The sequence below is a fragment of the Diabrotica undecimpunctata genome, chromosome 3 (assembly GCF_040954645.1).
Source record: "Diabrotica undecimpunctata isolate CICGRU chromosome 3, icDiaUnde3, whole genome shotgun sequence".
NCBI classification, from domain to species: domain Eukaryota; kingdom Metazoa; phylum Arthropoda; class Insecta; order Coleoptera; family Chrysomelidae; genus Diabrotica; species Diabrotica undecimpunctata.
In genome coordinates this window covers 152,011,735-152,155,913 of record NC_092805.1, presented here as the reverse complement: position 1 = coordinate 152,155,913, position 144,179 = coordinate 152,011,735, and the positions used below count along the sequence as shown (strand labels likewise).

The window sequence follows — 144,179 nt, the reverse complement described above, 5'->3', positions numbered from 1 at the left end:
ATAACTAAACCTAGGGGGTCAGGCTTCTTACCTTCGAACTATTTCACTTGCCATTCTTCTAATGCAATTCCAACCCGTTGAGTCCCTTTTTCTACTATGTGACCAATTTTCTTGTTTCTCTCTTTACTCTTCGGGACAGGACAACCTACTTACAGGATATGTATGTGGGAATGTTGACAACTTCCCTTTTAATATGGTTGTGGGCTATTTGGATCTTCTTCCCGTTAGTTTTACAGGTTTGGCCCCAAGCTACTAATCTATATGTGAGTATCCAGTAAGAACCATTAATTTGAATAAACGTTTCTTAAATAATCTAATATTTAAAAATAAAATAAAATAAATAACAACTGTAATTAAAAATGTATTTATACGTTTATAATAAACATGTCTTCATAAATTAAAACTCAGGTACTATTTGTGAAATTTCAATAACCCCCCATCTTATGAGCTAAATAAGAATCATATATATTTTGTATGAGCACTATTCACTGAAACTTAAAATTTTTGGAAGGGTACTAAATCAAATTCCCTTCTCTGATAATTACTTGTATCTTGACACATTAATATTTTCAAGTGGACTGGTGGTGTATATTTCAAAATGATTTGTGATGTTTATAATATAATGATTTCCCACACAAACTGGCCTTGTTTGTTTACCTTAAGTACTGGCACTTAGAAAATTAATAACCCTGCTCTGGAGTCATTTTTTAATAGCTGCTTTTATAGGTAGTGCATTTTTTGTCCATAGTTACATAATACAGAGGTAAAAAGAAGTAAATTATCATAAATTTCAATTTACAAAATTTTCAGGAACTATATATTTATATTCCACTAAATATACAAGAAAATAACTGCGAAACAAAATGTCAGTTGCCAGTTTTGAGATTTTACATTACATGGGACCGCTCCCATTTGATCTTGAAATTTACAATTATATATAATCAATTATTGAAATTTTACGAGGGTAATAAAAACCGGCTTTGGAAGCACAGTCAGCTTCTATGGTTTTGGACTACGGTCTTCTATGGTCATAAGTTTGCTAGTTATCTAGCTTGTTGACCATCATGTCGCAGATTTAACAAAAACTCATGGTAAATTAGAGATACGTAGTTGAGTAACTGTTGAATACTTAGCTTACTTAATGAGAGACCTTTTGTCAACTAATACTAGCAAGAGATCTGGTAGAAGGGCAGCGTTTTTGCCAGCTCGAATGGGTTTCAAAGATAGCTCACTAAACTCCTCTATATCTCCAGCTTTCTTGTAAAACAGGGTTAAAGGTTTGTACTGTTCAAAATGTAACCATTGCATGCTCTGTATTCCACTTATGCTCTTCTTGAAATATGACGTAAGTGCTTGAAAGTCTAAAAAACCATCATTTTCCATTTGTACTGTAAAGAACTTTATACTTGTAGAAGTTACCAGCTCCATTCAATGTTGAGGTACATACAAGTTCTTTTTGGTTCTTTTCTTTTTTAACTCTATCAAACCAAAGTCTGGGTCATACTCATTATAAGAATGACCACTTATAAAAAAGCGATGATCTACTGTTTGAATATTAGTATTTCTGACAATGTAGAGCCAACATTTGACTATCAGATGACTCCTATTTTGGCCTCCACAGTTGTCACTAAATGTAGTTATGTGTTTCACAGATAAGGAAAGGCTTCTGATATATTTTAGGAGACAAGATGATATTTCCTGACATCCCCGTGACGCCTGACATTCGGGTTTCGTAAATAAATGGGTCATTTCGGTCTGTAGGTTATGGACCCCTAAGTTAATTGTCCATAGTTGCCTTAAATAATATGCTTTAAAAGTTGACACATTAGGAGTTGGCATAATTGTTTGCAAGTCCAAGATTATCACAACGTTGCTAGCATCCTTTAGGTCATGACACTCATCTTTTGCAGTTCTTACGGCTTCCGCCTTACGCAAGTGAAAGTCTTTTTCTGTCTGAGCTAAAACATTTTCTTCTGCCGAACCATGATTTATTTTAATCTGAAATTTCACAGGTGTCTGTGCTTGAACTTTTGAAACTAAAGTTGAACTGGGTATTAAAAATATTCCTGTAAAAGCTTTCACTTACAAGTTCTTCCTTACTTCTTATAGAAATCACAATAAAGTTTGTACATTATTTTCAAATTACACTCCTGAGAAAGATACCTTCTATTCGCAGTCTTATTTGTAGTGTAGTGACTTGTGTATTTAAGAAACTTATTAACATGCTCTTTTATGTTTTCAGTTGCCCTTTCAGAAATGTTGTTCAGGGGTGATTTCTTTCCTCTTTTGCCCATTTATCACACGCCTGAGGAGACTTTTTTGCGTTCAACTACATGTTGTAAATCTTTGTTGGAGACACCGAGAGTTTTCATTATAAACTGTTTACATACTAATAAACTTCCAGATTATAAACACATGACACCTCTTTGTTGCTAACTGCATTTAGTTTTTTTTTTCTTTTTGTAGACTCAGTCTGTATGGATCGATTTAGAAAAACTGTTTGAAGATTCCAGTACCCAATGCTCAATACTCTTTAAAAATTGAATGTCTTCGTTCTTGTAAAATTATATTGGTACATTTATTCCAACAATGATGATTTTCAAGTTCTCGTAACTTTTCAGCTTCATGAGTATTGTGTTCTTTATCCATGTAAGCTTCACCTGAATTTTTTGCTATTTTAGCCCTGTTTTTTTACACCTATCTGGCCTCCGAATCCATTTTTTGCCAGTCTGCTTTGGTGGTGGGAACGCATTAGCAGGTAAACCCTCTATCACTGGCTCCGTATTCCGCAAAGAAACCCAACGAACTCTTCTTAAAAATACTGTACCTAGTTTATAGTAACGTAAAGCCCAGTTTACAATAAATTAATACTTAGGAGCTATACCACTACCCATTCAAAATGATAACAAACTCAAATAACAGTCTGACACAGTGGAACAGGGGTACAAGTGCACTTGTATCTCTGCTCTTCCAAGCACTACTCGTAGTTGGCTTGGAGGCTAAGTAACTTGCCGCTAGAAAGCAGCGTCTGTTAGACTTATCGCTTAGATCGTCTTGCCTTCAAATAGAGTGAAAGATTTCCAGTTCAGCGATGGAGTTTTCTCAATATTTACAAAAATGTCATTATACCCCTTTACTTCTACTTGATCACATGACTGCGCAAAATATTGGTCGCGCCGTGGCTGTCGTCGTTCTCGTCGGCGTCGTACCGAACGATGCGTAAAAACACGCTGTTATAGCTGTATAAAACAAATAAATATATAATTTTTTAAAGTAATTCCATTTCGTAGTATTACCACTACGAAACAAAAAGAGAACTTTGACAATATCCTCGTATATGTTCTTTAGCGATCTAGTTAACTTGTATTTTAATAATACCTCTCCGTTAAAATGAAGGAGTATTACTTTCGCTGTTCTTTACTTTTATATACCTTCAAGCAATGTATGCACGTGAAGATTATTATACAGAATGTGAATAAATTATTTTTATTACTAGGTTTTAATGCTCATTACCAGCTACTTACACCACTTGACCCTACATCTATTTATTTTTAATCTGTTTCAAGTTTAAAGTAAACCAAGAATAAATAGCGAGTGCTGACTGATGCCCATTTAAGCATCATTTCGCCAATATCAATAAAGTCCAAGCCAAGTAATTAAGAAAAATAAACCGATCACTATTATATAAATAGTTACGGAAAAAGCATTCTATGTCAATTAGAACTGTTTATAATACGGTAATGTGTTGACGTAATAAAAAGGTAATGAAAATGAATTTTTGGGTAACATTTTAAGTGCGATCATCAAAATTATCTACACTTACAGAATACATTGTATTTGTATGTAATGCAATGTATCCCTTATTAAGAGTATCAAATTTTATAAACTACAGACATATATTACAAATTCTTAATTTTCTAAAATATTTATTCTTTAGTTCTAATAATTCACCACCATTCCGCCCAAAGCTAGAACGCGCGTTCAAAGTAATGTTCGGAGCCGTTTTTAACATTTTTATCCATAATTAAATGAAAATCAGATGAAGTTTGAAGATATATAAGTTGGGGAATAAATTTTGAGTTTTATTAATGTGCTTTCTAAATTAAAATCGGATAACCTCAATATCCTAAGCAATATCCTAAGCTATCCAAAACATCGGTGCAAAATATTCAAACAAAAATTTTAAAAAAACAATATGTTGGAAATTATCCACCTTACGATTGTTTAAACAATGTATTATAAATAAACATTGTCCAGATAATTGGTTTCCCAACTTTAAAAGGGCCTACGTTATGAATTTTTCAAAAATAGTCAATTTTAGCGTTTTTTTACTTTTCTCTGCAAAAAATTGACCGATAAGGCTTTATAAACAAAAATTATTATTATTATTTTTATTTATTTTGCTTCAACCACATAGGGTTATTAGCATAAGAAAAATACAAAAAGTGATAAAGACATAGGCATATACAAAATATCAATTACATAATAATGTATACAATATAATATATTTTAATTATTGATGTATTGTATTAAATTTTATTAAAAAAGTTTATAGATTTTGTTCTGTCCCATTATAATTTACTTTATGTTGTTTGCCGATTTTACTTGCTTTATTATTTTAGATTGATATCAGCAATTATTAAAGTTTGGGTAAATTAGCTTCCAGAAATCTATTAAAAGATTAAAATGTTTATCAGTTTTACATATTTCTGGGAAAAATTTATAGATAATAATCCCTGTCTTTAGAAATTAGGTAGTTTTAACATTTACAGTTAATCGAATCAAGCGGTTCTTGTTCTCGTGCCCGCTATGTATTTATGTATTTCTAAGTAGAACAATTCGTGCTTTCCCAAGATAAAATTTTATAGATTTTAGAAACGCCCTCCCCTCCACTAGGGGCTTCTGTTAGACGTTTTATAATGTATTTTTAAGAGTATCATTCGAAACTCAGTTCTGTACACACGTTCAGCTTATTCAATAAAACGTTCTATTAAAATTGTCGTCGTATATTATTTTAATTTGATAAAATAATATTTTATAGCAACTATATCTTACGGTAAACTAATCGTGAGCCGAACAGATTTCAAGAATTCCATCAAGTCAGCTACGTATTGAGATTCTCCTAGAAGTTATTTTAATGTTTTTGGAATGTGGTGATATAGTCTTTCAACTGAGTATATTGGAAAGTCAATCAAAATGTGCTTCACTGTCATTTTACATTCACAAACAAAACACACTGGTTCCTCTTCTCTCTTCGACAAGTATTGCTTGACTTGACAAAAGTGGTATTTATAAATTAAAATGTGATGATTGTGATGGCTCTTATGTAGGTAGAACCATTAGAAAGTTATCTACTAGAATTTCAGAACATTTGAAAAGACCAAACTCCTCAAGTTTTAGTCAACACTTATTATCCAGTAAACACAATTTTAACATCAATACTAGTTCATCTATTTTACATGACATCAGTAGAAAGAAAAACTACTTGGAGTTGGATTTATTGGAAGATTTGGAGATTACAAGGGAAACAAATGGAAACTCTCACTGTCTTAATACTAAAATTAATTTAAATTGTACTAAATTTAAACCTATTTTTAAAAACTTTATTGCAGCTTCACCTCGTAGGGGGCCCAGCTCGGCTGTTTAGACTTCCTGCACTGAGTATATCCATTAAGAATTTATTAATTTCATATTTTGATCAACATTATTATTTTATTCTTCAATAATTTAGAAAACTAGCTTGCTCAGGTTCAATTGATCTATAGTTGGCGTTAATTATACTCTACATACCTCTGCGTAATTTAGATATACCATCTCCACAGTTGTATATTTCAACATCTCCCACTGTTGGTCAGTTGGTCTTGAGTAATGCTTTGACATATTAATTTTATAGTTCTCCCATTGACTGTGGGTTTAACTGAACTACTTGGATTATACCCCATTTATACACTCTGCTTTTAATTTTGATTTTTAATTTTTAGTATTTTAATTTCATAGTTAGATTTCTTCTTTTCTACAGTATTGATAGTGCTTGGTAGGCCCTTTTATTGTAGTCAACCACCCACTGTCTAATAAATTTTTTAGTATATTTCTTGCATTCATACTTTACGTCCACTTCAGTTGCCCTCAAACTAACACCCTAGTTATTATAGACAGGTTTGAGTGTGAGATCTGGATTATGCAACCTACTTAAAATATTCTATATAATTAAATATTGTATATTATAATGTCAGTTGGACCTTAGGTCAATGCTTAATTTCATAGAATTTTGAAATGTGCAGATCAAATCTCCATGATTGTGATTTAATGATTTATTAAAGAAAATAGGAAAAATTTAAATACAGAAGACTTTTAAACATGGAGCGACATATGAATTCCATATCAGTGATAGAAAGGTTTATATAAAATAATTCTATTCAGTTTTCCATTCCATTCAGAAAACGATGTTTTTCAGCTTATGCTTTTCTCTATTCCCTAGTCACTTTTAGTTTAGTAGGCCTCTACAGTATACAGTTTAATATTAAGGTATAAAAATCAAAGCTAAAAACGACAATTAATATTACCTAATATGGCTATTTTATTTACGTTTCTATGTGCCTTCTGTGTGTCGCAAATCACATGTCACGTGGTTGGAGGTCCCATTCATCCATCCAAAAATATCGGGGGATGGTCTTAGAAGAACAAAAAATGACGAGCTATGATGTTTTGTGATTGATGACTAAAACTAGAAATTTGATATTTATGTAACTTTAAAAATGTTGTTCACATTTCCATCCTTAATTTACAACTAATCACTTTGTTGATTATTGTAAAACTAAATACTGTTGAATATGAAAAACATAAAATTAATGATGATAAAATAAGAATAAATGTGGAATAAGAAAAAAATAATTTATATTGTTTGGAAAAAAACTAGTAAGAAAACGGTAATGGGTTCTTATTGAAGAAAGAAACACTTGGCAATTTAATATAGTAATTATACTGACGTGATGTGAGTTGATCGTTTGAACTGACGTGATAAACTGATGTGTATCTCTATTCTGCTTTGACTTTTTATACTATTCTTAATTAAACGTAGATAAAACTAAGTAGTCAATAATTGATTTTGAACAATACAATTTTACCGTAAATAGTTAATCTAATATTAACTATATTAATCAATTAATAATATAAAGGGAGCCCTAGGAAAAAACATGAACGTTAAAAACACAATAAGTTATCTTAAAGACTCGACTGTATCAATTATTGCAATTTTTTTCTAATTTTACCTGTATTATATTTTTTAGGTCGCTAATAACGCTGGTGGTTACAGCGTAAATAAATAAAAAAAAAATACGGAAAATGATTGGTTTTCTTCTTAGAGTGCCGTCTTCCTACGGAGGTTAGCAATCATAATGGCTATTTTTATTTTTGAGCTTGCTGCTCTAAACAAATTAATCAATCTGCATTGATACCAATCACATAGATTCTTGAACCATAAGTTCTGGCTTCGGCCAACAGATCTTCTTCCTTGAATCTTTCCATGTACGATGAGTCTCAAAATTTCATATTTTGATCCTCTCATCACGTGGCCTAGGTATTCCAGTTTTCTAGTTTGTATAGTGATGATTAGTTCTGTTTCTTTACCAACCCTCTCCAGTACTTCTTTATTTGTAATTTTATCAGTCCATGATATTTTTAAGACTCTGCGGTATAACCAGAGTTCGAAAGCCTCGATTCTTTTTAAATTGCATTTTTTTAATGTCCAAGTCTCAGCTCCATCTAATAATATTGAAAATATATAACAGCGAATGGTACGTAGTCTGATCTCCAAACTTAGATTTTTGCACGTTAGGAGTGGCTTAATTCGTATAAATGCTGATCTGGCAATCTCTACTCGCCTGTTTATTTCTGCATTATGATCATTGGTTTCATTGATCAAAGTTCCCAAGTACTGATATTTTTCTACTTGTTCTGTCACGTTACCATTGATTGTCAATAGGTAATGTATATTTTGTGGTCTTCTTGTAATTAGCATGTACTTCGTTTTTTAGCGTTTATAATAATTCCCATCTCAGCACTATTCATACTTAAGCTTTCGATAAGATGTTGTAGATCTTCTATACTCGTTGCTATGATTACAGTGTCGTCTACATATCGTAAGTTGTTAATTAGTTTTCCGTTAACGGTAACTCCCGCTTTGATATTATTGAGCGTGTTTAGGAAAATTTTTTCAGAATATAAGTTAAACAAAAGTGACGATAAAACACATCCCTGTCTAATTCCTCTACCGATCTTCATTTCTTCTGAGTGTTGCCCATCAATTTGAACTATGGCACTTTGGTTCCAATATAATGTTTGCACTATATTTATAATTTTACTGTCAATGCGCTTGTTCATAAGTATTTATATAAAGGTGGGTACACATATGCGAGCCGAACTGTTTGCGAACTGCTCGTGAGCTGTTCGCGAAGAGTTCGTTGAAAATATATTTATGTTCAGGCTATCCAATACCCTAAGTATCTAATAACAAACCGAGAATTAATTTACTTCGTTATTCTAAACATTTCGGTATTTTGTTTAGATTATCTGTTATTAATTTCTCTCGTTACTTTTGAATAAGCCGCGCTCGTTCATCAATTTTGTTTAACCGAATGATCTCATCGCACACTTAGCAGAAACAATTTATAGACACAATTTATAGTTCTGCGAACATTCTTTGTGTTCGTCCCAAAAACCGACAGGCTGTGGTTCCTGACGAGCAACGAACGAACAGCTCGCAAGCGGTTCGTCCCGTCGTACAAATTAACGAATATAGCGTTCACAAACGGTTCGCGAACAGTTCCGCTCGCATATGTGTACCCGCCTTTAGTGTTTCATGTCTCACTTTATCGAAAGCTTTTTCGTAATCAACAAAGCACAAGTGTAGATCAACGTTTACATCCCGACATCGTTGAATCAATATGTTGATGGTAAATAGTTTTATCTCGAGTACCCATTCCATTTCGGAACCCGAACTGCGTCTCGCTAATATCCTCCTCTAGCCTTTCGTATATTCTCTTATGCAGAGTTTCCCAAACTTATCTAAACCGCGACCCCTTTTTGCTAAAAAATTTGTTCGCAACCCCTCAATTTCCCCCCACTCATTTATTCAATATTATTTGACAGAAATAGCGTGCCTAATTTACAATTATCTGATGGTTTCTCAAATTTAATTTTACTTTACTGTTTAAGTTTAAATCAAAAACAATTATTTTATTTTAATACAATTATTTTAATGATTGCGATCTGTCCCACTAGTAATTAGTAGTAGGTACTTCTGCCAGAATAGCATTTACAATAAAAATAAATAATAAGAAGTCGACTGCACATTGTACACCGCGACATATTAGCTTGTGTCTACATCGCAAAACTCTTCCATGCGAAAGCGCTCGCTACTAGATGGCACTCTGGAACGTTCTCGTAGCCTTGTTATGGCTTTATATAAGCGGCGATGCGCAACGAAACTACAAAACCTCAGTTTGAATCCAAACAGCCTATGGTGGCTAACGCGGTGTTGAGTAATGAGTAAACATTTTACGACTTACGTATTCCCGTTTACGTATTTACGTCTACGATAAATTATAAATTATGGATAAGTTTTTAAAAAGAAGTGCAGAACCATCTACGTCTGAAAGTGGCAGTAGCAGCAATAAAAAGAAAAACAGATTCTACATTGATGAATATCTTAAATATGGTTTTACCGTTATTTCCAATAAACCACAATGTGTTATTTGTGGACAAGTCTTGTCAAAAGAAAGCATGAAGCCATCAAAGTTACTTCGACATTTAAATAGCGAACATCCAGATAAAAAAGACAAGCCCGTAGAATTCTGTGAAAGAAAGCTGAACGTCCTTCACAAACAGCAAGACAGTTTTCCCTTGGCAACCACTACTAATGAAAAAGCATTATTAGCAAGTTATAAAGTTGCTTATCGTGTTGCCAAAACTAGTAATCCGCACACAATTGCTGAAAATCTGATTTTTCCAGCAGCTGTTGAAATGGTACATATAATGTGTGGGGAAAGAGAGGCTGCAAAATTAAATACAATACCTCTGTCAAATAATATTATCCAAAGAAGAATTAGTTATATGGCAGAAGGTATTCAAGTGCAAGTTGTGGAAAATCTTAATAAATGCACGTACTTCTCTCTTCAAATGGACGAATCCACAGATATATCTAACTGTGCCCAATTCATTACGTTTGTAAGACATGATAAAAATAATGGCATTCAAGAAGATATTTTATTTTGTTCCCCATTGGAGACCAATACCACTGAAAAATGTTTACTCGGCACTTTTGTGAAACGTACAAGTAAATATGATATTGGCTGGGGTAAATGTATTGCTATATGCACAGATGGCGCTAAAGCTATAACAGGACATAAATCTGATATTGTCGTCAAATTACAAGAAATGATGCCTAATGTCAAATGGAGACATTGTTTTGTACATCGAGAAGCTCTTGCGTCCAAAGCTTTACCTCCTGGAATGGACTGTGTTATGAAACCATCATTAAAGTTGTAAATTCCATTAAAGGAAAAGCTTTGCAGACCCGTATTTTTAGAAAAATTTGCGAAGACATGGGTACTTCTCTATCACACCGAAGTAAGGTGGCTTTCAAGGGGCAACGTCTTAAAAAGAGTATTTCACTTAAGAGCAGAGCTTTTAATGCATTTGAAAGATGAGAAGTCCCCATATGAAAATCAATTTTCCGATCCTATTTGGCTTCTGAAACTAGGTTTCCTTTCTGATATTTTCGAGAAATTAAATATTTTGAACAGTAATTTACAAGGTCGCGACATTAATATAATTACAGCCACAGATAAAATTAAGGCGTTTCTAAGAAAAATCGATTTATAGTCGACCTCACTTGGCATAAAACAACTCGATTCATTCCAGTGCCTTCAGGAAATTATGGAAAATGTATCCAATTACAGTGCTACAAATTTTGAACAAGTTTTTGCTGACATGCATGTTACTTTGCTCAATTTAAAACAACAGCTCTGTGATTATTTCCCCGAAGAAATTCAAAACAGTTACGACAGTTGCAGATGGATACTAAATCCGTTTTTAGCTGATTCCTTTAATATAAAGGAATCAGCTAAAAACATGAAAAATAAAAAAAAACATGGGATAAACATGAAAAAAAAACTTATTGAAATATCAAGTGATGGAATGTTGAAGCTCCAATTTTTTTCCCAGAACTCGGACCAATTTTGGACCGAAAAGATGCAGGAATACCCCCAGTTGACGAGTGAAGCTGTAAAATGTTTGGTTCCATTTGTAACATCATATTTGTGTGAGTTAAGTTTCTCGTCTATGACTGCCATTAAAACAAGAGTTAGAAATCGTCTCGTACTTGAAAATGATATAATTGTGTGTGTCTCAAATACACAGCCTAGATTTGAAAGATTAGTTTCACAGAAACAGGCGCATAGCTCTCATTAAGATTATAATATTTGACTTTGTTTTACTCTTTTATTTTTACGGATTTTAATATTTAGTTTTATATTTCGTCTGATAATTAATTGTTAATTTCTATTTACGACGTTGTTTAAATAAAAATACATGATCTAACAAAGTGGTGCTTTTGTCTTATTTTGGAAATGTTCGGCGACCCCCCTAGTACCTCATGGCGACCCCCCAGAGGGTCGCGACCCCCACTTTGGGAAACACTGCTCTTATGTATAACTTTCAGCAGTACTTTTAAAGTATGACTCATGAGGCTCAGTGTTCGATAATCAGGGCACTCTTTTGCTGCTTGTTTCTTAGGGATGGTTATAAATTCTGACTTGAGCCACTCTTGTGGTATTAGTCCCGTATTGTATACCGTGTTGAATAAATCTGCCAATACTTCCAAGTTATCCTCTTCCACTAGTTTTAACAGTTCTACTGGTATTTCATCTAATCCAGCTGCCTTATTGTCTTTAGAGTTTTTAATAGCATATTTGATTTCATATATCGTGATCTTCTGTCTCTCTAAAGGATTTAATTCTTGTATTTTCTGCTTATAATGAACCTCCTTATTGCATACATGATTAGTCTAGGGCATTTTTAACAGTCTTCTATAAATCCACATTTATCAGTGAACGAAGTGTAAGCGTTTTGAGATCTACAAAAGTTGTTGAAGAGCTTTTGGGATCTGTATTTCCTATCTTTTCTACAGAATAGTATAAGACATATAGCATTTAAAGGTTTAAGTTCCAAACTCTAAGTTAAAAATCTACTGCTTGATTATTTTTAAGGACCTTCGAATTCCTTCATGATGAACACGGTCCAATTTTTTTTGTTTCAACCAAACTTGACATCAATATAAAAAACGCTTACATAATCTTGAGTTTGGTGGATCAATTACATGGTAAATATTTCGGTGTCTTAAATGACACCCCGACACTGGTCACATCTACCGCCCTGTAAGTGCAATCAATCAAACTCACAACCGTATGACAAGTCGTCACACGCTCACTTTTGTGCGTCCCTGTGCTAATTAATCATTAGTCAAGGAAGGCGCTGCCAGACGCACTTACCTCGGGCGTCTGCAAGCGTAACGGTAGTTTTTCTCCTTTTTTCTGTTAGTTTGCTCTTGATTATAGTTAAATGGAGTGTGATAGTGCCGCAGTAAATCACTCCTATTTTTAACAATTTTCTTTCGTATACTAAATAAATTTCTTTAATTTAACAAATCTGATTTTAATAGGTTGAAAGTAGAGAAGCATTGACTCTTAAAAGTATCTCAAAAGCTATTAGTCTATGGCATCTTGGCTTTATAGTATCGCGAGTGGAAATAAATACCTCATTTTGACTTTTAGATCGAAAACAATGTTCAAACTATGTATATAAACAACTATTGACAAATAAATATTTTATATAATATATCCTATTTTTCTTCTTCTTTTTATGTAGACATGACTCTATCTGTTTTCAATATGACGCCAATAAGTTGAAGTTCCATCATTTTCGTTGTCTTCCTACTGACCGTCTTCCTATTGGGGAACCGTCTCTTGTTGTCTTTACTACTCTATTTGTTGTCATTTGGCTTATATGATCGTTCCATTCTACTCTTCTATTTCTATCCAGTTCCTGATGTTCTCCACCTTGCATCTACGTCGTATATCTGTACTTCTAGCTCTGTACAATAATGTCTTACCATTAATTTTTTAAAATTTTTTCATCTCTGCTGTTTCTAACATCCTTTTTTTCCTCTCTGTGTCAGGTCATGTTTCTGGTCGTATCTTATTATTGGTCTGATGACTGTTTTGTAAATTCTGCCTTTCATTTCTTTCCCGATATTTTTATTTCTTCATATCGTTTTATTCAAGAAACCTTTGGCTCTGTTTGCTCTATTCACTTGATCTTCCATTTCAGTTTCGAGATTTCCGTAGCTAGATAATGTGATGCCTAGATATTTAAACTCCATGAATTGTTCTATTACCTGACCTTATAGCTCCAATTTACATCTTAGTAAATTTGCTGTTAAAGCCATGCATTTTGTATTTTTTGGGGAAATTAACATGTTAAATTTTTTGGTTAATTATAATATTATAATTATAATATTTGGTTAATACTTTGTAAATCTTTAAGAGAGTAATATTGCGTCGTCTGCATAGAAGATTATTTTAGGTTGTTTTTCTCCCATTTGGTATCCTTTTTTAGTTCTTTTTTTCTGTTTTATTCCATTGCCAGCTTCAATTGGGTCAGTTAGTTCTTCTTCTACTTTTACTTTTATTGTGTTGTTTTGGTAGATATTTTCGATCGTTTTGATTATTCCTAGAGGTATCTCTCTTGCGTATAATAAGTGGATAACGTCCTTTAATTTACCAGGTCAAATGCCTTCTTAATGTCTACGAAACATAGATATGCCGGTTTGTTGCATTTTAATGATTTCTCTTGCCCTTGCCTCATTATAAATATAACGTCGATGCATGAGCTTCTCAACCTAAAACCTTCCCGTTCTTCTGTTAGTGTTACAATTTCATTCAGTTTATTTGTTATCACTTTGGTTGTTAATTTTAGTGTCGTGTATAATAAATTAATTCCTCTGTAATTTTCCGGGTGCGATTTGTCTCCTGTTTTGAAAAGGGGTATTAGGATGCTTGATCTCCATTCTTGAGGAATTCTGTTTTATTCTATTATTTTTTGGATTAGTTTTAATAGTTGTTTGCTCTGATCTGATTCTCAAGTTTTCAAGTATTCACCCTTCCTCTTTAGTATAACAGCCAAGACGCATCTGAATCCCACAGGATAGATAGCGAGAATTTTTTTTGTACAGTGGTAAAATATTTATGACAAATGTGTAACTAATGTGCATATAAAAAAAGTAAAAGGTTGTTGTTATCTGTGAGAGAAGTGGTATAAAGGATTACCTAGAAAAAATCAAAATAAGTTGATAGGAATGTTTCAGATTTGACAAACTGATTTACTTGCAAAAATTTTATTGGAAAATATTATAAAAATATAAACATAAATCAAGTTAACGTATTTAATTTTAAGGCCGAAATGTCCACGCTTAAAGCTATGCAATAATGTAAAGAGAAATTTGAAAACTTTGTCAATAGAACTTAGAAAGAAGAAATAGTGTTTTAGAAGAAATGTTAAATAAACCTTGTGTTACCAAATCACTTCCATTTTATGTGACATTTTCCTGGACCAAAACAGATTAAGTTTTTCGAAAAATTTGTTTTCCTATGTTATGTTTACACAGCCCATTTCACGGACATTAAAAAACATCATAAATTCTCACAATATTTCACCTTTAAGATATATTACGAATTTAGACTAAATGTCATTAGGGAAGTTGTTTGTCTAAATAGGGGTTGGCCATGATAAATGACAAGGAAGTAACTGGATACACTCTCGCTGTAGATTTATGAAACCCCATATATGGCACAGGGACGGAGTAGATTAGATTTCGTTTTCAATATAGAATTAGATATTATATTAATTTTGCCGCAATTTCTCTCAAAAGTTTAATTTTTTTTCGGCAAATCTTACCGTTGCCATGCCGAGAACCTACGAATTGTTGGTATTTTTTCCTCTTTTTCAATATCCTTTTCTATTTTTCATCTCACCAGTATGGTTCTGCCCTTTTTTCGTACTCTTGTGGCATGTTAATTTCTCTTGAATTTCTTGAATTTAAAACTTTTGGCGAGACTGTATTTTCAGTTGATTCTGTCTAGAAATTAATAATTTTATCTTTTCGAATATTACATAACGTTACGTTTACTTATTACATTACGTAAATACACATAAGTGTATTTACTTAAAAGTCCCTTTTCGTAATAGGGGTTAGAGTATTTAATTTGTATTTTTTTAAGTTTTCTCTTAATTTAGTCAACTTAAGAAACATTTTACATAATTATTCTTAGAATTTTATTGGTTTTAGTTAGTTAAATTAAAGTGGTTAAATCTTCCCATGTGAACGAAAACCACCTCCTTTTTAATATTAGTTTTAATCCGAACTTATAAAAAGATATAATACAACTTTTCTTGATTCAATCTGTTTTTAATCTCCGAGAAATATTCATTCAGATGTGTGTATAGTTCAGTTATAATCGAGAAACTCACAATTTTCTGCGTTTAATTGGATCTCACTTATTGCCGCTACGCACTCCCAGACCTTTTTTTCCACTATCTGATGCTGAGAGGGCAATACACTTCCTATCCATGGTACAAAAAATAACAGGTATGATACTCCCGAAAGAGAAATTGGGACGAGTTCGCGTATTACGTCACAATGAGAGTGATTTTAAATATTCCCCGTAAGAACGTTAGCAATCAGAACACAATTAATTTTTAATTGGCAATAAAATGTCATTTTAATGGATTAATAGAGTTTCTATTGAACTATTCCGGATTTATTGAAATATAGGTGTTTTATTATTTTGATTTAAAAAAATAATAATACAGTGAAAAAAAAATAAACAAATCTGTAAAATAAATTTGTGAGTTTTTTTGTGTTTTTCGTTTTTTAATCCTAGAAAGGTAATCTTCGTAAATTTTACAAGCTAGCTTTTGATTTTATTGTCTTATTTGGCGCCAGTATCGAGGAGGAAAAAAGTCTTCGTCTAAACGTAAACAGAAGAAAATAATTGATCATTAATTATTTGCACTAAAATCGGAAAACAAATCAAACACAGGGTTTTAAGTTACAATTTTTTTTTATTAATTTTCTTTTATTTCTTATATCTTCTTTAAGTTTTAGGTTTAATTTCTTAATTCTGAAATACATTCGAGACCGGAAGAAAAGATTTTTGATTTTATAGTCACATTCAATGTTCTCCGATAAGTCAATTAGTCGTTGTAAATAATTTTTGCCTGATTTTAATTGATGTTCAGATCCATTAATATTATTAAAAATAATATTAAGTTCATGAATTTTTGCCACCAATTCTTCTGGAGGTTTCCTTAGACCGCCTTCGGATACTTTACTTGGTTTACCTAGATTGTGTAATTATCTGTTCCACAATTCTCTTTGACTTCCTTTTGGAAGACCTTTCCTGCCTTTTAAATTGATTTATGGATAAGCTTTTTGGTTGTGGTAGATGAAGAGAAGGAATCGCATCACCCTTCAGTTTGGGTCCTTTCTTTGATTCATATTGCAGCAATTCATGCTGCAAATTTCTGTTAAAGTCATCCGGCTTGAAGTGTTTGGAACAAATGCTTGAAGTTTTAGTATTAAATTTGTCTTTACGGCAACAAGCAATAACTTACAGTTTTTCCACGACCGAGTCCTTAGGAAAACTATAAAACCTAACAGATTTATCGGCACATTTTGTCTGATTATCACTTAAACAACTAGCTACTGCACAACGCATTTTATGTTTAGGTTATAAACTATTCCTAGCAAAACCCCCCTAAAAAAAAAGAAACGAAAAGCTTCACTTTTTTTACAAGATCACAGCTCATATTTTATTATTTTCATTGATTAAATTTTTGAGACATTTTATGAAATTATTAAAATAACTTATATTCAATTTAGTTTTTTTATTTCGGGGCTATAATCAATTTAATTATTAGATTATTGATTATTAGATTAGAAAATAAAAGTAAAATCTAGTATTTTAGTACAAAAAAAGTAAAAATGTATGTTAATTCATAATTTAATAAACTTAAACACATGTAAGTCAATTCAAATATTAGGATACAACCCTGTAAAAAAACTCGTTTCTGTCATATTTTTTTACAAGGGGGTTAAAGCTTTGGAATTCGTTTTGTAAATACATTTGAGCTATTTGTTCCAAAAGGAATGCAAATCATATTACATCATTTACATGACAGATTCTACCTATATGTTTATATTTTAAATCATTTTGGGTGGGCAAACAGCACCCAAAATAATTGTGTATATTGTGACAACACCAAAATCGTACGACTGGAAAAAATCATTTGCTGGTAAATTTCGAAAACGGCTTATAGCTAGAAGTTTTTAAGAGATTTCTTTCACATTAATAAAAAACAAGAGTATCTTTGGAAAATAAAATCAACATCATCTCGAGCGTTTCACGTTAAGAAAATAACATTGCGGAGATAGGGCTATGTATTTCTTATGGACGATAGAAGCGCAGCGATGCCACGATGAACACAAGCACGATTCAGGGTTGTATAATTTGTATTTTCGTTTTCACAGACATGAATTAAATTAATGTTTTTTAACGTAATTGACCAAAAGTGCCCATTCGAAACAAGAGATGAAAAGTAGGGAAAATGATTTTAATTAAATAAATAGTATTTACAAAAGATAATTTTATTTTATCTTATTTTAATTATAGTAACGACAGTTTATTTGTTTTTCGGTAAGAATATCATACACCGTGAATCATAGCAATCAGTAGAAAATATTGCTTAGTTAAATTATGCACTTTGCCGGCTATTAAAGATTCAAAAGCAAAGAAACGGACCGCTTGGAATGCATATATCTAATTACTAATTGCAACTTAAAATTATACGGTGTGCGTATGTCAGCGATTTTATGTGGTTCTCTGAGACTACATAATGATAATAAGGCTTTGTGGTTCTTCAGTTGTTATTCTGACTTTACAGTTAAATGTTAATTGAAAATGGAAATTCGAAAAATATATCGACCATCTAGTAAACCGCATTCCTGAGAATTTTGGCAACACTGATCTCCATAAGCCTAATGTTATTTTCTTAACGTGAAACGCTGTTTTTTTTATAGAAAAAAAGCTGTGAAGGTTTTGATTGCTAAATTTCAAGAAGTAAATGCATATACTAATGAACAGTTGGTAAAAAAGAAATTAATAATTTTTGAACATGTTACAAAAGGGAATTAAAATTATCTGGATATAATCGCAATTCTTCTAATAAATGTACGCGACTGTATGTATGTCTTTTCAGCAATCAATCTTTGCACCACCACCTAGGTTTTTTGTATTTTTTTCGTTTATAAAAAGAGCAAGAGCCGCTAAAAGTATCGACATGTTTTTGATTTGAAAGTAAAACTAATACTGCAAAATCGGTTAAGTCGACGTGTAATTCCGTTGGGAAATTTACGCTAACAAGATACTAGCAAATTGGCAACACTGTTAGAATGATCATGATAATATTCTACTGAACAGTAGCGTAGATATCTAACTTATTGTAAAATAATATCTATATAAAAACATTGTTAATAATAGTACATTATTCAACGAGCATGTAATTATGGCTATTACTCACGATGATGAAGTTGTCAGATTGAGTAATAGCCATTACATGCGAGTAGAATACTATACTTTTTCTACGACCTTTTTTATTTTAATTAGAAAAGAAATATATAATTATCAACTAATCGAGATTAAAATTATAATTTACAAAAATAAATTTTGTTTACCAATACTCGTAGTACTCGGCTAAATAATTGGTTGCTTCTTATCAGCAATGCTGTCTAAATTATGTATTATAAAAAGCACAACAAGAAATAATCAATTTAAGTTTCCGAAAAATTATAAGTGTAAAGTAGCTACTACTGTCATTGTAATAAACAGGAAATGGCTATTATCGGTGAAAGTATTTTAAAAAGTTTTAATGTACATTTATATTTAACTATACAGTGAAGAGCTCGCTAATCAAGGGCGCACCCAGGGGGGGGTTTTGGGGGTTAAACCCCCCCCCCCAGGACCCTATTATGACACTGTTAACAAATTTTAAGGACTCAAAATGGAGGTAGCATCATAAAAAAATTTCTGTGCCCAACCAAACCCCCCCCCCCAGAGGAAGATTCTAGGTGCGCTACTGTCGCTAATAACCGACAGAATAACGCAAAAGATGGAAAACACATTAAGTTATGAGATAAAAAGAAATGAAACTAGTGGAGGTGGGAAATTGAGCGACAAAAACCTATAAATTTACATTCTACTTATTGTTTTCCACCTTTAGACGTATCGGACGAGTTTGGCAACTGCCACTGTGACAGTGACAGTTTTAGTTGACATACTCCTCTGATACGTCTAAATATGGGAAACAATAAATCGGTTTTTATCGCTAAATCTACCACCCCCACTAGTTTCATTTGTTTTTATCTCACAATTTAATATGTTTTCCACCTTTTGCGTTATTTTGCCGGTTGTTAGCGCGCTTATCACTGTATATAATATGATAATATAACTATGTATAATATAATAATATAACTATATACAGTGCGTCCATAAAGTATCGCATAAATTCATTATTTCGTAAATCGTGAGTATTCCCATCCGATTTCCGACATTATTGTACTGCAATTGAATTCGACAAAACCGTACTGCGCCGTTGGAACGCGAGTGGCGGGCTTTAGACAATTATGCAAATAAGTTTCAAGGAAGAAGATCTGTTGGCCGAAGGCAGAACTCATGGTTAAAGAATCTACGTGATTGGTATCAATGCAGATCGATTGATTTGCTTAGAGCAGTAAGTTCAAAAATAAAAATAGCCATTATGATTGCCAATCTCCGTAGGGAGACGGCACTCTAAGAAGAAGAAGTTAAAATTTTCGCAATCCTACCTTTTAAATAATAATATGGACAAACGGAAAAGAATAAATCTAACGATCAATCAAAAACTAGAGATTATACAAAAGTTGGAGTCTGGAGTCTCATATATATGTGATAAATATGGCATAAAAAAGCAAACTCTTTCGGATATAAAAAAACAAAAGCAAAATAAATAAATTTGCATTAATGTGTGATGTAGGAGAGAACAGCAATTTTGGAAAACGATTGAAATTGACTCGTGAAACTTCACAGGAAGAAGCAATCTTAAAATGGTACGACCAACAACGTTCTAGTGCACCAAAAGAAGAAATAGAACCTTTTAGGCAAAATTTAGTAGTACGTAACAAAATGCAATTAGAATCTCAGATCTACAATGCTTAAGAAACTGGAATCGAATTCTGGAAGAACAATCAGCAATGACAGGATCTCGAAACTGCTTTGTGCTAACGCCGATGGATCGCATAGATTGACTCTTGTTGGCAAATCTCGTAAACCAAGAGTTTTAAAAGATATCATGCATCATCTGTCCGTTTCATGTTATAGCTCTAAGAAGGCATGGCTCAAGTTCACCTCAGATATTTTCAAAAATTGGTTTTTTAAAGAATTTGTATCTTCAGTGAAAAAATTTCAAGAGATAATTTGGAATACCGCCAGAAGAGGTGAAATGTTTATTGCTTTTCGATAACGCTCCTGCTCACCCCTCTGAAAATATTCTACATTCAGAAGATGGCAACTTTAGCTGTATGTTGTTGCCAAAAAATATAACATTGTTTATTCAACTCATGAATCTGGGAAACCTTTTTTTCAACCAAACGAATATATCGCAGAAAGTTTTTAGACAAAGTAATGGTTGTATTGCACGATGGAGATAATGCAGAAGATACAAGATGGCAGCTCATTGCAAAACTTAAGGTCTTTAATTTAAAATCAATAATTTTTAATTTTGCTACAGCTTGGGAAGAGGTGAAAGAACAAACATAAAAAAGTGGTTAAAAGAAGTTGTTTGATGGCCAAGATGTAGACATAGATTTAGAAGGGTTGGAAGTTACTGATTTCTGTAGGGAAATACATAATAATGCCGGAAAACACATAGCTGAGGAAGATGTTTTACAATATATGAAAGTCTTGACTTGACAGAAAACACTTCGAAACCAAAGCTTGATATTTTTCTCCAGATTTAGTTTTGCATTATTTGGCTAAATGTGGCGTAGTTCTGACTTGCTGATCTATCTAAGATTTATTTTCGCATGCAACCTGTTATAGATTATTTAAGATAAATAACTACAGTTAAAATTGATTTCTTTATAATATTAAACCAAATGCATCAATAGAATAAATTCCATTAAGTAACTGCACGATTATTGCATGGCAGTTACTGATATTTCAGCAATAGTTAAAATAATTATTTTATAATAAAATATACATAAATAGGTATTGATATTATATTAAAATTTAAATATATTATTCCCGTTTTATTATTATTAACGTCTATTTATGCAATCATTAAAATATTATAAATAACATCAAATGTAGAAAATTAATAAATATTAAGTACTTACAATTTTGCCACAAACTGAACAATTAACTTTGTCCATATCCATAGATAGTTCTTCGTAATGTTTAATCCAAGTAGCGACACTATATTTTCGGCCTTTTAAAATCAAAATAGTTAACACAATAAACAAACTCGACTGACGATGCTTAAGTTTTCTGTTTCACTTTTTATAACAAAATGATATGCAAAAGGACAATTATATGCATAACCCACGCAATAAACTTTTGAAACACCATTTTATTACGGGACTATATTATAATCGGTTACCTGCTACAACAATACCAAGAATATTAGGTAGTATATATAGGTACTATCGGTAATATTGAAGACTGAAATATTGAAATGAAATGAACATTGGAATTTCCAGTTACTTCGGCATAGCATTATCTATGGTTAGATACATATTATTTAAAATCTGCAATTCGAAACAATTTGATGTTTATGCATTTTATGCAATTTTTTGTATAAATATGCAAATTTTGCATATTTGTTTAAATCTACTCATCATGAACAGAACGACCGCTCAAACGACCGCTTGGCACCATAGGAATAAGTATGTCGCCTATGCCCCCGCTAACATATTTTTCCAAAAATTGGGACTAATAAATAAAATTGGTAAAACACTAGTAATGGAAGTATTTCAGTTCGTTGCTAGATGCACTAATTTTAACTAGGTACCATGGACTTTTTTAAATATTTTTTTTTGTAGCAATCAACCTGTTAAAGATAGGAAGCGGATAGAAGCGGAATACCCTATATATTGCTTTTACGGTTGAGTTTACCGAAAGTACAAGCTGAATATAGCCCCGCAAATGCCAACCATAAACTAAATTTTTTTTATTTTGGCAGTGTTGGGATGTTTTTATATATTTATCAAATATAAAGAGAGAAAGCTTTTAAAAAGTAAATTTTGATTATACTATTTTATGAATTATGCAATTTTTAACTTATATGAAACAATAACGAGTAAATATTTGTCTTTTTCGAGATTAATTGAAAACATCTGTTGCAATCTGGCAACTGCTGATTTGACGATTGCCAAATCTATCCCCTAATCTATCAAAGTGCAATTGCCAATAAAAATTTCTAATAATTAACTGCAATTAATCTCCAAAGTAACAAAAATTTACTCATTCTTGTTTGATACAAATCAAAAATTGCAGAATTCATAACCTAAAATAATCAAAATGTACTTTTCTAAAGCTTTATCTCTTTATATTTGAAGCGTACAGCATAATATACATTATAATAACATGCCAATACTGCTAAATCGAAATTTTTTTTCCATGTTTGACATTTGCGGCTATAATCAGCATGTACTTTCGGTAAACTCAAACTGCTTTTACTAGTTGTCGAAATTTCCCTACCACTTAAGACAAAATAAAACCAAATATCGAAAATATTCAACTTTATTAATTACTTCAGGTGTAAATAAATATATATTAACTAAAACTAAACATAAATTTGGCAATATTTTTGGTATAATATACAACATTTTTAGTAAAATATACTTCTAATAATACCTAATATTTATAATGTAACACAGAATTCCAGTACAGTTTCAGTATTTTCTTAATAAATTTTTACAACACCGCGGGTTATAATTATTGGTCCAGTCAGTACAATTTTTAAATTCGGATCTTTAAAATATTATTATTTGCCTCTATTTTTTAAAATATTTGATCAGATATCTCTGGTATGAATATTTACAGTTAGGTGCTTTCTTTTTCGCTAAACGAAGTAAATAACTATGTCAAAGTAATCAAATTTTATTAACAAAAGCTTTCATACCCCAAATTTTTCGCGAATTTAATATTTTGATTCATTATAAGGCAAGCACACGGTATGTGATGAGTAGAGTAGATTAATAACAAATAAAGGTGGGTGTGAAAAAAAAATAAGACGACGACTAACAATGGCTAGACAACAGCAAAATTGGCGAAAATCTCGAAAGACACCGACATAACTAAAGTTACGAAACTTCGCTTTGCATTTGCTGATATTCCCTATTGCAACATATACCTCTGAAACATGGATTGTCAAGAAACCTGGCGCAAACAGAATCAATGCTTTGACATGTATATATACAGGAGGATGTTGCGAATTCCATGGACAGCATATCTAACAAATGAGTCTGTGCTTCAAGAACTAAATATTAATAGCAGACATAATTGCATAAGATAATGGACTTTATTATTTTACCATCCTCAACACTCCTCAAAACCAAAAAGACCGTTAGAAAACTAAGGAGTCTACAAGATTCCATGTGGGAACTGTGACAAATCGTATATCATGTTAGATGAGAAGAACATCGAAATGCCATCGAAAGGAGAGAAAAAACGTCGTCCCTTAAACAACATGTCTTAACATACAGGACATAGAATAAACCTGTATCAAACGACAATGCTAGCTAACATCGAGATGAAAAGAAAACGTGAGATCAGACAATCAATAGAAATAGAAAAACATCCTAGAAGCCTAAATCAAAGAGATGATGCTCAAATGCTTCCAACAACATGGAAAGAGATATTGTAGAAAAAAACAAAAATAAATCAGGCAACAATACCGACGAGTATGATCCCTCCTACCTATACTTGAACAGGGCCAATCACAAAAAGCTTTGCCAAGAACCGTTCGAGAGAAGCGCGCCAGAATTGACTATATAAGGGACCGCTTTGACAGGAAGAGTCAGTTTACTTCTAGCACTAGCACGAAGTGTAACTACAAAGCAATGGTCTTTCTTAAAATCATAATTATTCAAACGGAGTCAAACCCTGAAAACCACAGAAAGCACATATTTTAAGGGGCGGAAATCTTAAGTGTAACATGGGTGTGTTTCGATCCAGGCTTTTTTCTGGTCGCGGATGTTACATTTTGGAACTACTCCGGCTAGCTCTGGATGAAAGTTTTTTGTAGCTGATTTTTGGAATGTTCACACTACCTTAAGGCTACTAAGGTAATATTAGTATGGCCTTTTTATGCTGCATCTTTGGCCACCATACTACTTATGCATTTGTTATTATTGGTTACTGAGATGTTATACATCTAATAATATAACATGTCTGGTTTTAAACCACACATTTTTCCATTATGTTAATTAACCTTTTGTATATGTGATTGTAGAGCACGAAATCATGATGACAGCCTATGGTTTAACTGCTCTGGGTAATGGTTGGGAATAAATAGGCGGATGTGCAAATATTACATTTGGAGGCAGGCCCTCAATTGTTGTGCTGTACTCTCTATGGTGCGGGACAGCATGGCCGCCTAACTTGAGTTCTTATCCTCCTTCTTGCTTCAATTTTCTGACTGGAATGAGTGGATGAAACGAGAGCCTGCACTGATCCGCTGAAACCAGCTCGCCTGGTTCACGGATGGGTCTAAAATGGACGAGCATGCAAATTCTGGAGTATATGGTAGCCAAATCGGATTTGAATCTGGCCAGGCTCTAGACTCCCATGTATCAGATCGAGATCCTGGTATGTGCTCGAGTTATAATAAATAGGGTTTGCTCAGGTAGGACCATCTTTATCTGCTTTAACAGAGAAGCAGCGCTAAGGGCTTTGGAAGCGCCCAAAGTCAGCTCTAAGCTGATTCTTGAGTGCACATGTTGATGCTGCTCTAACCAATATGGTTAACTTGGTATGGGTACCAATACACACAGGCGTGGAAGAAAACAAATGGGCTAACGCCCTGGCAAGACGGGGCTCATCCAATGGGGCCAGAACCTGTGATTGAAGTGCCCTTCAGCACTAGTCGGGGTAGTTTCAAGTTGCGTCTTCTGTCGAGGTTCCAGGACTCCTGGGCCAGTTGTGAAGATATAAGACAGGCTATGCTCCACATAAGGGGGACCATTCAAAAATCTTACAGCTCAACTTCTCCTTCTAGACCGTAGAGTCTCTGTGGTGGTCAGTGTGCTTACCGGCAACTGTAGACTCAGGCTGCACCTTCATCTGCTTGAATTGACGGATGCCCCACCTTACCGTCTTTATAATGATGAGGAGGAAACCTCTTTAAACCTCCTCTGGCCGAACCCAGGCAGACCCTGGGTTCGGCCTTTATGAAACCGAGCCAAATAAGGGAGTTACTCTTAAAGAGACTTGTAGCTATCTATGAGGCCACAAGGTTACTAAAGGATTTGCTGTTCTGAAATGCAGGAAGAGCTCAAATATGGAGTCCCTGGTCTCACAAATAGGTCCTGTCCCATAATAATAAGTATTCAGGTTTAGATGACCTAATCCTTTTAAATGTCTTCTTCTGGTAATGTTAAAATGGATTAAAAAAGGACAATAGATCAGTTAGTTTTCATCAAACGAAATTTTTAGCAGAAAAAATTATAATCGTTTCGTGGTCTGCATTTTTTTACTTTTTTTTAGCTTTTTAGTTATTTTAAAATATGAACAATTTTTTGGAAATTTTAAAAAATAATTTCAAATTAAATCCGCCTTTTTTCTAAATCTAAGCCTTTAAAAAACTTTCACATGTATAAAGTTAATTTTACATGGATTGCGATTAATAAAGCTTTCAGTAATTTTTCTTTATAACGGAATATCCAGTTCTATTAAATAGTTATACCTATATTAGTTATTAGATTTTTATACCATACCAAAGATCATTTAAATATTTTTTCAAATACTTTCAAAAAATTGGTTTCCTCTTAAAAAACCTACCCTTGTATTGTTATTTAACGTTGACTCCAGGTTTAGGTAAATACTCCGTTATCTTGGTCAAAGTGTAACTAGGTTTGTATTGTATATGTATCGTCAATAACAAAACAAAAATAGTTGATATGGTTTTTCAAGAGGTCTATCTTTGATAACAAATAGTCCGAAAAATGGATTTTTAGACAAAAAAAATCAACATGTTCATAAATAATAAATGGAAAGAAATGGAAAAGTATTGTTTTTTCAAAAAAAAAAAAAATTAAGAATCATTTTTTGCGTAAATAAACTTGTCCATCGATTTTTGGATTATATGAACTTTCTAAATATCCAATGGTCAGTATAACTATTCTTTTTTAAAATGTTATATCCGATTATATTAATCTTATTATGTGCTTTATAATAATTGTGCGAAAACCCCGAAATACTTGACTGTTATTTACGGTGTATAAATTATTCAAAGTAGTTTTTGAAAAACCATTTTCATATTTAATTTGTATTTAGATCTGCAACGTAGCAATCACAATTTTGTTATGTTTCTTTTTATCAAAAATACTGATTTTATTTACAATATAATTCATCTCGGCGAAAAATCGTACCCATTTTGATGTAGGCCCGCACTTCTAAAATTACCGTTGTTGCCATAAAACCCGGAATAGTTTCCATAGACCGTTCTACCAAAATTTGGTGCCCTCATGGCCTTTTCGTTACTGTACACAGGGTTATAATTGTGAAGAAGGTTATGGGAGTGGTACATGGGCCCGTAGTTACAAATATCTGTGGAATATGGTTGTCCTATTGCGCTGAGTCCTGCTGAAAGGATGTTGGATTGTAGAAGTGGAGGAGCTGTAGACTGGGTGGTATTTTGATACCGATTTTGGAAGATCATTGAGGGGTGGGTTTGTCGAGTGTTTTCTGTTGGATGCAGAATTTGGTCCTGGGTATCATCATCTGTAACCAAAAATAAATAATCATTATATTAGTCTTATTATTGACGCGAAATAATTTCGTATAAATCAGAACTATAAATCTAATAAAGTTAACTTAATTAAAGTTACGTTAAGATAAAAGTATTTAATATATTTATTACTAGTCATTATACTCGTCGAACTCTGTAGCGCGATGGCCGAAATATCTCTTTCACAGATATTAATTACATCGACCAATATCTGTATCTAGAACTATAAGAGTAGTAATCGACTAGGTTCAGCAATATCAAAACCATTCATTCTAGATAACAAGCGGTTTAAAACAAGGCGACGCGATGTACCTAGACAAAGCGGTCAGACCTGCAAAAACTACGATGCAAACGTTCTCGGTCAACTTCTTCTTCTTCATGTGCCGAACTCGATTATCGAGCGTTGGCTATCAAATTGGCTATAGTAATTTTGTTGACGGCAGCTCGGAAAAGAGATCTGTTAAACCAATCTCTCAGGTTTCTAAGCGATGACGTTCTTCTTCGACCTGACCCTCTTCTTCAGTCTACCTTGCCTTCTATTATTAAATGGAGTATATTATATCTCTCTGGTTGGCGCACAACATGGCCAAAATATTCAAGTTTGCGATTTTTAACTGTTTTGACGACTTCCATAACTTTTCCCATCCGATGCAAAAGAACTTTGCTACAAACTCTATCCACCCAACTTATTCGTAGGATTCTCCGATACACCCAGATTTCAAAGGCTTCCAGTTTCTTGAGAAGTGTATCCGTCAGAGTCCAATCTTCGACACCATACAAAAGAGTAGAGAACACATAACATCTCACTAATCTAATTTTCAGACTTAAAGTAATCTTGTTTCCACATAACAGTTTCTTCATCTTAAAGAATGCAGCTCTGGCCTTCTCTATCCGTATTCTAATTTCTTTGCTTACGTCCCAGTTCTCATTTAGATTACAACCAAGGTAAGTGATACTGTTAGTTATCTCCAGTTGTTCACCATAAGCTGTTACCACTTCCGGTTGTATTGGCGTTTTACTGACGACCATCACCTTTGTCTTTGCGGTGTTTAGCTTAAGGCCATATTCATAACACGTTGTGGTAATCCATTTAATTACCTAGATGTTGAAGTTCTTCGTAATTGCTTGCAATTAACACTGTGTCATCCGCATATCTCAAATTATTAATATTGACGCCATTCATTTTTATACCACATTGAACATTATCCACTGCTTTATTGAAAACGAACTCAGAATAGATGTTAAATAGTAGGGGGAACAAAATGCAGCCCTGCCTTACTCCTATTCGTATTTGAAGCTCTTCAGAAGTGTCCAGGCTAATCCTGATGTTTGCACGTTGATGCCAGTAATGATTTTTAATAATGCGTAGGTCTTTATCATCAATACCTACGTGCTGAAGAATGGCTGTCATTTCAGTATGTTTTACTCGATCAAAGGCCTTCTCAAAGTCAATAAAACACATATAAACTGGATGTCAGACATCTCTGCCTCTCTGTACCATAACCTGAATACTAAATAGTGCTTCTCCTGTTCCAAGGTTATTGCGGAATCCAAACTGTGTGTCACCAAGTTGTTGTTCTATTTTTTGGTACATCCTAGAGTGCAAAATTCGTAGAAATATCTTTAAAACACGAGTCATCAAGCTTATGGTTCGGTAGTCACTTCATCTTTTTGCATTTGCTTTTTTAGGTATCGTCACAAAAGTCGACAGCCGCCAATCCGTTGGTATATAGCCAGTTTCATAAATTTTATTAAACAGATGAAGGACAGATATTTTACCTAAAATTTCGAAGAGCTTTATTATTTTACTCGGTATTTCATCTGGTCCCGTCGCTTTTCGGGTCTTTGCTAAGCGTATTGCTTATTCAATTTCGTCCATAGTTATGTCAGGTCCTGTAACTACTTCGCTAATTTCAAGCTCGGGCCTTTCATCACCAAACAGTTCCTCAATATACTCTTTACATCTGTCTATTTTATGCAAATTAGTGATAATCAGTTTTTCGTCTCTATCAACGATGTTATGTGCCTTTTTTTTTCTGACCTGTCAGTTCTTTTATTTTTTTATATATCTTGGTCAACGGTCCACGATAATTGATAACCTTCACAGATGATAATGATAATGATAGTCGCTAAAACCACAAAATTACTTTTCAGTATTCTCATCTCCGTCGAAATAAGAATTTTATTAAACCTTCCTTTGCGTCGTTTGGTGTCATAAACTTTTCGACACTCCGATATGAAAGATCTCTTGTGTATACCCAACATTCATGTTTAGACCAATAGAACTGTTTTAAAACGAACTGTTCTAGGTATCTATTCCTGTACCTCGCCTAAGGGATTGTATGTAAAATTTGAAATACTATTTATTCAAATGTTTTATATTGCTTAACTATTGGTACATTTGTATTTACTCCAGACTTCGTTTATATTACTATTGATATATTCGCATTGTTTTGCTGATAAAACTTCACTATTCTATTCAAAGAACAATCATCCAAATATTTATTCGATCAAATTCAACTTTATTTGGTTTCTATATATACAAAAAATTAAACCAACAAAGCATTGTCTATTCAAATTTGATTTCGTCCAAAACTCTATCAAAGCCCATCTTTAACAAGATTTATGCCCCAAGTCATTACATAAAATAAAAAGCTTTATTTTGATTGTCAAATTGGAAGAATACGCAGGTTTGGACTGGGAAGATTTGTAAGAGAATTGTATATTTTACAAATTAAGGAAAACGCAACGAAATAGTCCGTTGATAATTATTTTCCATTTTAAAAAGTCAGCAATTCGAACAATGGATGTCAGAGTATACAAGGTGTTTCACGACGAGCTTAAACTATCTATACAGGGTGCATAACACAGGCCTACATTTTATTTTTATGAAAAAGTGTTTTAAGTTGAATAGGTGTCCTATAGTAAATGGGATGTGCTTATCACGAATCTGTACTTAGTTTTTTTCCAGCACATCAGGTTTTCAAGAAAAGTGTGTTTTAAAATTTTTCATAGAAACTGCCAAAAATACTAAGAAAATATTTATTGAAACCTTATTTAATATAAAATTACCCTGCAAAATTAAGTTGTTCTTAAAAAAAGAATTCAGTATAACCTACATTAGAAAATATTTGTTTATTTTTAAATAAAACCGTTCTCGTAAAAATGGTCAGAACTAATGACATTTTGAATTTTAAAAATTGATGGTCAAAATATTACAAAAAGACATGCCTTTCTGTTGAAACTTCCGCTAAATCTATTCAACGTTACAAAAGGAGTCATACGCAGTTTCCAGTTTTATGGAGTTCCGCTACAATCATACAAAAAAGGGCTTGTTTAAGAATTGAAGTTTATCAAAAGACCACTCGCAGAAAGTCACGGCGAAATTAGATCTAAGATAGAGCCAACTAGAGCGACTTTTAGAAGGATATCCAAGATGTTATGTAACAGAGACCTTAAATTGGCATTGAGGATCTACCTACTTAGCTGCTACGTGTTCTCGGTCTTACTTCATGGTGTCGAGTCCTGGACTGTAAATAAAACCGATCTAAATCGCCTTGAGGCTTTTGAAATGTGGTGCTATAGAAGAATTTTAAAAATTTCCTGGGTGGAGAAGATTCGAAACTCCATAATACTAGAACGTTTCAGCAAGACAACTGAGATCATAAAAAGCATCAAGCAGAGAAAGCTGGAGTATTTTGGACATGTAATGAGAGGTCCCAAATATAGATTGCTACAAAATATCATGCAAGGAAAAATAACAGGTAAACGCACTCCAGGACGAAGAAGAACCTCATGGTTGAAGAACTTGCGAGATTGGTATGGTGTTGATACAAGCATGCTATTTAGGGTGGCAGTGAATAAAATTAAGATATTATGATGGTAACCAACGTTCTAAAAGGACATGATACATGAAGAAGAAGATGGAGCACTAACCAGTTACTTTGTTCTAAAAAGTCAGAACACCGAAAACATTTTCAACCACTGAAGTGGAAAGTACTGACGTATGTGTATCTTGTACAAAACTGCTTAATGTTTGTTTTTAAGGTTAAAATATCTCATTTATTAATGACTGGTAATAAAGTTTGTCATAAAACGTTTCTTTTTTGTTAATTTGAACAAATACGGCAAAAAATAATAGTTTAGACATTTTTTTTGTTAATTAATTCGTGAAAAGATATAAGTCAAATAAAGAGAATAACAAATAAAATATCTATTAATTAACTAAAATCAATATAAATAAAATATTATTAAACTTATCATAAAATAATTTATCTTACAGGAAAAATCACAAATTTTTTATTTGTGTTAAATATAAACACTTTTTTTTTTAATTTTCTCAAACCTTCATTCTTGTGACTTATATCGTTTCATAAATAAGCGATTCAAATGTAGAAATAAAATAAATATAAAACAATATATTTACTTAACAAAAATAACACAAAAATCGTTGAATTTATAATAGATATTCAAAATGGCCTCCGTCGACGTCAATAAATAATTGCAAGCGATCTTCAAAACAGCAACTTCTAGTTAATACATTTCTGTTTAATCTCATACATTCATTTCTAATTTTCTCATTTATATCTTCTTTAGTTGTAGCTGATGTTTTATACACCTTATATTTTATTTAACTCCAGACAATAATATCTAGCTTGTTTAACTTTGGAGATCGTGGAGCAGTATTTATCTATCACAACTTTTCTATGATGCTTAAAATTTTTTTCTTTTATTTTTCCTATTTATTTGCCAACCAGATCTCCCTATATTTATCTTCAGGTAGTTTTAAAATATTTTACGATATATTTTTATAGAAGTACATTATTTGTAATATTTTCTTTGAAAATTCTTAATGGGGTAGTCCATCACTGAATGTTTACACTGTCAAATTGGGAGGAACATGTGTATTGGCCCACTAAAATCGTTTTATTGGCTTGAAAGTTTATACAACGGAAATTTATGATTGGAAACATTTAATAAAACTTTGAATTTTCTGTCAGAAATGAGTGAGTCGTCCTTTTGTGACTGTTGTTTAACATTTTGTGGGCTATATGATTAATTTATGAAGTCGTGAGCGGCCATGTGCTGGTGAAATTATAAACAAAATCAACTTTTAACTACTACCAGGCTTCAGTACTTCGGTAAACTGTTTACGAAAACTTAAAAGTGAAACCCTTTACCGTTTTACGACTTGACTTTTGTAAACAATGCATAATTGTGTTTAGTTTTCCGAAGCTAGTAATAAGTACTGTGTAAATAAATTTGTGGAATTGCTACTTAGACGGTCGTCCCACCAAATACGAAGATATTTTTAGATAGGTTATGTTGCAGATTGTTTTTTTGTTAACGCTGTAGTTTATTATCTTTATTAAATTGATTTTTATTTTTTTTTAACTCTCTTTTAAAGAGAATTGAATACCTGTAGTTGATAGGTATACTTGTTTATACCTCAATAGTTGTTTAGTTTTTTCTATTCAATCTGTCAAAGCTAAGATCTTCTGCATTGAATCACTTATTTTTTCTCGACATTATATGTCTTTAAAAGTTTTTCTTATCTTTTAAAAATAAGGACCATAAAAGCATCAACTTTACCTTTTTCGCCACATTTTTGAATAATTGGACTGTCATTCCATAGCACATTTGCAAGTTGTGGAGCAACAACCGTCTTGTTCTTACAGGTTTACGTTTGTTATATATCTTTCTCTGCACTATTATCTGCATAAACAGTATTTAAAGAGGTTCTGCAACTGTTTCCTTTGAAAAAGGAATGATTTTCTCTTCTTAGTACAAAAATGTTAGTAATAAAAATCTACACAACTTTTATAAATAACATTTTTATCTCCTCTTCTCAACTTTCTCAACCCTATTAACTCAAATAGAGTCTTGTTTAAATTCTCAACCAATTTCTCCCCTATCTGATTATCCCGACAATCAGGGCCGTTCCTGGCGAGTATGCAATGAATGCCCCGCACGCAGGCGCTAAATTTTAGGGGCGCCAAATATTTGGTTACCATTACAAAAATATTCTCACTTCTAAAACAAAAAAAGTCAGTGTTCAGTATTTCCCCGGTAAGCGCTAAAGCAATCACTTCATCCGATTGCTATTCCCTATTATAATACCAAAATTACTAATTAAATTACCACCCTACAATTTTATTAGTGGCAGCACACGACGCGCCGTCTAATGCCGCTCGCCGCGTATATTTATTGTTCTCCATATGAAGTCGAAATTAGAGAACACTTTCTGGGTTTTTTCAAAGTTTTAAATACTACAGGAGAAGGGCTCTTCAATTTTTTAAATAAAGAAATATTATCAAAATTTAAAATAAACCTTGATTGTTCAGCTCACTTTTAATTTAAGACTGACTCATTTCGTATGAAACTGTAGGTTTTTTTTTTCAATTATTCAGGAGTTGTTCAATTTTTTTTCTGCTTCAACCTATAGATGGGACATTTTAAAAAGGAATGTAACAAACTTAACTTTAAAATCAGTAAGTGAAACACGATGGGAAAGCAGAGTCAAAGCCATTCGCCCTCTTAGGTGTCAATTCCTCGAAATTTGTAAACGTTTACATGATTTGGTGGAAGATAATTCAAGAGATATGAACACGAAACATTGAGACACAACAATTCAATCCCTACAAAGACACTTTGGGGGAATATAAGTGCCACGATTTATTTGGATTTTTGGGTAATTTTCAAAATCTAGATTCTGATCTAATTAAAAGATCATGTATGGATTTGGATTTAGCTTTACAAATTCAAAATGAAGGAAATTGCAATATGCAAAGATATTGATGGTCTTGATTTTCATAATGAAATTCTGTCATACAAAGTTCTTAACCCACTCACAGACTCTAGCAAAATTTCGGATTCGCCATATATATTTTAAATTATATAACAAAGAAAAATTTACAATCCTTGTTTCCAAATCTATTTATAGCCTTGAGAATATTCCTGACCCTTCCAATTTCGGTGGCATCTAGCGAAAGGAGTTTTTCAAAGCTAAAGCTCATGAAAAATTATTTAAGAATGTCAATGTGCCAAGAAAGGCTACCAGATTTGGCAGTCATTTCAATTGAAAATAAAATTTGTGAAGCCATTGATCACAATGAAATGATTAATGAGCTTGCATCTGTAAAAGCACGACGTGTCATGTTGTAATTCCAATATTTGTTATTTAATTATTTTTCACTTGGTATATATGTATTATTTAATAAAGTTTTTTTTGCATTGAGAGTATCTCCTTTCCGTTATTGTTTCATGTTACATTGCAGAATGCCTTAATTTATTAATTAATTTGCGAATTGAGTGTTTTCTTTCTTACTGTTAACTTACATAATAATATTGTTTTAAAATGACCTTTTTTCTTCATTTAATTTTGAAAATAAAATCTTTTTTCAAACATGGTTCGTTTTATTTTTCTTTTTACATTCATATCGTATTTTCAATCATATCACAAGAACATGTTATGATATAGGTATCTTAAAAACATAATATGGGGGCGCACAAAAAATCCTGCACGCAGGCGCTCACTACCCTAGGAACGGACCTGCCGACAATACTAGTCCTCTGATACCCGCACACTTTTTGATAAGAGAATTACTTTTCTCTATGCCAGACCACCATTGGCTTGATATTAGCAAAGACCGTCCTCAACAAATATCAGCTGATCCAACTAAGATTTCAATTATTTTGGAAGAGATGAAGGGACGAGTCTTTAGGTCGTGTAGAAACGACCTTTCCCGGGAGTGATGGTGTCATCCGTAGTAAAATAATGATAACTGCAACTAAAATTATATATCGTCCAATGTACGGCAATATTGTCTAATAAGGCAATGTACATTATGTACATTGCCTTATTCTTAAAGGCATATCAGCCTTCAAGGGAGGCAACTATGTTAAATATTGGACATTTTTATTTTTTAAATGAGTTTACAGTTCTTTTGTGAATATAATTGCTAAATTAATAGGCATTAAGTGGCAACATAAACAAGTATCTTAGCTCAAGTCTAAGGTAGCACCGATGCGAAAATAAGAGAGCATAGGTTAAGATGGTTCGGGCATGTTCAACTTTGAGACATTAATCACATAATAAATGCTCATTAAAATATTTGAAAAAAGTATTGTGGAATGAAGGAAAATGTCGTTTACCTTAAATTTCTCTGTGAATATTTAAAAGAAAATTTATGGAAAAAGAGTTGCATAACAGAGTTTTAAAATAGAACAGCATTTGTTTCAGGAGGATTACCTCCTAGTGAAGCAACATTTGAATTATTATTGGACCAATGTAAAATCGCCAATATAGATTTATCTAATTATATAGATGTAGATACTCAACTGATCATCATTATCATCATTCTGGCTTTCCAACGCTGCGTGGGTCCTAGCCTCCTTAAGAATTTCTCTCCAGTCGTCCCTATCCATCGCCTTCCTCCGCTAAGCACATATTCCTATAATTCTGATGTCTTCGTCGATGTTATCAAAGAACCTTGTTCAGGGCCTTGCTCTTCTTCTCTGGCCAATAGGTGTATCAAGGAGCGTTTTTCTAGCTGGATCATTTTGTTCCATCCGCATTACATGCCCTATGACCTCAGACGTCCTATCTTAATGTTTTACGATATCTGGTTCCCGGTATATTCTATAAAATTCGAAGTTGTATCGTCTTCTCCACACTGAACACAACAAGTGGTCGTAGGATTTATGGCTGCGTACTTACTTTCATATACTTCGTTTTGATGTTTATTATTAAACCAATTTTTGTGGCCGATTCTTTTTAATGTTACATACGCCTCTCGTACAGCGTTTTCCGTTCTTCCAACAATATTGATATCATCGGCATAGGCAAGGATTTGCACTGATTTAAGATTTTGGCAGTTCCCCTGAATTTGTACTCTACATTCAACTTTTCCAAGAGTTAGTATTGTTAAGTTTACCAACTGATTTGGTAATCCTAGCTCTTTCATTGCTTTGAACATTTCTCTTCTATTCATAGAGGCATAGGCTACTTTGTAGTCTATAAATATGTGATGAGTGTCAATGCCATATCCCCGTGTTTTTTTAAAATTTGTTTTAGGCTTGCAATCTGATAAATTATCGATTTACCACCTCTGAAACCAGCCTGTTAATTCCTACTATCCATATGGTGCCATACGGTGCCTATCCATACTGGTTGCATATGGTGTGGTGCCATATGGTGACATAGTACTGTGGAAAATATTTTATATGCTGCATTTAGAAGCATAATTCCTCTGTGGTTAGAGCATTCAAAGATATCTCCTTTTTTGTGTATTGTGCAAAGTATTCTAATATTCCAATCATTGACGAGGGAGTTCTGTGTCCATATTTCTTTTATAAGCTGCTGTAATGCTATTATGGTATCGTGGCCACCTTCTTTATATAGTTCAGCTGGGAGATTATATATCCCGGGTGATTTGTTTCTGGCTAGTTTTTGACTACATCTTTAACTTCAAGAATCGTTGGTCGTTCCTCTTCCCTCTCGTCTGTTCCTTTTACCTCATCTCTTTCATCTCCCAGGTTTTCTTCCTCCTCCTCCTCAATATTAAGTGCCTGGTTAAAGTATTCTGTCCATCTATTCAATACATCTTTCCGTGTTGTTAATAGGTCGCCATTCTGACTTCTGCATTGTCTTGTGGTTGCCTTGAATTCTTTTCTGTTGATGTTATCTTTCTTATAGAATGTCTGACGTCTTTCTCTCTGTGTAGGTTTTCTTATTTAAGTTTCTTATTTAAGTGGTTTCGTTTTTTTCTTCTGTGTATCCTCTTTTCTTTTCTTCTTTTGTCTGGTAATTCTCTACATGTGTTTTACTTCGTCGGTTAAGCATTTTTCTGTAGGGTTCATTTTTTTCTTTTGTTGCATTCTTGCATTCATCGTCAAACCAATGATTTTTACGAGCACAAATTTCTATTTCTATTTCATCTTTCGCTGCTGCTTCAATATCTTCCTTTATTCTGGTCCAGTAGGAGTCTATATCTGTCTGGCCTTCTTCATTTACATTTTGATTCCTTAGCTAGCCTTGAGGGGGAGCCTTATAACTGGCTACCGACACTCGAGGGTTGGAAATCTTTTGATTCCAAGCCTTACTTCAAAGGACTTTTGTATGGATGTATCTCCATAGGTTTGGTTCTTCAGTGACCGTTGAAGGATAAGGATTGTTAATGTGAGCAAATATAGCTCCAGAGAAACAAAATCACTTTAAGTTTATCGACTTATAATTAAATATTTTTAAAGTAGAGAGGCCCAACACGGCCGTAGTGTACTATACAATGTCAAGAAATTCTTTCTTTATAACACGTGAAAGAGAAAACCGTATGTATAAAAAACCGATTTCGGCGTAGAGAAATATTTTATACATGAATTGAGAGTGTTTTAAAAATGCACATGCCTCAAGGGCGATGTGTGAGAATGAACTGAACTGATAATACTACTTGATGCGTAAAAGTTAAGATTACTCCTCTTTTATTTAGGTGTGAAAACTATTTAAGAGGTTAAGGCGCCAATGAGTCGGGTGTCCCGAGCAAACTAGATAAGGTGACTATTTTACTTATTCTACACTAAGAAAAGTCTAAAAAATTACATTTTTATTTTATATTTTAAAAACAATATATGCATTTCTGGAACAAGCCTGTTGGTGATGTTTTACTAGTACCATTCTGCAATTGTCACATCTCTCAGCTTTTGCACATTCCATTTTTTTCCATCCATTTTATTTTCTTTACTGGTGTTTGAAATTCCAGCCCGCAATGTTGAGATTACTAGGCAATGATCTGAGTCTATGTTTGCGCCTCCATAACTTCTGCAGTTTATTACGTCTGTTCTATGCCTTCAATCTATTAAGATGTGATCTATCTGACTTCTTGTTCTTCCATCAGGAGAGGTCCAGGCTACCTTATGTATGTTCTTGTGTTTAACATAGGTGCTAGCGACTGTCATATTTAGTGCTGCTGCTAATTTTATCAGTCGTAATCCATTATCGCTACTGATAGATAGATACTCGGCTCATATTCTAAGCAAAACAGCTTGATTGATTAAATAATGCAATTATAATAGATTCTCCTGACACATACGTATTTTTACTTGTATTGGCACACATAAAACGCTTCGAAAACTTGTCGAAAAATATGATTTTGTTTAGATACAGTTACTTTATTGCCTATATACATATTGATTCACTTCTATCTTTACATGCTATAAGTGGATGTGAGTTATATCCCAGCTTTAGAATATAATACCTCGAAAAAATCAAAAGCAGATATATACAGCGTAAACTCATCTATAGATAAACTATATCACCTGAAATCGGTATTAAAACAACTTATTTTATTATCTATGTAGCAAATCAATGAGTTAAGTCAGGATATTTTGCCAGAAATTTCTTCATATGAATTAACGAAGTATGGATGGATTCAGCAAGACGATAAGTTACATCCGAATTTTATTCGAAGGACTACTGCGATGGAGTATTTACAAAAGGATTTTTGTACGTGTATGCTAACTTTATGGTTAAAAGATGTGGGTAACAAATAAAAGAATAGAAAACCGACTAAATATAATCACAGTAATATTTTGGAGAAGCTGGAAATTAATACTAATGGATAAAGTGCAAATGAACAAAAAAATGAATAGAAGAATGAAAATTACTCTAGTATCGACATATGCGAAGGATGGACGAGACAAGAATACCATTGAAAACATCGAAATAAAAACCAAACAGAAGGAGGAAAAGAGGACCTCCTAGCTTACAGTGGAACGGATAAATAAAAACAACAATGAAAAAAAAGGATCTCGTTGAAGAAGATATATGCATATGACAAAAAGAAATGGCGATCGGGATGTGGTAAACGGTAAAAGAAATATTTACTTTATCAAGCCACCGATAAGTAGATAAGTAAATAATTATCAGGTCTTACCTTTGCTTAGGTTATTTGGAGTTGATCGAGAAGTAGATCTATTCCTTGGTGATGGAGCTGGTTGACTAACCACTTCGGAACTGAAACAATAAGACGTTTCTTTTACTATTATTTTACTTACAGTACATTTCTTTCAAAGTTCGATTGATTAATATCGATTATTTTTTGGTAGGTAACTATTGGTATTTGGTAGGTTCTTTACAGTATTAGAAAAATCTGGAGCGATTCTAAATTGTTTTCCTCAGGTGTATGAGTTTCTAAAGCCATTGTGCATGCATCGATAGATCCTGTTAATAACATACATATTATATATACATATTACTAAAGATACACTTTCTCATTTTTCTAAAATGCCAACTACTTTAGTCAACGTAATAACAGTATAACGAGCTTCAAAACTTGGTAAGAATAATCTGACACTCGCTATCCTTGCCAAACCAGTGATGTTGCACGCTAGCTCTCTGTCACTTTATCTTTGATACGTCGCGTTTTTAACACCTGGCAGCCCCAATTTGCGACCATTTTTTCTCAGGCAACCTTATATGATCATATTAAAAAAAAAATGGCTTTAATTTTATAGAAAATTCATGAATATACGTCATGAGCTATACATATACGTTCTTATATGTATTACATAAACACATCTGGTTAACGAAGATCTCGCCAGTTTTAATTTAATTCATCATTACCTCACTATCTCAACGTGGGGATATATGTGGATCTTCACCGAAACTCTGCATTAACCCTTTGCCGCTGAATGGCTCCACGGTGAAACCACTTTTAAACAAATTTCGATATAGTTTTAAACAAATAGTCGATTATGTCTGATTGCACTCCCATTCTCCGCTTAATCTCTGCGTTTTCAATTCTGTCTCTTTTTGTAAGTCTACAGCTTCTCCTCAGGAACTCCATTTCTACTGCTCTTATTCTACCTCTATTTCTCTTGTTTATTGTCCAGTTTTCGAACCCATATGTCAGGATACTTCTTGTCAGGGTGTTATATATTCTCTTTTTTGTCTTTATCGTAATGTTCTTATCCCACAACACTGAGTTTAGTTGTCTTATACAGTTTCTTGTTTGTCTCAGTCTGTTGTTTATATCTTCTTCTGTTGTTCCCTGGTTCGATATTATGGTTCCTAAATACTTGAATTTATCTGTTCCATTTATTTGTCTTCCCTCGTCTATCTCTAGGTTTCTCATATCCTTGTTTTCTGTTGTTAGGTATTCGGTTTTCTCTAAGTTTATTTCCATTCCGTTGTTTTTATATTCTTCTTCTAGTTTTCTGAGCAAAAAGCTGAGATCTTCTTCATCTTGTGCGATGACTACTTGATCGTCGGCAAAACTTAAGGTGTATAGGTATTCGTCTCTTACTGGTATGCCCATTCCTTCGCACTTTCTCCTCCATGGTTTGAGTGTCTTTTCCAAGAATATTTTAAACAGAGTAGGGGACGGAGCACAGCCTTGTAGAAGTCCTTTTGTCGTCTTAAATGGATTGTAGGCTTTATTTCCACATTTAATAGCTACTTTGTTTTCTTTGTATAGTGCTTTAACTGCTTTTATTAGTGTTTGTCGGATTCCGAGATCATTCATTGCTTCCCATAATTTGACTCTAGGTATTGAGTCATATGCTTTCTTTAGATCAACAAAGGCCAGATGGACCGGTCTACCTTTTGCCATTTTCTTCTCTATCAGTTGTTCTAATGTGTACGTATGATCTAGGCATGATTTTCCTACTGTGAACCCTGCTTGGTCTTCTCCAATTTTTCCTATTATTTCAGTTTCTAGTTTTTCTTTAATAATTTTCCCGTAAAGTCTACCTACCGACGATATTATACTAATTCCTCTGTAGTTTTCACATTTTTTCCTGTTTCCTTTCTTATGTATGGATGTGATGTATGCTTGTGTCCATTCCGCAGGTATTTCTTCTCCATTTAGTCCTCTTTCGAACATTCTATGTAGCATGCGGAATAACTTTTCCGTTCCGTTTTTAATTAGTTCGTTTGGTATTCCTCCGGGTCCTTTGGCTTTTTTGTTCTTCAATGTCTTGATTGCTCTCTTAACTTCTGCCAGGCTTATTTCTATCTGGTCGTATGCCCCATTTCCTGCATGTTCTATATTCTCTTCCTGAAATTGGGGACGGTTTTCTGTAAGTAGTTCTACGTAGTATTCTTGCCACTCGTTTTCACTAATTTTGCCGATCTGGGTTTTCTCTGTCTTATTTCGTTGAAGTGCTTTTAATATTCGCCATGATTCTGAATTTCTCGTTCCTCCGATATGTCGTTCTATCTCTGTGCATGCTTGTTCCCATCGTTCGTTCTTTTCATTTGTTACTCTTTTCTTTACCTCTCTGTTTTTCGCTCTATATAGGTCTAAGTCTTCCTGTTTTTTGGTGTTTAGGTATTTTATGTGTAGTTTTTTCTTTTCTTTTATGCATTTCAATGTGTCTTCCCTTAATTTGATATTCTGATGGGTGTTCCTTTGGTCGTCTTCTCCAAGAGCTTCTAAGGCCGCTGAGATCAGGCAGGTTTTTATGTGTTCATGCATTTCATCTAACGTGTCATATCTGAATTCTTCTAGTTTTTGGTCTAGTCTTCTTTTGTATAAATCTTTTATTGATTCTTCCTGCAATAGATGTAATTTGAGCCTCTTTTCGTTTATTGTCGTTCCCGTTGTAACAATCGATGTATGTTTTTGTTTTGTCCAGATATAGGGGAATTCCATCCATGCCACCACAAATTTTTTCCTACTTCCCAAATAGTCGTACGCTGAGACCACCAGACGGAAAGCGAGGTAAAGGTACGTCCGTCGTGTATTTCACCTACCACGCGATTACAAAATTCTAGGAGCAGTTATGCATAGTGTACATCACACATTTGGTGAGCTCACAAGTGAAAGAAAGTCAGGTTATTTATTGTTAAAAATAAACGAACATTCTTCTACTGATAGAAGGTATGTATTATATCAATTTGTTGATAAATAGATGTATTTATGTATTATCGTATTGGGTTTTATGAACTGCGTAGATAACTAAGTGAATTTTGATATTTTGATTGGTGGTTCCACTAGGTGCCATCACGCCGATCGGCAACTAATAGGTATATTTTTTTACTTACAGAGTTCCAAAATAAAAAGACGTCTTGGTTTGAGTAAAATAAACAATACTCCAGACAATGAAGACGGTGTGCATGACAGTGACTTTGATGGTGAAGACAAAGTATTAGTTACTATTCCTGATGAGTTAAAATCGATCACCGACCCAAATAATGCCTCTCAGCTCTATCTTTTCTCAGGACACGTTACTGATACTTCAGAGACTCCTCTTGATTTCTTCTTTCATTTAGTGAGAACTTGTTGATGTTTTACACTTGTCTTCCAAATAAATTTATACGTAGTCCAAAAAAATAGCAAAAACAATCCCATAACAATTGAAGAAGTAAAGTGTTTTTTGGGAATAAGCCTTTTGATGGGAGTGAAAAAGTTACCCAGTTATAGAGATTTCTGGTTTGCAAATTTTGCTCTGAGGAATAAGTATATTTCTTCATGTATGACGCGTGACAGATTTGGATGGTTGCTTACTCATCTTCACATAAATGACAATTCATTAGAACCTAAGAAAAGTAATGCTCTTATGATAAACTTTACAAAGTGCGGCCGTTGCTAAAGGAACTTGCAACCACTTACAAAAGTTCATTTTATTCCAGCAGGCAACAATCAATAGACGAATCGATGATAAGGTTCAAGGGACGTTGTAGTTTATGCCAATATATGCCAATAAAGCCCATAAAAAGGAGATATAACGCATGGGTACGTGTTGATCAGTCAGGATATGTTTTAAAATTCCGACACTATACCGGAAAACAATACCTTGGAACAAGAGTAATAAAAGATCTTACAAGAAATTTAGTTGGAAAAAATTATGAAGTTTATTTCGATAACTATTTTAATTCTGTTGTATTACAACGCCACTTGCTAAAAGACAAGATCTACGTATGTGAAATAGCTCGAAAAGATAGGAAAGGTTTTCCAAATGAACTTAAAAAAAAAACAAAAAAATGAAACGATTTGACTCAAACTGGAGAATGAGTGAAGAGGGCGTGCTAGTTTTCCAATGTATGGATAAAAACCAATGTATTTTCTAAGCAATTGTTACAAACCTGAAGAAAATGTCTTCCTCTTTACAGTGGTGAAGAGGAAACAAAAGGATGGGATATAAGTGGAGATTAATTGCAATTAATTGCCTAGTAAAAGATTACAACAGATATATGGGTATATATCCGTCCACAAAGGATTAAATCTAAAGTTTTGTTATAATTTATAACAGTTTTTGGTCTACCTATTTGCATGCCATTTTTACTGATCCAGTTTCCTCAAATCGCTTTATAATTCTTTGTACCGTTGCCTTATGGATAAGAGAATTGCTTGGGAAGGTATCGGTAATCAAATTGGCTACTTCACTATAAGATCTTTTTCTATTGCAATAGCCCCTCTTTCATTAAAACAGTAATTCGCTCTTTCATTAAAAACCATGTTTATTATAGAGCTTTTAAAAACACATAAAACAACTGCCAGCTTTAGTTATTAATACAATTTATTGTACAAATATTACAGCAGTAAGACAGTAGCAACAGAGATGGGATGCCTGCGGAGATGCTGCAGAGTAACAAGAATGGATAGAAGTAATAAAGTAAAGTAAAGTTCGTGTAACCTTCTGGCTAAGGTCTAGTGTTAGGGTGTTCCGGTCGCGCAAGCGCCCCTAACATGACATAACGACTACTTTTGTAGCCAAGACCGACGGTTTTACCGTGTCCTCCGAAGCCCGGTGGCAGCTCAGTTAAATTAGAAATTAAAAATTTTGTCCCGTGCCGGGATTCGAACCCGGGCCCTCCAGCTTGTTAAGCCAGTAACATAGCCACTGAGCTACGGCTGCCATAGGAAAATTAAAGATGAAATAAATCCAAGAACATCAATAGAAACAGACATACTAACATATATAGAACAAAAAAGACTAAAGTGGTATGGACATGTAAGAAGAACTAGCGACAGCAGATGGATCAAGAGAATAACCGAATGAAGCCCTATAGGAAGGAGGAAAAGAGGACGACTCCGAAGATTCTGGAAGAACGAAATAGATGACGCCATGAGTAAGAGAGGCCTAAAGGATGGAGAATGGGACAACAGAGAGAGATGGAAATTGTTGAGCAAGGGAAGGCAGTGAATACTGTGGAATCCCCGTATATATTAGGGCTTTTGTTAGTTTTATGAATTAATGTCAAAATCAAAGCAATCTATATCTACTGAATTACTTCAAAATTATCTGATACTGAAAAGTTTTATTTAAGACCTTCGTGACTACATAAAATAACAAGTGTTTCATATGTTTGAACTCATATTTAAGTGAGGATTCCAATAATAACACAATATACAGAGTGTTATATTTAAAAAACCAAAGTGACTAAGGATATCAGAAAAATGGTAAATCTGGCAACATTACAAGCATTTGAAATTAACATATTGCAAATTAGGGGACCACCCAATTAAGAGGTAATTAGGCGTTTCCAGACTTTTGGTCCATTCTGTATAATAATTGATGTAATACATAGACCGTATATTAAACGAGGATATTTTAAGAGAATATTTTGAAATGCAGGAAGAACGTTTAGCGTAAAAAGCTTATAATTCTTCCAAAGCTTTGAACTCTTGCGCCCAATTTATCTGACATTTCTCTTGCGTAAATTCGTGAATTAATTCGTTCCGCAGTAAATAATCCACAAAAGACAGTTATTCACATTTAATTCCAACCAGAAGACTGTAGAAAAGAATGCAAAGTATAATAATTCGGAAAGTTAGTGAGCCCAAACTAATAAAGTCACCCATAAATACGTTAGGATCGCGGTGTTTCTAATAATTTGAGGTAATTTGCTCGTAAACACTATAAAACAGTTCATCTGGGTAAATTATATGACAGCCTGAGCCCACTGAGACATCTTAAATCCATTCAAAATCCTGCTTAAGACATTTTACACGACTTGGCTTTGAATTGTGGAAAACAAACGTACGTTATTTTTAGACAAATTAGACGCCGGGGATATTTACGGTCGTATCACATCATTGTACTGGAATTATTTATTGGACTTATTGTTACAATTTATCCGAAATTTATATTGATCAAGATTAATGGAGATGATTTTTCTGTAGGTTTGTGCCTAATGTATTATAAAAAAGACATAAATAATATGCGAAATAGAAATAGTTCCTCTAATTTTGCTTTTCTTAAAAAAAAATAAAATACCTAAACTACATTACGCTTCTGAGCTATAAAATCTCCCATTTCATTGTTTTTTCTTGAAGTTGCAAAACCATTTTTATGAATTTTTACTTATTTTCAGAAGTTTCTACTAACGTATGAAATGAACTCACGTTTTTTTGTCTTATTATTGTTAATTTTTTTATTTATTTTGCTTAACCACTTAGGGTTATTAGCATAAGAAAATACAAAAAGTGATAAAGACATACATAGGCATATACAAAATATCAAGTACATAATAAGGTATACAACATATATTTTAATTATTGATGTATTGTGTTAAATTTTTTTAAAAAAGTTTATAGATTTTAAGAATTCTATCAAGTCAGCTACGTATTTAGATTCTCCTAGAAGTTATTTTAATGTTTTTGGAATGTGGTGATAGTCTTTCAACTGAGTATATTGGACAGTCAATCAAAATGTGCTTCACTGTCACTTTACATTCACAAAAAAAACACACTGGTTCCTCTTCTCTCTTCAACAAGTATTCATGTGTTGTCATATTTATGTGTTGTAGAAGTGTGTCCTAATGAGAGACGTGTTATTAGGACTTGATGTTGTCGCTTTGAAGGTCAGAAGTTCCATGGAAGGACGAAAGATTTTATTTCTATCAATTTAGTGGTGCTTCTATTCCATTGATTTTGCCAAACATCGTGCAATTTTGCTTTTAAGTAAGGTTTTAAATCTAAATGCACCGTTAGGTTTTCCACTGATGCGGCTGTTCTGGTTACTGCGGACCTAGCTAGACTATATGTCTTTTCGTTACCATCTATTCCAACGTGTAACGGTACCCAGAGGAACTGTACTGTCAAATTGTTTTAGTATATACGGTATAAAATTAATTTAATCTGCTGTAATGTTGGTGAGAGAAATAAATGTGAGAAATTGATGTCAGACAACTAAGTGAATCAGATATAAAAGATTTGGTAAGTTTTTTTCTAGAATAAAGGTTAGGGCCTTAATTATGGCAAATAGTTCTGCTGTAAAAATATTTGTCTCAGGAGACAATTTATAGATGGAATGTTCATGTGATATCACAAAGCATGCTCCTACTCCATTTATGGTCTTAGATGCGTCCGTGTATATAAGATTGTAATTTTTGTACTGCGGTAGAACATAGAGAAAGTTAGTTTTAAAAAAATTGGGTATCACGTTATTTTTGTTATAAGCTGTAAGTTTAAAGTTACAAAGCGGAGAGGGAACAACCCAAGGAAAACATAAATTTAGTTCACAGGTAGGATACATGGGAGGTAGTTCAATATTAAAATCTAATAAGTATCTATTAGCTCGTTCATAGAAAGGTACAGGACCCCTATTTCTTTTTTGATAGACTTCCTGGAACCTGTTAGCAGGAGCATAATGGGGAGCTGGATTTTTTGAGTTAGATTTTATATTCGAGACATAAGTAGAGTTAAGTATTTTCTTCTTAGGTTTAAGGGTGGATCTCCAGCTTCACAGTGTACAATGTCCACAGGACTGGTGCAATGTGCTCCAAGAGCAAGTCTAACGGCTGAACTCTGAAGAGTATCCAAAGTTTTGAGCAATGCTTGGTTATTGCCAGAGTTATACACAACACATCCGTAGTCCAGTTTTTATCTAATTAGAGCTCTATATAACTATATTAGAGTTGGAAAATCTGGTACACAATTTTTATGTGATACAGATTTCTTAATGTTTAGTCCAGCTTAGCACGATAGTCTTAGATTATTGTTAACGTTTTACACTTTATTTGGTATTGAGAAAGTTATTACCTTCAATTATGCGTGCAATAAGTTTACAAAGACAAAGTATACAAAATAATTTCACATATAATTATTTAATACGAAATAAGTGTGTATTTTTTGTATTGATAAGAGCATCAACCAGTTTGAGTTATTAGCTTTACTATAGTTAATACATAGATACTTAAATCTGAACAGTATTTTTAATTAATTATTAGGTTCACAATTAGGTAAGAATGTCATACTTTACAATTTGTAAATTTATCGATGTGCTCTTACAAAAGCAAAGACTGCTTTTATTATTTTTTACTTTTACTACTTTTGTTAGGAGTGAGTGTTTTCGTCTTTCACTGATATATTTAGGACACTCTACTAAGATATGTGTTACATTAATGTCGCAGTTCCATAAGTCACAATGTCACAACATATTTGTAAATTTACAATGTGCTCTTACAAAAGCAAAGACTGCTTTTATTATTTTTTACTTTTACTACTTTTGTTAGGAGTGAGTGTTTTCGTCTTTCACTGATATATTTAGGACACTCTACTAAGATATGTGTTACATTAATGTCGCAGTTCCATAAGTCACAATGTCACAACATATTTGTAAATTTACAATGTGCTCTTACAAAAGCAAAGACTGCTTTTATTATTTTTTACTTTTACTACTTTTGTTAGGTAGTGAGTGTTTTCATCTTTCACTGATATATTTAGGACACTATTAAGGTAATATTTTTTTTTTTATTATAACTAATAAATTAACAATCAGAATAAAAACAATGTATTCTATAAGTTAATGTGATGAGTTTAGGTCCTGTCGCTTGGTTCTGGCGTGATGTGGTCCCCTCCAGTGAGAGAATCACGGGTCCATGTTACTGGTCTGTTGGCCAACGTCGCTTTAGTCTTCTGATAACTCGATGTTGAGGTATTGCGGAAATTAATGGATTGGAGTGTGTGTTCACTTTTTGAATGTATTGTAATTTCTTTTGCTGGTATACTTCTTTCACTGTTGAGATATTGAGATCCTCATAGATTCTTTGGTTGGTTACGTACCAGGGTGCATCAACAATTGCTCTTAAGATTTTTGATTGGCATCTTTCCATAATAGCAATATTAGATTTACTACTACAGCCCCATAGCTCTATGCCATATGTCCATATTGGTTTGATAACTGTTTTATAAATTAGAATTTTATTATTTATTGACAGCTTGGAGTTTTTTCCAATTAACCAATTGATTTCTTTTTGTCTTAGTTGTATTTGTTTTCTTTTTTTGGTGATGTGTTCTTTCCAACACAGGGTTTGGTCCAGGTGTAGCCCTAGGTATTTGGTTGTTTTAGTCCTGGGTATTTCCTCATTGTTGATATATATTGGTGGTGGTGTTTCTCGTCGTAAAGTAAAAGTTACGTGGGTTGACTTGTTTTCATTTATTTTTATTTTCCATTGTTTTAGCCAGTTTTCAAGCTCATACAAATAGTCTTGGAGTTGTTGTGTAGCTATGTTAATGTGTTTGTGACTTGTAAGTGCTACTGTGTCATCTGCAAATGTACAATGTCAAATGCAAATTAAGGTAATATGTGTTACATTAATGTCGCAGTTCCATAAGTCACAAATAAGGCGATTTCATTTAGAGATTAGGTAGCTGTGAATTAGTTTTCTATGACCTATACGTGTAGAGTTGATTGTGAAAGATTCCATTCCTTTTTCCATTCATTTGTCATTTTTTCTTTAAGAAACGATTTGTAGTCGAAAGCAGACACTAAATTCACTAACACTGAAGAGGCACTGTGTATTGCGTCACTGGCATGAAAATCTGCTTGTTCGTTTCCTTGAAGTACAATGTGTGATGGAACTCATATAAAGCGTACTTGCTGCCTCGCATTGTTTAGCCAATATAATTATTCTTTTATTAAAATACCTGAGCGACAAAAATGGATCGCATCAGAAATGAGGAGATAAAACGAAGAATGGCAGTAGAGTAAGACATTCTTCTTCTTCTGGTTCCTATCCGTTTCGGATGTTGGAAATCATATTGGCAATCATGACCTTGCTCGCTGCGGCTCGAAACAGCTCCGTTGAGGTTTTGCTTGAGAACAAGACATACTCAGCTACATCGAAGAAAAATGTTTAATTTGGTATGGACATGTGAGAAGAAAAGATCATACAAGACCGAAGATCATGGAGGGATGAAGTGGACGAGGCCATGGAAAGACAAGACCTTAGAGATGGAGAATGGCAGAACAGAAAGGACTGGAGACGTTGGCTGAAAGAAGGAAGGCGGCGACAGCTGTAAAAATCCTTATATAGATAGAGATAGATTAAAATACCTATGGGATTAGTTGTATATAACTGTTCTATCGTATGTAATGCACTGAGAGAGTCGGTAATTATGACAGAATTTGGAATTTTTTTGGTACGTATATAAATGAGGGCTTGCAGAATTGAGTATTGTTCTCCAAAGTAAATACTGCAACTGGAAGATAATTTAAACTGTAATACAATGTTCGGAATTATAACTACTGATCTCATACCATCAATAATTTTGAATGAATCTGTATAGATATGACAATGATCTGAGAAGGTAGCAAGTATGTTGTAAAATAATTGAATAATAAAAAAAAAATAGGTTAGTCTTTGTATGTGGGTATATTTTATTTTATAAAAACCCTTAAAAGGGCAACATTAAAAGCACGAACGTTTTCGGAACAACTGTTCCATCATCAGGTTAAAATACAGGTTACCATGCCTGAGCCACCAAAATATTTGGGTAAAAACCCTTTAAAATGTAATGTGTTACCAAAGATTGTACATGATGTTAATAATATTATATGATGTTTAATATTTTAATTAAATTTTACTTCAGGTAACATACACCCATGCTTAAGTGAGTTCCAGTGTCCGGAGAGTAAACCTCTTCAAACGGACTTCAGCTGGTAACTCAGTTACCAGCAGTTACCAGCTGAAGTCCGTTTGAAGAGGTTTACTCTCCGGACACTGGAACTCACTTAAGCATGGGTGTATGTTACCTGAAGTAAAATTTAATTAAAATATTAAACATCATATAATATTATTAACATCATGTACAATCTTTGGTAACACATTACATTTTAAAGGGTTTTTACCCAAATATTTTGGTGGCTCAGGCATGGTAACCTGTATTTTAACCTGATGATGGAACAGTTGTTCCGAAAACGTTCGTGCTTTTAATGTTGCCCTTTTAAGGGTTTTTATAAAATAAAATATACCCACATACAAAGACTAACCTCTTTTTGTTATACGTGGTATACAGCCAGCTGCAGGAATTATTTTTTCCTTGTGGATTTTTTTAATGGAATAATAGTTGCATGAGGGTCTCAAGCTTATTATATTTAGAAAGAGTTAGATCGCATATTGCAGGAGGAAAAGTCCAGGGGGGAGGTGTACCTGCATTTGTCTGATTAAAAAATTTTGGGAATTGAATATTATGGAGAGAGAGATATCTTCTTATTCTCTAATAAAAGGGAGGGTCTATCCTTTTTTTATTTATATAAGTTTCTTTAAAACGGTCAGCGATAGTATGATGGAAAGTGAGATGCTATTTAATCGCACATATGGATGCTGCTTATGTTAATGACAAGTACATTCTTTTAAAATTTAAAAGTGGTTCCTCGGTTAAACATTGTCGGCTTTTAATGTAGCTCTAGTACAAAATGTTTCTGTAGCTATTCTTCTTTGCAGATGAGTATACAACTGATCCCTAATCGAGTTTTGATAGTACTGGTGATTTGTAAATATAAATAAGACTTTTAAAATCTGAGCTCCAATTACGATTGCATAGTGTTGGCATTAAATTGAGACCAGATTGAAAAGCTTGCTTTTCCAAGATTTTTCTTATCAAAGATCATTCCTTTTAAGTGTTTAACATAAGTTAAGTTGTTTCCATATAACTGAAGATCTGAATTTTTAGAGTGCCGTTTTTTTTTAAATAAAATTTGGTTTTGGTTGTAGAAAATTGCAATACCACAGCTTTTGATCAGTTTTCAAGGTGATTTATTGCAAATTATAAGTTTTTCTTTATAGAAAGAATATTTTTTCCTCTTGAATATATAACCAAATCATCAGCTTATAATCTCGCTTTAACAAGTTTTGGAAAGTTTTTTAAGATTTTGTTTATCGCCACTAAGAATAGTGTTGAACTAATAACGGATCCTTGAGGTGTTCCATTTGTTTGGTCCTTAGTGCTGGATATTGTACCATTTATCTTAACTTTAAATTGTCTCTTGTTATAAAACTATGAATAAAATATAGCATGTTACCTTTGACACCCCAAGTACTTACTGTGTTAAGAATGTCGTATCTCCAAGCCTTGTCCAATTGCAAATGATTCATGTATTTCGGACTCCAGGTCTATTAAATTATCTACGGTTAATATGCTCTTGCGAAAGCCGCTTTGTTCATTGATTATTAATTTATTATTTTCCAAAAACCATCTTAGTTTATAGTTCACTATTTTTTATAAGGTTTTGCACAATTATATTGGTAAGAGAAATTGGCCTATATGAATCAGGATCAGTTCGTGATTTATTTGGTTTTAGTAATGGAAATCTTATCGCCTGCGTCCATTTTATGGGAAACTCATTATTTGTCTAAATTCTGTTTTATAGATTAAGAAGATATTTTTTTTCATTATCTGGTAGATTTTATAAGAAACTAACAGGAATATCGTCTGGTCCTGGCGCCGATTTTTGCTGATACTTGAAGAGTGATTAAACTCTTCCATGGTAAATGTTAAATAAAAGGATTATCTTCAATACAATCAACATCTATTAATTGATTTCTTGAAATCATCTTAGTATTGATAAACTGTTTAGAAAAGTTGTTATTGCTGGAGTTCATTTCAAATTGTTTTGCTAGTAGTTCTGCTATGTCGTTATTAGATGTTACTATCTGTTTATTTTTGCATAAGAATGGAATTCTTTAATGTGTATTGCTTCCAGATATTTTTCTAACATTTTCCCATACGGTGCTTATAGGAATATTGGTATTATTAAACGACATAAACTCTTGCCAAGATTGTTTTTTGTTATTTTTTAGTTATATATCTAGTTTGAGCCCGTAATTTCTTTTATTCTATGGTATTTTCAGGAATTCTGTGGCATTTTAATTTGTTAAAGAATTTTTTATTATGTCAGTACACTCTGCGTTCCACCATGGCAATGAATTTCTTTTATGCAGAGTTTGTGTTTTACCTATATGTCTTTCACCAGTAAAATGGATTAATGATATAAACGAATTTAGAAGTTCATCTATGTGATGATTTCCAGTCGCTTCTTATAATAGTGATCATTTCCATATAAAAACGGGATTACATTCCATGAAACCTTTGGTGACAGTACAGGATCACATAATGACAAGTCGATAGCTGATGATGTACCTGTATAAATAATATATCGTATTAAGATTGTCCATCATTCAGAATCATTAGGTTTTTATGGTAATTATGTTTTGTATAATTTTACCTTTGGAATTTATTTCGAGAGATCTCCATATTGGATTGTGACTATTAAAATCACCAACAATTATTCTGGGAGTGGGAATTTGATTTAATACATCTGAAATATCTGATTCTGTGATTGGTATAATCACAGAAGACTGTGTCAGGTATAATATATATCTATCTATCTATACAGCCTATGCTGTCCAATTTTGGACATAGGCCTCCTCTTCCTTCTTCCACGTCTCTCTATTGTAGGCAGTTTGTATCCACTTCGGGCCATAATATATATATATATATATATATATATGTTCGGAAAGATTTAGATTAGTTAGATATAATTTTTATAATAATATTAATCTTAGCTCTAAGTTTAATATATATATATATATATATATATATATATATATATATATATATAAATATATATATATACAATTAGTTTCATATACATATATATACATATACATGTCGCTATTGCGTCCATATCGAAACCATTTTAGTGTTAGTTCTACTAAGACAGGAAAGATTGTTTTCACGTTCTTTGTTTCATTGTTTTCAAGTAAATAAATTAAAGAACAAAATCGCTGTAAATATTTTTTATTTCATTAAATACCAATAGCTCCAAAATATATACATAATGGAATATACTTAAATATTCATGCAAGCATCGTCTTTTTTGCTCTTAGCCTAATACTTATATTGATTTATCACATATGTATACCAGATACAGATTCACCAATTCTGAACATTTTTCAATTAATGATTTGAAACACATTATTCATGTTATTTGAATAATGACATTGTTTGAACACGAAGTCATTTATCATCTTGACACATACCTAAACAATAGAAATAGTAACACACGTTATCTATTTTGGCAAAACCTTCTTTTACCATTCCACTGGCAGTGGCGTCATATTTTCGATGGGGTCACTTTTAATTTTAAAATCAAAGGATAAGGATCTAAGAAGGCATTTTTTTTACAAATGTTCCCTTTCATGAAAAATATAAAACTTTATTTATTTATTAGGACTTTATAATTCAAAGAAATTACTGCCTCTTTTCACTGTCTTCTCTCGTTTAAACTTTTCCTCGGTCGTGCTATTCGTGGTCTTCCATACCACATTTAAATATTCTATGCTTAGTCTACTTTGTTTCTCCTCCAGAATCTTCTTGGTCAGTCTCTTTCCTTCTAGATATCGCATCATATTATCTTTTTAGATGTTCATAATATTTCCCCTTCTGTATATGACAGTAGCGTTCTTGTTACTCAATAGCATCTTCTAAGGTATTCCATCTCCGTTGCAGCTATCTTGCTCGATCAAATATTTACAATAAGACAAATGCTTGAAAAGTATTGGGAATATAATCACGACGTACATCAGATTTTTATAGACTTTAAACAGGCTTATGATTCAATTAATCGTGCAACATTATGGAAGGCAATGATCGAGCTCGGTGTACCCAAGAAACTAGCTGCGGTAACACAAATATGTGTAAGTAATTCTTTTGCACAAGTTAGAATAGAGGGAAAAATATCAAATGCTTTCTGCGTAAATTCTGCACTGAGACAGGGAGATCCGTTGTCCATCCGTTGTTGTTTAATCTGGCCTTAGAATATGTCATGCGAAAAATATATCCAAAAATCAAACCAGACATAACTGCTCGAGGAGCAAAAATCATACTCGCATTTGCCGATGACGTAGACGCAGTAGCACAATCAACATTAGAAATTAAAGATATTTTCTCGAGCTTTGAAGAAGCTGTATTAAACATCGGTCTAAAAATAAATGAAGAAAAAACAAAATACATGGTCGTCTCAAAACAAGAACGACGGCGAATAAGGCAAAACATTACTATAAATGATCACAACTTCGAAGTGGTTAAAGAATTTAATTATCTAGGAGCAACAATCACAAATGACAACAAATTAGAGTGAGAAATTGAAACGAGAATAATGGCAGGAAACAGATCTTTCTTCGCAATGCAACATCTAATGAAGTCAAAATTTCTTTCACGGGATACAAAAACCCGGATATATAAGACCCATAATACGACCAGCAGTCGCGTATGAAAGCGAAACATGGACGCTAACAAAAAGAGAAATAAATAAATTGCTGGTGTGGGAACGTAAAATTCTTCGAATGATATATGGCTCTTGCAGAGACAGCGTGACAAACGAATGGAGGGGCAGATACAATAACGAGCTAGAGTCTCTATTCGGAAAAGAAAATCTAGTCAGATATATAAAGGCCAATAGACTCAGATGGAAAGGGCATGTGATACACAGTAACAACAATCGTCTTATTAACAATGTGTTCTGGGAAAGGTCAGAGGGAAGAAGGTCTGTAGGGCGGCCTAGAAAAAGGTGGAAAGATGCAGTCAAAGAAGATCTAGAGAAAATGGGAATTACTGGCACAGGACCGACAAACATGGAAGGCAATAGTAAACGCGGCAAAGACTCACGAAGAGTTGTAGCGCCATTGATGATGATGATGTTGTTTCTGAAATGACCGATTCAATATTTTTAATACTTCACAATAATTTTTTGTAAAGATATGAAATTTATTTAAAAAAATGCTAGATATGCAAAAAAATGCATTTTGCATATGGTCCGGTCTCTATTGATAAGTTTACTTTATTTTCTTAGGGAATAGACCACAATTATTGTAATTAAAAATATTTTTTATATTCAACGTTTCGACGTCCATTTCGAAAGCTTAAAAAAAAATTAATATAACCTCTTTGAAAACGTTGTTTTTGAACAAAAACAATATTTGACCGGACAAAAATAATATTTTGTAGGTTACCAATTTTTTAAAACAGCATTTTCCGACTGTAAATCCAAATGGCAAAAACAAAAAATGTATAAATAATTTTGACTAAAATCATTATTGAAGTTGGTATAAATTTTTAAATTAATAATGTCCCTTGTTGTAAGTATAATATTCACTAATTCCTTATATAATTCGAGATGACGGAAAAGATATGGAAAAAATCAAGTTAATAGCAGCTTATTTGTTAAACACACTTCAAGATTTTGAGAATTCCCATTCATCTCGAGATACTGTGCAAGCTAGTCCCTGAAAAAAACGCGTTGGTAAACGTGTGTTCGGTATGGCATCATTTGTAAAGGGAGACAGGCAGATTCCAAGATGAATGTGGTTAAATACTTTGCGGCTATTAATCCAGCAGCTTGGCAGCTACCAAAATAAACACGGGAGCGTATACAAATGACAAATCTAACCGATAGTTAGATACGTTTCAAAGGAAACTGAAGGAGGAGTGGCGGGATAAATTGGTGTCATACATCAAAATGTTATTGTAACGGGTAGTTTAAGAAAACAAAATAGGATTTTAAACGAAACTGAGGAACGCACTGAAAATCTATACACATAGATCGATATACATATTATATAAAATACATAGTATACATTAGAGTGACGATTAATACTAATTGCTGTCATTAATATCATTCTAGGGAGCGGTACAGATTATTTATTATTAAAAAATTAGCACAAAGCGTCCTGTACTCTAGATAAGTCTAGATGATCCAAGGAAATAAATGCTATTGTTAGGTTCTACATTTTATATTATTATTATTATATTATTATATATTTATATCATATATTTTTTATCTTTTTGTATCTGGAACTCACTGTAATTTAGAAAAAAAAAATTATTTATGATTAAAAATGCTTCAAAATGCAGGGGTAGAAGTTCTTACTAGATTAATACTCCAGATCAAACTTGGTACTCGTTCTTCGCGACATTTTATACTCTCGGCTGGTGTTCCATTTCCAGCGCGTATCGATAGTAGTGGTCAGTTGTTGGTGAAAGTGCGTGCACACATAAAGGGCTAGCCGTTGACAAGCGATCACGGCGTTATCGTTACAATATAGAAAGAAATAGACTACATCTAAAAAGCAACATAAAGACAAACATGGAGAAACCTATTTTAAAAATGGCAACATGTAATGTAAGATATAAATAAAACTAATAAAAATAGGAGATATGAAAATTGTAGTAGTAGCTATAGCAGAAATAAAACAGAAAAGGAAGAGTAAATACGATATTAGAAACAGGAAACGGGAACTAGTGGAATAGAAAGATTAATCATAAAAAAAACACATAAGAGAAGTCATATCAAAAACGATAAATTAATTATTGATTTCACTATAGGGCAAAAAAGAGAGAGGAGCTGGATACAAGAGGTCAAGGTAAGAAGAAGCTCTGAAATAGGCAGTAACCGCTACCTACTGGAAACAAAATATAACAGCAAAAGGATAGAAATAAAATGCACAGAAGACGATAATAATAAATACAAGGAAATCATTAAAATACATAAACTAAGGATAAAAATACCAAAAATCAGATACAAGGAGGAGCTATAGAAGAAAATGGACAACGAAGAAGAAATGACAGATATACTAGAAGAAGAATAAAATAAATACAGGAAAAGTAGTAGGTGGGGCCACAAGAAATATTATAAAAGAGAAACGGACATCGTAGTGAAATAAGAAGGTAAAAATCAAAAGAAACGAAGAAACTGTGGAAATAATACATACGAGAAAAAACGCAACAAAATATCAAAGATACAAAATAAAAGCGAATAAAGGTTAAAAAAACTATCAAAAATAAGAAAAATGAAAGAAAACAGTAAATGAAATGTAAAATTGTTTTATGGAACAATGAAAAGCTACGAAGCAACAAAGAAATAAGGCTGAAACAAATTTAATAATGACCAAAAACGGAACAATATTTAACGACGACAATGATATAATGGATAGATGGAGGGATCATTTGGAACAACCGTTGAACGGATAATAAAAAAAAAGCAAATAAAATTGAAAACACCGAAATTGACGCATCAGAGGGCAACATTGAGGAAACAGAAGCTCTACAGGAAAAGAAATAGGGGTAGCAATAAAAAAAATAAAGACTAGGAAAGCTCCTGGGAGCGAGGAAATCTAATATGGAAGAAAAAAATATTGCCTAGACAATGGTCAAAAGCAGTAATTGTACCAATGCATAACAAAAGAAATACAAGAGATTGTCAGAACTATAGAGGCATATCCCTATATGTGGAACAGCAAAACTATAAGAAATATTAACAGAAATACAAATCAGAATAGATCGTACAAGACGGATTTGGAAAAACTGTTTCGCTAATGTATATAAACATTGGTAAAATATTAACAGATTTTTTGTTAGTTTTGATTCTCCCCGTATAGTTTGCCAAGATTTCGCGTACAAAAACACATACGCTATCGAACAATAAACAGTTAGTATACAATGTTGCAATTAATTGGGCTATTCATTCACATTCATACATTGTATCTTAACAAAGAGCCATAGAAAAATGACTGACTTTCGTTAAAAGCGCAGATCGCTTGGGTATTTATCGCCCACACGTAGCGTGAACTTGGAAAAAACGATTCATTAAAACCGCCGTTTTTCAACCAGACGAGTTCCATTTGCAAAACAAGACAGCCGTATCTTGGTTAAAGGATAACGACCATTTGCGCTGCCACCGATTCTTTTGTGATTGCTTTGTCAAAGAAGACATCCTTTTCGATAGAGGGTGCTATCATTTCATTGAGGTTGGCTACATATTTGTTGCCAAAATTACTTTGCTGCTGTATCGAATACCGTTTACTGGTATATGCATTTTGTTGAGAATTTATCTTGTATGCTGTTAAGTCCAAAATGTGGGAGTTGGACAACATAGAGACCCATATCAAACCAATAAAATAAATCCAGACGAAGAAAGCACCACATGTAGCTCCGCAGACTCTGAGTAATTTAAATCGTATGCTTTTATGTTTTGAAAAACTTATTATGATGCTACTTTATTTAAAATACTTTAAAGTAGAAAATACTTTGTTATGTATATCTTAGTTAATGAATATTTATTCTTCTTATAACTTCTTATACGAAGAAATTAGTTAGTAGACAGTAAGGAATTCTTACAATCTTAGTTTCAAGAAGTAAATATTTTAAAAAATCATATGATGCACCTCAGTAATACCCTGTTTGGCTTTCACGTGCAATTGTTTACAGTTGGCAATATGTATTATGAATAAACTTTATACAATCTAGGAATACATTTCTTCAACAATAGTGATTGAATGTATGTACGTAACGAAACAGATAGTGGTCGTGGTTCGCAAGGCATTTCAACTTGTTTAGCAAAGCATTTGCAATTCTATGATGTAAATCGGAAACATATAAATTCTTATTCAGATTAATGTACAGATCAGAATCAAAATATAAAGATGAGTTCATTGTTTGTTGAAATTTCGTTGGTGAAACTTTGTTTGTTGAAAAATTATTGCTTCGAAGCTGAAAGCAGATGCCACAGCATAATTTCCCATCCAGAAGAGTGGATTGATAACATTAAAGACTCCAAGAGAAAAGAACTCAGATATGTGATGACTAAAACACAATATGAATAGTTTTTGAGAGTGGTGCAGCTACTAATGGATACAACTTTAGCTGACTTAAAATAAGATGGCGTAGGTTTCAGAGAGATCAACCCATTCAATTTCAATTTAAGAAACTTCTAAATCTCAACAGTAAATTTTATGTTGTAAATGTAACCAAAAAGGAAAATGTTCGTAGGCATAGTAGCAGATTGAACATAATACAAAAACTGCTCTATTCAACAAGAAGGAACAGTTACAGCTGCAAAGAAGAAAGATATGATGGTCTTGCTGCTTGCTGCCCCACGTACCGCCGGTACATGTTCACTTTTATAAAAACTTGCTCACTGTGTTAACAACCAGAGCATCTGGTTAACGCAACCTCGAAGTCAAAGTTTTACAGTGATCTAAGTGCATATTTTTTGTTTACCTTATAGTTCGAAGTTAGTTTTTTTCGTAAAAATTCTGAATTTGTTATAAAACCCACCTATGCTACATTGTATTATTCATAAAGATTTGAGTTCTTTTCAAGCAGGTTACTGAATTTTTTATTCTAATTTTTTACATTATCTCAATTTAAGGAGAGCCCATTATTATTCCATATATCTCATACTTTAAGAGTTATTACACTAGTAGTTATTTTATTCATTATATCACCATATAATATCACGTCTACAGGCAATGTACTTTCCCACCGTTTGAGGCTGCTGCCACCTAGTAGTGATATCAGTAAATCTATAAAAAATTACTTTGAAGCAGAGGTACAGATATTTACATTACCATTCATAGTTTTGTTTGAAAATACGCTGCTTTGACGGTTTTTTTGTTTTGGTTATATTCTATAAATTATAGTTGTGAATAAATAATTGTTTACACGAAAATTAAGGTGAGTGTCAAGGATTTAAATATTATGTTTCTATTCTTTTGACTTTTATACAGAGATTCATATAAAAACAATGATAATAGAACGTATTTGACGCATACTAAATCTATATTTGTAAGTGGGTTATATGCTTCCCACACAGATGGGGAAGCGTTTAAAAAAGTGATCGCTATCCTTCGTTAAAAGACGGCACAATAAGAAGAAGATTTTAGAAATGTGTGATCTAGATAACCCCAGAGATCCCGAGGCTGCATTAGCTTATTTGTATTCTTTACCTGACAATTAGGAACATTCAGAAGCAGATGAAGGTGCTTTCGAAGAAATTGAAAATTTGGAAGACAACTGTTAAGATTCTTCTGGTGTGAATACAGCCTGTTTGGAATCTTCACACGCTTAATATTCAGGTAATTTTTCTCACTACACCTCCCTTACGTTTTCAACCATCTATATCAGAAGATAGTGAAGATGAAGAAAATGATGAGGAATGGGATCAAAACACAGGCTTTTTTTGACAAACTTGCACTTGATTTTTCTAAAGATGCCAATTCTGCATACGATTCTAATATTGAAGACAAAGAAATTGATTATTTTACCAAAACTTTTGATTTAGATATTCTTGATACGTTAGTTTATCAGACTAATCTATATGCAAAGCAGAATTGGCCTAGAAGGGCTAATAAATTAGACTAAGTGTAGGCCTAATTGGAGTAATCATTATAATGGGAATACATACATTTCCTTAGCTTTCCATTTACTGGTTCACTGATCCATATTTAGCCGTATCAGCAGTTTCGCAAGTATTTGGATCTAAGAGATACAAAAAACTAATTGAACATTTACACCTAAACAACAATGAAAATGCAGTGCCGCGAGGAAAACCTGGATATGACAAACTGCATAAGATGAGACCACTTGTGGAAAAACTAAACAGTACAATCCAATATACGTATAACCACTAATCTTACTCAGATGTTGATTAATCGATGATAGCGTTCAAGATCATCACTCAAACAATATATGCCCATGAAGCCTGGCAAACGAGGCTATAAAGTATAGTGTTTGGCACACTCAATTACAGGCTATAGGTGAAAAAGTTGTTATAAACCCTGTAACTGTAAAAATTAAGAGATATTTGAGAGCCTTTGATAATTTCTTCTTATCTTTTCATCTTATGAACAAGTTATTGACTGATGAGATTTATGCTGTTGGTACGGTGAGATCACAGATATGTGATATCTATAAAAGTAAAACGAAGATGTGCCGTGGAGAATTTATGTTTAGTACAAAACAAAAGGTAGCTGCAATAAAGTGGATGGATAATAAACCAGTCAACATCTTGAACAACTGTTTCTCTCCACGAGATACAGATTTTGTCAGTCGTAAAAATAAATGTGTCATGCCCTAAAGCTGTACGCGTTTATAATCAAATAATGGGCGGTGTCGATAAGTTCGACCAATATCACGAAAGATATTTCATTCGACGAAGATCTGCCAAATGGTGGTTCAGAATTTTCTACTAATTGATTTCGGGCTTTACTTCACAGAAATGTAGATATAAATCCGTAATATTTTTAACAAATAAACGTGTTTAGTTCCAAATAAAGTGAGATTAGCAGAAGTTGGTAGACATATGCCAAACAAGGAGAAAAATTACAGGCGATGTAGGATATGCAGTACTAAGCAAAATGAGAAAAGGGCTCGGTATATCTGCACCTACTGCAATCTTCCATTATGCATAACACTCTGCTTTAAGAAATTTCATGATCAATGATATGTATTTACTCGTTTATCTATATATATTATGTATCTTATAAGTTCTAAATAAAGTAAAATTAGTTTGAAATGTTCCTTTTTTTGAATTTACATTTTTCGCATATGGGCACTGGCAAGTATTATTCCCACTCCCCTTATAAAATAGGGGGAGGGGCAAAATTTCTTTTGACACTATGAATCATTAGGAGTAGTTACATGATTGTTAACCAGACAAAGAAAATTGTTTAAAAGTATTTAATTTGCTCACGAAAATGAAAGGGTTAAAAGGGTTAAGGTCTCATTTCACCTATTTTCCGTGCCGTTCACGTCAACTTCCCAATTCTCAACTGTTATTATAGTATTATAGTTATTATAGTTATAGTATTAGAACTGTTTAATAAGATATACGATACTGGTCAAATTCCATCGGACTGGTTGAAATCTACATTTGTGCCCCTTCCCAAGAAATCGAATTCTAAGACGTGTAGTGAATATCGCCTTATAAGTTTAATGAGTCACACCCTTAAAGTATTCTTGCGTATTATCCATTCCAGAATAAGAGCAAAATTAAAACACAGCATAAGTAAAACACAGTTCGGTTTTAGATGCGGTTTTGGAACTCGAGAGCCGCTCTTTGCAATACAAGTCTTGATTCAAAAATGTCTGGATCAACAGAAAGATGTTTTATTGACTATGAGAAAGCATTCGATACTATCAAACATGACAAACCCATAGAACTATTACATCTTACAGACTAAGGACATACAGATTATAAAAAATCTATATTGGAATCAAACAGCCCACATGAAAAATTTACATATGGTGAGTGAAAACGTAACCATTTCGAGAGGGGTTAGACAGGGCTGTATTCTTTCGCCACTGCTTTTCAACCTGTACACGGAACAAATATTTCTAGAGACACTGGAAGAGTACAACGAGGGCATCAAGATTAATGGCGTACCAATAAGTAATTTTGGCCGATAACATCGAAGATTTACAGATGATGCTAAATAGAGTAAATACAACTGGCAACCAATTTGGACTGAAGATCAATAGAAAGAAAACTAAATTTATGGTGATCAGTAAAAAGAACATTCAACATATCGACCTGAATATTGAAGCCGAACGTATTGAAAGAGCGCACCGATTTAAATATTTGGGATATACAGTAAATGATAAGTGGGACCCAGACGTAGAGATTAAGATCCGAATTTAAATAGCAAGATCCAAATTCATCAAAATGAGAAAGCTCTTAAGCAACCGCCATCTAAGCGTTAATCTCAGATGGCGAGCCACGAAATGCTACGTACTCTCTACGCTACTTTACGGAGTTGAAGGGTGGACGTTAACAGCAGCAACTATAAAGAAGTTAGCGGCTCTAGAAATGTGGCTGTATCGACACATACTGAGAATACCTTGGACGCACAGAGTGACCAACACAGAGGTATTAAGACGAATGGGTAAAGAGATGGAATTGTTAACAACTGTTAAAAGGAGGAAAGCGTCATACCTGGGCCATGTGCTCCGTAATGATAAGTACAGTCTGCTATAGCTTATCGTGGAAGGCAAGATTGAAGGTAGAAGAGGTTTGGGCAGAAAGAAGAAATCCTGGCTGAGAAACTTGAGAGAATGGTTTCAAATACCAGAAGCTGCGAACATAATACATGCGGCAAAAAACAGAGAAACCTATCGTTTGATGGTCGCCAACCTTCGGTAGAAGACGGCACATAAAGAAGATTTCACTTGAAATTAATAACTAAAATTTTAATTTTTTTAATTTTGACCTTGAAATATATAAAGACATAATAGCAATTAACAATAAAAAATAATAAATTTTTATTACGTAAATTAAATTAATCAACATCAAATTGGATTCAGTCACCCTGTCTACATTCGGCAAAACAAATCGCTTTCCGATGGTCCAGATAAATCGAAACGGCAAATATTTTGCTAGTAATAAATCTCCGAATTTAAGACACACTTCTCTTCGATTAAGATTATGAAGTATTTATTTTGATTTGGCTCGACTTTTTAATTTTGAAACATTTCTTAAGGCATCGTCCGTTTTATTTTTGGTATTGAACTAATAAACATTTCAGTAGAGCATGATTTTTAAATAAATATATCTACACTGCACAGTTTTTCTTTGACATGTTACTTCCATTTTATATTTATAGCTTTTATATAGAAAAAGGCTCGGAAGAGAAGTGTTTCTTTATTCTGGTTATCGTCGCTTTCTAAAAGCAACAATTTTGACCTCTTCCGTATTTGCTTTACCGGTTGATGGAAAAACGATTGCAGGATGCTGAGACTCTACGGAATACAATTTCACTTTAAAATGAACGCAGATGCAAAAATGCAAATATAAATCTGCAACAAAAAACAAAAATTGTTTCTTAATCATTTTCAGCTGAAGGGATTTTCAAAATTTCTAGTATGTCGACGAAATGAGCAATAAAATCATCGGTTTCGGTTTTAGTAATATTAGGAGCAAGTCATACACAGATTTGTTAATGACGCCCCTCCAAAAGAGTTTTACCCAGTCGTTAGCAAAGTACCACGATTTTAAATTCCAGTACAAAGTTTCCACGCCTTTCCAAATAACTCTTAAGTAAAAAGTTGAACATCCTTTTCCTTCAACGTCAACAATGCAGATTGATACCCGGCTTATTGCCATGCTTCCCGTTGTATCCATTATAGTATAAGGTATTATATGGTATTTTAAATCTTTCTGTCCAACCATTACTCTGAATGAAAATTTTCTTCAAGTAGAAGACCAAATAAAGCTTCTCGGCATTATTTTCGATAAAAAACTTTCCTGGAGATCACACATTCATGAACTTAATGGCAGCTGCCTTCAAAGACAGAATCTCTTTAACTCACTAGCTCAGTATACTTGGGGAGTCCATGAAGAAACACTAATAAAAATATATCGAGCTCTTATCCGCTCCAAACTTGACTATAGTAGTGTTCTCTTATTCTCTACATGTCATCAAGTATATCACTACTACGTTCACTAAATATAGTCCAAAATACTTCTCTTCGACTAGGTCTACGAGTATTCAGATCCAGTACGGTGGAAAGCATTTACGTAGAATGTTTCAAACCTTCTCTTCATCTAAGACGACAACAACTTCTGCTGCTGTTTTTTGCTGGAGTTTCAGCAAATGTCACGAATCCCACAAGAAATCTCATCTATAATAGATAACTACCAGTTACTAATAATTCTAGAATGGTACCGTCTACTATACATTTATTAATTCCCTATTTAGGGAATATCAATATGTTGTCCACCACCCCTTTCAGGATTCCTCAAACTCCTCCATGGATATGCAAACTTGCAAATCTCATTATCGAATTATTCAAATATAATAAGAAAGAAATATTACCTTCCATTATAAAACAAAGAGTCTATGACTACAGCAATGCAACTTCGATAATATCCTTTATTCAGAGGCATTTAAGAGTGAAGAAGGTGTTGGTTGTGCTGTTATAACTACTACAACTACTGTCAACCTATTTCGACTCTCTAGCAGTTGCAGTATCTATACTGCTGAACTAAATGGAATACTATAAGCTGTGAAAACTCCACTAAACGACAATAAAACTATAGCAATCTGTACTATCTTAATCATCCATGCACTCCATAAGATACTTACATCATATCCACCCAATAGTTAAAAAAATCCAGAGTATATTTAATCGTCTTTAAACTAATGAAATTACAGTAACAATATTGTGGGATTACACGTTGGTATTCCAGGTAATGGAAAAGCCGATCTAGCACCAAAAAGCCTGTCCTCTTAACTTAACAACAAAGATTTAAATATCTTCAGATTTAAAATAAGAATCAAACAAAAAATAATGGCCCTTTGAAATGACCATTGGAAACGAAGCAATACCAAGTTAAGCGTTCTCCAACCAAACATTTTCTACCACCAGCTCCCACCAATGAAAAGAAAGAACATATCCATTATTTTAAGAGAAAAATAGGACACACACGCATTACACATGGATACCCAATACCCAATGAATTCCAGCAATCAGATTTGGTGCCAGTACTGCAACACCACGACTTCCGTAAAACACATACTTCTCAACACTATATAACGGCCAAAAGAAAGTAGAATCTTGGTAAAAATCTAAGACATTTTTTGACTTTTGATGACTTTTTAAAAACACAAAGCTATACAATTTAATTGAAAATATATATATTCCAAAAAATGTATTGTAACGAATATTGTCCCAATGTAAAATTATAAAATATGTAAATATAAAAATATAAATCGTACCTGTGTCAATGACCACTAGCAGTCGAGACACATATTTCGAAATAAAAAAATTGCCTTCGACAGAAAAACTTTCATTTAAATTTGCAGCAGAGCTTGTTCAATAGTTTCTTCAGAGGAATTCTTGTAACTTCTTTATTTCACCTTTAGCTTATACACATGTGCCATTTTTGTTTTTCGTGTAGATATTGCATACAGAATTTAAATTAATAATTAATATATGAAGATTCACCAAGAATACTATAAGAAAATAAGGTATCAAAATTGTCCCGAAAAAGAAATCAAAGTGATCTCTGAGAAAAAATCACGTAATTTCATGAGGCAGGTACGGAAGTAACTTAAAATATTTAAGTATTTCAAGTATTTTACTGTAGCGACTATCGACTTATCAGTTTAATGCACACGCTCAAAATTTTTATGAAAATATTGCATTGTCGCATATATAAAATTTGTGAGGGGATAACTGGTGATGAGCAGTTTGGTTTCCGAAACGGTATGGGTACTCGAGAAACTCTTTTTTTCATGCGAATACTTACAAAAGAGCATTGAGTTTAGGAAAAATATTTAAGGATGTTTTATAGATTTGGAAAAAGCCTTTGATAAAATCTTTACTACAATCAGACCGTTTGTGTTAAGGTGGATCAAGAGGTTTCAGCTAAAGTTTCTATTAAGCGTGGTGTCAGACAGGGATGTGTTATGTCACCGATGTTGTTTAATGCCTACACTGAACCAGTTTTTGAAATAGCGTTAAATAATCGCCGCGAAGGTGTTAAGATCGGTGGTGAAATTATTAACATCAGATACGCCGATGAAACCGCAATAATGGCAGAGAGACTAGAAGATCTTCAAACCCTGTTGAATGCTGTGAACAACGAATGCACTGAAAAGGGCTTAACAATCAACCCCAAAAAAAACAAAATGGATGGTGGTCGGAAAAATTAATATCGAAGACTCAGTACTAATATTAGATAACAAAATCCTGGAAAGGGTGGAACACTTTAGATATCTGGGTAGCTGGATTGACTGCAGGGTTGAAAGTGACGAGGAAATTTCGACCAGAATAGAACTCGCACGGAAAAACTTTATTAACTGGCGTTCTGTATTATGCAGTAGAAGTCTGTCGTTGACCACACGTCTAAGAGTATTGAAGTGCTACGTCTGGTCCACTTTGTTCTATGGATGTGAAACCTGGACAACAAAAATAAAAAATCTTAACAAATTAGAAGCGTTTAAGTTATGGTGTTACCGTCGCATGCTCAGAATCCCGTGGACAGCACACATATATAACGAACGCGTGCTAGAGAAGGTGCACTAAGAACGAGAATTGATCAACATCATCAAAATGAGAAAAGTCCAATACTTCGGTCATATAATGAGAGGACCTAAATATCGCTTACTCCGGTTAATCATTCAGGGCAAAATCGAAGGAAAACGTTGGGTCGGAAGAAAACAACTGTCTTGGCTGCGTAACATTAGACAATGGACAGGTCGAACGGTCGAGGAACTGTTTCATCTAGCTGCCGACCGAGAATCATTTCATCAGCTTGTCAATATGACGATAGCCAACGCTTGAATACAAGCACGGCACACAAAGAAGAAGAAGTATTTTAAAATACTGTCAGACTACTTTCGATTCCTATTTGCTAAAGCTGACGATAATGAACCAATAACACCAGAGGTGACGACAAACGAAGAAATAAATATTACTCAGAATTTAGTCGCAGCTACAATAATAACAAATCTGCTCTTTTAGACTTTGTTCAGTTTAAAAAGCATCCATTGTTTGTAATAGAATGTAAAGACGAAGAAACCACAATGAAGTCTTCCACTGCAAAAATAAGATTAGAAATTGAATCATTGAAAGGATTTAATCCTACGACAAAAGTCTCATAATTCATGACTCATTAAATATTCGCCCTTGGCAGAAGTAGTACGAAAATTAATATAAAATGATAGTACAATAGCAGAAAACTTCAGTAAAAAACTAGCAGTCATGGTCTGCACGAACCGTGTGCCAACCGCGCCGTCATGAATAAGCCGACACCAGTATCGCTGATAAGTAAAAAAAACCTTAAACTATTGTAGACTTTTTGCACTACACTTTAATTCCTTAAATTATGCTGTCGAAAAAATGGGACAGGCATTTTTACTGAGGGCATACGATGGGTATTATCCTTCAATAACTATTTAAATTTCAGCATATTTATTTTACTTATGATGAGTAGTTAAGAAATACGTGAAAATTTTTGATTGATTGATAAAATAAAAGAGCCTGCAGCCGCCCGCTTACACACGCCTGCTCAACCTAAGAGGTTTTTTGTGGCTATGGTTCTTCTGATACGAGATTATGTTCTTCTGATGTTGGTTTTCTTTTGACATTGCAGGTAAATGTCCTACTTCCAAAAGTAGTTTAAGGCTTTTCTGAGAAAAAGGCGTGTATTATGCAATAATCACGTCATCCCAGAAGATTGGAAAGTAGGAATCATACTTCCTATGTACAAAGGGAGAAACAAACGACTCTGCAAAAATTATAGGGGCATAACAATTTTAAATGTCGTCTACAAGATATTATCAGGAATTATATACAGCCGCCTGGAATCGTTTTCGGAGATTATTGGTGAATACCAATGTGGCTTTAGACCAAAGAGGTCAACTATAGACCAAATACATATGTTAAGAGGTATACATGAAAAATGTGTTGAATATAACATACCTATTTACAACTTGTATATCGATTTCAAACAGGCGTTTGATGGAGTAGATCGACAAAAGATGTTAAAGCAACTATCTATGTTAGGGATACCCAATAAGTTGGTTAAACTTATACGAATGACTCTGAAGAGTTCCAAAGCTATGGTGAGAATAGATGGAGATATGACGCAGGCCTTTGATATTGAGAATGGAGTTAGACAAGGTGATGCCTTATAAACAACACTTTTTAATCTAACTTTAGAAGCTGTTGTTAGAAAACTGGATATAAACGGCTGTATTAATACAAGATTAATGCAAATATGCGGATGATGTTGCCATAATAAGCCGCAACAAACGGGTATTAAGCGAAAAAGTTATAGAACTGAAACGAGAAGCTGCTACGTTTGATCTATATATAAATGAAAGCAAAACAAAATATATGGAGTGCACAAAATCGACTGAACATGAGAATCAGAAGGTAGACAACCATACCTACAAATATGCCTCCACTTTTCCCTACCTAGGCTCAATAATAAATGACAACAACATCAGTCAAGAAATACAAACACAGATTCTTAGCGGTAATAAGTGCTTTTATGAATACAAAGGCTTAATGAAAAGTAAGTTACTGAATCGTGAGTCTAAGCTGAGAATCTACAAAACAGTAATTAGACCAGTGGTTACATATGGATATGAAACGTGGACGCTCTCAACCACTGATGAAAATCAACTGAGGTTCGTGGTGAATTAAAATGAACCACGAGCTGGATGAACTAATGCAGAACGCAGATATTGTCAGATTTGTAAAGTCACAAAGACTAAACTGGCTTGGTCACCTAGAAAGAATGCCAGATAATTGAGCTGTACAAGTAGTCCAGAGATGGAAGCCCCAAGGAAACAGAACAAGAGGAAGGCCCCGTAAAAGATGGATAGACGACGTAGAGAGGGATCTTAAAACCATAAACATCAGGCAGTGGCGAAGGAAAGTATCCGACAGGGCAGAATGGAAGAACATTGTTAAACAGGCCAAGACTCACAAGGGGTTGTAGCGCCACTAGAAGAAGAAGAAGAAGAAGTACTATGCAATAAGGTTAGGAAACCATAAAAACCGATCGTAATATTCGTACTGATATTAAAGAATTTTTCATAGTCGTACTAATATTAAAGACATTTCCAATCATTTAGTGTTAACAATATTCTTTTATAATTTTTTTATTGAGATCATATTACATATTTTATTTCTATTTACAAACAATTTTGGCTGTATAAAAAATATATATCTTACCTGTCGTCCGGATCACAGTCTCTAAATCCTTTCGCAAAAGGATTACTTGCTATTTTAAGTTGAGTTATCTGAAACAATACAGATCATATGAAATTTAAATTGCCACCATTTGATAGAAATTTTTCTTGGTCCATATATTAAACATTTTGAAGCTATTAAAATAACCAATTATTGAACAGAAGGTTGTTTCCTTGACTGCAACTTTATGAGGAGCAAGAGCTTTATCAAAGCTTTTTATCTTTTATCAAAGCTTATTTCATGTACTATAAAAACACTATTGAGATGTCTATCTACAGCAAGTACACAAACTTGCTGCAAATTGAAGCTAATTTGTTGCTGATATGGTATATTAATACTCTCTATATTATAGAGATGTTAGTAGACAATAGAACATTATGTTCTTAATATTGTTTGTACGATCAAAAAGACGGGGAGATAAATTTTAACTTACCCTATGATTTTGGTACGCTGTAACAGCTGTGAATGATGTTTCAGAAAAAACGAATGTTTTGAAATTTTCATTGCAATTATCTTCTACGGAACTTAAATTTTTTGGAGGTAAGTAAACAATATGGAACCGTGGCTGATATCGATGCATGGAATTCAGTATAATCTGAAATAAAACAAAAACAAATATCATTAAAAAATAATTTAAAAATAGTTGATGAAAACTATAAAGCACACAATAAAATGAATACAATGTCTTACGAATTAAGAAGTGCATAATACAATTAGTTAGAACTATATTATAGAAAAAATCTTACGTGGCCATTGTCATCCAACTGATTATTTGTCAACTTCAGTTTATCGAACGACACAGTTTGTTTCATCCATTGAGCACCAGTAGCAGGACTATCAGGGTGGACGTGTATCCGAGGGGGCGATACAGGATCTGCTTTTCCGGCTATTACCCAACTGGAACTATAACAAAATAAGAATATGTGAATCCAAAAAGAAATTGATAACTTGAAAAAATAAAAAAAATTGGAGCTGGGTGTAGAACTAGCAAGTGATACAAAGGAGAGGATAGCCCAAAGAATAAAGAAGAGAATCCCAGTCGGGGAGTAGTCTTTTTAGAATAGTAAAATTCAAAGCGACCTTCAAGACATCAACTTACGGCCGCGAATTCTGAAATCCGCTTTTTCTGTTTCTTTATTACATCTTTTACGTCTTCTATCGTCTGGTTTAGTATTTTATTTCTTGTACTAGTTCTTGTGTTTTCTTACTATTTATTATATCTATATCCGGGGATGTTAATAGAAATAAAACTTCTTCTCTTCTTCTTGATGTGCCTATCCGTTAAGAATGTTGGCGATCATCATGGCAATCTTTATCTTATCTGCAGCAGCGCGGAAAAGCTGCACAGATGTTGAATTGAACCAGATTCTGAGGTTCTTTAACCAAGATGTTCTTCTTGTTCCTGGACCTCGTTTTACAAATATTTTTTCTTGAAGGATGGCTTAAAAGAGAACATATCTGGATTTGATGGTGGTCAGTACCTCTCGGTTCTTATTCATTCTTCTGAGGACCTCCTCATTTGTGACTCGGTCAGTCCACGAGATCTTAAGCATTCCGATATAGCCATAATTCAAATGCTTCCAGTTTTCTGCACATATCTTCGTTCAAGGTCCACGATTCAACACCATAAAAAAGGACAGAGAAGACGTAGCATCGCAGCATTCTTACTTTTGTATCAAGAGAGAGGTTGTGACTCTTGAGGAAGGCCCCCATCCAATTGAAGCTGGATCTAGCTTTTCCGATACGTGCTCTAATCTCCTGGTTGTTGGTCCATTCTTCATTTATTATGGTGCCGAGGTAGTTGTAGTGCGTCATTTTTTCTACAGGGGTTGGTTGACCTTCTGTTATACTTTTGAAGAACTTGTAGGTCTTCTTAAAATAAAACTTAAGAACACATAAATACATATATTGAAACCAAAAGCGCAATATTGCAATAATTATTACAATTAACATTTATTCAGTTAACTGTACAAATTAATATAATCGACCAACTCTCTATTATTTAATTTATCTTTATATATGTTTCCGCTTCACTCTCAGATTTCACTAGAAATTTCTCATCGCCGCTAGAGCACCGCACCTACAACTCGAATCGTCGAATATATTCTATCAGGGGCGTAGCAAGGCTATCGTAACAATGTAGCATATCAGCAGAAAAATCAGTGTGCAAGTTGATGTAAAATAGAAGAAAAATTAAATGGACATGGACCCTAATATAATTAATTTGTTTAAACACACATATAGCAAAGATATAATAGATTACCAACCTGTGAAAGGCGTATCGGTATCTTTTGTCATCTACTGGTACAAAATCCATCATCAACATGTACTCCGAATGCAAGTCCAGTCCGCAAAGTTTGACTTGAAAGGTTGGAAACATTCTTCTTCCAGCTTTCGTAACGATCATCTCTGTTCCTAAACTGTGGAATTCGTCCCACAGATGTTTCATTTCTAATATTGCACCAGCGTTAGCCAAGGCAGGAGAAGTTGTATTGGAACTGAAACAATAAAAATATATACAGTAAAGTTTCTTTACAAATTTAAGTTTCTTATGATTCCTTAAAAAATACAAGAAAATTACTAATACACTTTTGAGGAAAAGCTTCGCTAATGTTGATCAAAGGAATAATGATGAAATCACCAAGACTCTTACTTATTCTTCCGTTTTTATCAGGTAGCAGTAGTATTATTTATTCTGTCTAACCATTAAGATTATGGTCCACGACCATTTTCGTGACTGGATTAACATCTTAAAGTTTTTTTTTCTCACAGTCTGTCATACTTTATTCAAAAGTAAGATTACTACCGACTAGACAACACCTAATAGAATCTGGCCAAAAGCAACACGTGTATTAAAAAATGATAGAAAAGATCAAAGTGATAAAAAAGATAGAAGATTGATATAAGGTTGAATGCTCGAATAAATGAACTTTGAAAATAAAGGCAAATATCGAGCACAGTTTTATTAATTAAATCTTGCCCAAGTACTTTGGCTCCCTAGAGCATCTTTAGGGGTATTTAATCAATTTTGGGCTATCCAACAATCGCAGAATGTCATAAACATAAAATTACTCATAAAATTGTACATAACACTACACTAAACAAGGACAAACAGTTTAAAATTATTTAAAAACTAGTCTAAGTTTAGATAATTTAATCTAATAATATCAGTTTAAATAACTTTAAACTGTTTGTCTTTGTTTAGTGTAGTGTTATGTTGAATTTTATGTTTATGACATTCTGCGATTGTTGGATAGCCCAAAATTGACGAAATGCCCCTGAAGATGCCCTAGGGAGCGAAAGTACTTGGGCAAGATTTAATTAATAAAACTGTGCTCAATATCTGCCTTTATTTTATCAAAGTTTAAAGATAGAAGAAACCAATAGATAACTGGATTAACTTTCAGAAAAGAAAATGACTGAAGGCTACAAGCATGACACGAAAAAGAAATTTATAAAGCACTGAATATTGAGATCAGACGACTTTGTCAAAAGGTCAAAAACTTTTACCAGAACTAAATATGTAAAGAGAGTAGAAGTAGAAAAACATAGGAACAAAAGTAAGACCACAGATACGCTAAAAAGATCACTCCTTGTCCTCAACTTACAACACTATCAAAGGTAAAAATGAAACTACTTACGCCTTAACAGACGTCCAGATAATATACCCATTGTTACGTTTGGGGCTTTAGATTACATAAAAGTGGATTGGTACACCAAATCTGCCAAAGAGGAAACTAGACATGTAACTGAAGGCCAAAGGATTAAATAAAACTAGTACCAGGGATTCGTGTAGTAGTTATTGCATAATATCACTAATTACACAATAATTACATAATAATCCACAATAAAGCCATTTTACTGCCATAAATTTGAGAACAATCCAGTTTTTTTCCCAGACGGGACACTGTGGAACAAACAACAGACGATATATTGTAGTTATATCCAAAGAATTTAACATAATGACGCATCTTTTCTTTATTGATTATAATAGAAGACTTTGACTTAGTGGACTAGAGGAAGATGTGGCACATTCTATCTAAAATAGGACTGTCGCATTACGTAACAGTACTTATACAAATCTGTACAATAGCAACTATGCCAAAGTTAGAGTAAAAGACCAAAAGAATTGGTAGAGCAGCGCGGAGATGGTGTACTGGACAAATAATGGAGAAAAAAATAAGGACCATGTTAACAAACAGACCTAACTCCAAACAAAGTCATTTATCAGTAATAAACATTACCATTGCCAAAAAATTTTTGTAAAATTAACGGACCACCTTAAATGTACTATAAGTTTGAAGCTATTTTTTTTCTGAACGGATGATTGGATTTTAATGATTTTTTCTCATATTATAGGTCTATTTTAATAAATCACATTATTGTTTATAAATATATATAAATATATAAATATATATGTTAATAAATCGTATTAATGTTGGTGAAAAATATTAACATTTTACCGGTAAAGTGAGTGTAAAAATAAAGTTGTGTTTTTTGCAACACCCTCTGGAATTCATTAGACAGAAACGCTACATCTTATTATTATTTTGAGATAGTTTTATCCTTTCTCAAAATTCTCGTAAAAAAATTGTCTCGATATCTCTCTTATCAAAGATTATACAGAACTTTAAATGTAACAAGTTTTTATTAATATTTAGAGCAAAGAAAACACTACTTACATAAATTTTTTGATATTTAATACGACTAAAGCCTAAGAAAGCATAACCTACATAATCTTTAACAATTCCCTGTCCCAAAAATACTTTAGTATTTGGTCTTGATCAATTGCATCCGGAACTTCTCTCGCCATAACTTCTATGTCGTCAAGGTGGTAGTTGTCGGCTCCTGAGTTGGAGATCAAGAATAACTAATAACCCACAAATTCTCTATGGGATTTAGATCAGGGCTGCAGGGTGGCCATTTCATAGTTTGTATTCCAATCTCATCCAAATAATTACCGACCACAAGTACAACATATGGTCGAGCGTTGTCATGCATTAAAAGAAAATTATTTTCTATGTAAGGAGTAAATGGAACTACATAGTTAGAGAAAATGTCTGTAATATACCTTTCAGTTGTTAAGGAACTTCTTCGTCAAGCAACAAGGTCAGTTTGAGCTGTAAGAGATATTCCTACACAAAACATTACAGATCCTCGATTGAATAAAGTAATAGGTCGTATGTTGCACTGTGTGTAGCGTTTTCTTAGCCGTCAAATAACTCTCACACATCTATCTGAGCTATTATAAGCAATACTTCGATTCGATTTATCAGTGAATAACACGTGCTCCCAGTCATCAACATTCTTGTCAAGGTGCTCTCTGGCAAATTGTAATCTACTTCTACGATGATATAAATATGTTTAAAGCTGGTTCTCTGACTGGTATCCTTACATGCACATCTTGTTCAGCAAGATGCCTTTGTATAGTGTTTTTACTAATTTGAATATTATAAACATCTGCCACTTGTATTTGTAAATATCTCATTGTGACAAAACATTCTCTTATAGCACGAAGCCTGATAAACTGATCTTGACGTGGTGTTGCGAGTCTTTCTCGTCCTTATTATGTTGAAAATATGTGATATGTGAAATATATGAAAATATGTTGAAAAAATGAAGCTACCTCGAAATACTAATAAGATGTAGCGTTTGCTTTTAATAAATTCCACAGGCTGTTGTTGTCAAGATGAAAAATTAACTTTATTTTTACACCCCGTATATAGATAAAACGTTGAAATTTCTCCGAAAACAATAATATGATAATTACTTAGAAATAGATCTGCAATGCGAAAAAGAATCATTGAAATGAAGTTCAAGAAGGATTCAAAAGAAAAATAGATTAAAAATTATGGTATGTTTGAGGAGGTGCGTTAATTTATTAGAGTAGTATATAACAGCACTACATGCCCTAGAGGTCGTTGGCAGATAGTGAGATAAATAACAGATAAATAAGGAAGTAAAAATAAGGAGAATCTTAATTTTAGATAACAGTAGTTAATCTAGAGTGTATAAAGCATTATATAAGAGTAATAACAGATCTTTTAAAACATTCCATCATTATACACTTTATTCCTGAGCTAAAAATAAGCTCCAGCTAAATAAAAAAGATCGTTAGTCTGTCAAAATCTTGGGCAATATTATTCCTCCTTCAGCAAATCCATTCTCGAAATATAAATCGTAGTTTGGTTCATGAAAGAAATATTAAACGATAAAGTAAGTACTTGTAAAACGAGTCAATGTCAAGGTTACTATTACAAATAGTACAACGACACCTTTGTTTTGGTTAACGGTTTCGCTTGTTTGAAACTATACTTACATAAACAGACTGAATGTTTTTAAGTTATTAATAAGTCAATTAATTAATATTTATGAAGAACAAACGTTACTATATAAAGTATATACAAATAATTAAGATTTATGAGTATGGAATCCAGTACATCTCACCCTCTATTTGTAGCATCAAGAAAAGCAACTGAGAACGAAACAAACAAACACGCAAGAAAGGTAAATTAAATTAAAACTGAGGTAGGATCAACCATCAACCAAAGAAAAGCAACAAAACCAGAAATATAACGTACACAAGATAGTAAAAAAACAATAAAAAATCAAATAAGCAAAAAACAATAATAATAAATAAAAAAAAATCATCTAAAGTAAAAGTTTACTGAATTTTTTTTATTACCTACCTTTTTCAAATGTATCTAACGATGAAAGAAATCTACAAAAACTTAAGATTTATTAAGATATACGAAAAGAAAGAGGACGCTGAAAAAGACATGTTCCATGAAGCACTGGTCCGAGAGCACGATAAGTATCCAAAAAATGATGATAAAATATTAGCAGGAGACTTTAAATCCAAAGTCGGAAAAGAGAATATATTTTCTCTCACTATCGGTAAAGAGAGCCTACACGCAGACTAAAATGACAACGAAATGAGACTCATAAACCTTGCTATGACCAAGAACATGGTAGTAGGTGGGACACGATTTCCTTACAAAGACATAGGTACATAAGGGAATTTGGAAATCTCCTGATAATGAAATGATAACCAATTAGATCATATTATAATCGTTGATACAAGACACTGTTCCATCCTATTAGTTGTTGGGTCTTTCAGGAGCAAATAGTATCACTATTTGGTTAAGTCACGATTTAAAGAAAGAATATCCAATAAAAAAAAGATCGGAAAAAGGAAAGAAACAATTAATATTCACAAACTAGAAGATCCAGACATAGCAAATGTATACAGAGAGTAAATGGACGATAAAATAAAGACAAAAAACGTAAAGGAAGAAGAAGATATTAACTAGCTATGGATAAAAATACGAGAGGGTAGAAAAAATTAGTCAATGGTTTGACAATGCAACAAATTGCACGAAGAAAGAATAAGGAAGAGAGTTCGGCCCTGATAGCGATCAAATCTACTACGTTACCAGCTTTCCCGAAATATAGTCATTTTAAATGGTAAAAACAAACCATAATTTAATATTTTATATCTCTACTACACATTTAAGTGGATTAGTTAGTGCTGACAATATTATCTCAAGTGAGTAGTACTTCTTTTCGTATTATTTGTGTAACAACAAGACAATAACTTTTAAATAATACCTACGTAAAGAGATAACAAAAATTCCAGTTGGGTCTTGACCAGTTTTTTGGACCGGTTACAGGATCGGCTCAACTTCCGATCAAGAAAATTAATAAAATGACTTCATACAACAATAATACTACTCACAACTCCACTAAACACAGTACTCAGATGTCGTAAATTATTTTAAACATCCAACAAAACAACAAGCAATAGTCATTTCCAGCATTCAAGATACAACAATCCATGATTACGTCGTAGCTGTTGGATCACTAGTGGGTCCAATTAGTGTACTTTTTGCCTCCAGAATTGCTAACAATAGGATATGCATATACCTCTCTTCAAAAAACACTATTACTGCTCTTTTTCATTCTTATAAATATATCGAAATAAATGGATGTCAAGTCGAAGTAAGAAGATTAATTTCTCCAGCCCAGAGACTTCTAATATGTAATGCATGTCCTACAATCCCTAACGAAATAATTGAACAAGAATTACAAAAACTTGGTATTCACACTGTATCCAAAATGACTTTTCTTCGAGTAGGTATGTCTGAGAGTGAGTACAGTCATGTTCTGAGCATTAGAATTATTAGTTTAATACGATTATATGTTTTTTCTTAATAAAAAAAAAGAATAAGGAAGAGTACGAACAGAAAACGTTAAAAGAAATACCAAGTTTATTTCAAAAAAATGAAATAATAAAATACTGCAAGTCGTTGAATAGTAGCCGTCAAAAATGAAACCAAGCATAAAAAGTTATAGAGATATTAACGGTAAAATTCTACATGACACCAATTCAATTCTTAATAGATGGACACAACGAGTTGGACCATTTGGACTAGGAAAGCGGAACGATCGGGGAGATACATTGGAGATTTTTGCGGAAGCAAATCAATTAGTAATAATAAACACCTGGTTTAAGCTATACCCAAGGAAATTGTACATCTGGAAATCTCCACAGGATTCTGTGAGAAGGATTGTAAGAAATCAGATTGATTACATGTTGGTAAATAAGAGGTATAGGAACAGCTGTACATATGTCAAAACATACTTAGAGAAACTTTTCCACGACCTTAGAACAATACAAGAACCCAACATTGAAGAAAATTCAGGTCCCGACCAAATCCTACCAGAAGAAATAACGGCAGCCGTCAGACAATTGAAGGCTGGAATGGCACCGGGACTTGATGAAATTCCTGCAAAACTGCTGAAGCTATTAGATGCAAAACAAATAAAAATAATAACTGAAATATTTAATTAAATATACAAGGCAAGAAAAATACCAATGGATCATAGTACATAGTAGTAGATAATATAGAAGGATCCTGAAGATACCATGGATTGACAAAGTCACCAATGAAGAAGTACTACGGAGAATGAACACAACCGAGGATTTGGTCAACATCGTGAAGGGCCGTAAGCTGCAGTCTTGGGACATATAATGAGAAATTAAGGCAGATATGAGTTACTCCAATTCATTTTGCAGGGTAAAATTGAAGGAAAAAGGGCCCAAGGACGAAGAAGAATATCCTGGCTTGCTAACCTGAGAGCATGGTATAGAAAGACCTCAACACAGCTATTCCGTATAGCAACCAACAAAGTCATCATAACCAGAATGATCGCCAACGTTCGGAACGGACAGGCACCCTAAGAAAGTTTGGAGCGGACAGGCACCCTAAGAAGCAGATGTGTACTTTGTAAAAATGTTGTTTACAATTTTATGTTATCCAGAGCAGATTGTGCTTCCGTAATTTTGACCACTTCGTGAGAAACATAGATAAGTGGACAAATAACAAAAAGCTAAGTATACTGTAGTCGAAATGCAATTTTTAAACAGAAATTGGAGTTGTATCGCTTCTTTTACATTATTAGATATTTATTGTCACAGAAAAAAAGTTCCATATTCCAAACCCCAAACTTTTATTGCCACTATTTGGTTAAAAGATATGATGGATACATAATTTCAATACTTTAATTCGAATTATCATTTAGTAATATGTGTAGATAATTTTATGAACACTATACAATAACATATTTTATTTAATTCTTACTTGGAGTGGTTCTTATTATGAGCTGTCGTTCTGTTATTATTTTCTGTTCTACTTCCGTCATTTTCATCCAATGATAATGCGTCGGCTTGGTCTAAAGGTGAGTAAGCTTTTCGGTCTTTTCCGGCACTTTGGAGACAAGCTAGAACAAAATAACTGGATTAATAATTTATAGTTTTGACTTAATCAGTTATTGTTAATAGCGATTTATATAAGCCAATATTTATTTCTTATTTAGATTATATAGAAAACGAAAACGATACTGACCTATTAAACCTATATAAATAAGATCATCCTATATCTAACCTTTAAGGTTTACTGTAACTCTGTCTGTGTTGCTATTTGGTGAATCTTAAAAGCAGGACAGTTGCCCTCAAGCCCGTATAAAAAGTGTTTAAAAGGTGACACTGTCACCTTAAGCAGGTTTGGATCTTGGCAAGAATTAACCCATATCTGCTCCCTAGGTACTCTGTAGAGCAGATGCTGCTTCAAGCATCCCAATCGAAGTTTCCTCTGCGTTACTGTTCCAATTTGGTGGGCTAGGTAATATCTTACAATAAAAACACAGTTTGGTAGTAGAAAAGTCCAAACAAAAGAGTTTAAGGACGAGTAGGGAGCATAGCCATCATGAAGGGGAGTTCCAGGGTATAGGAGAATTTTTGAAGGTATACTTCTATACGCGCGCTCCACGTTGGAAATTTGTATGGGAGTGAATCTGTGAAATCATTACATATGTAAGATAATGAGCAAGAAAGAGACAGAAGATATATTTTCTCTCTCTTCCTCTCTCGAATATAAAAATGTTCCTTTTGTATATATATTTAATATTATATATATTATATATATACACATAATATTATATATATAATAAAATACGATCAATTACGATCTTATCCGGGGTTGCGAGATTTCGTAGCATATGCTTTTTTAGAGGAATAGGTTGTTGGCCTCTATCCCAAATAAGCATGCAACTACAAATCCTACGGCCACTTGTTGTAGAAAACGACATCATCGATGCAGTGCACTGAGAACTTAACACTGAAAACAATACTATCGCAGAATTTGCACGGCCAACAGATACGTTTTTGGGCTCAATCTCCTTCTAAATTCTATATTGAGAAATACAAAGGTAAAACTCTACAAAACAATAATACTCCCAGTCCTAACACATGTTTCAGAAACCTGTACTCTAATAACAAAAAGTAATGAACATGTTAGGATGTTTCAAAAGAAAGGTACTATTAAATTTATGGAGCGGTAAATGACAATGGAGTATGGAAAAGACAATACAACTTCGAAGTTTATAGAAATTACCAAGAGCCAGATATTGCACAATTCATAGATAGGACGTCTGAGGTGGATAGCGCATGTAATGCGGATAGAACAAAATGATCCAGCTAGAAAAACGATCCTTGATAGACCCAATGGTCAGAAAAGAAGTGGAAGACAAAGAAAAAGGTTCCTTAACAACATCGATGAAGACATGAGAAATATTGGAAGACTTGCTTGGCAGAGGAAGGCGATGGATAGATAGATAAATAATGGTGATGATGATAATGTTGTAACTAGTTTTGATGCTTTAATTGAAAGAAACAAATTTTTCTAAAGGTTCCTAACAAACGAAAAAGGGTACATCTTATTTTCTAAAAAAACACTCCACAATTTTGACAAGATTACTAGTGTATTTGTCAACAAGATAAAAAAGAAAACATCGATGTCATAGAAACATCGAATTTTTTACAAATGTTGAATAATGGGAAAATATTAAATTAAATAAGTATTATATAAAAGTGTTTTAATATCTGAAAAACATGGTGTAACCGTGTAATATTAACCTAATAATAAACAATTAAAAATGATCTCTTGATAGATATATTAAACACAACCAAATTATTAAAAAAAAAACAAAGAATGCTTATCAATATCTTGAAAAATAACAGTTTTGATAGCAGCTTTCCTTTTATCCTGTTTCATTGCTGGTATTTACCTGGTATCTTTAATAAGCGTGTTATAATATAAATGACCAGCTAGTGAAATCAGTAATCTATACTGAAATGGTGTTAGATGTTTCCATTTAACATCGATTTAAACAATACCTAAATATCGATGGCAAAACATCGACCATTGATGTTTTTCAATCATCAATGAACATCGTGCGTTCCTAACTAGGGATAAGACGATAGAAGAAATCATTTGGTGCAGTCTTGTACCAGAAGACGGTGCTGTGGATTTGGCTGCAAAAAAACTATTCGAATACAATGTGGAAACTGTAACGTCGGGCTATGTATCGATGCTTGTTTCGGAACTTTTCATAAAATGTAATCAAAAATAAATTTTTATTAAAAAGAGTATTTTTGTACCTCATATACTCCTAGTGTGATCATATTAACACGGGGTCCTATAAAGACCCCCTTGCAAAAAAAAAGAAATGTTTACAAAGTTTATATAAATAAACATATAACTTTAACATAAAAGAGATTTTTTCCAAATATTTAACAAAAAAATAATTCAAGCACTAATAAGTTACCAATACGCTAATAACCTAAGGTGGTTGATCAATCAGTATAAAAATTGGAACACAAAAATTTCAACAAAAATTAATAAAAGCGACGACCATATAAGGAAAAATAGGTTTCTAGAAAAATAAATATATGTAAATCAACACTCAATAAATTTGTTTCGAACATACTTTGAAATAAAAGAAGTCAACAATTTATTGATACATTACCAAGTATTATAGACAGATATATTGGCAGCGGTAAATAGGTATGAAAAGATTATAATAATAAAATAATAATTCATTTACACCCAAGTGTTTTGAAGTATTTATTTCTTAATGAAATGCTATTTACAAATTTTTGTTTCTGGCTTATATATTGATACTAACGTAACTGTCACAGGAGGAAGTAACATTTTATTTTGATATACCTACTGATAGGCAGTTTTGACACACATACATGAAAATAAACACAAAACAAACGACAACTGTCCGTTAAATTGAAAACTATGTTTCCAAAACTTGAAAGGACGCAAAATCGTTTATTATTCATGGATTTCCCGGTCTTTATTTCGTTGCCAAGATTGAAGTTTCGCTCTAATCGTTCTTTTTTCACCTAAATTACTATCGGCTTAAAAAAGCATAGCTGCTATTAATCATCTTCTCATATTTCATGGCACATAAATACGGTTTTCGGCCAATATAAATCAAATGACGGGCTTACAAATATGCAATGTGTTTAACTAATGAGACCGTTTGATTTAGAGAAATTCTTTTGCGTCGAGTGCGAGGTAATTAGCCGACTGCTCCGGTATCGCAACGCCTTGAATCGTCTTTTTCCCTCTGGTTGGTAAAACTTTACGTAGTTAAAAGAATGTAAGTATTTTTGGAATATATGTTTAACAATAGACATTAGAAATATGAAAATTTGATACTATCTAACCATAAAATTTAGAATCACTATTGTGGACATTCTATCACTATTCACTATCACTAATCACTATTGTGAAAATCCATCTCAAATAAAATCGGAGAAGATCAGGCAAGGTTCACGGCAGGAAGATCTTGCATAGACCACGTGTATACATTCCAACAATTAATTGAAAAAAAAATGGCAAAAAATAGATCAGTTAAAAAAAGCATATGACACGGTCCCCAGAAAACAACTATGGAATACGATGAAGGAAATCGGAATAACTCAGAGGTTAATAGAAGCCGTAAAAAACCTTTACAACAACAACAAGGTAAGAGTTAAAACCGGCAATAAATACTAAAACGAATTTAAGACCACAAAAGGCTTATTGCTGGAATGCTCTACATCTCCGACACTGTTCAAGATATTCCTCGAACAAATATTAAAACCATGGAAAAGGAAATGTGAAGGGATGGGAATACCAATCCGGGACAACTTCTTGTACACATTAAGCTTTGCAGATGACCAAGTGGTAACGGCTCAAGATGAAGAATATCTGTGGTATATGCTCCGAAAATTAGAAAAGGAATACACAAAAAAATGGACTGGAAATAAATCTAGAAAAGACGGAATATTTAACAACAGAGCAAGAACCAGTGAGAAACTTGGAAATGAACGATAATAGGGAAATTAACGGCACTGACAAATTCAAATATTTAGGATTCATACTCTTAAAAAATGGAACCACAAAGCACGATATAACCAGCAGATTAGCACAGACAAGAACATGTATTAAACAAATGAAAGGGGTACTGTGGGATAGACAGATTACCAGAAATACAAAGATGAGAATTTATAACACCTTGGTACGCAGTATAATGACCTATGGAGCAGAGAATTGGGTAATAAATAAACGAAACAGGTCCAAAATCACAGCAACTGAAATGAAATGTAGTTGATGAGAAGAAGCTGCAGAGTGACAAAAATGGATCGCATCAGAAATGAGGAGATAAAACGCAGAATGGCAGTAGAACAAGACATACTCACCTACATCGAAGAAAAACGTTTAATTTCGTATGGACATGTGAGAAGAACAGATCATACAAGGTGGATAGCAAAGATTTTTGATTGGAGCCCAATAGGAAGGAGGAAAAGAGGTAGACTCCGAAGATCATGGAGGGATGAAGTGGACGAGGCCATGGAAAGACGAGACTCTAGAGATGGAGAATGGCAGAACAGAAAGGACTGGAGACGTTGGCTGAAATAAGGCAGACGGCGATAGCTGTAAAAATCCTTATATAGATAGATAGATTGTGGACATTTATTTTGTTACAGTATTAAATCAAGTCAATAAAAAACAATTGAATTGTACACCACTGACCAATATTGTCAATGAGTCAACTGAATTAAAGTGGTTTTGACTGCTGAAATACAAAACTAAGATTTTTTTATTCTTATAAAATCATAAAAATCATCAAAAATAACAAATAAAAAACACATTCTGCTTCTTTGAGTACCGATCTCACTTTCAGACCATTCTCAGTTCTGTACATTAGGAATGGCATATTATGTAGCATTTCAAGACCTGGATTTTAAGGGTTGAGAGAACTTCATGGCAAAGAAAGTATTTATTAAATTTAATGAAGGCGTTTCTAGCCATTGCTATTCTTATCTTCACTTCCAGGTAATAGACCCACTTGCTGTTTAATGACTGAACTAACAAGAAGAAGAGCTTCCATATGAGGTTGTCTGCTGGTTATCATAAATTTGGTTTTTGCTATTTTAATGTTAATCCCGTACTCCTCTCCCTCTCCATTTATGACATTCACCAAATCTTGCAGCTCCTCTATTATGGCTGTATCGCAATCAACCTCATCGGTTATTAATAGAAAGACCATTAATTTTGATGCCTTTTTGCGTTCTGTTGTGCAAGCTGAAATATATTTTTTACATAAATGTTGAACAGTAGAGTGTTGATGGTATACTCTTCCGAATTAATGGTAGGAGGATGGAAAAATAAAAGAAATGTCTATTATATATCTACTGAATTTAGATTGGGAATAATATCTTCTCAGTATAGAATGCAACAGTTGTATGTGTGGCATCAATCGCTTTGATCGCTTCTATACATGCTATATTATACATGTAGCTGTAAAACCATTAAATGGTACAAAAAAATTGGTATTCATATTTGGTAAATGTTAATGTATAATTCATATTACTTTTGTAATAATAAATGTTCAGGAAAGAATAACTCGAGATTGTATGGTTAACGTTGATTACCGAAAAACCAGTGTTGTGAGTTTGAAAATTTTTTTAAATTAATATAGAACCTGTTAAAAAAACTTAAATTTTGAATCTAGAATCTTTTGGATAACAAAAGTTCTTGCGAGCAATTTTTTTTTGAAAAATAATACATTTCACCCTTTAAAAAAAATTCAAATATGTAAATTGCACCTTTGTCCACCAACCTATTAGGATGTAGGGTACATGAAAACAAGTACATGGTGCTATGTGTAGATCAGAAGACAAGCCAAAGTCACAAATTAGAGCTAATATTTTACTTAAAATAAATCAAAATAACATTCTGTTAGTCAATGCAAAAATGGTATACAAACATGTAGGACGCTACCCTTTTTAATTGCCCTGCAAAATTGCTTCGTAATACCATCTGTGTTCAAGGGGTACATATGGCAATAACTGCTTTATGTCTTCTTTTTGCTCTGCACACAAACTGCCAATCTTCTTGTTTATTCTTGGAACTACAAAGTTTGGGGATATAACACACAGTTTTATTTGTCTTATTGATAGACCTATAACGTCGAATATTCACTTTCTTGAACGGCATATTGGGGTTGTAGCTATATTTAAACAGATAACTACCAAATTCATCTACCCTTATCCATTTGATGCCATCTCTAAATTGAACAGTCTCTCCAAGAAGAATCTTTTTCCGGATTACTAGTTTTAGAGATGTAGCTAATTCCTCAATATTCCTAAAATGGGGTTCCATATTTATAACCTGGTTTCCTTTGGTTGTTTGCAGTATTATCTGTCGATACTCATCTGGTAAGAATAAATTAGGCTGTCAACCGCACTCAACAGTGAACTTGCAACTTCTGTACTGCCACGATTTGCTACATTTTTTTTTTTCAGGTAAAAAATAGGCCCCTGTCTACATTTTTTTAAATTATATGCAGGCCGAGATTGTAAAACCGCATCTGTCTTTTATAAAAAGCTTTTTGATGTGGACAAACGAGGCAATGGCATAGTCTGTTGCAGATCCATAGTGACATATGCAACATCGTTCAACATATTGGCACTTTCCCTGTCAGCTTTTTGAGCCTTAAATACAGCTTTATAAAAATCAATATGTTCTTCTGAACATTGTCCACTATCACATGTACTACATGTATCACTCTTAGGTTGTCCAATGGATAAATTGAACTCATAATCATAAATAAATCTGTACATGGACTCTTTTACTAAGAATTCGTCTGATTCGTCTGAACTTGGTCTAGTCTGCATTGTTCAATGTAAAGTTTGTACATTTTAGGTACGGACAACAACGGTGATAAGTATTTTTTGTTTGGATTGTTGGCTCTAGAATAATAAGACAACTCTCAACATATTTTTTTACATCTGGACCAAGTTTAGTAGGCCTGTTGTTATGCTTGCTCCGTTTGTCTAACTCCGGCGCTGACAAACCTTTTTTTATCTGGTTTTGGATAAGAAATACTTTCTTTCTGCCTATTTGGTACAATGACATTAGTGCTGATTTACAAGTTGGCACATGAGTTCCATTTACTGTAATACTGTACTTAAAAGATGCAGTTTTATGTCTGTTTGCACCCTTATGTTTTCGCTGAGGTTCACTTATGGAAATTGATTTAAAAAGAATTACATTTTTTTCGTTAATATCATGTTTATAGAAGTCATTAAAAATTGATACTCTTCTATCCTGGTTAATCCTAGTTGAACATTTTAATCGACACTTTTCATTACAAATAATATTATCCTCATTAATGTGCTTGGCAGGAATAACTACACCTTTACGAGGTAAGTACCTTTCTCTACATGCTCTTGCTTTAGCAGCCACATTTATTTTCCATTGTTGTTTGGTTTTCTGTCATTTCCTGGACAATTTTTGTTTTTTTACTTGTGGTTCTACATCTAAATGAGCCTGGTCACTATGAATAGGGCTACTCACCACTCTATCCTCAACACACCTGCTGTTTGTAATTGAAATGGGAATTTGTAGGTTTACCACATCACTTTCCACATCAGACTGTGCATGTATTTTTGTTGAAGGGGATTCTATAAAATTAGTTTTATCTCGACAAGAAAGAAACCTTCTAGAAGAGGAAATGCGAGCACATCTTATAATCATCATCACCATTATCCTCACTATCACTAACGATATCTGAGTCCAGTACATATTCATCACTTGATGGATCGTCGAAAATGATGTGAGATGATATTTGATGTGAGAAAAACAATATTTTAATTTATTTGTAATGGTAATTTACTATAGTATATTATTTTAGGTTAGTTATTTCATCAAGCTTACCTTCATAACTTTTTTTTTGCCTGTTTAAGAGCCAATTCTAATATTTGTTTACTTCTTCTCATCTTGCACTTTATTTTACAATGTCAACAAAGCACAGTGACTAAGTGGATGAAGGTGTTATGTGCATGCTGAAGACACATGGCACCTTCTCCCTCCAAACATTCTGCATATTAGTGTATCATAACCCCTTCACCAGCTGAATAAATACTAAGTTATGGCTAGAAGTGAATGGGAGATAGTGCTATGAGAAATAATAACAGATAACGCCTTCATCCATATAGATATCCCAATTTTCAAGCAAATGTAACATAACATCTTCACCTTCCAAGCCCTTCAATTGCTTGTCGTTTTTTTGTGTATAACAAATAATATTAAGAATTTTGATGCACATTTTCGATGGTGGTACCATCGAAATTAGCCCTTATGTTGCCGGTGACGGCATGGCCAACATTGTTCTCAAAGAAATATTGATCGATGACTACGTCATACCAAAATCGACAGCAAACAGTAACTTTTCGAGAAGTCATGAACATTCTTTCTTTGCCTTAATTAATTCATAATTTCTTAAAACAAATAAACCTTTGGGAAATTTTGAAATGGACTAATGTTAAAATAGTAAAATACCAGTTTTTCGAAAATTTCAGAAAAAATTAAATAGTTTGAGAGAAAGTTGTCACTTTAAATGATTTGAAAGTAATTAACTTTTTTGAAACTAGAACTAGAAAAATTTTCAAAATAAAATGAGAGCCTTTTTCGAAATTTTCTTTTAAATTTTAAAGTACTAAATAGATTATACAAACCTTCAATCTGCTTCATCGGTGTAATATTGGAAGCGTAGGACCAACTCATATCGGATGACGTATATCCGAAATGGGATTGGTACGGGAGGGTTGATGAGTCCATATCGTTTATGTTGTAGTGAAATTATTTATTAATTCATAATGAACCCACTTATTGTCTGAAATAAAAAGTTTTGGTAAATGATAATTTCTATAGCTATGATGTATTGAACAATATAAGAAATAAATACTTGATTCGTGGTAAATAATAATGAAGGTAATGAAGGTAAAGACAATGTCGGAGTAACTCAGGGAGCTATGGAGCGATGATGTTGGGGTAAACATTAGGTGATAGACTTCCAAATGTAACTATATGGCTGAGAGAGTCTTATGTTAGGCAGTTTTTTTGGCAGTCAGTATGAATTACTAAAATGTGAAATTGCACTATCAAGAATTGATACAATTATTTTTTGAATTTTTTTTTACTCTAATTGCACAGTTTAAACTATATGTTCTTTAAATCTTTATCTTACAGTTTGGATACAACAACTGAATTATTATGTAATGATAGCGAGCATCATTAACCGTGGTTGTAGGCATTTTAGAAAAAAATAGAACAATGATGCTCACAGCTAAAAATCTGTAACCAACAGTGACAAATTATCAGTGGTACAATTTTGGCACGCTTATAAAAAACAATGCTATAACGTAAAAATCAAATTCGTCGACGAATATGATCCTGCCCGAAAATTTGGCATCCATTTGTGATCGTTCCAAAATTGATTAAATGAACTCTATTTGTTGTTGGTAATTCCATTACGTAAGTTTTTGAGCTTTGGATTGAACATAAACATCAAGATGAGAGTAATGTGTGAGTAAATCCTGTAGGGAAATATTTTTGGAATCAGTAAGACTCCCACTCTTTATTTTTATACCCTAACATCGAATTGTGAAGTCGACCAAATTTAAAAATTTTATAAAGACATACAGAAGGCTCTTAAAAATACGGAAAGAAAAATAATGCGTTTAAATGGTGATCTTAATGCAAAAGTCAGGAACTATTGATGTAATGAGAATTGTAGTTCCCAAATGTAGATACCTAACTTTTAAAAGATGTTTCAGTTAAACCACGTTGTTCTTTCATAGATAAGGAGCTTATACAACAAAGGAATGTTTCCGAAGAGGCAAACCGTCAAAGAGATATTGTTCCGCCAATAAACGAAGTACGGGTATACAAATTTGAATATTTTGAAATTTTAATATTCTTACTAGAGTATTTAGAATATTTATATAGAAAAAACTAAATTTATAGTGATCAGTAAAGAGCCGCGTAGATGCAAACTAAAAATAGACGGCAAAATTGTAGAACAAGTAATGAAATTCAATTACCTAGGAGTAGAGACAGGGATATAAAAACAGAGACCACAAGGCAAGCATCAAAAGCGGCAAGCAAAAAACCATATGGAGAAACAAATATCTGACCACGGAAAGCAAAATGAAAGTATACAAGACAACAGTAAGACCAATCCTAACATATGCAGCGGAGACAAGGACCGATACAAGAAAGACGAAACAACAAACCAACAATATCGAAATGTAAGTACTAAGATCAATAGCGGGAATATCATTAAGAGACAGACAAACCAACAGAAGTATACGCGAACAATACAAAATTCAAAATATTAACAGGTGGATAAAAACAAGAAAAAAAAACTGGAATGAACATGTAAACCGAATGGGACCATAGATTAGTGAACATCTGTAAAAACAACAAGCCGTATAGCAGATGACCCGTAGGAAGGCCGCCAAAAAGATGAAAAGATAAGTACAGCCAACAACAACTGAAACAGAATAAGAGGCAGACAAACAGGAGTAATCCTAGTCGCGCGAAGAAGAAGAAGTAGAAGACTATGTATAGTATTTAATAAAATAGAAAATAAATAAGCCGGCATACAGTGAACGAATTGCTGAAAACGGGAAAAGGTAGAACAATAGTCTAAATGTATTTGGATAGAAATGTGTACTATAAGGTTTTCAACCTTTCTGATTACAAATTTAATGTCAAAATTAAAAAATTTAAAATGGCCGATCCAATATTGCAAATCAAATTTTATATATTTCAGATTATTTTGACATAAATAGGCACTGTCAAGTTTTTGACCTCGTTGATTACGGATTTGATGTCAAAGTTGAAAAATCCAAAATGGCGAATTCAATATGCTGGTCCAAAATTTTAGAAAATTTAAATTAATTGGACATAAATCGGTATTGGAAGGATTTCGACCTCGCTGAATACGAATTATATCAAAATTTGAATAATCAGTGGCAACAGCTACATTATATTTATTACCGAAAAAAACATCTCCATAAAAGTTTCAAGACTGCGGAATTATCAGTTTTTATCAAATTGAGTTTTGGCCTCCTCTAAACTATGTCTCCAACCTTGCTGGTCTCGCGCCGATCTTCTCCAGGTTCTTACGTCTAGCAAATTTTGCGCGTCAGCTGCCACTCTCATCCTCCCACCTTTTTCGTGGCCTTCCTTTTGGCCTTGCATCCTGCATTTTACTATCTAGGGCTTTTTTTGATAATCTTTTGGTCTCCATTCTCACTACATGACTAGCCCATCGAAGTCTCTAAAGTTTAACGAATTCTGAGATCGGTGCCTGTTTGAACAGTTGGTAGAGTTCATGGTTGTACCTGGATCTCCATACTACGTTTTTGTTAATAGGTATAAATATCTTCCTTAGGAGTTTTCTTTCGAAGACTTGCAGCTTTCGTTTTGTGATTTTTGTCATCATCCATGTCTCGCATCCACAACGTACTATTGGTCTGATAATAGTGTTGTAGACCCTGATTTTTGATCTCCAGTGTGTGTTTTGGAGCGGAATATGTGAGCTAGTGAAAAATAAGCTTTGCTGTCCTTCTGGAGGTTCTTCTATCCGTGTTTAATGCAACTCCCAGATATTTGAAACTTTCTACAGTTTTAATATCGTCCTCCATTTCAACTGTGCGTCTGTTTCCCATAGCTCTTGCCTGTGTTAGCTTTTTTGCCTTTTGAATATTTATTTATAATCAGGTCTCTTCTGCCTCTGTTTTTAATTGTAAATATATTTCTGTTCTGAAAGACACAATGCTAATGTCATCGGCATAGGCGGCAATCTGCTGTAGCAGCTATATTCAGCGGTCTTATCACATATTCAAGTGTCCGGTTGAACGGTGTCAGAAGTGTAGCATCGATTTGATATTCCCCAACAATATTTCAGTTAGTTGTGCTCTTATTGCTTGTTTTACCTCTTCCATTGTTAGGGGTTCTATATTTTCAGTATCTCTTCATTTTCTTGCGTCCCTAGGAGAGTTTGGAAATGGGTTTTCCAGACTGATTTTATTTCTTTTGGATCACTGGTCATCTGTGCTTCTTTATTTCTACATAGATTTGTTCAGGGTTTGTATACTTCTCTTAAATTGGGTAGATATTTATATGCTTCTGTTATATAGCTGCTTTGAAAATTTTCTTCCATTTTCTGTTACCATTTTTCGTATTTTCTTTTCTCTGTTCGGCATATTTTATCGGCCCTCCATCTTGCATCTTCGTAGCTGGCTCTGGTTCTTCTTTCCATATATTTCTTGTGTCCTTCATTTCTTTATTTTATATTATTCACAATAGAATAAACTCAATCCTCGAACAACAACTGGATAAATTTCACTTTTGGAACCACCATTCAGTATTCAGCTTTTTAAGTACGCGGTACGCCGTGTATACGCACTTAAAAAGCTATTTGTTTATTGTTTATTTTGTTTATTTATTATTATTGTTTAAAGAAGAGGAAGACCCAGAACAAGGTACCTTGATATCATCAATGAAGACATGAGTAAAATGAGATTACGTGCTTGGCGGAGGAAGGCGGTAGATAAGGACGACTGGAGAGAAATTCTTGAGAAGGCTAGAGTTGCAAAGCTAGAATGATGATGATGATTCTTTGTTCCCCATTTCTTCAGCTTCTTTGCGTTGGATTCATTTCCTCTATCATAACCATATTATCATAAATAAGTTCTTATTCATTGCCAATAGAAGAAATTCATAAAAAAAGATCCTTCTGAGCAGTTATGAATAGTTTTCGATATAATGACATACATACAATTTAACCAAAAAATATTCAAACAAGAACAACCAGATGTTTGCCGAAACATTATTAATGTTTCTGTCGGGGATTCATACAACGAGACTAGGTGGAATTAATTGTACACTTCATAGTTTAATTTTAGATTTTGAGATCAAAAATCCTTTTTATCAGCATAATTATAAAATATATCTAGTTACTGTGGTATGAAAATACGCGAAAACAACATACAAGCAAAGCAACCAGGCAATGAAAGGTTGATTACATTGGCGAGCAGCGTTTCGATAACAGTTGGATTTCAACGCACTTAATTTGTTCTTAACAGATTTTAGAAGATGTTATGCGCTGTATTGAGTATCTAATAGTGAGTGCAGTATTCTGTCATCGCTCGAGTAGGTATTTTTATTTTATCTCTTTTATAAGTTTATGGCAAGGGAGAATATATATTTTATACTCGGAGTCTTCAAATTATTTTATAGCGACTTTTACTACATTAAAATTTACAGCTACATTAGAAATATTCATCTAGTCAACGTACAACAGACACGATATTAATGAAAAATTTAATTTTTTATGAAATTTGCAAATAAAATAAAAAGTGAGATAAAACAACACTAAGAAAAATAACTACTAGAACTAATAGGTTATAAAATAAACATTGATTTAACGTCAGGCAATCAGGTTAACCCTTAAATTATATAGGGATTTTATGAAAGTGTAAAATAAACCTAAAACAAACCTAAAAGTGGTATATGAAATTGTCAACTTTGTGCGATAATACGAAAATATATATCATCTTCATTATTTTCACTGCCTTAAACTTAAAACTCCATTTCTGGATTTGTTGGCTTGTCAAGCATTTAGTTGTAATTGTTTTTTCTCCTCATTCGATGTATTCCGTCAACTTCGGTTATGCCATATCTCCATATTGCTCTTAGTCTTCCTTTTTTGTATTCTGCTTGTTTTCAGTCTCCAGATAGTTACCTCTTTTCTCCTCTCTTCTGATTAAATGTCCTACCCATCTCCATTTTGAGGCAGATAGGCAATTTTCTTCATCGTGGTTTTATAACAGACCTGGATTCGGAATCGGTTGGCTTCTGTAAAATGAGATTTTGATCAGAATAAAGTGACTGTGTGGTTCTCTCTATATTTTCTTTCCAGACTTGAATTTCCATTACATATTCGCCATTTGTCATTTCTTTTGTTTTTAATGTCTATTTTTATTTTGATCTTATTTTCTGCGTCATATTTTCCATTCTATTCGGGTTAACTCCTGGCTCAAGTTTTACTGTTAATGACTACTTACTTGACCACTTGAGTGACACTCAATTCGGATTTCGAAATGGATTGGGAACACGAGAAGCTCTTTTTGCCTTAAATGTACTAACACAACGATGCAGAGACATGGATGTAGATGTATGTATATGCATGTTTTGTTTAATAACGAAAAGCATTTGACCGTGTTAATCATCAAAAGATGATCGAAATTCTGAGAACCACTGGAATTGACGAACAAGACTTGCGAATTATCTCAGAACTATATTGGCACCAAACGGCAACAATTGAAATAGAGCACACAACATCCAAGGATATACGAATCCGATGAGGAGTGCGACAAGGTTGTGTCTTATCACCGCTATTATTTAATCTGTATTCGCTACCTATATTCAGAACAGTATTAGACGAGGTTCAAGGTGGAATCAAGATTAACGTAACCAGCATGGATAACATCAGGTACGCTGATGATACCCTCCTAATAGCAAGCAACGCACAAGAACTACAAAATATAATAAATGCGGTAGTTCGTCATAGCGAAATGTTCGATTTACATCTAAATGTTTCCAAAACTAAAATTCTAGTATTTTCAAAGATACCAACAAACATACATTTGTATGCCAAGAGACAAATAATAGAACAGGTAACTTCCATAAAATATTTGGGAGCAAATATCAATAGCCAGTGTAACCCAAAAAAAGGAATCCTATTACGAATCGAAAAAGCAAGAAAACTGAGAGCAAAACTGAAACAGAAAAAAGAATAGATGCCTTTGAATTGTATATATACAGATGGATGCTGAGAAATCCATGGATATAAAAAGTTACCAATGGTAAAGTACTTCGGCGTATGAGTAAACAAAAAGAATTACTCAGCATTATCAAAGAGAGAGAAATACAATATTTAAGTCATGTGTTAAGAGGTGAAAGATCAGTTGGAAGACGCCAGAACTCGTGGCTGAAAGATCTGTGGAGATGTTCTGACCGCTCATCCACAGAAAACTTTCGTGCAACAGTTTCCAAAGCTATTGCTTTTGGATCGCCAACCTTCGAAAAGGGACGGCGCGATAAGAAGAAAAATACTTACGTAGCGGAGACTGATTGCTTTACGTACTTAGCCACTGAGCTATGACCGCCACACATTTCTAGGTGAGAAAAATCAGGATACATAGCAACAATAATCTGCTCGTTAAATACAACGAAGAGTTTGCCAAGTACAGAGATCTGGAAATACAAATACAAAGAAAGGCTACAATGGAGAATGGAAAAGATCCAGAGATTACCTATTATTATCTGTACTACTGGTGTTATCCAGAAAAACTTCCTAGAAAACAAAACAGCTGGGTCTGAGTGAGCATATGTATAATACTATGCAAAAAGCTGCACTACTCTCAACGTCCAGAGTGGTACAAATTTTTTTTAGAAACACTCCAGCAAATCATGGTAGCTAGGGTTCGATAATACGGAAAGAGTCCCACCAGAGCTCAATGCTTTTGATACCACAGGTATCTCATCTTATCAAACAACATATCAAAGTTAAATTTATTATCAAAATGTCACCTTTTCAAGTCAAAAATATTTTTTTTTGGCAAAAATATTATCAAAAACCGAAGCAAAAACTACTCGAAGAAACGCGATTTTTCTTTTTTTGCATCATAACTTTTTCCATAAAGGTAGGTACAGATATAGACATTTCTTCAAATAAAAACTATCCTTTCTCTTTAAAATGACGTTTGATAAAAGTTTTTAGGATTAATAGTATCGGAGATACGATGAGTTTGTCACCCGCACCATTTTTGGTCCATTTTCCCTATTTTTTTCGCAAACACTGTACTATAACTTTTTTCTACGCAATTTTAGGTATATGTAATGATATATTTAATCCTACGTTTGTCGCGTTGTAAATTTAGGATACTCTGGTAGCGTTGGTCCATGAGACCGGTTTTGCTGGGTAAAAAAATCTGTAATTACTAACTATGTACAGGTTAACTTTTTTAATTTAAAAATTGTGATACTACATACTTTATTCAAGTTTTTATTTAAATTAAAAATATACTCTTACAAAAAAAACAAATAACAAATAAAATGTAAAGAACAGGCAGCTCTAAAAATGAGTAGCAAAAACATGAAAAACCATTGCTTTAGTAAACTGTAGGATAAAATTATTAGATCCTCCGAGATATAGCAAACTGATCTAGAGCATCCTTTGGATAGATAAACTATTTACTGCAGATAGTTAAACTCATCATCACAATTTTGCCCCAAGGCACTCGCTAGTTTCTAATGCGAAAGATTGCCTGTTATCTGTTACACTTCTTGATTGTGTAGTAATCTTCGAGTTGATATATCCTAACCTGGATTTAGAAATAAGACCTATTTCACATCAGCTTGAGCAGATATCCATTCCAATATTTACCAGCCAACATACGTTGGCAGAGGATACCGTCAAAATGTCATCTCACGAACTACGGGCTAATACATTTGAGGGAAGCGGCAGTAATTTTGAAGGAAATTCAACACATAATGAGCGCTTTAATCAGGACGAGCTAAATGATCCTATATATAGAAAAATATCTTTTGCCGTTTTTTCCTCAGCAAGATTAACAATTTTAAAGGACTGTTAGAAAAAATGGGTATATTAGATTACGGGAGTTTATCGACAGTTCCAAAGGAAATTTAAAGTGTGTCCTACTCTACATAATGGCAACAAATTTGGAAGTATATCAATTGGGCATTCTATAAAAATGAAAGAAAAATATAAAACAATATCACTGGTGTTAAAAAACATCCCCTATGATCAACATTAGTAGGTGATCTGTGTTGATTTCAAGATGATGAACTTTCTTCTAGGACAACAAAATATCCTTGTTTCTTATATCTTTGGGATAGCAGAGCTTAGAACCAACACTATAGTATAACAACATGGTCTTCTAGAGACGCTTGTCAAGAAGAAAGTAACTTAATTAACGAAGCATTAGTCGAACGAGAGAAAATAATATTTTCTCTATTCTAGTGTACATTTAACTAATGCTCATAAAACAGCCTTAAACAGCAAATTACCTATACTTAGTACAGATAAATTGAAAGCCGGAATATTTGATGGGTCTCAGATAAGACAACTTGTAAAAGATTTGCATTTTACAGAATCGATGACTGAAATTGAGTATAATGCATGCTCTTTTGTTAAAGTTGTGCAAAGTTTTCTTGGAAATAATAAACCGGAAATTATAGTGGAAGCCATGCTTTAAAATTTTAAGACACAGGTTTGTCATCTTCTTGTAAGCCGTGCTTGTTTTCAAACTATGGCAATCGTCGTATTAATAAGCTGATGAAATGTTTCTCGGTCGGCAGCTAGATGAAACAATTCCTCGACCGTTCGACTTGTCCATTGTCCAATGTTATGCAACCAGGACAGTTGAACAGTTGTTTTCTTCTGACCCAGCGTTTTCCTTTGATTTTGCCCTGAACGATCAACCGGAGTAAGCGATATTTAGATCCTCTCATTATATGGTCCAAGTATTGACCTCTTATTTTGAAGATGTTGATCAATTCTTATATGACGTTTGTCATATGAACATTAAAATGCATTACCTCTACAGTCACTTAGACCGTTTCCCAGAAAATCTTGGTGACCTTAGTGAGGAACAGCGATAACGATATCAAAACGATGGAGCAAAGGTATCAGGGGAGATGGAACACTCACATGATGGCCGATTACTGCTAGAGTCTTCAAAGGGACAGTCCTTTAAATTCTTTTGCAAGAAAATCGTGCATTGTACGTGACGCCAAATAACAACTTTTATGCTGCGGAGCTAGTTGGGTTAGATAAAAAGGTTTTTTAGCGGATATTTTTGATGATTTCTGTAACTATATTATTGTATAATAAATATCTTTCTTTTTGTTAGTGCCTTTTCGTTAATGGGTAGTACCACTGCTCTACATTAACCGATATGTTAAAAATGTGACCCGTTGTCGTATTTTGTGAAAAGGATCCGATGGAGAAATTCTGATTTCTTGGTGATGGCATTTTTGGTTTTAGCAGACTTTAATTACATAGACAGAGTGAAACTATTGCCGGTAGCAGATTGTGTGTTATGTGTAAATATTAGATCGACTTTAAATTTTCTTTCGAAAATTTGATTTGTTTCTGATACTTTTCGGCAAAATAAATATAACAGATATTGATATAAAAGAAACCTTTAGAACAGAAATCAAGGATGGTAAATAAAATATTTAGAATAAACGGGAAAACCAAGAAATCTAAATTAAAAATTGTTGTGTAGAAAATTTTAAATCTTGTCCCATACATAGACATACTGGTTCAGCACCGAGGATCTGATATACTGACGAAACTAACTTTCCAACTTTAGTGGAAACTTCCAACAGGAATTTATACTTCCGTTAACAATATCTTTTCAAGTACTTATAAATAATATTTCTTTTAAGGCTGTACGAAAATTGGTATCTATTTATAGGTACCCAAAATGTTATCGAACTTACCTTTTGTTGAAATTATTTGTTACACAAAAAAAGTCAAAACAAAAACAAATACATCAAACAGTTACTTAGTCCACGCGCACAAATAAATAATAGTTTAATAAATAGTTCCGAAACCAAACTAATATCTTTGTTGACAAGGACCTTTCAGCATCCTATTTCCAAATTTTTATATCATTTAACATACACCGAAAACAAAATCGCACTTTTCACGGCCAACTACACTCTAATGAAGATCGTTGATAGACTGAATCTTTGAATTTTCACACATGTTGTCAACGTAAGCCATGACAATTTTGGAGCTTTTTACTCCCTCCTCCACTGTGTCGCTTGATGTGGCTGAGACACTTTGGGCGGAGCTTAGCGGTTTCAGCGCTCTACGGTACACTCCATGAGATAAATTTTATTTCAGGATACTGTATATACTTATAAACTGAAAACTAAAGCTCCTTTCAGGAAAGCTTCTTTAAAATCCAACTTTTGGTGGTGTATGAACGTGCTATAATTATGTTAAAAATTTTATGTTTTTTGAATTCTTTAAATATTAACCTTTCAGTGCTAACGCGAATTATTTAGACGTTTAAACATAAACGCTAGCGTACGTCTCTGGGACTGTATACCCATATACCTACATGCCCTATTAGTACTATAAATTTTAAAAATTATGTTTACAAAAATAATTCCTTAAAAAACCAGCAACTATTCTAAAAGATAAAAAAACCTAAGATATTACTATAAACAATAAATTGGCTTAATTATTTTTAAACTAAAGATAAATTTACCCACTTATATTAACCACACTTAGACAACACGAGGTAACTTTAAAATTAAAAAGAGTTAATATTTTTCGGGTATTTCACACGATGTGTTATAAGCAGCACATTATTACACATACACGAGTAACAACTGTACTTTGTTTTTCGACTTTTCTGGCTTCCATAGTAAAAACAACGACCATGAGGTTTTCCAATATTTTGCATATTCAACGTAATATCATTTTGTTTCTTTGATCAGTATTTGTTTTTACGATTGGTAGGTTGCTAACAATGCCAATCACCCTCCACATTTTATCCGGGCTTAAGACCGGCTGTGGTAACCGCAGAGCTACTCAATCCATCCCGCAAGGGTGTGTCCATCAAGAAACGAAAGGCACAATTTACAAAACAGTCATCAGACCAATAATGGCATACGCGGCAGAAACAAGACCTGACACAGAGAGGACAAAAAGGATGTTAGAAATAGTAGAGATGAAAACACTTGGCAAAATTGATGGTAAGACACTATGGGACAGAGCTAGAAGTACAGATATGTAGATGCAAGGTGGAGAACATCAAGAACTGCGTAAGAAATAGAAGAGTAGAATGGAACGATCATATAAGCCGAATGACAACAAAGAGAGTAGTAAAGATGGCAATAGAAAGACGATCAGTAGGAAGACCACGAAAACGATGGAACGACAACTTACTGGAGGCACATAAAAAAACATACAGAGTCATGTCTATATAAAAAGAAGAAGAAGAAGAACGTAATATTAAAACATTTCTCTGAGTCGCATACTTATCATCCTTGGTATGTTTGTTGCTATTACTCTACATCTTGCATGGGGTTTAAGCAATTTCAAACCCATTGTCTCTAAAAATGTTCCAAGTGCGGCGTTAGGCCGTCCGAGCAGAATGACACTTGTGTATTGTAACAAACAAAATATAAACAATGTTTGTATTTTGAGAACGATTTCCGAAGTGGAAATTGAAACATCAATAAACGTACTTTAACCTTTAATTGTGGCTTATTCCCATTTAAATAGTAATTACTTTAGCGATATTTAATATTGTATAAAAAAGCACCATGGACCAGCGATTAGTCGATCTCGCACAATTAAAGCTTTCACCCATCTTACCAATACTGTCCACTTCTCCTTTGGTGGTATTGTAATAAATTATTATGTTAGGCTTACCAGTCTGTAGATCTAACATATTATCTTCATAATGCATTGTTGACATAGCAGGAGCATGACTTTTTTCGGTTTTGGAATATACGAAACAATAGTAGGTACATTTGTCTTGAAATGCAAACATACTTGTAGAAGTAGGCCTATTTAAAGGCGCGGTAAACTCCGAAGGCAATTCTGCCTATTTCAAGAGTTCCAAGTAAGCTAATGATTGGCCAATAATGTATCAGCTAGCTGCTTACTGGTAAAAAAATTATTACAAAAAAACATTCATTTCTATAGGTACCCTAGAAATGTGTACATAAACGTATTACTAAATCTCAAGTCTTTGTGGTTTGCTAGTAGGGTTCCTGTGGTTGTTTACTAACATAAGTTTCTAAATTTAAGGTATTAGACTACAAGCTCATGGGACATTTTTAATGGGTCATTGGATCCAGCATGAATCACATTAATCAAACAGCTAAGATTAATACTATTACATTAATTAATATTAAACTCAACAATCTTCCGGGTTGAACCGCGTCGATTCGATGCCTTCTTGAGGGCTTCCGAGATCTCAGTCTCCCGAGCCCCTAGACACTACTACACTGAACACTAATCAATGCATTGCTGGCGCTGAGAATAGGAGACGGGTCATTTATACCGTCCATGGTGACATGGCTTTTGTGGAGGTTGGCGTGGGGGCCAGCGTTGGGATTGGCATGTTGATTGGCGCGGGGGTTGGTCATTTATTTCTGGCAGTAGGATTTTAATTGACTGGTGGAGCAGACGGTGTTTTCTTTATGATATCTGTGGCTTCTCGGATAATTCTTGGTTTATAAAAGCAGATGGAGGCTATGGTTCTGGAGTTTTTAAAATCAATTTTGTGACCTGTATGAAGATGGTGTTGACCTAGAGCTGAAATTGAGTCGGAATTGCGAACAGAAATGGAATGTTCATAAATTCTATTTTGGATTCTACGATTTGTTTGGCCTATATAGGATCGGATGCAGTCTGCATAAGGAATTTCATAAACTCCTTGTTGTTCTTCTTTCTTTTTAATTACTGTTCGGATGTAATAGTGAACATTATTCCATCCCCCCTACTTACTTCCCGTCTTCTTCAAAATTATCTCTCTCACAGTCGCAGGAGTCATACCTATTTCTCTATACACTCTGTTTCTCTCCACTGTACATCTATTACACTCCAGCATTGTATGAGTGACAGTGTCGGAATATTCGCAGTATCTGTATATATGTCTTTCTGAACATAAGAAAATACGCCCTAAAACAGACAATCTACCCAGTTCCTTAGGCTCGGAATCAGCATCTTGGTCCACTGGGTAACATCTTCCGTGTTGATCCACTCTTCTTGTCATCTTTCCATTGATCTTTCCCTTTCTTCTTTTTTATGGCTATTGTCAAATGCTCACTTCTCTCATTGAGATGTCTCCTTTCTACTGATACCACTTGCAGAGGAACACAACCCGTGATAGGTCACAAGGCCGCCGCACATGCAGTCCTATAGGCGCAAGCTACTCGCAATAGACTCGTTTTTCCTGTGACTAATGGATTTTCCTTTTCAACATTTATATTACAACAAAAAAAAATGTCACTCGTTTAGCTAATTCTTTCCAGCACATGTATCACTCTTGAGGGTAACCTTTTTGTTTGGCAATACCAAATAGTAGATAGTAATTGCCAAGTGAGGTTTCGTAGGAATTTAAAATATCTTTAGCTTTATTGTCCTTATTAACTGATATCAATTTAATTTTCCAATCTTCGACACTTAATTCGTCTACGCCAGCAGACTCATCACAAAGTGTTTTGAAATTTATATCTTTGTTTTTGCAGAATCTTTACATTCATCCATTTGAAGAAGAAATTGGAGGGTTAGAGGAGGGCTATTGAAGAGGGAGGACCTAATGTTAGGAGGTTGAAAACGGAGTTTATGTGGCTGGGAGGAAGAGTAATGGTTCACATAACGGAAAATGAGAACACTAGATCGAGAAATAACTCACAGCCCATAGCAGGATACAGGCTTAGTTTTTTTAACTGGAATCTTTAGCCTGCAATCTTTTGACTATCACCTTCTTCTTCTTCTACTTCCTGGAGATCTTTCGATCTGTTTAACACTGAAGCTGCCTCAGGTTAATTTCTTGGGAGGTAGATTGCCAACTACGCCTCCATCTTTTAGGTAGTCTTCCGGGGGGTCTTGAACCGGGCTGGTTGTTTTCTAGGACAATTTTTGGAAGTCTATTCTCATCCATTCGTCTTACATAATTGTACCACATCTTCTTATGCTGCCTTCCCCATCTTACAATATCTTGAATTTTGCACTGCTCTCTGACTGTATTTCTCACCCTGTCTCTTCTTACTTCTTGTTTTGCCCAATATTGTTCTTAGGCAACCCTTCGCATCTGTTTCGCTTTATATCCAATCTTGAATTTACCCATATGTGCATTCAAATTAAAATCACCATCATCATCATTCTGGCTTTACAACCCAGCGTGGCTCATAGCCTCCTCAAGAATTTTTCTCCAGTCGTCCCTATTCATGGCCCCTTTCTTCGCCAAGCACGTATTCCCACGTCTTAATTGATGTTATCAAGAAAACTCGTTCTGGATCTTCCTCTTCTTCTCTGACCAATGGTTTATTAATGAGCGTATTTCTAAGCTGGCGTAATCCGCATTACATGCCCTATCTATCTCAGACGTCCTATCTTAATATGTTTTACGATATCAGGTTCCTGGTATATTCTATAATGTTCGAAGTTGTATGGTCTTCTCCACACTCCACTGTCATTCACTGCTTTATAGATTCGACTTAGTACTTTTCTTTCGAAACATCCTAACATGTTTTCATTATTTTTTGTTAGAGTCCAGGTCTCTGCACTATATGTTAGGACTGGGCGTATTATTGTTTTGTAGAGTTTTATTTTTATATTTCTCAATATAATTGTGATCATTAAAATCACCTCCTATTAGGAATCTCCACTCTGAAAGAATATCACTCAGTTGCATCCTAATTGATCATAGACAGCTTTTCTTTCATTCTCACCCAGAGCAACTTAAGGTGCATACAAACAAACACAACATTCAACACTCTTATCAAATCCAAATCTCGATGATATCACATACCGAAATTATACAAAAAACTGTAGTACGAAAGAACAGAAAACAGAGAAAATGTGAATTGATCCCTGCGCAATTGCGGATATCGGATCAGAAGATTCCATATATTAAATCATAATGTAAGCCCTTTTGTTTTGTTATAATCATACTCTACTTATTGTTCCGCAATATTTGTGAGTGTGCTGCCAAAAAATTCGAACATTCAGAAGTAGGTCAGTAGTAGCATACTTCAAAGTATAATAAATATAATATAATTAGAAATCCGCTTTTCGTTTACGCTGACTCAAAATAAAATAAATCCGTCAACTGGTGAATATTGAAATAATTCAAAATTCCCATGACCATCTGTTCTGACTGGGGCTGTACAGGGCGGAGCGTTCTTTTTAGCACCTCCTCGAAGTATTTTTGTTTGAGGATCAGTTGACTTTGTGCGAGTTTCATAAATCAAAAGTGTATTTATACCTAAATAAAATGTAGTAAATCTAATTCTTCAAAAAACCACTTAACAAAAGACTTTTAGGAGTAATAAAACACAAAATATGATTTAAATGAAAAAAATATTTAAAACACGATTTATTAATTGGGGTAACAGACAAGTTATTATATACATTGTTAAACAAAACATGTTAAACATGTAACATGTTTAACATGTTAAACATGTTAAAAACAAAACGTGGCTTCAAAGTATTTTTTGCTAGTTGCCTTTGAGGAAAAAAATAGACAATAGGAAAATAAAATTACAACACAATTATGAATTACAAAGCAAATGTTATATTAAAAAACAAACCAATCAAATATTAAAAGTAAAAATTTTCAATAAACATAAATATACCATATACAATGATTAGAATAAAAATCTCAAACATCCATCAAATCATAAATCCACAATTATCAATACAAATTAATTAAGCTTATATGCAAATCTAAAATTTCTTAATTTTAGTGACTCCCGATAAATTATCATGTATTATAATTCTTATTAAAACCAACAAAAAAACGAATAACTCTAATTTAAATAGGTGGTCGTGATTGAAAGTCTCTGTTTCTAAAAATGATGAAACTAACCTTTTGTTCCCAAAATTGATAACTTCACCTCTCTCTCCTTTAATTGTACCTTGTCCACCTTGCTCGTACCTTTCAGTTTCTCCAGAATACTCCTGCTACACTCCTCTGCTCCAAATCTTTACTACATCAATAAACTCCTCCTCTCCAGACACAAGGATATCTCAACTAATCGACTTGGTCCAGTATAAAACTATACATCTGTTTATTACTTACAGCATGTCAGTTATTTCTTCTGTCTGCTACCACAGTTGGAACTCTTTCCACCAAACACAAATACAACTTTTCACAATCTAGACTTTTTAAAAAATCCTTCCATCTCCATCCTCTTTTTCCTTGAACCAATCAGAATGTATCTCCATCCAAACAAACTTTACTTTCTTCAAAGAAAAAAAGCTAACTTTCTCCTATCCAATAATCCGTCGGTCATCTAATAAACATTTTCAATTTCTAGAGACAAAAAGGAAAATTACCTCTCACAAACTATTTACAAACCTACCCTATTGTATAATTCTTGGTAATCCATACAATAGAAAGTTTAAGGTAGAACTGTTTACAAAAATGTCTATTTAAAACTAAACCGTTAGAAAAACCAATATATTGTCTTCTTATTTTCTGGGAATGTCTTTGAACGCATAAAATTCACTTTCCGAAAAAAAAACACTTCTCTAAAATACAATAGGTGACATAGAGTTTATAAGAAATACAGATGTTAAAAGTTTATAACTTACAACTCAATATGTAGTATATTATCGATGTTCTTATATAAGAACATCTTATTTATATAACATGTTTATGTGTGTTATTATGTTATGTTATTTATATAACATGTTTATGTGTGTTTTGTTCTTGTCCAATATTTTGCAAATATTGAATTAATTCCGTATCGCTTTTTTGTAATATATTCGTTATATCAATAACAGAATGCACTTCCATTTTTCAGGAATAGAACCAGAACATAAACTAAACTTATTTTAATAATTTATAAATTTCATGAAGACATATTTTTTGATTTCTTTAATTACAATTTGGTATGCTCCCTCTACAGTTCTATTTTTTAAATGGTCAGATTCACTTGTCTTATGAATCTCTTTGTCTAATTCCTCACCATCTAGCACTACTAAAAGAGTAACATCGAGGTCGTCCATGGTCTGAGTTTACACATTTCATTGCCGTAATAAAGAACCCTGATTTTTTCACCTCAATCTGATGTCATTAATCGCATTATTACGGTCGCAATTGCCGGTACCGCTTTCGAGGAAACTGTTTTGTTATAACAATATCGGAGATATTGAGCAAAAATGGTTCTTCTTTAAATTCAAGATGGCGGCTAAAACGACAACGGAATTCAGTCGCCATCTTGAATTTCAGTCGCCATCATTCAATTTTAAATTAATACTACTATTGATCCCCCCTCAAGTAGAATAACAAAATTTGGGGTAGCACGTCAACCAAGGTCAAATGACATACCGACTGGACTAGTATTTTAATTTTAAAAATGTTTTGAGTCAAGCCCTCTCAAGTGTCGAGTGTTTATGCAATGATTAAGCCATGATTTTTATCCCCACAAAAACAGTCTAATATTCAAGTATTTGTAAATCGTTTAGATTTATAAGTTGCATGTAAATATTTTATTTCTTATCAGATTTTAAATAAAATTTTTTTATATATCGTTATAGAAGTGGTGTTTACTTAAAGAGTAAATTTCTTTTAAATCATTTTTCTACAACTTTTATTCTATTTTTAAACTGGTATTGTTTAAAGCATTCAAATGTTAGGTTCTAACAATAGAGTTCTCACGACCTGACTTCATTAAAATCGATTTAACAGATTTCGCATAATAGTTTTGCAATCTAAATTTTTTTTTAATTGAATTTTTTTATAATCTTGCACAACAAAAACTACACAATATAGAAACTTGTCAATTTTTTTAGTTATAAAAACGTACTTAACCTTTCTAACATACTTCATAGAATTGCAATTGGATTTTTTGGTCGGTTTCAGAAATGTTTTAAAATTATAAAAAATTTTTTGGCTTATAAACAAATAGAATATCTCAGTGACTATTCTTCTTCTTCTTCAGCCTTCATTCATCCATTGTTGGACATAGGCCTCCTCCAATTGTTTCCACGCTTCCCTATCTTTTGCAATTCTCATCCATTGCTTTCCAGCTACAGCTGTTATATCGTCTATCCATCTCTTTTTGGGTCTTCCCACGCTTCTTTTTGTTTCTCGAGGTCTCCAGAATGTCACTTTATGAGACCATCTGTTGGTGTCTTGTCTTGCTACATGTGCTACCCATTGCCATCTCAATGTCGCTATTTTTTCCATGATGTCGGTTACTTTAGTTCTTCGACGTATTTCGGTGTTAGGAATTTTGTCTCTGAGGCTTATATTTAACATGGCCCTCTCCATGGCCCGTTGAGTTACTCTTAATTGTTCTGCCATTTTTCTTGTTATTGCCATAGTTTCCAATCCATAAGTTGCAACTGGTAGTATACAAGTGTCATAGGTTTTTCGTTTTAAGTGTATTGGGATTTTTCTGTCTTTTAAAATGAAGCTCAACTTCCCAGTGACTATTAGCTTAAATTAAATTCAGCGTTGGAGAAGACTCGGCAGGACATTTCTTGTAAAAAAAAAGTGAATTAGATACGAGCAGCAGTTCTTGAGATACAATCGGTCAAATTTGACCAGCAATTGCGACGAAGTTACAAACAATGGGATGATAAACCTTAAACTATTACCTTTTTCTTTTGGAGCCCTTTCTCGATAAAAATTGTCATATCTTTAAGATATTTATAACATATATTATTAATAATAAAAACCATCGGTATTACGTGTTAAAATACCAAAAAAATTAGGTTGAAGCAAATTAAAATTCAAATATCAAAATCGGTATACGTAAAAAAATGTATTTTCTTGGCTTACAATGAAGAAATTTTCTTTATTTTCCAGTTCTTAATACGAAGTAACTCGAGTGGAGCCATCTAAAAAAATCATTACCAAACGTCGGAGATGCTTTAATTTATTTATATTCGAGTCGTCAGAGATAAGATAAGCTGCATTGTTCTGAAAATGTTAATTTTGGGACCCCAAAAAAAATGCAAAAAAGTTTACTATTCCTACCTCAGTTTCCTCCAAAAACCACCTACCCTACTACTACTACCGGTTCACAGCGTTCTCCGACGACTTCCGACTCCTAATCGCCATTCTTCTCTATTTAACCATAGGCCTGGAGGGATTTCTCTTTCCTCTAGTTCTTTTTCAATTCCCTCTCTCCAGCTTCTTCTCGGCCTTCCTCTTTTTCTTCTTCCTTGTGGTGTCCACGTCAAAATCTGTTTCGGAATCCTGTCATCTGGCATTCTCTGTACATGGCCGTACTATATTAACTGTTTTGTTTTTATATCATCAACTATTGTATGCTTGACTCCCATAATTTCTCGTATTCTATCATTTGGTATCCGATCTCTTCTTGATTTGCCTGCTGCTCTTCTCCAAAAGTTCATTTCTGTTTGGCCAAACTTCACTGCCATATGTGATTACACTTTTGAGTATGGTGTTGTATATGAGTTGTTTGTTCGCTTTAGATATTGTTTGGTCCCACAGAATGCCGTTCATCATGGATATGGCTTTTCTACCCTGTATGTTTCTGTCTTTTATAGCAGCATCGAGTGTTCCATCTTGAGTTATCTTCATACCCAGGTACTTGTATTCATCACAGTGTCTAATTTCTACCAGATCGTCTAATATAATGGACAGCTTTGTCCCTCCAATACACATGGTTTCAGTTTTCTTAATGTTGACTTCGAGACCCCATTTGTTATACTCTTGTATTTGGTATATATATATATATATATATATATATATATATATATATATATATATATATAGATATATATACTCTGCAATCAGTATTTGATCATCAGCGAAACATAAGGTGTACAGTGTAGTCTCGTCGTTGAGAGGGATTCCCATGCCATTACATTTTCTTTTCCACAGCTTGAGTGCTTGTTCCAGATAAATTTTGAAAAGGGTAGGCGAAATACAGCAACACTGCTTTAGTCCTTTCGTGACCTTAAATCCCTCAGATATCCTTGATCCAGTTTTAATTTTTGCAGTCGTTCCATTATACAGACTTTGGACGGCTTTGATAAGATCATGCTTAATGTTGGTTTGCTGTAGGGTTGACCATAGTTTACTGAGGGGTACACTGTCATATGCTTTTTTAAGTCTATGTACACCCATACATCCTACTTATTGTGCTGTTTACCGCAATTCCTCTATAATTTTCATACTGATCCTTGCTGCCCTTTTTGTGAATAGTTGACATGATAGATAATTTCCATTCTTTTGGTAATTCGGCCCCATTCAAGCAGTCTTGAAACTTAACTGTTCCTGGAGTTTGTCTGTGCCGGCTTTCACTAATTCTGCAGGGATGTCACCAGAACCGGGGGATTTTCCATTTTTCAGGGATTTGGTTATTTCTTCCATCTCTAATTTACTTATTTGTAATGGTGATAAATTTATACGTATACCTATCATGTTGTCTTCCATGTTAGTAAATGCTGGTCTTTGTTCTGTTATTATATCACCTTTGTTAAGGTGATATCTCATTAAACACATGCGAATTTTGAATAAAGTAGAAGATTCTACACCAATTCTGTATTACCAATTCTGTACAACAAGAGTTGTAGAGGAGTCATCAACAAGGCCAGTTCTTTGACTCTTTTAAGACCAACTGAATCTTTTCTATTACACTTATTCTTTATTATTTTCCGTTATTCATTTTTCTATGTCCTTGATTACAACATATCGGATTTATCTTGATGTATTTCTATCTCAATCTTTCTTCGAATGAGTTTCTTCAGTTAATTTTTATTAATTGTATTACTTAAAAAGGATATAATTATTGTTTTTTGTACTGTATCCTAATTTTTATGAATATTACTTCGAGCACCAAGTGAAAGAATGCTATATAATTCCTGGTGTCATCTTCAGTGTCATCTTTTATTCGGTACCCTTAATTCTCACAGTATTTCATACATTTATTTGCTCTATTTTTATATAAACTGCTTATCTGGCAAGTGCTGGGTATATTGAGTAGCCCAGTATTTATCAGTGCCGGTCCTATAAAGAGGGCAGCCAATAAAGGAGGAGGTTTGTGCGACAGGCTAGTAACCTATCCCCGGAAAAAACCATTACTACGAAACTCGCAAACAAGCCTCGAAATGGACGGATATTAAGGCAACGAGATTGGCAACGGAACATGAATTTTTCTTTTGGAAGTTGGAACGTTAGAACTTTGAATAGGCCCAGAGCGGGCCCGAATTGGGCCTCTGCTCAGTAACTCAGAAACAATTGATTTCTGAGTCTTGGCGCACTGATAACTTTTGATCAGCATGAACAAAGCGACCTCTTCAAAGTTTCAGTCAGTTTAACTGAAACCACTTTTATATAAGAAAAGTCCTTTATCCTTAAAGGGGATGTGATCAAAAAAATAACACACTAAAGAAACTAAACAAACTTGGAAAACATATTATTACAATTTATAAATATTTCGTTTTCCGATAGTTCACTATCTTTTCGGCAATAAAGTACCTATTTATGTAGGTTACAAATTAGAGTATCTACATCTAAAACACGTCTTAGCATTTTCAGTAAATGGCACGAAGAAATTTTCCCAAAATAACAATTCGAATTAACAATATAAGGTGTTAACGCCAATTTCCTAGTTATTAAATTGAATTCATATATTCCCTAGGTCGTTTTAGTTGTCAATTGCTGCGTCCCATCTTAACCATCAACCTAAATATTGCTTTTTAGTTGGTCAGTTGAAGCGTTGCTTAGGTACTTAATCCGAAACCCGGTAAGTTCACCGAAAAGACTCTACAGTATAATTTCACTATTTGAGAGAGTGAGTCATCGTTTAAAGACCCAGAAATGCGGAACGCTGTTTGGAAATCCAGTGACGTACACTTACTTTTATTTTAACGTTAATTATATTTTATTTTTCAAATATTAATGTTCGAAATAGGCCACAATATATTTATTTACAAGTTTTTACTGACGTTTCGATCTCTATATCCAAAGACCGCTTTCAAAGATATAAATGATAGTTATATTTATTTTATTTGTTTATTATTATATATTTTTATAATATTATATTATTTATTTTCTTTTTTTTTCTATCTTTAAAAACGCAATAGAGATCGAAACGTCAATGTATTAAACATGTAAATAGATATATTGTGGCTTATGTCCAACCTTCTCCCTAAAAATACAGAATGCCACAAACAAGCAGCTATAGAAAAATAAATATATCTGTCATTTGTATGTTTGAAAACGGTCTCTTTATAGAGATCGAAACGTCCGTAAATTAAACATTTGAATAAATATATTGTGGCTTATTCCCAACATCATTTCTAAAAATACAGAACGACAAGCGAAAAGCCATAGAAAATAAATAGTACTATCATTTGTATAATTGAAAACGGTCTCTGGATATAGAGATCGAAACGTCAATAAATAAACATATGAATAAATATTTTGTGGCTCATTCCCTACATTCCCCTAAAAATACAGAATGCCAGAAACAAAAAGATATAAAAAAGAAGTAATTTTGCAGAAAGTTTACTGATACCAACCGGCTGTCGCGGAAGTTACGCTAAAACGTCTTTTGACGTGACCCGTCCTTAAAGAGTTACACATCATCATCAGTGGTGCTACAGCTCTAGTTGAGCCTTGACCTTCCCCAGTCTATTTCGCCAGTCGTTTCTGTTCATCGCCAACCGTTGCCAATTTGCCGCGCCGATTTTCCTTGCGTCCTCGTCCACACCGTCCCTCCATCTCAGTCGTGGTCTGCCTCTACTCCTATTTCCCACTGGGACCGATAATAGAGTTCGTCTGGGTGGGTAATTTTCATTTGCTCTTGACAATTAAAGAGTTACACAATGAAATTTTTTTAAAACAAATTTTAAGACAGTTTCCACGCCACCCCAGAGGTATGTCTTGTGGCGCGATACTTTTTTTAAATGGGTGTTCGCCAAGAGCCATATTGTCTTATTAAATAAAATGAACAAAACACTTAAACAGTATAAAACAAAACAAACTACTATGTTCTCGTTTTTTTTTTGTTTTTGGTTTTTTATGCTGATGTTCTTATTAAACTATTAGAAAATATTATTCGCTGTCGAAACCTGAAGATGCAGTGCTGCTATCGCTGTCATTATCTTCACCACCTGGTGTAATTATAATTGGCTCTAGTAAAACTTTTATATAAGTGTCAAGTTCCCACATACGATGTTTTTCTTTAATTATGTGGCCTATACATTTAGCCCATTTCTCTGGAGTTACATGGAGGATTGCTTGAATCAAAAGTTTCTTAATTTCGTTTAATTTGAACGTTTTGTTATTGCGTGCTACTTCTCCTTTCACTTGCTCCCAGATAAGTTCAATGGGATTAAGTTCGCAATGATAAGGTGGTAGACGCAGAACTTTGACACCATAATCTTTTGCAGTTTCATCTACAGCATATTTAAGATATTCAATTTTCCTTAACCGTGCAATGTCAAGGAGCTAAATTTTGAGCATTGATTCTTCGTATGCAATCTTCTTTTCTGTAAGCCATTGTTGAATCCTCCCTTTCAATTTCTTTAATAATCACCTGTTTTTTTCGACTCAAATTGAAGAAAACCATCATCAAGAAACCCTGTATCACTTCCTATATGGGTGACGATTAAACGCCGTCCCTTTCCTGATGGAGCTTTCAATCCTGTATATCATCCTTCTATAAATTCTTCGCGTTTACTTTTGATATTTAAATCTTGCCAAACTTTTCCAACTGTATGACCTTTTCCAACCTTGGTTAATCCAGGTTTCATCCAAATAATATATTTTGCATCTAGTGCTGCGAATTTTTCGTATTTCTTCTAAATATTTTCTTCTCCACAGAATAATTTCATTTTTTTCTAATAGCATACTTTTTCTGTTGCGTTTTACGTATCGAAAGTTCATTTCGTGCATGGTCCTGATTAAGACCCTACGAGATATCTTGGGTAAAGAGTCATCATTTTCGAGCTCTTGAGAAATTTTTTTCAGTGTTGGAATTTCACTCCGAAAATAAAATGAATGAATTTTTCGACGTATAATATTCCTTGTCTCGTCATCCAAAACAATGCTTTTCCTACCTCTAGTTTTACCTTTTTCTTGCTTTTTATTTTCCGATGTATTTTTAAGTACACGATAAATACAGCTAACGGATACTTTTGTTAAACTGCTACAAATGTCGACCGCTTGGCTAACGTTTAATGCCATTTTTCTGCCGACAATTCCTTCATAAACGTTTCGTATCATTACCTTCTCTTCGGACGTTAACATTTTCCGTCTCTTTTGCGGCTTTTCATTCTTGGAATCAACATCAGAATTTTGCTGTCTTCTCTTGGAACAACTCGGTTTTTCGTCCATTGTATTTCAATAATCTGGATATATACTATATATACAATAATTTCAAAGAATATAACTAAATATTTACTATAAAACGACAAGCTATAACACACTCTTATTATCCATAACACGTTTTATCAATACTACAATACAGTATTGATAAAACAGTATTGACAACAATAAGTTTACAAACTTATCACATAAAATATACTCACAAAAACACATGCACTATTTACCCATAGAAACACCAATGTTTTCTTCGTTCATTTATTCGGCAAAAAATAATAAAAACTAGTTTTACTGCATGTCTGGATCCGCATTGTAAAACCGAGTTCCCTCGCTAATTCCAACATTGCCAAACGATTGAAAAATAATGTTTTAAAATATCGATTTTTATTTTATAAATTTAAATACGTAACGAAACGGAACATATAAATAAAATTTATTTTATTACAATTTTGTGGTTAATTTTTACTATTGAAAAAATCATGTTTTTTGGTATTTTTATGACGGTAATAATCGCTGCGTGGAAGAATACAGGTTTTGTATGACCATAATTACTACTTGTGAACAAAATTTGGCTACACTGTACGACAACTCCTGGTCAGTTTTTCTATAGAGAAGCACAAATAAATATACTACTTTATATATTCTGTAATTTCTTATGAGGAAACGCAAATTGCAATCGAGAAAACAGGCAGTTTTCGAGGGCCGCTGTGTACATTTAAATTTGAGGATATTCCGCGTTTAAACTATGATATCACTCTTCTGAATTGAGGGTTTCTACTATAGTTATATATTATGATAAATTTTTCATTTCTATATACATTTTCGATAACATATTAATCTTTACAGATCTGTACAATATAATAATGAAATAACACCCATTAACAATTAAAAGATACGACTTATCAATTCGAATAATTTTTTTTATTTGCTGATTCAATACTCAATTGCCTTCACTTATCGAAATGTTACACTTTACACTTTCGATAATACGCCTGTATCCAAGATAATTTTATATTTATATCGAGCATTTGCCAATTAAAATGTCAGTTAATTCTTGAATTTGTAAAATCAATACTCATCCGAATTAGCACACATTCAAAATGGTTGTCCCTGGAAAATATAGTGTAATTGGGGAAGAAAATTTAATTCAATATCTTAAAGAAGCTGGTAAGTATATTTGTTGTTATTTTTAATAATAAACTGTATTATTTCTCAATATTCAATTTATTTAAACGATTTAGTTAACTCTAAAATTTCGTTCGTTATGAGATCGATTATGGATGCCATGCTTACTCGTCTGCTTTAACAACAATTCTAAAATTTTTAGATACTATTCAAAATAACGCTCTTAGAATAATATGCGGTGCAACTCCTATCACAAGTCTTCAGGCCGAACTCTAAGAAGCCAGGAATTAATACTCTCTTGTGCAACGCAACGAAGCGGTACTCTTAACATAACAATGTTACCAAACCATTAGCTTCTCGAATATTCAGCACGCAAAAATCCACATTCCCTCATCATAAATGAATTAAACCTTGAAGTCCTCGAAATCTATCCTAGCACGATGTCAACTCCCCCTCCTTAACTAATATCTTCTCCTCACATAAATTTGGAACTGTTATCAGAAAATAAGAAAAGATCCAATTGTCATATCACCTAATTAATTCTAAATATCAAACCTTAATTTCTCAATTTTTCACCTTTAAACAGTTATTCACTGATGGATCTAAGACGGAACATTGTGCAGCATCCAACTTTATAACAAAGGATGAAATAAATAATATAAACTAGCAGATAGGTCTTAACAGGAGAGCTCTTTGAAATGTACAGAGTGTCCAGAAACTCTCCTGACAATATATTGCTTAATATTTCGTCTAAATATAACAACTGTACTAATTCTCAAGTATCAATTTTCAAGTTTTAAACTGATTGATTTACGATGAGTAGTAATTCGGTTGTAAAAATACCGGCATGTGCCTTATCTAAAGGACTGGACTTTTTTGATACAAATAAACTAAATTTTTAGTTTATTTGTATCTTTGCAACTAGCTTCTTTATAGATAGATGTGCATTGTGCATTGCTTTAATTTTGAGTTGTGTTTGTGAAATTTTGTTGTGAGTAGTTATAATTATTGTAGTATTTTTTTGTTGTATCAAAAACACTTAGTATTTAATACTTGTATCAAAAAATTTTTGTCGGTGAAACAACCAATATCGCGATACGTCCCTGGATATCGGTTACTCGAATTTCATAAAGGTCGGTACAGATATACGAGCCAAACGGTATGCATACGGTATGCGAACGCTATATTCGGTAATGTGTACGGCAGAAAAAACCGCTTGCGTACTGTTTCATCGTGACTCGTCGCGAACCAAATTGTTGCGGTTTATTTCACAACTTCAAAGGAAGCTCGTCTTTCAGTTTGGACGGCGCTTAAGGTGGGTACACATATGCGAGTGTAACCAACAACGAACACACATGTGCGAAATGATTCATTTTATTTATAATCTGGGTACTGATTTATGTTCCTGTTTTTGCTTGTTTAACAAAAATAAAATTATGTACAGTAATCATCGACGTATAAATAAAGATTTTATCTTTATTTATACGTCCATGACAATAATCAGTTTACTGTTTTCTCACGTCTCTCTAGGAAGGAACACGTCATTCACACAATGTCGATTTGATGACACAATAAAAATGTTCGCTGCGTCTAGTAAGCGCCGTCCAAACTGAAAGCCGAGCTTCCTTTGAAGTCGTGAAATAAACCGCAACAATTTGGTTCGCGACGAGTCACGATGAAACAGTACGCAAGCGGTTTTTTCTGCCGTACACATTAACGAATATAGCGTTCACAAACGGTTCGCGAACAGTTCTGCTCGCAAATGTGTACCCGCCTTAACATACAAATATTATCTGTTTGACTTTGCCGACGGACGAAATATCGTTGGACTCAACTATATTATCAAGAAAGTCTCGTACATTCCGGCTAAAATGGGCCGGACAGCCGACATGTGGAAACCATAAGTTTTGCCGAATATTTAAAGGCACATCATCTAACGAATCAGGTAAAACATTTTGCAGGATATGTAAGTAATCAGTATCATCATCAACGAAAGATTTTGAAATTATGGAATACATGGCTGATAGTCTTCGAACGCTAATTTCTAAATTGTTTTAACTTACATTAAAATAACATCTTCATATGCTGCTATTACATCATCATGTCGCGCCCATTATTTTTTGGGATCACTGCACCTGTTTCTCTTAGTTGTTGATGAAAAACTGTAAATGTTGAGTGAGTGGAATGAGAATTGGGAAATTTTTCAAAGTATTTACGTTGTGCTGCTCGAGCGTTACACCTCATTTCGCTATAAAGTAAAGTGTATAAAGAAATACGTATCGACGTATTCCTTATTAGTAAAAACCATTGTTGTTGAATTAAAATTGTTATATTTGAATGCCACAAAGTAAAAAAATAAAAGATAAACTTCGCGACCTGATTTTAACAATGAAAAACGTAGGTTATACTTCTGTTGTTAGGTCCACGACTAACTAGTGCAAAAATATTAATTTAACTCTCATCGCAAAACACGACACATTTTCAAATCGATTTTTTAGAAAACGGTGTATCCTATCGACTTATAGTAAGAGTACCTTTTAGTACTAGAATACCTGAAAATATAATATTCTAGTATTACGAATGCCTAAAACAGTTATGCGTTAAAATAACCGTTGACCTACCCAAAACGAACTCCTGTGATTGGTACTAGAAATTCGCAATTAATGAAATGGATCCAACTCAAAGAGGATAAAGAATCGCACCAGTTTTCGTTTTTCTAAATAGAAGCTTTCTGGAGGTATTAAAAAAACTAATTACAAGGTGCCATCTTTAAAGAGCTCTAGCTCCCTTAGGAAGCATTTTCGAACTACGTGAGTTGGGTTAAATTCTCTTAAAATTATCTTAGGAATCTCTGGTCTTCGTTTGTCAGTAGAGTTTGTGGACACCCATAAAGCCATATGTCACGATACAAAAAATCCTAAAATTAACTTCCCAATAATTATAGACTCACTAAACTCTGTAGAAATCATCTCTAAAATCTATTTTTTCCAGCCTGTGGTCAACCTCATTAGATAAGTATTGCACAATCTAAATCACAGAAACATTACTTTCCTGTGAGTGTCATCTCATATTGGAATCACGAGAAACGATTTGACAGATTGTAACGATACTTATCTGGATGGGAATTGGGAGATTAAAAGAGAAATAGGTGCAAGTATCGTTACCTTGCAAACCGGCGCTTAGGTGTTTTGAGGGGCACAACGGTGAGCTTTGTGACGTGGGTCTATAGATCTGTGATGGGGTATATTTAGAGACAGAATTGGGAATTAAAATGTACCAATAAAAATGACAGAATTTGGTACTAAAAGAAAGGGAGAAAATAAAGAGCGCCACCTAGTCCTTTGTCGAGAAACGAGGAAAACTTGACACTTGACCTATGAGAAGATTGGATTATGAAAGATTCCAAAAAAAAATGACAGATAAGCTAAACCTCTCTAAGAAACCAAAATGTATACTTGGTTAAAAAGAAAGAGAAACAAACACACTTACCTTATATTGTCGCTCTATATTCTTGGTATATTTAACTTTTTATCAGTTATCAGAAGAAAGGAAGATTATGAGAGAGAGAGTATTAGACAAATAATTGCTACAAATAAACACTTTTTATTTCTTAAAAGTTCAGCCAAATAAAAATATTATGGAAAGACAACACACTAGCAAAGTAAACATAAACCAAACAAGGCAAATAGCAAAAAAAAACAAAAATATTATAACAAATATTTCTAAAATAAGATGGAATACCTTTATAACTGGGTAAAGCTGAAAGCTGAATTTATAGCAAAATTTAGCAAAAATACTTTGACATTAGCTTAGTTACAGCATAATAATCATAATACAGTATAGCCCAAAATAAACAGTACTAAACTTGTAAACATGTTTTAAATGAGCTCCTTCTCTCTCAAGACAGATTTCATACCGATGTTCCAGATTTCTCGTAATGTTATGGAATAAAGGTTGTCTCAAGTCCGCGAAGAGGGCTCTAACGGCATTCTTTAGCTCATTGAAGGCTTGAAATTGACGAACTGCGACAGCACTATGGACCCATCCTGTTGAAAAAATTGGACTCGAAATGCCAAATTACGTGCACGGCGAAATTGACGTACATCAAGAATAAAGCGTGTTAAAATTTGTATGTACCTCTGTTTCAATGTTTCTGTCAATGATTCCGTGTTCCGAACTGCACACCAGACACTCACTTTTGCCCTATGTAAAGGAACTTCCTGAATTTCATCTGGTCTGACAAAGCCCAGAAATCGATTTGTGCGACGATTTACATGGCCTGAGAAATGAAAATGCGCTCAGTCTGAAAACCATACATTTTTTAAAAATTCAGGATTTTCATACTGTAATGCAAGAATTCTGGCACAATATTCCACTCTACTGTGATAATCCCTGGGATGTAATTGTTGATGTACCTGAATCACATACAAAAAGCACCCAGCTCCTTCAGGATTCTTTGCAAGGAAGTTCGTTTTAAGCCAAGATGGAACGCTGTTCTTGTCTGGCTGGCTTTCGGATTTTCGAAGATTCGCTCAAAAACACGTTCATGGTTATCATTGTTGTTAACTGTCCTGGGACGCCCTGAGTTTCTTTTTCGTTGGCACAATACATTACCCATATTTCTAAACTTTTCAACAACCTTCAAAATTACAGCATTACTTTGAGAACTTTTAAAACCGTTGTGTGAATTGATCACATACGTATTGCAGACTTGCATTATTACGTCGGCTGATTCCGTATGAGCGAAAATATTTCTCCACAAGAAACACTTTCTCCTCTGTACTTAGCACGATTTTTAACAATTAGGCCTTATTAATTAATTGTTTAAGGATGACTTGACAGGCCTATACTAGTTAATTTGAATATGACAGCGCGCACAAAGAGACATCTATGTTTCCGTTTCAGTACTGTTTATTTTGGGCTATACTGTATTATCGGTATTATAACTTAACGTACAAGTATTACTAATTTTATAAACGTTTAGGTTATACACAAAAAAAAACAAAGATTATTACGGAATACAAAAAAATTGATGGGCTGGGCATGCCTTGTACAGAAAAACGTGGCACTAAATACGTAGGTAACAATAGTTACAAATCAAATCAGGTATATCGGTTTAATTCACCAGATAGAAAACATTCTGCGATCGTATTTTCAAACATTCGGACAAGTTTTAAATTAAATTAAACTTGCATAGGGCTTGGCTTACTTTTCTCCTGCCAGCAGTGACTCTAAATTTTTAAATTAATTAAAATTTATCACTTTAATTCATCTTTGTGTAGCAGTTTATTATCACTAAAAATGAGACATATTATTATATATTATATTTTAGTAGTACTGCACTGTAATATGAATTTTCCCATTTTTATTACGTGCCACGTACTCAACTGCGGCAAAAAGCAAAGTACCTCTTCAGGGTGGGACTCCCACACCTCGTACCTCCACGATTGTCAACATGGATGTGAAATCATGATCATGACAAAAATCATTCTTCCCTCACTAGCACGGGACATTTTTGAAGAGGACGTTTATTTATCTCATGCGCATTTAGACTACGTGACAATACAGCGAATTCTTTCTAAAATTTCTATAGGCGAAACTGATATCAAACGAAAGAGCAATTTGCTTATTATAAACAGAGTCCAAAATAAAAGTTCTTATTCGGTTAAGGTAATTATTACCTTTTATTCATGCAATTATTACTATTCAAGCACTTTATTGGATTTTGTCGAAAATATTTTTTCTTAAATATAGTCGCGCCTTTAGCTTGATTTTATAGTAATTTAATAATTTTTAATCTATTCTCATATTTTTAGGAATACCAGAAGATCAAGTTAAAGGCGGCGGTCAGTTCTCTATTGAGATCAAACAAGACGGTAATAAATTTACAATTACTAAAACTGTTAAAAACAAATCTACAGATATCTCATTTAATATTGGAGAGGAATTTGAAGAAGAATTTTTTGGCCGCAAAATTAAGGTAATAAGAGTATTATTTATGAATACAATACTTTTTCGAGTAGAGTTAAGTACATAATTTAGTAAACTTCAAGCATATTACATTAGACATTGAATTTCTTATATTATATATTATAACAAATTTCTTCTTTTGCTTATCCTCTTATGAAAAAAATCTAAAATACACAGTCTTTCTATTTTTTGCCATATATGTAATGATAGTTTGATCCAAATAAAGAAGAAAATGAATGATACACTGAACGGCAAAAAAAGTCAACATATAAATTTCCAAAATTAAAAATTCATTGGAAGTTTCATGCACTGCTTTATATTGCGTCTCAATTTAAATATGTATTGTGATTAATCCAGTTACTGAGGCTTAAAATATGGTAATACCTCCGAATTCTTTTTAACTACATCGATTTCTTTGAAAATTTCAAGTTAAGCTTATCTTACCCTCCACTTCAAAAGTTATATACGCTCTAGGTCCGCTTTTTGTTTTTAAGGGGTGAAAGCTACCCCTTATTGAAGAAACTGGGAAAAACACGGATTTAATTATTTTATGCACTTAAATCTTGTTTATTCGCATAAGGTAAATATTGTTATGTGTTTTCTAATACGAAAATTAATTATTCACAATTTTGAACCCTTAAATCCCTTTAAAAACACTTAAAAACTAATACTTTTTATAAAAATATTATGAAACAAAAACGTCGTAGCAGCTTGAGACATTTCAATTATGTATTTAAATACAAATAAAAATTAGTACCCTAGCTATACAATAATATTTTATTTATTTTTAATCCTTACAACCACCCTTATAACAAAAATGAATTAAAAAATATTTTTAACGATTTGAAACATTTTTAGAGTGCATTGTTTGTAGACAAAAATTAATTTTTTACTTATAAAATGAGCCTTCTTTTTTCAACCCTTATAAGCACCCCTTTTGATGAAAATAAAATCCTTAAATCCTTAACTTAGACATGGACATAAATAGAAAAAATTTAGTTTATAATAATATATTACAATTTTTTTATTTTCCAAAAAACTAAAAATAAATAATATTTATATAAAACGAGGTATAAAATAAATGAATATCTATTCATCATCGGAATCATAATTTTCACCGTCCAATTGGTCTTCGTTTACTGGAGGACAATTTTGGCAATTGTCCCCACAGCATGTTCCGCATGTTGCATTGCAAAATAGTAACAGCCTCCGACAGCCACACGCTGATCCGCAACCTTTTTTTACAATAACTCAGTTAATTTTGATGCTACAACATGCATAAAAAAACGATTTTACAGGTAATTTAACGGGATATAAGTATAGGAATGTTAAAACATTCTAAATTCCTTCATGTTTAAAGGGTGAAGGGTCAAAGGGTCGGAGACCAGTGGTTCATGCGCTATAAAGCAAACTTCAACCAACAATATCTCTGTATTTTAAGCTACAAAAAAAATTAAAAAACGAAAATTTTTGTTGAAAAAAACCTATTTTTTTGTATTGTGTCATCTTTTACGTATCTTTTATAGATTTGAAATTATTATAAAAAAAAAGATTTTTTTTTAATATTTACAAAAAAAAATGTATCATACTTTTTTCAAAAACTGGGTATTCTAAAGTGGCTAAACTTTGGATCATACAAAAACCACTAAAATAAAGTGAATTCTATAAGGAAAACAATTTATTTCAATCCTAGTGCACATGACGTTAGTTTTATTGCGTTCTTTTTACAAAAATTTAAGAAACCCATCGTTTTTGTGATCGTATCTCACGTACAGTTGGTGCAAAGGACTTTTACCATCACTCATTTTAAAGGTCTTTTTAAGCTCTTTTAAAAATATTATATGAGTTTTTGTCGAAAAATGTACCAGTTTTCCGTTATTTAACGTTAAATACTCGTATTGAAAGACAAAAACAAAAACAAACCTTCTTTGAACAGCATTAATTCAGTTAATATTGAACTGAAAATATTCATTAAAAAGCCAATCTTTTTGTTTTTTTATGAGTTTTAATTTTAGTTCCTACACTTATTTTGATAAAACTGTTAGTTTCAGAGCTATTCTTAAAAAACCTTTGAAAAACATGCTTTTTTAACGAAAACTGACACTTTTCAACAGCAAATAACTCAAAAATATTGATTAAGCGAAAAAAATGTTTACTACATTTTTTGTTTGAAACTCGTGCTTCTATCGAATAGCGTGATTATTTTGAGTGAAAAAATTCCCACCCTAGAAAAGTGGTGGCAAACACCCCCAGGGTGGAAGCGCACATCGGCACTATATAACTTTTGTTCCTTGAGTAATTATTTACCAACACACAAAATTTCAAATGAATCGATTCAGTTATAAAGAATTCGGAGGTAAAAACCCTCAGTAACTGATCCAGATCTTGAATGCTTATTTTTGGCAGTTTTGACGTTTATGTTGTTGTTTTCTGTAGTCGCTGTTTATCTGCAGCTGAAAACATTTAATTAAACGGTAATTTAGCTTTTCAAATGTAGATTTCGACCAAGTGAATAATTAAGATATGCTGTTATCTACAATAGATGTTGCTCAAATTATTGCATTGTTACAAGATGGAAGAAGTCAAGTTTATTTATCATATTTATGTATCATTCATATATATAAAACTTTAGGTATTCTAGGAACTGCAGTACGGATAGCTTTTCATCGCTTTATAGAGACTGGTACATACTCACGTCGACGTGGTCTTCTAATTAAACTATGCTAAGGAATCAAGCACTAATGGCCATTTTTTGTTTAAAAATGAAAGGTGTTGAGTATACAGTATGAAACAGTACATAAAACATCCATTGAATTTTTATTTTCGGAAATTTTTTTGGCGGTCAGTATAGATAATTATTATTTTCATTTTACGTGAAAGCCTCAACTGTTTTAACGCCTGCAAACTTTTAGTACATTTGGTGTCATTTAAATTTATTCCGTAGTCTATCATAACTTTTTTCAACGCCAATTCTGAACCTGCAACGATTTGCACTAAAATTTGCAATAAAAGTTCTATTAACACTATAATTCAAAGATGACTCTTTGTGGTAGGGTGCTTTTACCCTGGAGGAATGCCACCTCTTCTCGGAGCTAAATGTTTTTCTCAAAAATAACATCGGGAATGAATATATTAACCAATTTTAAACAACTTTTGTCTTACATGTTTTTCGTTGAAAGTCAATACTTTTTGACTTATTCGCAATTGAAAACGTTAATTAAAAAAAACTTTTTCAAACTGTCTTTTGCGAATTACTATAAAGATAAGTATTTTATCAAAAAAATCATTCCTATGTAAATCATCTTCACTTTGAGAGAGTAGTATTGCGGCGTCTGCATAGCAGATTATTTGTTTTTCTCCCATTTGGTATCCTTTTTTAATTCTTATCTTTTTTATAATTTCATCCATAATCAGGTTGAACAATAGAGGGCTCAATGAATCTCACTGTCTTACCCCATTGCCAGCTTCAATAGGGTCAGTTAGTTCTTCTTCTACTTTTACTTTTATTGTGTTGTTTTGGTAGATATTTTTGATCGATTTGATTATTCCTAGAGGTATCTCTCTTGCGTACAGTAAGTGGATAACGTCTTTTAATTTGACCCGGTCAAATGCTTTTGTAAGGTCCACGAAACATAGATATGCCGGTTTATTGTATTCTAATGACTTCTTTTGCACTTGACTCATTATAAATAGTCTTTTGTAAGCTACATTTTTAATGGCAATGATTTTTTTGATAAATATATACTTTTTGAGTAATTCGTAAAAAACCATTCGAAAAAGTGTTTTTTCTTAAAAAAATAACATTTTCACTTACAAATAAGTCGAAAAGTATTGACTTGAAAAAGGACAAAAGTTGCCTAAAATTGATTAATTTATTCCTGGTAATATTTTTAATAAAAAAAATTTCACCTTTTGTGTGGTGGCACCTCTCTCCAGGGTGTAACGACCCTACGGCACAGAGTTAACTTTGAAGTTGAGGGTAAGTAGAACGTATGGAAGTGTACGAACTTATCACTTTATAGCCCCCCATAAAATTATTAGACCCTCCGAGATAGAGTAAACTGATCACCGGCATCCTTTGCAGATAGGTAAACTCATCACCAGCATTTTTGCCCCAATGCACTGATTTGTAATGAGGAAGTTGGCAGTTACCTGTTACACTTCTCGTTTATGTGGTAATTTATTAAATTCAGAAATTATTATAGGCAAATTGCTTTAAAACTATCAGTATCGGATTTCTTACAGTGTGACCGATTAGACGTATCTGCCAATCTAAATGGTTTTGAGATTTGAAAATTCAGTTGCATAGGTTTTCGATAGTAAACTTTATAATAAAAATATTTATGAGCATGTGCTGTTTCCGATTATATCAGAAACAGTCCCCAGCTTATTAACTAATTAGAAATCTATTTATTATGACAGAACGAATCAAAATTCTTAACTGCAGTTTCCTGGCTTTTATAAACGGTCAAAGCCTACATGATGAAACATTATCCTGTGAAAACAGCAAAAAAATTAAAATCTCTTAAAAACGTGAAACATGGAACTGAATTTAAAATTCTTTGTCAATATGAAAATGAACAAAACTATGAAAATTTGAAAAATCAGGAAATCTATGTGGATAGGCAAAAAAATATAATAAAGTAACATACATATTTTATATACTTACTTTGGTTTATGTCTAATAGTTTTGTAAATAATAATTTGCTTATTCTTATTGGAATTAAAATCCAGAAAATTTTACCAACAATCAAACTTAATTAATTAAATGCTATCTGATATAAAACTGTCATAATAAAAAAAAGTATTTTGCGTCACATCCATAGGTGAAAAGTCAACGTAATATCTGGCATACTTTTTGAGATATTTAATGTTTTGGAATGATCTACCTAAAATCTAAAACTGTGACAATGTGACTTTAACAATTTAATCAGAAATCTAAGAATATACTATCAAAAAGGGTAATCTACTTAAAGCAACAAACTACTATTATGCTTTGTCTACAACAAACATCTTGTACAGTTGACTTAAAGAACTTAATTGATTTTTTTCTGTTTGATCTGAATGATCTACCACCAGTGCGAAACAACTAAAAAAAAACGGTATAAAAAATACTCACCAGTTATATGACATTTAGCCAATTCGATTCTAGAGTCTTAAACAATTGAAATTTGAAATTATTAATAACTATTATTTTTTGTCCGCGTTGGCTCAAAACGTAATCAATGAGCAGTTCACTATCCACGTTAAAGGAACAAGAGCAAATGAAAAGAAATTTTATTTTTCATATAGTTTTAGGTATAAGTTTTAGCTATCAATAGAATTTTGTGGAATTCCCAAATAAAAACCAATGAATTGCATTTGCATTAAATACATCTATTTTAGATTAATTCTGTCAAATTTATGGTCTATACCTGCTACGGTTTGCAGGTAGGCCACTGATGAGTTTACCAATCTCTAGGGGTCTATTTTAAAATCCCTAGTTTTATGGCAGTGATGAGTTTATACTATGTACGACGGCATTTCTGCTAATTGGTGATGAGTTTACGTGTACCCGAACGTATAGCCAAATTTTGGTGCAAACCGGTGCAGGTTAGAAAACTATGCGGGAAAATGGTCATTGACTGGACTCTCGTCGAACAGCACAATCTTCTATTGGTTTTAAATGGTTATACTATATTATTTTAGTTTTACATAGCTCGAAATTGTGCTAGGTATTATTTTTAGTTCATTATCTGCTATTTGATATTCCATTTTCATTCTCACTTGTTTTATCGCCTTATCCACTATGAGGTTTAATATATTATTATCGATTATTGAATTGTGTTCAATTTATCTAACAAGCAACAGTCTAGAAAATACATACAACAAAACTAATTGCAGTTTAAAATAAACAAATATTATAAATATAATAAAAATAGTACTAAACAACTTTTATTGTAGTTTAACGCAAAACTTGATGGAGATGTCCTTGTAGTATTCAGTGGAGACCATTCTAGGACTTTCAACTTCACCAGCAATGGTTTGGAAATTGTAAGTAAAAATGTAGTTTGCAGTTAGCAAAGTTATGGTAATGGTAGGTCAGGACAGGGCCCATTTGTGAGCCCTACAGTCACTTAGGCCTCCTAAGAGTTAGGACAGTAAGTCCAGTCGGCAGAGATCTGCTTTCTAAAACGAGATGAACAATAGATGTCAATTTTCCCAAAAAAGATAAACCCTGGATTTTTCCCTAAAATCCCCCTTGCAGGAAAGATTGATTTTCCAAGAATCTGTACGCCAGTAGAAACAAATGTTTTGATCAAGAAATGTAACTGAGATAACCTGGAACAAAAACGTCTGTCACCATTTTTTATGTAGAATCAACCGTTCTCTTAGAAACAATGCTGGAAGCCACCGGCGATTTTAAATGTCGGTTAAGTACGCGAAATCAATTTTTAAAATAAAATTTGTATCAGCTCAAAGGTAAAAATTCGATATCTTTTGATTGGAGTGTCCTAGCGACAAAAAACAAAATGTGTCTTAAAGGTAAAGAGAGCAAATTTCGTATACAATTATCCGGTATATGCTCTGCTTCTGCTATATATTCAGGGAATTTAAACCAATCACACAAACAATAATCGATTAAAACCAACATATTATAAATGACGAGAAAGGGATTACGGAGGTATGGAGAAAATATTGTCAAAGTCTATGTGCAGATGATCCCAAGAATGCCAATCACGACGAGTTCACTGCAGAGGAAGAACCAAACATTCTAAAGTTAGAGGTAGAAAAGCAATCAAAAAGTTAAAAAATTAAAAATCTCCGCTAGATTGCAGCAACTACAGAACGGTAACCCTAATATCCCATGCAAGCAAGATTCTACTTCATGTAATACATAAAAGAATAAAAGCTTTTCTATTATCCCAGATATCACATGAACAAGCGGGATTTGTCCCAGGAAAAGGCACAAGAGAACACATCCTTAATGTCAGACAACTAATCGAAAAAAACTCGTGGATTCAATACTCCTATACTTATGTGCTTTTTAGATTACACAAAGGTCTTCGATAAAGTCAAATGACAGCAGCTATGGTTCATACTAGCGAAAATGGGAACCTCCACCACTTAATTCAACTAATTAGAAGTCTATATGAAAATAATAGTGTACAGTAAAAATAAACGACACCCATTCCGATCATTTCAAAACAGAGGCAGGTGCCAGGTAGGGATGCATAATCTCGCCAACTCTGTTTATTATCTACAGCGAACACATTATGCGAAAGGTACTAGACGGATGGAAGGGTGGAATAATAGTAGGAGGTCAAAAAATCAGTAACTTGAGATATGCTGATGACACTTTAACAATCGCGACAAATCAAAAAGAAATGGAAGACATAATGAGATGTCTGAAGAAGAAATGCAAAACATATGGACTAAAGTTAAATATCAGCAAGACAAAGATCATGATGGTAGACAGAGCTCGGAATAATCTTCAACACATTAAAGAAATTGGGGGCTTTGAAGTAGTAACTATTTTCATATACCTGGGGTCCCTAATAACAAATGACGGAGGGTGTGACAGAGAGATGCGTAGAAGGTTGACTATTGCTAGAATAGCTATGATGAAACTGGTAACAATTCGGAAAAATTCTAGCATAATAATACACACAAAACTATGGCTGGTAAGGGCACTCATTTTTCCCATAGCCACATATGCATCCGAAACGTGGACCTTAAAGAAAGCGGATAAAAATAAACTAGACACTTTTGAAATGTGGGGATACCGCCGCATGTTAAGAATATCCTGGATTGATAATCACACTAACGTATCGATATTAGAACAACTTAAAGTAAAGGATAAATTGCCTAAACAAATACAACAGAGATATTTGCAGTATTTTGGACACATTGCTAGAAGAACAGGTACGATATAAAAACTGATAGTCGAGAGTAGAGTTGAAGGAAAGAGACATAGGGAAAGATTTCCAAGCCGTTGGATAAATCAAACAAAAAAATTGATTAACCAAGGGTTACATGAAGCCGAACAACTAGCCCAGGACAGGGAAGGATAGAGGGAAATTGTAAAAAAACTGTAAAGGCCTGATGGTGTCACCACATCCCAAAAAGGATTAGGACTGAGGGGGAGGAGAATGCTTCTGCTACTCATATACTGAAAAAAATATACTCCGACGCGACGGTTGTTGGTAGTACCTACGTGCTTCGAACATGGTGCGAACATCATGTTATGTGGGTATACCTATTATATTTTATTAAAAATGATTTAATTATGTAACCGAAGTTAATAGTAAATAGGGGTGTAAATATTTCTGCTAGAATACATTTAGTATAGTGATAAATATATTTTTTTTATTTCTAGGTCTATAAATCATCTAAAAGCACAGCAAAACTCATTTTCAAGAAAGACTAGACGACCAGATTATCTTAAAGGAGTACGTATACTCGGTTCGATGATCGCAGTCCCAACTGTTTAGTAAATTTAGATTTAATTTTTTGCTACATTGATTTAATTTTGACCAACTATCAGTGGCTGGAAATTACTATACGACCAGACATATGTGCTCATAGCCAATATCTAAACAAAAAATATTCACATGCCGTTTATTAACACAATAAAACTACATTAATTATTACAAAAGTTTATTTTTGAAATTTTATAGTCGCTTATAGATTAGTATTTACAAATGGAAAGTTTTTAATGAAAATTAATTAATATACTCTCCCATTATTCATGATTCTGCTTCTTTTTTTCAATGAAAGAAGTCTACAACAGCAAGTTTATTAGAGCTAATATTACTAGGAGGTAGGAATTTTTATGTTGCATATTTTCAACAATAAATCTGTCAAAATATTCCTGAGCTGAGTGAATGAACAACTTTAATTTACGTAATATAGTTTTATTATTATATTTTAGTTTACTTTAACCCTTAACTTGGCAAAACAAGAATACGCACAATAAAAATTATTTCAGGAAAGACAGTTAAGATTTGATTTCACGTATAGTGCGTCTGTGTATCCGCCTGTACGTATTTCACCCTAAAAGGGATCTTCGGAGCGGCTATTCACAAACGTTCTGAACGTGAAAACAATCTTTCCTGTCATAGTAGAAGCAACACTAAAATGGCTTAGAGAGTCTTCTTCTTCTTTAAGTTCTATCTTCTATCGAAGGTTGGAAATCATCATGGCTATGCGGACTCTGTTGACTGCCGCTCTAAAAAGTTCTGCACTACTGCATTCAAACCATTCCCTTAAGTTCTTAAGCCAGGATATTCTTCGTCTTTCCACATTTCGCTTTCCTCGGATTTTGCCTTGCATAATAAGTTGTAATAATGAGTATTTTTCCTCTCATCACATGTCCTAAGTACTCAAGTTTTCGTCTTTTGATAGTTAATACTATTTCCGCCTCATTTCCTATCCTTCTAGTTACTTCCACGTTTGACATTCTTTGAATCCATGATATTCGTAGGATTCTTCTGTAACACCAAAATTCAAAGGCGGCCAACTTATTCAGATGGACTTGTTTTAGTGTCCACGCTTCCAAGCCATAAAGAAGAGTAGAGAGCATGTAACATCAAAGCATTCTCAGGCGTAGTTCTATCCCGACAACAAAGAAGCTTAGAGAGTACGAGAAACCAATTCACTAAGGATTTTTGCTTAGTTGAGGAGATATGTTGTGGAATGCAATTTTAGATTCCCCATGTCTCTAATTACACCTTTATCAACATCTGTTTTGCCTTGCAATTCTTAGAAGGCACAGATTAAAGCAGAAATCTAAATTTGGTGTCTAAAATTAGTTTACGGATTAAAAATTATTTCATTTTTTGAAGTGGGTTTCAATTATTACATTTTTACCAATAAACTTTTTATGAACAAATTTTGACTTTGATTTGTACGTGAGTACCTGAATGTATAGTTTGTATAGTAAGTAGTAGTATAACTCCTTTGGAGTCGCTTGGATTCTATTGGATAGTACTATCAAGAAAAGTGAATCAATCCCTGACCTTCGCAGATTCCAGGATCTCCTTGATCCGCTACGGCCATGTCCAGTGTCACGGATGAAGTCCAGAATGGCATCCAAGGCGACGAAGAAATACTTTCGATACGGCGAAGATGACGGAGTTGGCAACCCTTAATTTTCGGGATAGTTTAAGATCACAACCCGCAGCGTCTGACCCGAGTGGGCGGTCGCAAACAGCATCGGATCCAGAATGGGCGGCTGAAACAAACACTCACCAACATGTCTAGCCAGTGTGGTTTTTAAAGGCAAAATATCCGTCACAAAAATGTCAGTTGAAAACACGCAAATACCCCAGGCAAGTAGAAAATTAATTCCAGAATCCACAAGGAATCTACGTTCCTGTATTTGGCTGTATACCATATATTAAAAAATTTATTAAAATCCTTTGTAAAAGGTATATAATTAAAAACCCAAACGGGCTGTGTTAGACAGAACGTTTTTGGAATACATCATTCCATCATCGGTGTCCTAGAAAATATGTAAGCACTTAATTAAAAAGAACATGAAGTTAAAATTTTGACCAAGGTTAAAGAAAAGTGTGGTTAATACTTACTAGGAGTACATGAATGTAGCCACTAAATGTATGGGTAAAAACCCGTTAACAAATAATTAGTTACATTTGTTCGACATTATATCTTATAAATACTTATGATGTTAAAGTTACCGTTGGATTAGGTAACATGGCGACATATGACTCCACGTTGAAGTTGCAAGTCCTGAGACGGTGTGTCTACGAGGACTTTATGGAAGCAACTGATTGAAATGACAATGTTGACAAGTTAGGACGGAAGTCATAACAGAGTTGTCAATATAACTGTATGTGTCTACTTAAGACAAAAGCCAACGTTAATTAAAATTGTTAGAGTAAAAGAATTTTTAAATTAATATAACAGTATCAACCATCAATGTTGTTATTTTTAAATTATGTATATGAGATAAAATGTGGAGAAATGATTGCGATGTTATAGTTAGGCAACCAACTATACATGTGTGTTGTAGTGTAGTGAAATAGAGATTTTAATATTAGGCCCTTTATGTTTCTTCAACATTTGGTACCTGGAAAATAGAAACTAGACACATGTAGAAGGTTGAGTTATTGATATTTTGTTGATATTGGTGGAATAAGAATGAATGTATTTAAGATATGAAAGTGTACTTGTGTGAATGGAATAAAACTTTTGTAGTGTAATGGTCATGTGAAATTTATCTTATAACTCGATTATAGAAGGCCCTGTATGTCAAAAAACAACATTTGGTACCTGGTAAATGTAAAACTTATTAAGTTATAAGTACATGAAAATTAAATATTTGATAGGGTGTTAACAGACTAAGTGGTGTGGAAGTTTTATTTTATTAACTATTATGTGAAATGAATAAAATTTGATGGTCCGGACATGTTTTTGTAATATTTTAGTAGAAAGGTACTCAACTTATAACTTAAGAAAGGCCCTATCTGTCATAAGCAACACTAGGTACATGGGAAATATAAAAGGATAAGTTATAAGTTGAATGAGTTGCAGGTGTATAATTATCTGAAATGTGAAAATGGAATGGTTGTGGGTTAGCTCTGTTAAAATTATGTAAAACAAAAATTATGGTGTCAGCTTTACTGGTAATTAAGTTATGGGATTTGTTTTTAATTCTTAATGGATATGAAGGTCTTAAGGTGTTCGTTAAGCTATTATATAAAATAAACAGAATTTGATGGTTGGATCATGGTTTTGTAGTATGTTGTATGTATAGTACTCAACTTATAACTTGAGAAATGACCTATCTGTCATAAAGCAACACTAGGTACATGAGAAATGTAAAGAGATAAGTTATAAGCTGGATGATTTGCAGGTGTATATAAACCTTAATTATGAAAATGAAATGGTTTTTAGGTGGCTCTGTTGAAATAAAGTGAAGAAAGAAGAAAATTATATTATTTTTGAAAAAAGTGAGATACGGAAAGAATGCAGAAGGCTGAGATCATGGTTTTGTAGTATGTTGTATGTATAGTACTCAACTTATAACTTGAGGAAGGACCTATCTGTCATAAAGCAACACTAGGTACATGAGAAATGTAAAGAGATAAGTTATAAGTTGGATGATTTGCAGGTGTATATAAACCTTAATACACAAACGTTTTTAATTATATACCTTTTACAAAGGATTTTAATAAATTTTTTAATTCCAGAATGTTGCACTAATAAATTATCAGTGTGTCCCATGGATTCTGGAGGAGGGGGACAAAAAATTGGCAAAGTTATGAAAATGTTAACCGAATAAGACGACACTTTATGTACGAACATATAATGCACGTTCCCTACTACCCTATAAAAGACTTACTAAACTTTAGTGCGAAATAGAAAATATAAAGTGGGACATAGTCGGTCTCAGCGAAGTCAGAAGACGTGGCGAACACTTAATTAACTAAAATTAGAACATAGTTTTTACCATGTAGATGACGACAATAATTCCTTGGAAGGAACCGGCTTCATTATACACAAGTGTCTCCAAACAAGTAAAGTATTACTAAAGAATGATTTGAAGAAAAAGTGGATCTATTCTATGATGATATCGAAGCTGCTCTTCGAGGAAAGACTCGAAGAAGAAGAAGAAGTAATAACTCGTGACACGCACTGTTTTCTTCCTTATTTGAAATGTCCAAACAAGATAACAAAACTTACTAAATGGCGTACTTAACCCTTAAGTACCATGGGGGGTCAAAATTGAACCCCCGCGTTTTTAATGCCAAGTTTCGCTACCGAAACATAGATTGAGCATTGCGCGCTTTCTGCTAATCTTCGACCGGTAGTTTATCTATTACTACTGCAGAGTTAGGCACGCATAGGGTCAATTTTGACCCGCTTATGGTATAAGTGTTTCTAGTACAATTAACGAGTAATTTGAAATGGCGGGGTGTAGTCGCAATAAACGTCATCTGACACAGAAAGAACTTGAAGAGGAGGGACAAAAAATTATGGACAATGGACTGGATAGTGACAGTGAGTTTTTAGACCAGGCTAGTGAACACAGTGATCACGAAACAGACAGTGAAGAGGAATGGGACGATGATGATGAAAAAAATTGGCAAATTAATAATTCCGAAACTGGTAGTGAATATTCGGGTGAAGAAAGTGATATAGCTGACTCAAGGGATGTGTTTTATGGCAAAAATAGGTACAAGTGGTCTAAAACTTCTCCCACCTTTTCTCGTACACGTAAGCATAATTTAATTAGTCATTTACCTGGTGTTATTGGAAAAGCTCGAGCTAGTATGCCAGAGAAACCAGTTGATGCTTGGGAATGTATTATTAGCCACGATATATTGCAAGAAATTCTTGAGAAAACCAATGAACGAATAACTAATATGGCTTCTAAATATAATTTACACAATTTATCGTGTCAATATACCAATCATCTTGACATAATTGAATTAAAGGCCTTCTTAGGCTTATTATATTTAGCTGGGGTATTTAAATCCAATAATGAAGATTTAAGGTCTTTATTTGCTACGAATGGTACTGGCCGTGATATATTTCGAGCAACCATGTCACTAAATCGATTTTATTTTTTGCTTGGAAGCCTTTGTTTTAACGATCCAGCTACTAGACAAGAACGTATTGCGCACGGAGATAAACTGGCAGCTATATCCAATATTTATAATATTTTTCTGCTGCTAGAGGTTCCTGCTGAATTTCAACTCCAAAAAAACAGGCCACCTAATTCTGCCTTATTTGGTTTTACAGAAAGCGAGAGCCTTGTATCTTTTGTTCCTAAGAAAAATAGTGCAGTGTTGTTAGTGTCAACTATGCATCATTCCAATACAATGGTTAATGGAAAGCCAGAGATTATAAATTTTTACAACGAGACAAAAGGTGGGGTGGATTCATTGGATAAGAAATGTGCATGCTATAAAACTGGCAGAAGAACTCGTAGATGGCCTCAAGTAATATGGTTTCGCATTTTGGACATTGCAGGATTAAATGCTAACGTAATTTTTAATGGAGTTCAGCAAAATCAAATAATGGAAAGAAAATTGTTTCTAACCACTTTAGGTCAAGAACTTAAGGCCCATTTAACTCGTAGAGCTTAGCAAACTTGTTTACCGAGAGAAATTCGTAGTACCATTTTTAAAGTTTGCGGACTTCAGGAACCAATGCCTGCCGCAAATCCAGAGCCACAACGACAAAAAAAGAGGGTAAGGTGTAAAATATGTCCATATTCCAAAAACCAAACGAAAGAAAGCTCATCGTGCGATAAATGTCGAGATTTTATTTGCAAAAATCATTCCCGCATACAGACGTTATGCATAAGCTGTGTTGAAAATTAAGGTAAAATCATGCTTGTCATTTTTGAGATACGAAATCTAAATAGATTTTTTTTATTTTAGGTAGGAGCTATGATACCTATATTTCACCATTGGATATAAAAAAACTGCAAATTGTTATTATTTTTCTTATAATTCGAGAAAGTGGATAGCTATGTTAATTTGACTGAATACAAACTTTTTTTTTAAATAAAGTTATATCTAATTAACCAAATTCGTTTATTTTTATATAAATGTAAAAGTAGCTGTAAACAAAATAATTTAAAATAAAACAAGTTAAAAAAGAATATTCTTTGATACAAAAAACAATGGGGGGTCAAATTTGACCCTGCCATGGTACAAATGTTACTATTTTTGGCCATGGTAGTTAAGGGTTAACTCAATTTTAGTTAATTTGTGACATTCATGGTTGTCTCGCGAGATCCTTCAAAATTATAATCATTATTTCTCTTGTAAAGATAAAACCTGTATAGGAAATTTTATTAAAATAACATAATTTACAATAGGTAACTTATCATTTCTAACTCGTATTTTGCTGTAAATAAACATTTCTATTTTAATGATTCGAAAACAAACATATTTACTATTCTGAGTAAATTGTCACAATACGAACTCATTCGTTACATATTAATTAATTTTACTAAGAGCTATATAAATTTGTATAACGAGAAGTGGTGGATATAGTAGGTTCACATGCATTAAGAGATCACGAGATCATTCTATTCAAGATGTTTCAAGACGTCAAAAATTCAATTTCTTCCCATAATGGCTTATTACCGCAGCTTTATGTTTATGCCGCCCATTTGTTTGGATTCGTTCCTACAAAACATCGAAAGACCTACTTCGTGTTTTTATTAGTAACTTATAATTGGTTATTTGCTTTCGCGTGTGCATATACCATAAAGATGGAAGGTCATCCTCATCAGAAATATTCTGCATTATCTTGCATTAGTAACGTTGTATATTCATTGAATAATTGGGTAATCCTGTATCAATCTGCAAATGATGGAGAGAAATTTAATGCCTTTTTTGGGCTTCTAAAGAAAATATCAAACAATGAAACTAATAGAAGATTTATGATAACTTCTACTAAAATAACATTATTTGTAATGTTTTTGCTTATGTCTACGGCTGTGGTCATTAACATATGTAAATGCTGCTTCGTTGACATTATGTTTAGCTTACAACGTATCTACACTGTGAATCAAATCATCTTCACAGCAGTATATTTATCGGAGCTATTAATAATTTTAATTGCCAAAATTAAATTTTTAAATATTGAATTAAGGGATTATTTCGTTCAACATCAGTTAATCAGAGAGGAACATATAAAACGAATTCAAAATATTTATTTAATTTACACAGATATCAACGAAGCATGTATACTATTTAATAATATTATCGGACCAACTATTTTAACTTCTTTCTGTGTTACTTTTTTCAATTTATTAATTCTGTGTAATTGGATAACAGAATATCTGTTCGATATGTCTAATACAAGTCCACTATATCTCGTAGCATATATAGGACCATTATTCATTATTTTGACGGTAAGATTAAACAATGAATACAAGTTCTATTTGTTTACAGGAAAATACTTGTGTTCTTGCATGTCATTATGGAAATACCTTTAGTTAATAGTTTCTGCGAAGTTTGATCGTTGTTGCTTCTTCTTCTTAAGGTGCCTTCTCCATTACTGAAGGTTGGCTATAACTACAGCAAATTGCTCTCTATCTTGAGCTGTTCTTAGTATCGAATGTGTGTCCATGCCTGTCCAGTCTCTTACATTTTTCAACCAGGAGCATTTTATTCCTCCTGGACCTCTTCTTCCTTCCACTTTCCCTTCCATTATAAGTCGTAGGAAGTTGTATTTTTCTCCTCTGTAAATATGTCCTAGATAACTCGTTGTTTTCTGTTTTTTACAATATTTAAGAGTTCTCTCTCAGTACCCATTCTTCTTAGCACCTCGTTGTTGGTCACATGCTCCGTCCAAGAGATCTTCAGCATCCTTCGAAAAACCCACATCTCAAAGGCATACGGCTCATACTTGTAATTCCGAGAGTCCATGTTTCCACTCCGTATAGCAATATGGAATAAATAAATGTTTTTACAAATTGGTATCGGATATCCAACGATAACGTAGAGTTTATTAGGAATTTTTTCATTCGTTGAAATGCAGACCTAGCATATTCTACACGAGCACGTATTTCGACCTCGTGGTCAGGATCGTTTGTTATCCAGCAACCAAGATACTGGAATCTTTGTACTGGTTCTATATGTTTATTATAGATACAAATATTAATGTCGACATTTGGTGCACGTGTAACAGCCATTACTTTTGTTTTATTTGTGTTTATATTTAGTCCCAAGCTATCTCCCTCTCTGGTTATGACATTCAAAAGTCGTTGTAAACCCTAAGCACTGTCCGCAATAATGACGGTGTCTTCTGCATATCGTAAGTTGTTTACGTATTCTCCGTTGATTTTTATTCCTTCGTTAATATTTTCGAGGGCATTTTGAAAGATCTTTTCTGCATAACAGTGGAGAAAGTACACAGCCCTGACGAACTTCTCTTTTTATTGGCAATTCTGCTGTCAGACGATTGTCTATTTTGATCGACGCCATTTGATCCCAATATAGTTTTTTAAGAAGTGCTACAGTGTTATGGTCTATACCATGTTGTGTTAGGATTTCTATGAGTTCTGTGTGTTTTACTCGATCAAACGCTTTTTCGTTTAGTCGTGTTTAGTAGATAAAACAGAGAAACACGTCTTTTCTCTGATCTCGGCATTTTTGCAGTAATATATCTCTCATTAGATGCTATGTATTTTCTACGTTATTATACGGAGTAGAGGCCTGAACACTTTCCGAAGCTTCTTTAAGAAAACTCGAGGCATTCGAGATGTGGTGTTACAGACGTATTTTAAGAATTTCATGGGTGGATCGTGTGACTAATGTTGAGGTCCTACGTAGAATAGGCAAGGAATGCGAGCTTATTAACACCATCAAAGAGCGCAAACTAGAATATCTTGGCCATGTAATGAGGAATGAACAGAGATACGGCTTGTTGCAACTCATTCTTCAGGGCAAGGTATTTGGAAAGAGAGGACCAGGGAGAAGAAGAATATCTTGGCTTTAAAACCTGAGAAAGTGGTTTAATACATCGACAACCGGACTATTCAGAATAACAGCAAGCAAAGTTAGGATAGCCATGTTGATCGCCAACATCCGGAACGGATAGGCATCGTAAGAAGAAGAAGAATTTAGTGAATAACTGTCCTTATTTGGAACATGTACATGAGTTGATGCAGATAACATATCAATATTATCAAGGTTGATTCCCAGTCTGTCTTTGTTTGCAAATACAATCTCAGCTGGAGCACTTAGTTGTCCTGTCGACAAATTGTCTGCTAAACCACTCTCATCTTCATCTACAGAGTTTTCATCAGTTAAGATATATATATCTACGGCATTTCCTTCATCATAAGCTGTATCTAGAGCTTCTTGAAGCGTAATTCCCCTAAAATAAAGCACATTATACTTAAATGGCATTAACGCCTAACGAGCCCATATGGGCACACCTATCTTTAGAGGAAAAATTTATAGCCATAATAATGTAGACAAAAACAGTTTTTACATAATAACATGTTATTGATAATCACATGTTATTGATAATATACGTATAAATGCAATTAGCTCGATAATATTTTCAGAGGTAAATAATACTTACACAAATTTGATGTCCATATTTTTCACGAATATTACTATCCCATATATTTAAATATCCAAAACAAACGAAAACTTTTACCATTAGTTCGCACAAACTCTCCTAGGCATTGTATCGACATGTACTAAACTTGTCTGACCACTCAAACCGCTTCGGACTCCCCACTACAAAAAATTCTTCACGTTTTTAAAATCTCCTTCTAACGAGCCCATGTGGTACCATTAGGCGCTAATGGTTTAATGTTATTTTTACGATATCTGTGACTACAGCTAGTGCTGAACGATCATTTTTGATACTAAAATTAATAAAAACCTAATATATCGAAATACGTATAAGCGGCTGTCGCTGCCCTGTATCAAAACAAAAATCTAATACAGTCATTATGTTTTATTACTTACTACCAGAAACTGAATTCACTACGAATTTTGACCAGGATGAACGGCATGTGGAATGCAATTTTAGATTGCCTTGCCAAGTAATTTATCCAGCTGTTTGTTTTGCAAGTTTTAGGAAACACAGTGGTAAAAATTTGAATTCGGTTTCGCTAGGTAGAAATCGTTTCATTTCTCTTTTTGTTAATAAAAACCTATTTAAGAAACTCTGTGAGACAAAATAGACTACATAGCTTGGCTTTTTCGTCTATTGAAAATTCTACTTAATTATACATTATTATGTATCTTAAAATTTTGATGATGATATTGATACCTTTGCGGAACAGAAATCTTGGAGAAAAGAATTTTACTAATAAATATCTTTGTTAACAATAAATAAACTATTATTTTATTATAAATATGTAATATCTATGCTTTTGAAAGTTAGACATTTCACTAAAATGAACACAATACTGATCAAATGAATTTGTCACGAGCCTCAAATGGTATGGTTACTCCACTGCCTGTATAAAAAATTTTATTAAAATAAAATAATCTATAATAGACAACTTATAATTTCTGACTTGTATTTTCTCTAAATTATCACAAAGTTTCTACTATAATGATACGAAAACAAACATAATTATTATTCTGAGTAATTCATCACAATGCGAACTCATTATTTACATATTAACTAATTTTACTAAGAGCTTTATAAATTTGTATAATGAGAAATGGTGCTTTTAGTAGGTGCACATGCATTAATTGATCAAGTTATATTCTTCTCAAGATGTTTCAAATTCAAACAATTCGTCCCATAATGACTTATTACCGCAGCTTTTTGTACCTACATGTTGCTCATCTGTTGGGATTCATTCCTACAAAACATCGAAAGACCTACTTGGTGTTTTTGTTACTAACTTATAATTTGTTATTTCTTGTAACATGTAAATTTATAATAAGTGGTCATCATTATCAGACCAATTCCATATTAGCTTGGATTACTAACATTGTATATTCACTGAATAATTTGGTAATCCTGTATCAATCTGCAAAGGATAGAGAGAAATGGAATGCATTATTTGAACTTTTAAAAAAAATATCAAACAATGAAACTGATGGAAGAATTATAATATCTTTTACGAAAATAACAATGTTTGTACTGTTTATGTGTGTGTCTGCAGTAGCGGTCATTATCTTAGGTAAAAGCTGCTTCCTTGACATTTTGTTTGGCTTTCAACGTATCTACACTGTGAATCAAATCATCTTCACAGCAGTATATTTATCGGAGCTATTAATAACTTTAGATGCAAAAATTAAATTTTTAAATAGTGAATTAAAAGATAATTTCTTTAGACCTCATATAATCTATGAAGAAAATATAAAAAGAATAAAAAATATTTATTTAGTTTACACTGATATTAAAGAAGCGTGTATACTATTTAATAATATAATGGGACCAATTATTTTGATATCTTTCTGTGTTACTTTTATAGCCTTATTAATTATGTGTAATTGGATAACAATATATATGTTAGATATAACTAATACAATACCAGTAGAACTCTTTACATATGTAGGACCATTATTCGTAATTTTGATGGTAAGATTAAAAAATTATTAGAAATTATCTTTGTTAACAGGAACATATTTTTTATTTTCTTACATGTCATTGTGTAAATACCTCTTGTCAATTGTCTCTGTAGTGTTTGATCATTGTTGCGAGTTATATCTAAATGGTTTCAATCCAAAACGAAAATATTTAATTTAGTTGCTATATTTAACTAAATCATTTATATAATCATTTAACTATCATCAGAATCAAGAGGAATACAAGGAAATCCAACGTACGATAAGGGCAATAATTAAAAACGCAAAGGAAAGCTTTATGAAATAACGTTGTGAAGAATTGGAATCACTACAAGAAAAGGGAGACAGCTTTGGACTATAAAAAAGTCAAAGAAACACCATGAGACTCACCTGAAGAATGATCAAGGAAACTACGTTCATACCCAGGAAGAACTAGCTAAAATCTGGGCAAACTATGCTTTGTCCCTCTTTGCGGATAATAGACCGAATCTGCCAACTACTAACTTACCCACGGAAAATTTATCCGGCCCTCCCATTATTCGCGCCTAGGTGGAGTACGCTATAAAAGTAAAAAACTAGGCAAGGCCCCTGGACAGTATGGAATTACTACAGAAGTCATAAAACTGTTAGAAGATGATAACATCGACATGCTGGTAACAATTTTCAATGCCATATATAACACCGGCCACATTCCAAGGGATTGGCTTTATTCAACCTTTATAATGATCCCTAAATCACAAAGAGCGACAAAATGCAAAGACCACAGACTGATAAGTTTAATGAGCCATTTGCTTAAGGTGTTTCTTCGCATCCTTCACACAAGAATGTTCAGAAAGCTGAAAGATCTAAGCGGTGAGACACAATTTGGTTTCAAGAGCGGAGTGGGTACACGTGAAGCAGCTTTCTGCTTAAATACGCTTGTACAAAACTGCATGGATCAACGAAAGGATATAGTCATAACATTTCTCGATTATGAAAAAGCGTTTGACACCGTAAAACATAACGCAATGATAAAAATGCTACACAACGCTAACATTGACGAGAAAGATGTAAGAGTTATCCAAAATTTCTATTGGAATCAAAAAACACGAGTGAGACTGAACAAATCAACCAACACAGAAGAATTTGAAATTTTAAGAGGTGTGCGACAGGGGTGTATTTTGTCTCCTATGCTCTTGAATCTCTATGTGGAGAACATTTTTGCAGAGGCACTGGAAGGCTCTGAGTGTGGAATAAAGGTAAACGGGTTCCCAATAAATAACATTCGTTACGCCGACGACACCGCCATAATAACAGACAACAAACACGATATGCAGCTGATGTTAAATAAAATAAACAAATGAATAAAAATACAAAAATACAAATAAATAAAATAAAATATGGCTTGAAGATAAATGCTGGAAAAACTAAATGCATGGCAATAAGAAAAAACGCACTTTTAAGAATACAACAATTTTAAATACTTGGGAATAATGATGAATGTCCAATGGGATCCTCGACAAGAAATAAAATGCCGTACCAAACAAGCAAGACAAACTTTTATCAAATTTAAACCGCTACTATGTAACCGCAATCTGTCCTTCAATCTCCGCTACAGGATGATTAAATACTATGTATGGTCCATATTGTTATACGACATGGAAACATGGACGTTAAGAGCACCTTCCATTAATAAGTTGGAGGCCTTCGAAACGTGGACGTTGCGAAGAATGTTCCGCATACCATGGACAGATAGGGTGAGAAACGAGGAAGTCTTAAGAAAGGCAAATACTGGGAGAGAACTACTCAATTTGATGAATGTATGAAAAATTGGATACCTCGGCCATATTCTGAAAGAAAAAAAATATGCAATCACTCAACTAATCATCCAAGGAAAGATTGAAGGCAAGGGAGGAGTAGGTCGCAAACAAATGTCGTGGCTACGGAATATAAAGAACAGGACAGGCACAAATAACACTGGCGATCTTTTGCATGCAGCAAAAGACAGACGTCTGGCCTTAAGATAATTCATCAACAGACTATGTATACCACCTAACTAAATACCAAACAAAGTAGGCTCTGTACAAATGAAATCTGCTATATATTTGACAACAGTCTAATCAGAGTAGTGTGATATTTGTTGAATGGGTTCATTATTATCACGATTAACATCTACCGACCTCTTGCATCTACTGTTGGACATAGGTCTCGTCCATCGACTTCCACTGTTTTCTATCTTGTGTGTTCTGCATCCAATTTCCTGGTGTGTGTTTCCTTTTACAATTTTTTTGTATGTTATTATAAAAATATCTTTGATCAAAAGTCTCTGCCATGCTGGAGATCGTTGCTGCTAATTATATCTAAATGGTTTCAATGCAAAACAGAAATATTTCTATATTTAACCAAATATTAAATAGAACCGACCCTGTGCCTGTGAAATCTACTTGACCCAGAAACTATCCACCGTGTGGGTTATATACAGAGTTGCGATAAAGTATGTACCAACAAAGAATCTTTGAATAAAAAAACACGGTGTGCATGAAACTTTGCATACAAGTACAATGACACAAACACATTTGGCGCCATATTTTTTTTAATATCCTACTGCTGATTTCACTGGAAGTACCCTCAAATTATTTAAATTAAATGGATAAAAAATTAACTCACCTGATTAAAATGCCCACCGTTCACCTTCTGACAATATGCAAGCCTATTATTAAATTCATTTTTTCCAAGACTTCTTCACTCGTTAGTTCACATTCATAAATAATTATTTGTATCAAACCCTGCAAACATGTTGATCGCCTAATGTACACACGTGATTTTAAATAACCACAAAGAAAAATCCAACGGATTAAGGTTCGGAGAACGAACAGGCCACTCTATGAATCCTCTACGTCCATCATCATCCAGCCTCAAGAGTCCACTGCTGAACATAGGCCTCTTTCTCATGTTTCCAACCCCGTCTATCTTGCGCCGCTCTTATCCAGTTTTTATTGAGTCTTCTTAAATCGTCAGTCCATCTTGTAGGTGGTCGACCGACGCTTCTCTTGTCTTCCCTTGGCCTCCATTCCAATAACCTCTTTGTCCATCGCCCATCTGTCATTCTGGCTATGTGTCCTGCCCATCTCCATTTTAGTCTGGCTATCTTCTCGATGATGTCAGTCACTCCGGTTCTTCTCCTGATGTCTTCGTTGGTTATTCTGTCTCGTAGAGTTATTCCTAACATGGACCGCTCCATTCTTCTCTGCGTGACTCTCAGTTTGGTAGCTGCTGCTTTTGTTAAGGTAAGTGTTTCTGCTCCGTACGTCAAGACTGGGAGGACGCACTGATCAAATACCTTTCTCTTTAGGCATGTGGGCAGCTCACTTTTAAAAGTTTCTCTCCGTTTTCCAAATGCTGCCCACCCAAGGCCGATTCTTCTCTTCAGTTCATGAGTCTGGTTATCAGTGCCAATCATAATTTCATGTCCCAGGTATTTATATCTATCTAATATTATATATATTATATATATATATATATATATATATATATATATATATATATATATATTATATATATTATATCTATATACTATTATAGTTCTATTTCTTTACCACCAATACTGATGTTCTGGTTGGGTACCAAATTGGTCATGATTTTTGTTTTCGAGATATTTATATTTAAACCTACACTTTCTGTAGCCACAACGAGTTCCTGTACCATCTCTCTTGCCATACCTAGATCTTCAGCTATTATAAGTATATCATCGGCGAAACGTAAGTTGTTTAGATATTCTCCATCTATTTTTATTCCCTTTGTCATCCAATCCAAATTCTTAAAAGCATGTTCTAGCACCGTATTAAAAAGTTTAGGTGACATTGGGTCTCCTTGTCTAACCCCCCGTTCTATTTTTATGCGATTACTGTTAGTATGTAATCTGACAGTGGTTGTTGACTGCAGGTATATTTTGTATAATAATTTAGTATATCTTTAATCTAGCCTGCATTCTTTAAGCGCCTGTAATATTTTGCTTAGCTCAACTGTGTCAAAGGCTTTGTGAAAATCGATAAATATTATTATTACGTCCCTCTACGTCCAATATATCGATTTGGAAAATTGTTACATCTCAAAACGATTAGTGTCTTGGATATGTTGGAGGTCTCTATATCCATGGTTAAATGGTTGCATAGCAGTTAGGCTCATGTTTGGTTCGGTGTATTGACGGTTCTTAGTTCACAGAGAGGTCATTGTTACGGGAAGTCCATTTTTTGGGCTGGTCTGACCACACTTCGGTCAATCAGCCGG

The 144,179-nt window shown here is 33.4% G+C and overlaps 2 protein-coding genes across 2 annotated transcripts; one reads left to right on the top strand and one right to left on the bottom strand.

Moving 5' to 3' along the window:
• Positions 1-22,936: 22,936 nt before the first annotated feature.
• Positions 22,937-98,524, bottom strand: org-1 (T-box transcription factor 1). Its single transcript, XM_072527185.1, has 9 exons — positions 98,228-98,524; positions 88,357-88,514; positions 79,580-79,718; positions 72,203-72,433; positions 70,682-70,838; positions 70,369-70,530; positions 69,918-69,985; positions 39,093-39,172; positions 22,937-27,155 (listed from the first exon to the last, which is right to left on the bottom strand). The coding sequence occupies exons 2-9, from the start codon at positions 88,457-88,459 to the stop codon at positions 26,782-26,784; spliced, it is 1,314 nt and encodes a 437-aa protein (XP_072383286.1). The 5' UTR covers positions 88,460-88,514; positions 98,228-98,524; the 3' UTR covers positions 22,937-26,781.
• A 15,282-nt stretch (positions 98,525-113,806) lies between these two features.
• LOC140437582 (fatty acid binding protein 1-A, liver-like) lies at positions 113,807-128,798 on the top strand. Its single transcript, XM_072527184.1, has 4 exons — positions 113,807-113,964; positions 119,739-119,902; positions 125,836-125,925; positions 128,252-128,798. The coding sequence occupies exons 1-4, from the start codon at positions 113,898-113,900 to the stop codon at positions 128,300-128,302; spliced, it is 372 nt and encodes a 123-aa protein (XP_072383285.1). The 5' UTR covers positions 113,807-113,897; the 3' UTR covers positions 128,303-128,798.
• The last annotated feature ends 15,381 nt before the right edge of the window (positions 128,799-144,179 follow it).

What these genes read in the sequence shown, in the direction of transcription:
- org-1 (XM_072527185.1), bottom strand. Translation starts at nt 88,459, where the DNA reads ATGGACTCATCAACCCTCCCGTACCAATCCCATTTCGGATATACGTCA. An exon ending in CATAATAAGAACCACTCCAA is followed by an intron (nt 72,434 to 79,579) that starts GTAAGAATTAAA and finishes TTATTGTTTCAG; the next exon opens with TTCCAATACAACTTCTCCTG. An exon ending in GACTGTGATCCGGACGACAG is followed by an intron (nt 39,173 to 69,917) that starts GTAAGATATATA and finishes TTATTGTTTCAG; the next exon opens with TTCCGAAGTGGTTAGTCAAC.
- LOC140437582 (XM_072527184.1), top strand. Translation starts at nt 113,898, where the DNA reads ATGGTTGTCCCTGGAAAATATAGTGTAATTGGGGAAGAAAATTTAATT. An exon ending in TCAATATCTTAAAGAAGCTG is followed by an intron (nt 113,965 to 119,738) that starts GTAAGTATATTT and finishes TCATATTTTTAG; the next exon opens with GAATACCAGAAGATCAAGTT. An exon ending in TTTTTGGCCGCAAAATTAAG is followed by an intron (nt 119,903 to 125,835) that starts GTAATAAGAGTA and finishes CTTTTATTGTAG; the next exon opens with TTTAACGCAAAACTTGATGG.